The 144,179-nt window shown below is 36.1% G+C and overlaps 12 protein-coding genes and 4 pseudogenes across 14 annotated transcripts; 10 read left to right on the top strand and 6 right to left on the bottom strand.

Moving 5' to 3' along the window:
- The first annotated feature begins 2,390 nt into the window (after positions 1-2,390).
- On the top strand, positions 2,391-3,676 carry LOC143611827 (U-box domain-containing protein 8 pseudogene; annotated as a pseudogene).
- Positions 3,677-8,233: 4,557 nt separating this feature from the next.
- LOC143611819 (transcription factor bHLH112-like) lies at positions 8,234-10,594 on the bottom strand. The gene is made up of 7 exons (XM_077085960.1): positions 10,315-10,594; positions 9,862-10,174; positions 9,666-9,770; positions 9,238-9,303; positions 9,096-9,161; positions 8,946-8,996; positions 8,234-8,830 (listed from the first exon to the last, which is right to left on the bottom strand). The coding sequence occupies exons 1-7, from the start codon at positions 10,536-10,538 to the stop codon at positions 8,684-8,686; spliced, it is 972 nt and encodes a 323-aa protein (XP_076942075.1). The 5' UTR covers positions 10,539-10,594; the 3' UTR covers positions 8,234-8,683.
- Positions 10,595-24,046: 13,452 nt separating this feature from the next.
- On the bottom strand, positions 24,047-25,081 carry LOC143610844 (transcription factor DYT1-like). Its single transcript, XM_077085214.1, has 4 exons — positions 24,875-25,081; positions 24,588-24,761; positions 24,274-24,450; positions 24,047-24,196 (listed from the first exon to the last, which is right to left on the bottom strand). Exons 1-4 carry the CDS (start codon positions 25,079-25,081, stop codon positions 24,125-24,127), a joined length of 630 nt encoding a protein of 209 aa, XP_076941329.1. The 3' UTR covers positions 24,047-24,124.
- A 2,915-nt stretch (positions 25,082-27,996) lies between these two features.
- Positions 27,997-29,157, top strand: LOC143612654 (uncharacterized; annotated as a pseudogene).
- Positions 29,158-29,327: 170 nt separating this feature from the next.
- On the bottom strand, positions 29,328-33,775 carry LOC143612637 (uncharacterized). 2 transcript variants are annotated; one of them, XM_077086575.1, is made up of 3 exons: positions 33,648-33,775; positions 32,074-32,242; positions 29,328-32,002 (listed from the first exon to the last, which is right to left on the bottom strand). In XM_077086575.1, exons 1-3 carry the CDS (start codon positions 33,759-33,761, stop codon positions 29,421-29,423), a joined length of 2,865 nt encoding a protein of 954 aa, XP_076942690.1. In that variant the 5' UTR covers positions 33,762-33,775; the 3' UTR covers positions 29,328-29,420. The 2 variants fall into 2 exon arrangements, with proteins under 2 accessions (XP_076942690.1, XP_076942696.1); XM_077086581.1 differs by having other exon boundaries at positions 29,328-31,981.
- A 15,174-nt stretch (positions 33,776-48,949) lies between these two features.
- Positions 48,950-50,335, top strand: LOC143610835 (25.3 kDa vesicle transport protein SEC22-1-like; annotated as a pseudogene). Its single transcript, XR_013149657.1, has 5 exons — positions 48,950-49,090; positions 49,272-49,480; positions 49,782-49,942; positions 50,031-50,157; positions 50,310-50,335. The product of XR_013149657.1 is annotated as a 25.3 kDa vesicle transport protein SEC22-1-like (transcript).
- Positions 50,336-52,937: 2,602 nt separating this feature from the next.
- LOC143612630 (uncharacterized) lies at positions 52,938-57,423 on the bottom strand. The gene is made up of 6 exons (XM_077086570.1): positions 57,315-57,423; positions 54,608-55,436; positions 54,185-54,351; positions 53,854-53,890; positions 53,678-53,742; positions 52,938-53,596 (listed from the first exon to the last, which is right to left on the bottom strand). Exons 1-6 carry the CDS (start codon positions 57,401-57,403, stop codon positions 53,146-53,148), a joined length of 1,638 nt encoding a protein of 545 aa, XP_076942685.1. The 5' UTR covers positions 57,404-57,423; the 3' UTR covers positions 52,938-53,145.
- A 1,575-nt stretch (positions 57,424-58,998) lies between these two features.
- LOC143611798 (protein HEAT-STRESS-ASSOCIATED 32-like) lies at positions 58,999-59,915 on the bottom strand. The gene is made up of 3 exons (XM_077085941.1): positions 59,516-59,915; positions 59,203-59,426; positions 58,999-59,103 (listed from the first exon to the last, which is right to left on the bottom strand). Exons 1-3 carry the CDS (start codon positions 59,913-59,915, stop codon positions 58,999-59,001), a joined length of 729 nt encoding a protein of 242 aa, XP_076942056.1.
- A 3,791-nt stretch (positions 59,916-63,706) lies between these two features.
- On the top strand, positions 63,707-64,570 carry LOC143611809 (protein DESIGUAL 2-like). Its single transcript, XM_077085948.1, has 3 exons — positions 63,707-63,838; positions 63,925-64,130; positions 64,206-64,570. Exons 1-3 carry the CDS (start codon positions 63,707-63,709, stop codon positions 64,483-64,485), a joined length of 618 nt encoding a protein of 205 aa, XP_076942063.1. The 3' UTR covers positions 64,486-64,570.
- A 485-nt stretch (positions 64,571-65,055) lies between these two features.
- Positions 65,056-67,204, bottom strand: LOC143610824 (GLABROUS1 enhancer-binding protein-like). Its single transcript, XM_077085197.1, has 2 exons — positions 66,010-67,204; positions 65,056-65,212 (listed from the first exon to the last, which is right to left on the bottom strand). The coding sequence occupies exon 1, from the start codon at positions 67,202-67,204 to the stop codon at positions 66,194-66,196; it is 1,011 nt and encodes a 336-aa protein (XP_076941312.1). The 3' UTR covers positions 65,056-65,212; positions 66,010-66,193.
- Positions 67,205-74,726: 7,522 nt separating this feature from the next.
- On the top strand, positions 74,727-80,287 carry LOC143611788 (kinesin-like protein KIN-14D). Its single transcript, XM_077085932.1, has 17 exons — positions 74,727-74,785; positions 75,707-75,955; positions 76,049-76,193; positions 76,273-76,382; positions 76,472-76,591; positions 76,670-76,873; positions 77,262-77,471; positions 77,561-77,635; positions 77,724-77,870; positions 77,976-78,111; positions 78,190-78,299; positions 78,541-78,702; positions 78,795-79,000; positions 79,156-79,237; positions 79,315-79,419; positions 79,506-79,610; positions 80,023-80,287. The coding sequence occupies exons 1-17, from the start codon at positions 74,750-74,752 to the stop codon at positions 80,197-80,199; spliced, it is 2,379 nt and encodes a 792-aa protein (XP_076942047.1). The 5' UTR covers positions 74,727-74,749; the 3' UTR covers positions 80,200-80,287.
- A 1,378-nt stretch (positions 80,288-81,665) lies between these two features.
- LOC143611777 (thioredoxin-like protein CXXS1) lies at positions 81,666-83,968 on the top strand. The gene is made up of 3 exons (XM_077085926.1): positions 81,666-81,777; positions 82,532-82,654; positions 83,638-83,968. Exons 1-3 carry the CDS (start codon positions 81,676-81,678, stop codon positions 83,788-83,790), a joined length of 378 nt encoding a protein of 125 aa, XP_076942041.1. The 5' UTR covers positions 81,666-81,675; the 3' UTR covers positions 83,791-83,968.
- A 2,186-nt stretch (positions 83,969-86,154) lies between these two features.
- LOC143610815 (transcription factor ILR3-like) lies at positions 86,155-89,586 on the top strand. Its single transcript, XM_077085190.1, has 5 exons — positions 86,155-86,291; positions 88,422-88,475; positions 88,546-88,617; positions 88,725-88,887; positions 89,111-89,586. Exons 1-5 carry the CDS (start codon positions 86,155-86,157, stop codon positions 89,387-89,389), a joined length of 705 nt encoding a protein of 234 aa, XP_076941305.1. The 3' UTR covers positions 89,390-89,586.
- Positions 89,587-93,919: 4,333 nt separating this feature from the next.
- On the top strand, positions 93,920-94,867 carry LOC143610806 (antimicrobial ginkbilobin-2-like protein; annotated as a pseudogene).
- Positions 94,868-98,392: 3,525 nt separating this feature from the next.
- LOC143610796 (putative cysteine-rich receptor-like protein kinase 20) lies at positions 98,393-101,575 on the top strand. The gene is made up of 7 exons (XM_077085178.1): positions 98,393-99,104; positions 99,585-99,695; positions 99,836-100,014; positions 100,113-100,323; positions 100,417-100,654; positions 101,019-101,169; positions 101,264-101,575. The coding sequence occupies exons 1-7, from the start codon at positions 98,393-98,395 to the stop codon at positions 101,573-101,575; spliced, it is 1,914 nt and encodes a 637-aa protein (XP_076941293.1).
- Positions 101,576-104,583: 3,008 nt separating this feature from the next.
- On the top strand, positions 104,584-113,142 carry LOC143610786 (cysteine-rich receptor-like protein kinase 10). The gene is made up of 11 exons (XM_077085172.1): positions 104,584-105,361; positions 105,929-106,113; positions 107,521-107,731; positions 108,224-108,461; positions 108,831-108,981; positions 109,072-109,350; positions 111,008-111,089; positions 111,321-111,420; positions 111,537-111,567; positions 111,693-112,104; positions 112,445-113,142. The coding sequence occupies exons 1-11, from the start codon at positions 104,773-104,775 to the stop codon at positions 113,140-113,142; spliced, it is 2,976 nt and encodes a 991-aa protein (XP_076941287.1). The 5' UTR covers positions 104,584-104,772.
- Positions 113,143-144,179: the final 31,037 nt, after the last annotated feature.

The following is a 144,179-nucleotide window of genomic DNA, read 5'->3' as shown; positions in this document are numbered from 1 at the left end:
AAATATGTTTAGTTGTTCACTTGTTAAATACTATTTTCATAAGTTAAACGCTAGAGATTCTAAATACATATATATATTATTGTTAATTGGACAGATTACTGAACATATTACAGTTAACTCTATCATATGTTAATTAAGAAATGTAAAACTCTTAAAGTTGACAATAAGCCAATGAACAATCGGTGTTTACTATTGAATTACAAGATTACAGGATAATCTCACACCTCCTAAGTAAAATGCTTTTGCTTATGACTGCTTGCCCTAATTTACAGATGCACAAGATATTTATAGTGCATGGGGAAAAAGAATATTTTGGTGGCGACCTTTCTCAACGGATTGATTGCGACCTATCCCCTTTCATTGGTGGAAGTTTCCTCTCGTTCTCTTTTTCCCCGCCACGTCAGTAAGGTGGTCCTACCTTGTAATGGTTTGATTTTAGAAGGCTCCTTGGTGGATCATGTGTCTTTAGTTAACAAAAACATCCTTAATATACACTATTCTATTTTATATATCGTTTATATAGATTAGAAAAGGTGCCATGCTTATGTTCTTTGATCTAACATGTCCGGAAACTATGGTCGCAAATGAGACACGTGAAGCTCAAGTTGGACTAGAGACAATGTTAAATTCAACTAAAATTTGATTTGATAAGCCGAAAATATTCTTGACACAAACTTAACCTTGATTTGAAAAGAAGTAAACTTTAGTTCAAACACTTGAATCAGTCAAAACAAAATATTAGTCCGTCTGATATAATCATTGAAGTAACATTAAATTAAGAACTTAGACAATTCAAATATTTTTAACTTATAAGTTGATAAACATGTTCATGTTCACTTAAATATCACCCATACAGATACACATGACTTTAAAACACCAATGAAGTCTCAGTCAAATTAGTTAAGCATATTTTTCTAACTCATATTAGTAAGTTTAGTGCAAAGGGTTAACCTAAAGGACAATTTTAGAACACATGTGATTTCAAGGGGGGTTAGTGAAACATCAAAAGGCTTTATAACTTTATTTTAATAAACGCATGCATGACTTTGAAAAAGGTGAAAAAACAGTCCCTCAGTTTCCCCTCCGTTTCCGGCAAAGCAACCGACACTATATCTAACAAAACATGGTTAAAGTTAACCCACGTGAAAAATGCCATGATCATACTTTCTGATTTTCGGGTCGGGTTAACCCACATGATAGTGTCTTAAGTTTTATCAAGAAATCTTGGGCAAGTATTCAGTGGCAAAGTTTGGACTAAGATATCGGGAGGCCGGACTCAAAATGTATACAAAAATTCACAAACAATGGGGGGCTGGACTTAAATTTTCAGCCGGAAACGCCTAAATTTACACTACGCATAAAAAATTTCGGACGAAAACAGGTAAATTTATATTACTACGCTAAAAAACCGGGGGGGGGGGGAAGGTTTAATGCTTGTTATTTTAAAAACAAGTTCCTAGTACATATTGAAATATTATTAACTATAAAAGTTCCCCCCTACCTTTAAATAGAAGAAGGTCCAAATATATCCATATGTACTAAATATAAGACTCTTATAAAGAAACTAAGTTCTAAAGTTTATACCATAAATAACCTATTGGCTATTGTACATAAATCACAAAAACTAACATATATACTTTTAGGGGATTCTTTTGTAACTTTGGGGAAACTTGGTTTGACTACATATTTTTTTTAATATTCGTTGAATTGGTTGTAAGTAGAGGCAAAAGAAAACTATAATGAAAAAGATATAAAAAAACATTACTTAATTAAACATGGGAGATAAACATAGTGATTTATAGTGTAATTATTTAATTAAACATGAGAGATAAATGTAGTGATTTATAATGTAGGATACCGCCCGTGCAATATACGGATGGCTAAAATATAACAAAAAAAAATTAAATTTAATAATATACATAATAACATACATTATGGATTTATAAAATATAAATAATGATAAATAAAATTTATAATTCATAAATATCTAAAAATCTTATTTAATACAACATTTAAACTTATAATTATAACTTTGTTAGTTATTCTATAAATAGTAATAATATTAGTTAACATTCAACTTGTCTACCATAGTTATAATAGAATGATATGTGAAAGGATTGATTACTTTAATAATATAGAGGTAAATTATATAAGATAGAGACGAGTACATTATAGTTATGTGTACTTAATAGTAAAACTTGATTGAAAAAAAGACAAAAACACAAATAAAAAAACCACTAAATAATATTATATTATTTTGAAAGAAAACAAACTTATAGGTCCTCCACCTCACACAAGTAGATGAACCTAAACCTCATAAACCTTCCCATGGATTCACACAAAATCTAGAGAGAGAAACAAAACACCCTTCAACCCAATAACCCAAACCCATGTCTAACCCACCCACCACCACCTTTCCCGACGACTTCAAATGCCCAATCTCCCTCGAAATCATGACCGAACCGGTCATCCTCGCCTCCGGCCACACCTTCGACCGGTCCTCAATCCAACGCTGGCTTGATGCCGGCCACCGTACTTGCCCAATTACCAAATTACCCTTGTCCGATTCACCGTCTTTAATCCCTAATCATGCTCTAAGAAGCTTGATTTCGAGTTATACTGCTTTGATTTCCCCCAAATTGACTCCAAATCAAGAACACCCAGAAACCCTAATTTCTAAATTGATGGCTAATTCGTCGTCAACGGAGGTCAAACTTGCGGCAATTGAGCAGCTTTGTGGGTTATCTAAGCGGGATTTTGAGCTGCGTAAACGCTTGACTGAGTCTGGTGCTGTGACGGCGGTTTTGAAGTGTGTTTCGGGTAAAGATTGTGTAAAGTTTGGTGCTTTGCAAGAGAAAGCTTTGAAATTGTTGTTGAATTTGAGTTTGGATGATGATAATAAAGTTGGGTTAGTGGCGGAAGGTGCGATTTGTAATGTTGTTGATGCGTTATGCGGTGGGGAGTTGGCGGATAGCCGGGCGACTGCGGCGACGGTGTTGACGAGTCTTGCGGTGGTAGAAGTGAATAAAGCGACGATCGGGGCGTACCCGTTTGCGATTCGGGGGTTAATTATGCTTTTGAGGGAAGGGGGGTTGAGGGAAAGGAAGGAGGCTGCGACTGCGCTTTACGCGCTTTGTTCGTTTCCGGATAACCGTCGGCGCGCGGTGGACGCGGGTGCGGTGGAGATTTTGGTGAGTTTGTTGAATTCGGGTCTGGAACGCGCGGTGGAAGTGTTGGGGTTGTTGGCGAAGTGTAAACGAGGGCGAGATGAGATGACGAGGTTTGACGGGTGCGTGAGGATTTTGGTTCGAGTGTTGAATAATGGGAGTTCGAGGGGCGTTCAATACGCGCTTTTGTGTCTGAATTCGCTTTGTTTGAGTAGTGAAGCGGTTTGTATGGAGGCGTTGAAGGAAGACGTGTTCGAGTTGTGTTTGAGGTTTATTGAGGATGATAATGAGAAGGTTAGGAGGAACGCTTCGAGTTTGATCAAGGTGTTTGGTGGTGCGGGCTGCAGTTGATGATGATCAGGAGGTCAGGTCAGGTTGGGTTTAAGTTTTATGTTTTGAGAAAAGAAAGAAAGGTTTAGGTTTTGGTTGGAATGATGTTGTCAATTGATATATGTACATTTGCAATAAGTTTGGCCAAAGATAGTAAGTACCATGTTGTAACATGTCAATAGAAAGTTCAAATTTTGTTCATTTTTGCATCTTTTTAATTCATTTTTGCACATCGTAAGCATTAAAATGGACTATAAAAGTAGTATTTACATCAGTATTTAAATAAATTTATAATCTTTATATAATCAAGAACCCTTAATGTAGGTAAAAATGGAAACTTTTTCAGTTTTTGGTGCTCATGTAAACCAAGAATCCTAAATTGTACCTACTGTATACTTGATGCATTGTATTTGGTTCATGGAGTCAACTGTTTGACCTGTTTAGTTAGTTTTTGCATCTTTTAATTCATTTTTGTACATAATAAGCATTAAAACTAGGCCTGTAAACGAACCGATCGTTCGTGAATTATTCGTGAACCGTTCGGTGGGAAGTTCGTTTATGTTCGTTTATTTAATAAACGAACGAACATGAACAAAAAATTTGTGTTCGTTTAATTAAACGAACGAACATGAACACATATTCCGTTCGTTCATTTATGTTCATGAACGTTCGTTTATGTTCGTTTATGTATTAATAGAAAATAATTAAATATTATCTGGATAGGCCATCTTCTTAAATGCTTTATATTTGTTAATTTGTGTTCATTTAAGTTCGTTTATGTTTTTGTTTATTTACATTTGTTTATACATGTTCATTTATCTTTGTTTAGTTATGTTTGTTTAGATTTTAAACAAACGAACACAAATATCCATTTTTATATAAACGAACATGAACATAAATATTTGTTCAATTAAGTGTCTGTGTTATTTTTAAGTTAAGTGAACGAGCATGAACATGCCCTTGTTTGTGTTCATTCGATTCGTTTACAAGCTTCCATTATTCACATTGATGAATACATCGGTCTCGATCTCTAGGCTCTGCCGATTATATTTGTGTTCATTTGTGTTCGTGAACACATTAATTTCCTTAATGAACGAACACGAACATAAAACCTCTTTCGGAAAGTGTTCGTGAACCGTTCGTGAACACATTATTTTCTTAACGAACGAACATGAACAAGGCCTTGTTCGTGTTCGTTCGGTTCGTTTACAGCCCTAATTAAAACAGACTCTCAAAGTAGTATTTATATTAGTGGTTAAATAAATTTGCAATCTTTATATAATCAAGAACCTTGAATATAGTTAAAAATGCAAACTTTTTAGTTTATTGATCTTTATATAATCAAGAACCTTAAACTGTACCTTCTGTATAGTTTGTTGTACTGTATTTGATACATGAAGTGCAAGATTTGATGCAGGTAAAGATGAATAGATGATCAACTTATGAAAGTCAACTGTTTTGACTTTTTAAGTTTAGTTCATCTGTCTGCTTCAAATCAGTTTTAATACTCATTGCAGATAAAATCTGTTCCAACAACTATGTATTCTGTTTTGTTGGATCATGCAAAGCATGAAGATGGTCAAATACTCTTAAAGTCAAACATTTGAGGTGTGGTTTTTTAGTGAAGATTTTACTGCTATTAAGTCAACAGAAAGATCCTTTATTGATTTGGTGAATTTGGATGAACCAACTGAGCTTATTATGCCTGCTGGCTCTTAGGAAAGTGACAATTTTTACTAATATAATTACATGATTAATGTGACTTAGTTAGCGTCTAATAATAGACGATTTCGTCAATGCGAATTTTAACCTCTTTTGTTAGGTTAGAAATATTAGATAGATTAACTAGGTTTATTATTGTATAATTACAATAGCTAATATATTCTCTCTAATAGTTTATTGTTAACTCTGATACCATATAAAATAATGATAGTTGATTTACTATTTTTCAATTATTTACGGGAGTATAATGAAGATGTTTACAAATGAAAGTTAATCATATCATATATTTAACTATGATAATAATAAGTTTATATTAAGAAAATATTAAGTGATGCATTCTCTCTAACAAGAACCGTGCCGGACTTTGGAATACAAACAAGGCTAATCCTTGGCTATGTTGATAATTTTAGGTAACATTTTCCATCTATATCCATAGTCCGCATAATAATAATTGGTTATTGTTATTATTTTAGGTAACATTTTCCATCTATATCTATATCCATGGTCAAAATGAGTTTAGGTATTTTGGTGTACCTGTTTAGAATAAATGTATAGTTTGTCTACATCTCGTCCTCTTCAAACCGTGTCAATAGCTTTATTGTATGTGTCTACATCTCACCCTCTTCAAACGTGTCAATAGCTTTATTGTATGTATGATTTTACTTGGTATAGTTGTTTATGATTACAAAACAGTATAAAATTAAATTTTGTCACAAATCATTGTTTTCTGGACTATTTAGAAGGCCCACAACTTCTGATACTAACTGGGACTAGCCCAAAAGACCAGCTTCAAACCCATGACATTATTGTTATGGCCCAGCCCAATATCAGCCACACATGGCAGATAGCCCCATTTTTGTTTTCATTTCATTTGTGAATTTAAATTCGACATAATTTAGCTGTTTTCATCATGAAAATAACGCTTTCACACAAACATGTGCTTATGACCATCTTTTTGGGTGTGGTCCTGTGGAACTCACAAATTGTCTCTTAGTTGATTTGAAAGTGTAGTGGTCCTTATTCGATATCAAAACTGTATTTTATTTTTGTATCTTTAAATTTAAGTTATAATCAAATTTAATATCTATATTACATTTATATGTTTGTATATAATAACAATGGAATAATATTATTTTTATATACCTAAAGAAACTATATAAGCATTCACATCTCGTTATCCATCTCAATTAAACTATTTAGAATAATTTCACATTCTATTATGTTCTATAGAATATAGAATATGGAAGAAATTTATGTACCAACTTTTAATCTATAGCAAAAATATTGTTCATTAGAGATTCGGAGATCCATTTTTTCTTACTTAACAAAGAATAAAATCATTTAATTGAATAAAGATGAATGAAGATTAAAATGCATAAGCTTTTAAACATGAAAAAACATTTAAAATGACGATAATCTTTGATTAAATTATTAATTATAGTGCATAACTTTCATGTACACAATATGTACGCATACATAAGTTGCAAATACAAAACACATACCCGTAAATACCTACACGTATACCGTATCATAAATGGACTAACTGAACCCAATGCAAAACCGTTGGTTTGTTATATGTTTTCTTAAAAAGCAAATTTCCAGTTCAATTTCGGTCACATATACTCATACCTGAAAACACAAAACCAAGCAGGTAATAAATGATAAGGCCCAAAATCTTTAGGCTCAAGTGTTTAGTAATACTGACCATTTGATCTCTAACGTAGACTCAAAGTTTCATGTCAAAATTTATTATTTTGAATCATTTTTTTCATTCAAGATCTTCAAGCCCAAATGGCTAAACAAAAACCCAAAACCGAATCAAACGTAATGTGAAAAAGCGAAACCTCAAAAAACCAAAGCCATACAGTTTTAAAGCACGTAAATCTGAATATTTGACTTTCAGTCTGGTTCGAGTCTAACTCGATACGGATTACCTAGATATTTAGAGAATAATATATTGAATATGTTAAAACATAGATAAACTGTCGCTTTGTTTTAGGTTTTTATTATAAGCTTGTTGGAAATTTGATGGTCCCTTGTTATTACCTACGGATGTTTTCATGTTTTGTTTGTAAATCCTGGAGAGAAGACCGGTTTTAAAGTACATACTGAAACATATAAAGACAAATTAATATCATTATAACAATTAACAAATATTATCGCCGTACTTCCAAAAGAAAATCACATGAACAATACTTTGTATTATAACATCAATTCTTTTGTACTTTGATTATTGTTTATTTCATGTACCTCCTTTTTACATGGCTCCAATAGCTTTAGTGGGATAATTAATTATCCATTTATGCATAAAATTTGTTGCATGTCTTCATTGACAAATATTTGCAAATGTTGTCTTAAATTTTAAGAAGGCGTTAACAAATTTTCATTTGTGATTATAGTGTAAGATTTTGTTTTTTGTTTATTTTGTTTTGTTATTTCACAACCATGTCTAAATATTTTAAGACACCATTTGTTATATTAATTAATTTTGAACATTTAAGATAAAAACACTTTTCACATGGTAAATTCTAGGTATATTTATCCAAATGATGGTTGTTATTATCATAATTGTATAGGTTTTGAGTTTGCGACTTTATTTATTTATTTACTTATTTATTTTCACATTGTGTCAATATATAACACCATGTCTTAAAATTTAAGGTACCATTTGTTAATTTTTCTTTTACACATTTAAGACAAAAACACTTTTTACACAAATGATAGTAAATTCTAGGCATATGTTTATCTAAAAGATTGTTGTTTAATCATAGTATATGTAGGTTTTGAGTTGTGACTCATGCATAGATATTGTTACGAGTCATGACCGTAGTTGCAAAAATCGCGTTTAGGCGTCGATTACGTAACAAGTGATCTTCAAGTACTCCCCGACTAAGAACGAGCACTCATAACTCCCAGTTAACCGAGCTAGCAGCGTCTAGCGACTTTTACAACCATACTTCTGAGCATAATTTGAAAGAAAAATTTCACAACATTCATTCAAAATTAACATCTAAAAGTTGCAATAAGCAAAGTAACACAAACTAACTTTCTAGTAAAATACTATAGATACAACCAAACACAAATAATATATATATTCTTTGTCTAAATAGAACCCTAATGATTTGCTTGCCCTACATCAAACTGGCATTGGCTGTCCTTCCTTCAAGGGTCACTTTGTAGCTTTATTTTTTCTCATATCCTCCCTTTTCTCTTTCCTTTTTCCAACTTTTCTTCATTGTACTTCTACTACACTACTCCAATATGTGGCTTATATTCCTCATTAAGTAACATATATATTTCTAGTTTTTTTTTTCAATAACTTTTTTCATTATTTTGAATAATTAATCTTAATCAAAATAACAAAAAAACTTAATAACCAAACAGGATATGATCTTTTGAGAAAAACAACCAATGGGAGCCATTAGCTTATGTTAAGTTTATGAAGTTTTAAACCTTGAACTTTATTAATTAAAGGTGCCATGGAATCCGGATGTCCAATAATCGGGTGCGGTCTCAATAGCGACAGGGAAAGTACTAGATACCGGCACAAGGCAAAGACCTCGGCTCCTTAAGTCTTGTTTAGCTCCTTCGTCTTCCGCTTTGTTGTTTATCTAAAGACATAGGTTAATTTCTATTTTAATGAATACAGTTTAATTTGAATTGTACAGAAAATGGTTCAAGCTTATTTAAATAAAAGTAATGACATGAATTGAAGTATAATCTCACCTGTTGCACTTGCATACTAGCTCCATTTTTCATATAGGGGCTACTAAGAACCTGCAGAAAACATAAGGAAATTAAAAACTAAACTTGATGTGTGTGTGTGTGTATGAAATTATATTGTGAAAAAAATGTAAGAATAAATTGAAAACATACATTAACTTGATCTTGAAGGAGCTTGATGTATTCAATTGCTTCATGGAGAACCGATGCCGTATCAGTCTGTAAATTTAACTTGTTTTTAAAAACTTTACATAGCATAATCCAACTTTCAAGAACATAAGATCAAGAATCATACCTTTCCGAAAGGTGAAACTAATTGTTGGAGCGCGGTGACTCGATCTCCTAGTTTTTCTTTTCGAACCTGTAAAATCAATGTAACTTCATTAGGGTTTGTATTTACTCCGTTTTGATAACAGAGTATTAATATTGTTATTTGATTTATCATTTCACTTAAAGCTTGTTTCTTAGTAATTATCTTAATTCTGTCAGATTTAATACTGTTTTAATACTGTTATTATAGTTATTAATGTTTTTGTATGATTTAGTTGGTTAGGTCTATCATTATGTATTTTTACTGTAATTTATAAAAGATCTAATTTTCCATTCTTAAATACACAGAAAATATTATTCACCAATACAAATTTTATTTAAAAAAAAAGTTATTTCATGTTTTATAGAGAAGATTGAGCAAAGAGTTCAGAAAATTAAGCAATTAATGTATACCTTAAACGTTGGCAATGGCGATGGTGTTTCTAGACGAGGTCGCTTAAACGTAGATTCAGTGTAACTTTTCTTCGGTCCCAGGTCCCGAATTTCTTCATTTCGTGACTGAATTAATTAATCAAAACAAAAATTCTTAAGGAAACCCTAATCTTCATGAACATTAGCATATAAACAAAAACTTAATATTTTTTGTTACCTTAATATTATTAGGGCATTTGGGCTTCTCTTCATATGCCGATGAGTTCCATAAAAACGCTTTGCTAGTATCAAACTCGTTTAAATTAACTTGAAAATGATCATAAAGCGGTTGTTGTTGTTGCGGTGGTGGTGGTGACGTACCGTCGAATAAAGTTTGTAGCAAACTTGAAGGGTTATAGCCATATGAAGTATCCATACCAAAATCTGATGAGTTCTGACCGCCGTCCGGTAAGTTGTTCAAGTTTTCCGGTAGGGTTTGACTATAAATTATACAATTTCCAAATAAGTGATCATCAGATTCTTTATTGTATGCTTCATATAATTATATAACAAAACAAATCTTTGAAACAATATATGTTAGCTAACAAACTATAGTGGAATAAAAAGTTGTTTCAATAATTGTGAAAACAAAGTTAAAGAAACAAAAAAAGTTATTGCTAACACTTACCCTAATAAAGCTTGATACCAACTAGTGGTTGAAGATGGTGATAAACTTATTATTTGACAAGTGGAATCCGGCGAGATAGCGGTGGCATAACCACCGGACGACTCGTCGGTTGACTTTGATTTCATGTTCATATAATCATTTTGCCAGCAGCCTCCATAGTTGGTTCTTGGTGAACTCCACCAGCTTCCGCCGTACACAGCCTCCGCCGGAAATATTTCTTCTGCCATGAAATATATTGATCAATATTTCTCTAGCTCTTGGATGTTTTAATTTCTTGTTGTGTACAATTGAAGACTAGGAAGAAAGTGGGGTGAGTTGTATATACATATATTCATGTGTTACATTTACCAAGATGTTATGTGAAAGAGAGAATAATAAATTTAATTTTGGAATTTAGTTGACATTTGAAAGTTATAATTAGGTCAAAGCTAAATTGTTATTTTATGTAAAGTTTCAAAGATTGGTATCTTAGTAGTAAAATTTAACGGACCATGTGTGTTACAACATGAATAATAGTGTTAGAACTAAAACTGAATGAATCACGATCATATTTTTAATCTTAAAAATAATTAAAAAAGAGGTGAACGTAAATATAATATTTATTATTTATTTCTTGTCTTTTTGAAATTCAAAAGAAATGTATGAGCTCTATACATAAAACTTGAGTATGTGTAATTATATTACCTATAAATGTATAAATTATAATAAAAGAACATAAAAACAAATTAATTATAAGTTTGATAGTCGTTTAAATATACACATATATATACACGCACATATTTTTAGGCGTAAAAGGTACTCGAGGAGTCATGATCATTGATCGAGCTAGTGGCTTCAGTTTAGCCATGTAGCTCGGTAAAATCACCGCTGTTGTTAATTCGGCTTGGGATTTCAGTTTCAGTTTTAGGGTTATGCTGCTTGAATTGATGGTCCCTGGTGCTTTTTAATGTTGACTGATCAAAAATACAAAAGAAATGAACAAATTTAATGGATCTTGCGAATGTGTAATTATATTACCTATAAGAACAAATTAATTAGCATGATAATTGTTAATATACGTACGTATTTGTATGTAAGAGGTAATTAATCTGAAAATATGAGTTATTTATCAAATTAAAGATTTATATGTTTTCTAGAAAAATAATTCAGTGTTAATTATGTAATAAAAAAAATTAAAATCATTTTATTCCCAGAGAGAGCTTTATATTAATCGAATTATAATTGAGTTGGTATTATCTGTATAATTAAAATAAAGTAGGGGAATTTTGGATAGAATTTTGTTGTAGTAGTTTAATTCATATAAACCTACTTTAACAAGTGAAGATAAGTATTTCTTTTATTATCACCTTTCATTTCTTTAATAATAAAAAAAGGGCTGAAAATTTCAAGTTGCTTACAAACAAAGGGATGTATATATGATACAAGTGCCACGTCATCATAGTTTTCGGATGAATAAATATTTGTTAAATCTTTTGGTTGAAATTAAAGTAGTTATGTTTATAATATATTTAAATTAAAATGAAAACCAGAATAAATCTCAAGTGGAAAGTCAAACCATATTTACTTTATTAAAGTTGATATTATTTTTCGTAAAAAGCTGATTTAATATGTTGTTCTCCTAAATTTGGATGCTTTAAGAAATAGACGAATGTTAATGTTCTCACATAATTAACTATACATGGAATTGTGAATGAAAGATGGATAAGACCTTAATTTGGATGGATACAATGTCAATAATATCCTTTGGTTTGTATAATATAAGTAGAATTATTACTATATTATTTTTTGAATGATGAATATCAGCTAAACTTAAGAAAAACTTTCAAGCGGGTTCAATGTTGCGAGACACTAAATCCACCAAGCAATGAATATGAGTATATGACACATGAGTGAGATTTGGACCCGCAATAAAAGAAACCTTTAGGCAAACCTAAGGTGGAACTTTTGACCACCCCATCAAAGTGTAACAACTATTATTAGATTTAAACGAGTCAATTAATAACTACTGTATATTTTAGAATTATAATGTTTTTTTTTATTTAGCATCTTGCATGTAATGTAATATTTTTCTTTTCTAAGTTGGTTTTACTATATATGGTAACAAATCATATATTGATTTTTTTTTTCAGTTTTAAAAAAGAGGCGGTCAAACAAACAACACAAAGTATCAACTCCACTCCACGATATGTAACATGAACAAGAATGTTAGTTAATCTTGATGTGGTATGTAATTAGGATACTCTCAAGCTCTAGTATCCAAACTTCAAGATTTAAGAAACTACACACATGGGGATTAAAGTTATACTATATGTACATATTGACATGCTTTTGGTAACATATCCAACAATACCTAATATATGAACGGATTTTTCTTTTATTTATTATTATATATAAGATTAGTTATGTAAAGAAACAACTCGAATACTATAAGAAGCAGTGTTGACTTGTAGCCGGTGTCGACTTTTAAAGTTGTTGAAATGGTTTGATTAGACCACGCGTAGTGGTAACTAGGCACATATGAGACTTATGCGATATGTGCTGTCCCAGTCAATAATGTTTAGTTTTGTAAAAAGTGGTATAGTGTTAAAAAGGGTTGTGCAACCCCCCCCCCCCCCCCTTCCCCCTCCCTAAAACAAGCCACTACACGTGATCTAATTATGAATAATAACTTACATATTTAATTTTTTCTAACTCTAACTGAGAGACACTCAAACAAACATCACAGAGTATCAACTAAAATATAAACTACGAACAAGAATGCTAATTTATTTAAACATAGTATGTAATTAGGATCCTATCAAGCTCAAGTATCCAAATTTAAAGATTTAAGAAACTACACACATGGGGATCAAATTTTATTATATGAACACATTGATATGCTTTTTGTAACATATCCAACAATACCCAATATATGATACTAATATTTTTGTTTTTTATTTATATAAGATACAAGATTAGTTATGTAAACAAACCAACTCAAATACTAGAAAAGTATTTGACTTATAGTTGGTGTCTAGCTTTTGAAGTTGTGAAATGGTTCCACCACTACAAGAAGACTTCTATACATTTTAAAGAATGTTAAATCCCTTAATGATTGATCCCTTGGACTTAGAATTAGAAATATATAATCACTAAAAAAGTTTTCCTTCAATAGTGGTTGCCATAGATAATTGACTTTTGTTGACTAAATACTTTTTGAGTCATCTTCATGGCCCACATTTTATGATTATGTAAGACAAAATCCAACCATACAATATATTTACACACGCGTGCGTGTGAATGTATAGTGATCAATCATAAAGTTTTAGGAATTATGTTATTTATCTTTGGATATCATGATATGATAATTAATAATATATAGTTTTAAAAAAAATATATTCACAACTAAAATATATAGTAGAGTGATAGGGATCATATACTAAATATTTTACAAATAGAGTTTTCATTGACTACTCTATATTTATTGGTGTTAATTATTTCAAAAAATAACGTTTTACTAGAAAATAAATATATCTGTATGGATCAAATGATACATATATATTTAACCATTACTGGTATCTGCTACAAATTGCTCACATAACACCGGATGAAGAAGACACAAGTGATGATCCTTCGTCATTTTTGCTCTTTGATTTCCTGAATCTTTTTACTTTCTTTCTAAAAGCAACATTTTATTAATTAAATTAAACAAGAAAAACAACACACAAAGCCGAGCCAAGCACGGCAAACTACACAAAAATAAAGTTTTTTTTTAGTGGAACTCCTAATGTCTTAGCCTCCTGAACAATATTGTAACTAGCAACCTAGCAACCACCATCTTGTATTGTAAATAACGCCATTTCGAGCTTTCCACATAACCAAAGATAACAAGATAATCGTCTGCACCATTCTCTTGATGGTTTTCAATCCTTTTATTTAACAAATCATCCATAGATGTTTGGATAATCTACGCGTGATCTTATAATTTAAAGATAGTGAAAAAGCATTGAACATGCCTTTAAAAAGCAGTAATCCTCTACCATTAATTCTAAAACTCCTTATGTTTAATTTTCACAATCCTTTACTTCTTGCCACATATACACATTCCTATAACATGACATCATCATTACATAAAAAAATATATGAATAAAATTAAAGAAAAGGATATAGATGTGGCATAGTTTGGTTTAGGTTTGAAGAAGGCATGATGGAGTTGAGAGACTGGTTGGACCAACTTTAACTTTTGGATTAGAGCCCTCATCATCATAAATTATTGAACGTTATATCATAATTATATTTTTAAGAAACTTTTTATATTGTTTTTTCTTAATTTCAAAATAATCATGGTGTTGGCGGTTTTAAACATAATGTAAGCTTTGTCTAATTCAAATTTCGTTTTCAAATTGTAAAAAATTATGCTAATTGCAAAATCTTATTTAATCAATCAATTGTATACACAGGTGTTTGTATTTTTGTCTGAATTATAGGTAAAAATTGAGACGATTCAGGTCGGCTTATACTACTTGTATATAGCGAGCGCCCTGTCATCTGTATTGAAATTACATCAAAGAACGAACAATTGATCACGAAATCGATGTATTATTATAACAGATTAACAATCGAAAACCTTCATTAACGAGCTATTAACATAATCTCAAGCCAATCTCGTGCCAAAGTTACACAACCAGTCCCTCAAAATAAAGTAACTTGCCACATTGCTCCAAAACTTCATTAACTATAGAATACTGACTGAACGACCCTTAAGCTTGTATGACTTTGTTTACTTTGACTAACACTAATAGAACTTGACTTAAAACTCCAACACCATTTGTCTATATTGCACCTAACTATGATATTTGATATAGTTAGAAAATGGGCGGATCTGGTTTGCCGGTGTCATAGGTGAAAATTGAGTATGAGGTAAAAACGTTATTAAGTCAAAACATTTTTTAACAATTAAAATTACCACATCTAAGTACCCTGATTGTTCTCTGTTTTTAATCTCCAATAATATGTAAAAAAGCTATATAGAATTAAAAAAAATTGTTAAGGGACAAAGACACCACGTAGCAAAAGTTATAGAAGCAATAAATCTAACTATAATAATTAAAAAAAAAGTTATAGATAATAACATAAAAAAGTATTATTTAATGTTTAAACCGTTAAATAACCAAAAGCTTAAACATTAAATAGTTATTAATACTTATAAAACTATTAAAGACTTTATGGCATGAAAAACTTGTTCTATTTTTGCGTTGAAAATTAAAAAAAGAATTACTTATTTGTAACTACTAATTATTTTATAATAGTGTGAGCCCCATCTGACCTTGATTTCGGTATATAAGACGGAATAATATATATTAGTTATAGATGTATATTTTGACTTTCAAGAAACTTATGATGTAATATCCTTAGATTAACAAATAACAAACACAACAGGAGACAATGTTGCAAACTTTCAATAAACCAAATGCCAAAAATCAATACCTCAAAGAGGTTCAAACTACCCTACAAATGATATATATATAAAAATACATGGATTAAGTAAACTGATAACCAGTAAATACTTGAAGACTAAAGTAAGATTTATTTTAATCTTTAATTATGATATGGTCATATGGATGAAAATAGTTTTTTTTACCTTGCACGTCATTTTTTTTTAAGATTTACAGTTTTTTTAATCTTGAACGTTATTTTTGTGATAAAAGTTGTTCGATCGGTTCGCTGTCCGATCTAGTTATAAAAAGATTGGTCATATGGATGAAAATAGTTAATGCCTTAGTGGTCGATATTCATGAAGTAAATACATGCTTCATTCATATTTAAATAATTAACTTTTAATTACATCCATATATCAAATATGTTACCAGGTAATAAATAATTAGCTTTTATATCTATATACATATATATATTATAAAGTATCTGTATAATTAAAAGTTAGCTTGTATAACAGTATCTAACATCAAATTACATATAACATCCTTACACCATAAAAGTATAGAGCAATATTAAAATATCAAAGTTGCATGATTTTCAGGAAAGTCTAGCCTTGACATAGATATTTTTCATATATATTTAATAAAGAGTAGTTTGCAATTTGCATGGAATTATATATTAGGTATAAGACTGTTAACCTAATTTTGTAATTACTTGCACCTGAGAAACTATATACCAAATTCTTCATCATTAAATAATATTACATTAGTGCATTTTAGAAAATTTATTACATATTTTAACATAATAAAATAGTTGATTTAGTCTTTGGATCAATTTCTTTTATGTTATGTAAATATATATTCTTCCTTTCATAAGACATTTTCTTTATAAATAATATGGTTTTAACAACTTTTATAGAGTAAATTGCTACTGGCACATAAGATTTGATCACAATTGTCACTTTCATCTAAAAGATTTTCTTTTTTATTTGGAACCTTAAGGTTTTACGAGTCTTGTCATTTATCACAATTGTCACTTTCATCCAAAAGATTTTCTTTTCTATCTGGAACCTTAAGGTTTTACGAGTCTTGTCATTTCCATCCAATTCACTAAACCATGTCTATCAGCGCTTATGAACACATGATAACGGATATGATTCATACGATGTGTAGTAGAAATGGGCAAAAGAACCAGTTAACCGAACCGACCGGAAAATAAAACTGAAACTGAACCGGTTTGAAACCGATTATGTAGAAACCGGTTTGAAACCGATTGAAGTCGTAAGTTCGAAACCGGTTTGTAATTTTCTTCTCCGAAACCGGTTAACCAAACCAAAATTGGCCAAAACTAACCAAAAACTTGTTAAAACCCGAACTTAAACCGATCGTAAACTTGTAAAGAAACCGGGTTCAGCCCAAATCAAAACTGATCGTAACCGGTTTTGACTTTTGTTGATCAAACCGAACCGTTTTAATTTCAAACCGGCTTGTGCACCTCTAGTGTGTAGATAAAAATATTCAAATAAAATTTGCATTTGCAGAAACCACCATAACAGTCAACAGCCCAACACCACAACAGCACAACTTAGTCAACTCATGAGCCCTTCTTTATATCAAAACCCAAAATAAGGCCCAATATTTTGGGCCTATATTCAAATTAGAGAAAGACTTAAAAGTAACCTTTTGTTTTATTTAGTACTTGTTGACTTGTTGTCTAGTTGTATGGTATCATACTATCATGTATGGTGGTTGTTGACTTGTTTCACCTCAAGTCACAAGTTAAATGAATGAAGTACTAATGTAAAACTAATACTTATATATTTAAAAAGCTGAATACGATGTCTATATTATTATTTTTTACCTGCCCATAGTAAATCGATTATAACTGGTGTGGCATTATGTATTAACGATAAGCACATTAATGAACTAGTGATTCACCCATATCCACTTTAAATTTAGGATATTTATTGAAGAAACACAAGTCCGAATTGGATAATTTGAACCTACGTTTACCCCATATGTGAGTCTACTGAATAATAACGACGTCAGATCTAAGCTATCTGCTTGCAAAACAGAACACCGCAAGTCTCGTCACGGGAAGGACACGATGGGGGGGTCTTCCCGTAACCACCCTCCGACGTGAGAATAAGTACTGTACTGATCGGAATAAGTACGAATACAAGTAATTTATTATTGTTTTTGTATGTTTACCACATCCTCAAAATTTTATTACTGATCGGAATATGTATGTATGTATATGTGTGTGTGTATATATATATAGTAACTTCATATACATATACAAAAGTAATAGATAAACAGTATGTAAAACTTGTACGTATATTCATTTTAGAAGGTATATATTAACATACTAGCTTTTGAACCCGTGTATTACACGTTATTTCTTAAATAATAAAAAAATAAGGTCTATTATTTGAAAGAAAAATGAACAAAATTGAAGGTAAATAGAAAATAAAATATATAGTACAAACAATAAAAAGTCTAGAATATCAAATTTACAAATTCGAAAAAATCTATTTACATACAACATTTGTCAAAATTGTTTTGACCCGCTACTTAATGAGATGAAAGATTAGAGAATTAGAAAGGAAATTATAACTTATTTGTCAAACTGTTTTAACCCATGACCTATGAATAGGTATGATAAGTATGATGAGAATTTAGAGAATTAGAAAGAAAATTATAACCTATTTGCTAAACTTATTTTAAGCAAGACCTATGGATGGCTAGAATGAATGTAATGAGAGATTAGAGAATTAGAATGGAAATTATAACTCAAATGGTTTTGCTCCATAACCTATGGATATGTAGAATGAATGAGAAGAGAGATTATGCCAAAAATGAATGTGAAATTGCCACATGATACTCATTATTTTCTTTTATTAGTATAGTTAGATTAGATTAGATTAGATAGTTAGAAGTTAGATGAGATATTTTAAGAATTAATGCAACTTTAACCCATAGTTTTACTAACAATATCTAAAGCTGTATATCAAAGACTAATAATCGATTGAATGAATCAAGTTTTTCAACAATATTTATTTTCTCATATTATCCTAAGCTCATGAATATGACTTCCTGGGCCTTGGTACTTGGACCAAATGTGCCTTTTTTTAACGGCAAACTAACTTAGTTTAAATACATCTATATTTATATCCTACAGAATTTAAACTCTCGACCTCTATGATAGAGAAGAGACACATTGTCACCACAGTACCACACGATGTTCCTTGTGGACAATACTAAGAATGCTCGTGATCAGTTGTTCGTCTCGTGACCTGAATGTACAACAGAACAACTACAACACAAGCCATCACATATCCTCCGATTATAACATCGGCACCAGCTTTTGACTTGTGTGACTTATGATGCCATGGCATTCGTTTGATTCCCGGATAAGGTGCTACTTCATTTCCATTTGTATCCGGACTTGAATGAGGGCTCGGAAGTGATGGATCTGGCGGTTGGCTTGGCTCCACAACCGGATGAATGAACTCTCGCTCTAACCGGCTCGTTGCATTGGTCTTTGTTAAGAACATAGCCAATGTAGTAATGAAAAGAAGTGTTATTCTAGCTGTCGAAGCACGAAATGAATCTGACCTGATCCATGACGATGTTTCCACGGATTTCGAGATGAACGAACCACGACTTGATCTTCTTCTCCGGTTGCTTGAGACCTGCAATGGTTTTTCGGGGGCGTGGAGGTGACTGCTAAGAAATCCTGAGATCCGCACGAAATGAATCTGACCTGATCCATGACGATGTTTCCACGGATTTCGAGATGAACGAACCACGACTTGATCTTCTTCTCCGGTTGCTTGAGACCTGCAATGGTTTTTCGGGGGCGTGGAGGTGACTGCTAAGAAATCCTGAGGATCTCTTGTTTACAGACACAAAAAAGTGGTGGTGGCTCCTATTGAGCATGACCCCTTGATAAGGAGGTGGAGACCTCCTTATATAGAGAGTCTCATGGCCACCATCATGGTACCCTAATGGGCCTAGCCCAGTTAGGGTTACCTCCACAAAACCCCCTCAGCCCAATAACATTGTATCAGTCCATATAATAAAATAAGCCAAACATAATAAATTTAGGGTCGTAAAACCGGGTTTAGTACCATACCCCTACAAGCCCCCCAAGTCCAGCGTTGCTCCTGGGCGCGCAAGCGTCTAGGTGGAGCGCTGGACTTTATGAGGTGTGTTAGGTCATGGGGCGGTTTTTTCCCTTTCCTTCGGCCTTGTCTTTATTGTCTTTGAGTTTTGGGAGTTTTTCCCCATGATGGTGACATGTTGCGGTCCTTATGATAATGATGGTGCCCTGGCATAAATAAGATATAGCACGCATCATAGTGGCGCGAGGCCTGATAAAAGATGGAGCGCGCATCTTGATAATAATGTAACATAACTTGCGCGCGAGGCAGCTTATGAGTTATGAGAATAATAAAGCCTGCGCGCGAGGCGACTTACGGATCTATGAGAATAATAAAGCCTGCGCGCGAGGCGACTTACGGATCTATAAGAATAATAAAAACTGCGCGCGAGGCGACTTACGAGTTATAAGAATAATGAAGCTTGCGCGAGTTGCGGCTTACGAGCTATAATAATAATAAAGCTTGCGCGCGAGGCGACTTATGAGCTATAAGAATAATGAAGCTTGCGCGAGTTGCCCTTACGAGCTATAATAATAATAAAGCTTGCGCGCGAGGCGACTTATGAGCTATAAGAATAATGAAGCTTGCGCGAGTTGCGGCTTACGAGCTATAATAATAATAAAGCTTGCGCGTGAGGCGACTTACGAGCTATAAGAATAATAAAGCTTGCGCGTGAGGCGGCTCACGAGCTATAATAATAATAAAGCTTGCGCGAGAGGCGACTTACGAGCTATCAGAATAATAAAGCTTGCGCGTGAGGCGGCTTACGAGCTGTAAGAATAATAAAGCTTGCGCGAGAGGCGACTTACGAGCTATAATAATACTGGAGCTTGCGCGTGCGCGTAGACTGTGCGTCATGCACCGCGCGCAGATGTTGCATGCGCGTGCGCGTAGACTGTGCGTCATGCACCGCGCGCAGATGTTGCATGCGCGTGCGCGTAGACTTTGTGCGATGCGCCACGCGAAGATGTTGCATGCGCGTGCGCGTAGACTTTGTGCGATGCGCCACGCGAAGATGTTGCATGCGCGTGCGCGTAGACTTTGTGCGATGCGCCACGCGCAGATGTTGCATGCGCGTGCGCGTAGACTTTGTGCGATGCGCCACGCGCAGATGTTGCATGCACGTGCGCGTAGACTTTGTGCGATGCGCCACGCGCAGATGTTGCTTGCGCGTGCGCGTAGACTTTGTGCGATGCGCCACGCGCAGATGTTGCTTGCGCGTGCGCGTAGACTTTGTGCGATGCGCCACGCGCAGATGTTGCTTGCGCGTGCGCGTAGACTTTGTGCGATGCGCCACGCGCAGATGTTGCTTGCGCGTGCGCGTAGACTTTGTGCGATGCGCCACGCGCAGATGTTGCTTGCGCATGCGCGTAGACTTAATGTCATGCGCCACGCGCAGATGTTGCATGCGCATGCGCGTAGACTTCATGTCCCGCGCCACGCGCAGATGTTGCATGCGCATGCGCGTAGACTTCATGTCCCGCGCCACTCGCAGATGTTGCATGCGCATGCGCGTAGACTTCATGTCCCGCGCCACGCGCAGATGTTGCATGCGCATGCGCGTAGACTTCATGTCCCGCGCCACGCGCAGATGTTGCATGCGCATGCGCGTAGACTTCATGTCCCGCGCCATGCGCAGGTGTTGCGTGCGCGTGCGCGTAGACTTCATGTCCCGCGCCATGCGCAGGTGTTGCGTGCGCGTGCGCGTAGACTGTCATGTGTGAGCATGTGGTGCGTAAGCATATGTAATATGCGTGAGCATATGTGATGTGTGAGCGTATGATATGCGACTGCGCTCAAGCATCATGGTGGTGTGCATGTTGAACGGAGCGGAGCCGCGCTCGGTCTTGTATTCGGCGCGAAGCCGTATGGGTTTATGAGGATTCCCAACCTTTAAGTATGGCGTGTAGCCATATGGGATATTATGAGGATTCCCAACCTTTAAGTATGGCGTGTAGCCATATGGGATATTATGAGGATTCCCAACCTTTAAGTATGGCGCGTAGCCATATGGGATATTATGAGGATTCCCAACCTTCAAGTATGGATCGTAGCCATATGGGATATTATGAGGATTCCCAACCTTTAAGTTTGGCGCGTAGCCATATGGGATATTATGAGGATTCCCAACCTTTAAATTTGGCGCGTAGCCATATGGGATATTATGAGGATTCCCAACCTTTAAGTTTGGCGCGAGGCCTGATGCGCGCATGCACGGCGATGGAGTGGTGACTCGCGAGTGCGCGTGCATGGCGGAGGTCTCTTGCGCAAAACCCACATGGTGGTTTCCGCGGTGGTTTCCACGGGCGCTCACGCATGTCGGCGGAATGGTGACCCGCTGGCGAGCATGCGTGGTGGCAGTCTTCTGCGCAAAACCCACATAGTGGAGGTCTTTTGCGCGAAAACCACGTGGTGGTTCCCGCGGCGGCACACGCAAGGCTGCGGAGTGAGAATCCGCGGGCGCGCGTACATGGCGGCGGAAGTCTGGTAATTTCTGGATCTGCACTTTTAGAGTCAGATCTGCAATTTTAAACCTAAAATCCAGGTCTGTAATCTAGATCTAGATCTGTAAAATTAGATCTAGATAGATCTGAAGGTCGGAGCGGATTTAAAACCATCACAGATCCGGAGACCTGATCATTCGAATCAGGCAGTTTCTGTTTGCACAGATCTGGAAGCCTCTTTTAGATCTATGGATCTTTTTGAGCTTTAATAGAACAAGCCTTGAAGCCTTTTTCTGTAAACTTCCAGATCTGGGTTTTTCCTGGGAGAGATCTGACGGCCGAGATGAAGATCGAAGGGTAGTTCGTTGCCGTCCCACGGATGGCGCCAATGTCGAAGCACGAAATGAATCTGACCTGATCCATGACGATGTTTCCACGGATTTCGAGATGAACGAACCACGACTTGATCTTCTTCTCCGGTTGCTTGAGACCTGCAATGGTTTTTCGGGGGCGTGGAGGTGACTGCTAAGAAATCCTGAGGATCTCTTGTTTACAGACACAAAAAAGTGGTGGTGGCTCCTATTGAGCATGACCCCTTGATAAGGAGGTGGAGACCCCCTTATATAGAGAGTCTCATGGCCACCATCATGGTACCCTAATGGGCCTAGCCCAGTTAGGGTTACCTCCACAAAACCCCCTCAGCCCAATAACATTGTATTAGTCCATATAATAAAATAAGCCAAACATAATAAATTTAGGATCGTAAAACCGGGTTTAGTACCATACCCCTACACTAGCCATATCACATATATGGAATATTTGAATGTAGATTCAGATGTAATATAATGTGTCATTAATATATATACCCACAAGACAAGGGTCTTTTAGGGTGTGCCCATTTATTAAGTTTGGTGGTAAGACTTGTGAAGTGTCTTTTAGTTTTGACTGTTGAAAATGAGCTGTGAAGGCTTCCAAGGAAATTTGTGTTGGAGAAATTTAACATGGGGAGGCTGTATTTAGAATGGTGTTATTTTAGTGATTATTTTTGTTTTATTTAATTTTAATTTTTTGAATAACTCGACTCAAAATTGATAAACCTGTATTTGAATCAACTAGTGCTAGAAAATAATCTAACGGATATAACTTTTGATTCATTTGAAGTTATATAGTACTCGTAAGTTATGGACAAAAATGACGCAATAAATTGCTCGTCGTAACAAACGTCATAGGCGGTTTGCCCGACATTTGGCATAAAAATCTTATTCTAGAGCCAATGCTTTTAATTTGGTGAAAATATTCAAAGTTTAGTTATTTGGGTTGATTTTGTTCTTATTGTTAAAATATGTGAATTATAGATGCCAATAATTACCTATTTATTTAGTCATTTAATTATAATTTTAGACTGCCAAGTTTCTTTTCTCAAAAACCAACAATACTTGTCAAATTTGGATTTTTCAAAAAACAAATTGTTGATCAAATTTTATATATAAGTGGATGTCCACCCAATAAATCTATCACAAAAAGGTATTTTCTTGCAATTGTTTTATAAATTAAGTTTTCACTTTTCACCCTCTACCAGGAGTGACTTCTTGGTTAAAAAATATGTACCCCAGACTAAGTAGGGTAAAAGGTACAAGGTTAAAAGGTTAAAAACTTAAAACCACCCTACCAAAAGGTTAAAAGTAAAATTTGAAATATAATATATCATATATATCATCCATAAAATACTTAAAAGATAACATGACTACTAATTACTATTACATATATAACATGACTAATGTCATGTGGCCTATATCATATTAATAACATCAACTAGTACTTCTTGAATCTGCTTAGCAACAAGCATCTTACCATGACTCCCCTGTAAAAATACATACATATATTCCATATCATTAACTAATCTTTATAATTTGTAAAGGTATTCGACAAAAGATGTACCTCGATGCATGACGTAACAAGAACGGCCCCTTTTGTGGTGATAACATTTGTATCAATAAGTTCAATCCCGAGAAAATTCAATGCCTCGATTAGTTTTGTAAACCCTCCAATTTTCTTCTCGAAAACTATCTTCATCCACAACTTATTCTCGTCAATACGAGTCACAGTTACTTCCGACTAGATAAAAAAAAAGCTTTAGTCATTTATTATGCTTAGAAAACATAAAATGAATCAGTGGTAGAATATTTCCGTCAACAATGGTGTTGACGGAAAAATTACAACCCGTGACTTATTATTTTAATTTGAACTCTAACCTCTATTGCCCATTTTTTCATGTTTTCCACAGGATGAATTTGGATACTATCAAAAGATGGTTCCTTTGCCATTTGTGCTTCCATTTCAAGAAGCCCATTACTTAGATTTGTGACAGAAACTTTTAGCTCATGGATGTAGTCGATCGCATCGGTTATAATTGTTTCTTTGTTCATCTGGAAAAAAAAAACTTTTAAACCTACTCCAAAAAACATATACAACAATATTTACACAAACAAAAGTAAAGATTAATGTTCTAAATCATTGCGTTTGTTATCTTGGGAACAACAGATCGTAATTCGAGCATCCTGGATTTGAGCTTTTCGCGCCTCTTCCTTTCGGCTTTGAGGTTCTTGGACTTGAATTTTCCATCATGACCATTGTCATCATCATTTTCATCATAACTATGCCTCCTGTGTTTGCAAACACTCTCGAGACCGCTGTCGGTTTCTTCCACCACAGATGATAAATCATCAAAAAGATTAGAAAACTCCATGGTGGAATTTGTGAAGAACATTTTTTTTTAAGTTTGAGATGTGAGAAATGAATTGGTGTCTAAGGTTGCATTTTTATAAGGAGGTTATGCAAGAATTTGATGAAAAATTTGTTAACAGAAACTCACAAGAGTAACATTGGCATGGGAATCTTCTTGTTATTGGTCAAAATATTGTGGGATGTTGGGGAGCTCAAATCTTGCCATCATAACTAACAAGTGAGTGGTAAATATTGATAAGAAAAAAATATAATAACTGTGAGAGTTATTAAAAAAATTTATTGTAACATATTCTGTTAGTCAATGTAAGCTGGTATAACACAAATTAATTCTGAGAGATATATTCGAGATGGGCTATTTAAAAGTTTGAACCGAGACAAGCATAAACGAGTTTGAGCCTGAAAATAGACTCGTTTAATAAATGGGCGCGAGCCCTAGCTACAATATATTTAATAATAATATATACTACAAAATAATAATAACTACATGTATATAAAAATTATGATAAAGTAACAAAATAATGTACATACACACACACAATAAAATAATTAGTAATTAAATAACAAAGAAATCGATTTCGAGTTTAATAATTTTCTCATAAATTAATCTTGAGTTTTAGGTACAGAACTCAAACAAACTGTGTTGGAGCACCGTTAAACTTAACTAGCTAAACTCGAGTTTAAATGAGCTCAAACTTCACTTGACTTGTTTATGCCCCTAATACTAGTGAAAGTTGGATTTGAATTTGAGAACTCTAATCTCACATATTTATCAATAAAGAAATAGTTATTTGCCCATACAATTTTAATTAACATGTTTTTAATATTCAAATAATAAAATACTATATGGCCAGGAAATATGCTCTATTGTGTTCGTATAAATATTTTGTTATGGATGTCAAACAAATCAGTTTTGTGTCTTATTTCTTATTGGTTGTTAGATTGGTGTGTACTACCATTTCACAAAGGCATTTGTTTGATTGCTCAAGTACACTAGTTATGACCGAGAAACTGTTGATGGAAGAAGGAAAAAAAATATATTAATTCTATATTTAACTTGATGTATGATTAGTTTTTTTTTTCAATAGAGAAATTAAGTTGTGGTCAAATAAATGGGTTAGATATGTTACATATCATGTTACTCATGATTATTTGATAAATCTACATGTATAATAATTTTTGTCATGTTTAAATATAAATTCGGCTTGTGGGTAGTTTTTTAAATTTGACTAATTTCTTATTTATAGATTAATTAGTTGTTTATTATTTTTATTATACTTGTAGTTTTTGTATTTTAGCTATTTTATTTTAATCTTATATAATAATAACAATAGTAAGGTAAATATATTTAATATATTAAACATTTTTTTAATAAATAATGGCCTCTTTTATACTTATTAGTATTGGCAAATTCTATATGTAAAACTTAGTCTTGACCTTGAGCACAAACCCTTTAACTTTGCTTTAATTTATGCTTTTAGCAAGTTGATTCTGAATAGTTTATGAGTAGTTTAACTCGTTTACAGCTTCAAATCTGATATGCATTTCAATATCTTATGGTATTAAAATACTAGAAAAAACTAATAGTTTCCACATCATTCAGAATTAAGAAGTATATATACATACAATTATCAAGGACGGTAATTTAAGTAGCTTGGACTTGTTATCAACATAAAATTACTAACAATATGTTAGAAGTATACTTAAATACATGTATTTTAAGTCGTTTTTTGATGAATTTAAGATCAGATTTCGAGTAACAAGAACCCAATCTAATCGCATAAGTTCACAAATGTGAATACCTTTGAGTAACATGTGAACTAGGTTGAGTAGTTGAATACCCTATATACATAAGAGTATAATTGTCAAAATCAATCTCAAAACCACCCTCTTCTCATCTTAGATTTAGGGCCGTCAAAACTGCATGACGCTCGACACTCGTAAAAAAAATGCTCGTTAGTTTTCGGCTTAGTTTTTAAAACTTCTTTTATATAAAAATTCACAAGCTATTACAAGTTTGTTTAAAAACTACTACTTTGTTTTCAAGTACATAATATATTCAACTTCAAACATGCTTCTTATAAAAAATTTTGAAGTAAAAAAGTAACAAGTAATGCTCCGAAACTTGCTAGATTGAAAAATGCTTAGAAAATGCCCATATAATTTTGGATCAGTTTGTAAATTGGCATGTCGGTTCGATTCGGTTTGTAAACAAGCCAAGCACAATCATAATAATTGTCAAAATTAATCTTAAACTCGCCCTCTTCTCATCTCAAATTTAGTGCCGTCTTAACCGCATAACGCTCGACACTCACTAAAACAATGCTCGTTAGTTTTCGTCTCATTTTTCTATACTTCTTTCTTATAAAAATCCGTAAGCTACTACAAATATTCAAACCCGTTTCTTATAGAAAATTTTAAAGTAAAGGAAGTAACAAGTAATGCTCGGAAACTCGTTTGACATTTGATCAAAAAATGCATGTTCAGTTGTTTTTTGGGTTTAAGCACGACCAAATGAGCTGAGCCCAAGCTCGGCTAGGCTCGAGATCAGCTCGTTTAACTTACACAGACCTCGAACTTGACTCGTGTTGAGCTCTATTTTCAAAGCCTGAGCTTGACTCGTTTACCATTTATCAATTATTTTTTATATAATTATAATTATTTTTATTTTTTATTTTTCATAATATTATATATATTAACGAGCTTATTTTTAGGCTCGAGCTCAGACTCCGGCTCATTTGAGCTTTTTAACAAGCCAATCTCGAGTAGCTCGCGAGCAACTTGGCTCGTTTACAACCCTCGTCGCCTTACCTGATTCGGTTCGGCTCGTGAAAAACTCCAACCCGGTCTTAATTCTTAAACCCCTCTTTAACAAGCGGCTCATTTTAACATCTCAATTCTAAACTAAAACCCTGCAAAATGTCCACCATTACTCGCACCATCCGCAGCTTCTCCACATCAGTCTCCAAATCCATCTACGATGATCTCTACCAAGAACGTAATCTCAAGCGGGTGGTTCACAAATTCAAACACTTTTCAAACTCCCACTTGTTCCGTAAACAACGACACAGTCCGCCGTTTAGCCTCCGCCAAGAAGTACAAATGGGTGGAAGAGATTCTGGAGGACCAGAAGCAGTACCCGGATATAACCCATGAAGGGTTTGCAGCAAGATTGATTACTTTGTATGGAAAAGCATCCATGTTTGATCATGCCTACAACATGTTCGACGAAATGCCTGAGAGAAAGTGTGAGCAAACTGTTATGTCGTTTAATGCGGTGTTGGGAGCGTGTGTGAATGCCAAGAAGTTTGATAAGGTGGATGGGATTTTTAAAACGTTGCCTGGGAAGATAAATGTGGTGCCGGATGTTGTGTCGTATAATACGGTGATTAAGGCGTTGTGTGAGACGGGTGCGTTTGAGGCTGCGGGTTTGGTGTTTGAGGAGATTGGGGAGAAGGGGTTGCAGCCGGATTTGATTACGTTTAATACTTTGCTTAATGGGTTTTATGGCAATGGGAGGTTTGTTGATGGGGAGAAGTTTTGGGCTAAGATGATGGATGCTGGTGTTTCGCCGGATGTTAGAAGTTATAACGCGAGGCTGGTCGGATTGGTTTCGGAGAAGAAAGTGGACGAAGCGGTTGAGCTGTTTAACGAGTTATGTTCTAAGAACATTAAACCGGATGTGTTTAGTCACAATGCGATCATCAACGGTTTCTGCAACGATGGGAATTTGCAGGAAGCGAAGAAGTGGTATGCTAAACTGGTGGAAAGTGATTCTGTTCCTAACAAAACGACATTTGCGACGATTTCATTCGCGTGTAAAGTGTCGGATTTTGATTGGGCGGTTGAGCTTTTCAAACGGGCTTTTGAACGGAAGTGTCTTCTGGATATTAATGTTTTGCAGCTTGTGGTTGATGGGTTGGTTAAGGAGTCGAGGACCGAAGAAGCTAAGGAACTTGTGGAGATTGGAAGCTCAAATAAGTTTAGACGCTACAATCTGACCATCAACGAGTAATGTGTGAACTTTGGTTCGTGTTTGTTGCAGATGCTTTCGAGATTATGGTGATCTTTTCGGTCTTTACTGTTTTAGTTTGGTTTACTGTTAGGGTTTCTTATCAGTGATGCTTTTGTTGTTACTGTTTTCATAAAAATTGAACTGTATTTGGGTTGCCAAAAGAATGCTATATCTTTGAGCTTATTTACTTCTTTTTGATTATTTTGCAATGCATATATTGAGTGCAAATCCGAAAGATGAAGAACAATAAGTCCATTTTTTATATAAAAATGGCGTCTCGGTACACAAATATATTGTTTTCGAGAATAAAATACAGACATGATCAATTTTAAGCTAAAGAATTTAGCTTCTTTTCAAGCAGTTTAGCCCGTCTAAGAGCATCCAAAGCCTCACCTTGCTTTCCTGATCGTTTCAACTGTACAGCCTTAACCTTCTCGGCCTTGATCTGTTCTTCCAGCTCTGTGGTCTCACTCTTGTTTACCACGGGCTTAGCTTTGACCAGCTCAGTTTGAACCTTGTTGACCACAGGTCTAGTCTTAACCGGCTCGGTCTTCTCAGGTGAAGACTGAGCAACACCGCCTTCTATTCCTATCTCTCTAAGAGCAGACAGAAGTTGAGGATCGAGAAGAGCCTCAACACTGACATCATCAACGGCTTCTGTCGGTTTGGTCAACTCGTTGGCGGTTTCTAGTTGACTTTCAAGATTCTTGGCCAGTTCAAACTCTGCATCCGCTTCATCGTGCCGGCCTTCTCTTCTCAACTTCAGTGCTTGCCTCTTGTGGCTTAAAGATTCTTGCTGCAGCTTAAAACGTTCACGAGATGATAGTTTAGGTGGTGGAGAATCATCGATTTCTTCCTTCTTTGCCGCTTTACTAGTGCTCGGGCCCGGGGTTTTATCTTCTGTATGCAAGTCCGGGGATTTATCATGCACATCCGTACTCTCTTTTTCTAGAAGCTTAGCCTGCTTTAATTCCTCCTTGGCTTCTGCTAACTTCCCTTCTCTTTTCAAGCTGAGAGCTTTTCTTTTGTGAGCCAAGATTTGCTGTTGGACGGAGTTTGACTCGGTTATCACAACCGTACTCTTTGACACGATAGATTCTTCCTTGATTCCCATTTGAGGTTTTTCTTGTACAAAAGCATCACCAACAGTACTCTTTGATCCAAAAGACTCTTCCATTATTTCCGTTCGAGGTTTTTCAAGTACTAAAACCTCACTAACTGTTTTTTCAGGTGAAATGCTGGTCAAATTTGTTTCTTGACTTGGTGTTTCAAATTCTGCCAACTGGGCTTCTAAATCTTTTGTAGCTTTTAAAACTTCTTCGGCTTCATCAAGATTACCTTGGCGTCTCAAAGCAAGGGACTTTCTTTTTAGGGCTAAAAGTTCCCTTTGGATCTCGGCTTTACTTTTCTTTGGTGCCACCTTTTGTTGTTTTGGAGGTTCAGCCACTGCTGCCATGTCATCTTGCCAACCTAAATTCTCAAGAAGTGCAAGATATGATGGATCGCTCATATCCGTGTCTGTTACATCGTCTCCTTGATCTTCAACAACATCCATTATTGGTGCAGAAAAGTCAACTTGCTTCATGCTTGCAGGTTTGACTTTAGTCGTGTTGACTTTCGGACCATTTTCCAATTCCTCAAGCCGCTGCTCAAGAGCTTTACCTTTTGCTAATTCTTGATCCGCCTCATCCACTTTACCTTCCCGCCTTAAGGCAAGTGCTTTCTTCTTCAAAGCAAGAAGCTCTCTTTGAATTTCTAACTTGCTTTTTGATGCCAATTTAGGGTCCAAATCAAGTTTCGGTTTTGAAAGTGGCACGTCATCATTTAATGAAGTGCCGTGAGTCCCACTAGCATCGGCTTCAAGCAGTTTCGCCTTCCTTAGCAATGCGAGTGCCTCTGCGGTATTACCAGCTCGTTTTTTATCCAGTGCTTCTCGTTTTAAAGACTGTATTTCACTTATACGTGACTCTTTATCAACAACATCATGATCTTCAGTCCACCCTAATGACTGCAAAGCAGCCGACATTTCAGGGTCGTCCATATCTTCTTCAGTCACATCAAAGTTACCATCAAGGTGGGGCCCATCATCCATGCGAAGAAGATGGTCAAAGTCAAAGTTAGGATTCCGATCATTTCCGTACGATAAAATATCTTGTTTATCGATATCCATGCTACGAATCAATGATGTGAATTCATCATCTGAATCTTCATCACCACCTAATAATTCGCGTTCTTCAATTTGCTTTTCAAGTATTTTAGCTCTCTTTAATTCTTCTTTAGCTTCAGTTAGCTTCCCTTCACGTTTGAGAACGAGTGCATTTTTTTTAATAGCAATGACTTCAGATCGGTCAGTACCAACAATACCCTTTTCAGGTTTATTAGTCTTTTGGGAAACTTCTTTAAGTAGGGTTGATAATTCGCCCTCCAAAGTCATGCTCACGGGCTTTTTATCAGCATCATTAAGATCAAGGTCCGACCATCCAAGTTCTCTGAGTTCATTAACAAGATCATCTTTGTCTTTCGGTTTTTTCACATCTGCAATTTTAGAGTTCTCATTTGAACTGGTGGATGAAAGAGCTTTCTTGCGGTTTTTTCTCAATTCGATTTCTAAAGCTGCAGCTTGTCTTTCAAGTTCTTTTCCTCTTTTGAAAGCTTTCAAGGCTTCTTCAGGCTTTTTTTCAGCTTTTAAAACTTTATACTTATTCTTTTCCTCTATGGCCCGTTGTCTCAGTTCTTCGGGAGTAGTTGACTCGAGTTCAATCTCCATATCACTGTTGGAAGCTGATGCACTTGTAGCCCTTTGCATACCTAGAACTGGCTCCATATCTGATGAAACAGATCCATTAACACTGACATCATCCTCGTTATCAGATGGAAGTTTTGAAGCCCCTGCAAATGAAGCAGCACATACTATTTTTCAACAATGAAGTGTATAAAGTTTTAAGAAGCCAAACAGAATCCATGTAAGCATTAAACTTTACCTTTTCTAGATTTATTCTTGTGACCATACCGCATTTCAAAGCGAGCTGCTTCTTCTAACGTTTTACATGGTTCACAAATACGAACGGGCGATTCACCTTGTCCTCTTAAGTACATTCTTTGCTGAGTACAGCTTCCACAGAACAAGCCCCCGCATCTTCTGCAATGATGCTGCAAATCCACACGCACACATATACAAATTATCAGAAGAAAAAACAAGCAATCCGACACAATACATACACATTACTCTTATAAATTAACATATTCTTTTAGCAGATAATAAAGTAAACAAAATAAACTAGTATTTTGTTTGACTTTGTAAGGAGAGTCTACAATTTCCAAATTGATCACAGTATAAAACCAATTGAAAGCAGTTACATGTCTGTTAATGAAAACAAATGTGTTTAATAAAATAGAATCTGAGTCTTAGCTAATACTAATGATCATAGATGTTAACACTTAACAGTTAAAAGTTAAACCTAGAGAACTAAGTGGCTGTCATAGATCTTAAGACCTTCCAACAGGTTAAAGCCAATTTTCCACTAAAAACCAGATAGAATACGGTTCATAGCCAGTTTTCGAGTTGAAAATCCTTAACCTATGTAACCGGTTCAGTTATTAAAACTGGTAATAACCGATTAAAACCTAAGCAGTTAATGTGGAAAATATCGGATATCGATCAAGGACCGATATTTGAGATATCGGTTATCGCTAACCTATGTAACTGGTTCAGTTATTAAAACTGGTAATAACCCATTGAAACCTAAGCAGTTAATGCGGAAAAATATCAGATATCGGACAAGGACCGATATTTGAGATATCGGTAATCTAACATCATGTAAAATTCATAGATATAGCAATTTAACACTAATAATTCAGCCACTCTCCTACCATTAACAAATTAACCTTTTGCAACTTACTAACAATCGTAGCAAGTAGGAACTGATTAAGACTTAACACTAACATTGAACATTAAAAATTGATAATTAAAACTTAAACAGGAATATCGGTGATTTATCAGTCAAATATCGGTCCATATCGCCGATACCATCGGTACTGATATTTTACCACGGGCATAGATTGAAACAAACCTTAAACTATTTAAATTCCGAACCGGTTTCGGTTAAGCGGGTACGATTTGCACCTCTACAACTGATCATAATTGTTAACAGCAAAAGCTAAACCTATAGAACTAAGTAGTAGACATATGTATATATATATATGGGTTTTTCATCAAATACAAATTAAATTAACGTGCCAACTGTGCGAATCAAGTGGCGTAATTATACATACAAGTTGTGTAATTATGTAATTACACTGCAGTGTAATTACACTAAACTATAACTATGTATATATAATTGCACGACTTGATTCGCACAGTTAGCACGTTAATTTAATTTGTATTTGATGAAAAACCCTATATATATGTCTACTACTTAGTTGTATAGGTTTAGCTTTTGCTGTTAACAATTATGATAAAATCCTTGTAATTCAACAATTGGAGTTTAGTTATAACTATACATCATATATTAATTGGAGTTTAAACTCAGATCGTAATGAAACTGAAGTATTGAACCTTGCGATTGATGAAGGTGAACTGGGAGGAGCATCCTTGGCAATGAGTGGCGTCGATCACCCAATTGTTTCCTCTTAGCGATGGCTTCGGAGGCAATCCGATCTTCTCCAACATCTTTTCTTTACCGATTGAAGAAGTCGTCGGTGATGATGAATTTGGTGTTATAAATTGGACTCTGTGTTTTCCATTGGGGATGAAGCCCATTTTATTAACACTTGACCGGCCCAAGTTTCTTGGATATACATAGAGAGAGGTGTACAAATTGGGTTTTTCTAATACCCGGTAATGGGTCATACCCTATGTACAGGTTCGGGTCATGAATTGAGCAGGTATACTAAAACTGGGTATTTGAATTTCCTATTTTCGGGTTTTTTAAGGGGCTGTACTTTTTTGGAGTATTTTTCAGGTATTTTTAGAGTATATATCAGGTATTTGAAAAACCTGGTTTCGAGTATTAAAAAAAATCAGTTTCGGGTATGGAACTGGTTTTGATTTTCGGGTATTACCGGATATAAATCGAGTGTGCTTCCAGGTACGGGTTTTGGTACTGAAATGCATACTCTATTTGTACCATATGAGTAGGGTCGTGTACAGGTTCAGGTATTAAATACCCGGGTTATGGTTCCGGTTTTTTCGGATCCAGTTCCGGATTCAGGTTTTTTGTGCACCTCTAGTATAGATGCTTTTTGTACTTAGTTTTTTTATTAGATGCGTGTTATTGTAACAATAAGAATTAAACTCGCTATTCTCGTCGTTGAGGATGTGTGTTTTCTTTGTACGCACCCCATCAGGTGTGGGATAAGCGTCTGGTTAATAATAATATGATGTAAGTCTGGGATTATCTGGACTGTTAGAGAAGTTAGAGAAGCAGATGGCAAAGGAGTTAATCTTATCTCGTTAAATGCAATACCTGCCTTGTTGCTCTTCTTCAGATTCTATGAGTTTCGCGTTATGTGTCTTGTCCCTTCATGCCTCGATGTTCATCTTATCTAGTTGACTAAATTGCCCAACTCGAGTAGCATTTGTCTTAAGAGTCTAGGACGAGAATATTCCTGGTATTTCGGATTTACCCCTTCAGATTCCATTTTGTCGATAAACATGAAATTTTGGTTTCGGTAAGACTTGATTTTCTTTTCTTTTTTTTTTAATTTCATTTTATCGAAGACAAAGGTTTAGTTGTAGTAACAATATTACTATTATTTTATAGCTATTAATAACAGAAAACAACAAGATAATAATATAGATGAAACAATCTAGATGCTAATAATAGTAGTGTCTAATAATGTGACTCAATAATTGTATACACTTCAAAGTTCACAAGTAGAACAAGTCTTCTTCAAGATGCGTGAGTGAATAAACTAAGTGCAAAGTAGGGCACTCACTATAAGTGAATCTCTTTCATCTCTCATTAAAAACTCATGGTAGATAACTAGATAAGGTTGATCAACAAACTCCATAAAACAATAATATTATACATAAGACACCAACACGTGTGTGTATATATAGAATGAAAAACATAAACTAGTATTGTTTTATGTATCTTATTATTATTATTATTATTATAACTTTAACTCATACATAAACAATCTTTTTTTATTTGATCACTATTTCATATATACACGGAAATTTGATTTAAAGTTATCAATTCACAAATTTATAAACTTACTAAATATATAAACAATGAATCCAAGTTAAAGTTGTTATGAGTCATGGTGTTTCTCAAAGATCTTAATCATAGAATTAAGTTTTAATAGTTTTATTTCAAGTATTAGAGCAATCGCAAAAACTCTTGTCTAATCCATAAGTTTTTACATGAAGCATATCGGTCTCTTTACTTATCTATACATTCTTTTCTTACTAACACATGTGGTCAACTCTTCCATCGCCTATTTATCTTTCCTACGAATATTATGTACTTTTGTAAGACGTCTCTGCTATCTACTGACACAAATCTCCTGCAAATCATTTCAGTTTCCAACCCGAACCTATATCATACCTTTTGATCCTCAATTTGCATTTTAAGTTAAAAACATGACAACTTAAATGAATGAAAGTATGAGTACATGACCTCTCAAATAGATAAATGCATGCATGACTAGCACAAAACGTTTAACATAAACTCATTCTAGAAAAGATTAAAGTGCCGATACCAAAAATGAAATAAAGGAGATGTGGGGTCCACCCATTAGCCATTGAGTCATCGAGATCATACAAATAATGCACATGCATATTAAACCAAAACCAAATGCATGCATGGGATTGGTGAGAGGTTACTGATGTCACCTTGCACTAATATTGGAACTTAAAAGAAAAAAATAATTTCAGTAGCAAAGGTCTTAGTTTTGATATAGGATTTTTCTTCTTCTTTTTTTCTTTTTTTTTTTCAATTTGGCCGGTTTTGTTTTCTTTATCTTTTGCGTTTAATGGTGATCGATGAAATGTTGGGTTGTGGCTGGTGGAGTTACCCTGAGACGATGATGGTTGGCGAGAGTTAAGAGTAAATTTGGTTAGACACGTTTAAATTGATGATGTGCCCTTTGAAAAAAGATATGGAAACATAGTTAAGCAATTATTATTAATATAGTATAACAATTAATATCAAATTTAACATGTAATGTGTAATTAGGGTACTTTTACATTTTAATTAAGTTTAAAACTTATCAGTTTAATTCACAAGAAATAAATATAAATCCAATCAAACAATTTGATAATTAATAAGTCAAAATTATCATCTCTAACTGAAGAGGTAGGTCCCAGCAGAGCGCAGTTGGACCCGCAGGACTCACCCTGAAGAGAGACGTCTGCGCAGAAACCAACTGGATCCGCAGGACCCACCATGCTCAGAGACGTGACGTCCTTACGCGCAGTACGCAAGCTGTTCCCGCAGGAAATGCCTCCCAATGGTGAAGTACTCCGCCTGTTCCCGCAGCTGCGGATACAAGCCATCAGGGAAGGCCACCCGCGCAGCAAGGCTACACGCACAAGGCACTTAGCTCTCAATAATTCAGTTGTCACCTGAAGGAATGAGCAAAGCCGGGAACAATCCCGCACAAAGGCGGGAGGGGGAATACTCCCGCCCAAATAAGCCAGTCCGTACGATACGGGAAGATCTTCTGTACTGTACCTGACGAGGTATGGGCAAAAGATCTGACCAAAGATACGACAGCTCATTGACAACAGTATGGCGAGCAGCATGCTCTTGTACTGTATGTCACTATTAGCCGCTGCCTACTCACCAACTCCTGTCATACCACGTGCATAGCCGGCAGTTGGTGGAAAAGGAATCGTACACAGCAGGCCTGGTCACTGTCAGCCGCTGCCTACCCACCAACTACCAGCATGGCACGTGCGTAGGTCACAGTTGGTAGAACAGGAATACTATTCAGCCGGCTACACCTTCTTGGAAACCTACCTTCGGCTATAAATACCCCAAATGGTATGATCTTATCATCTTATCATCTTATCATCATATACTATCTCGTATTACATATTATACCTGATATCTGCTCTAGCAATCTCTTAATATACATTTATATTCAAGAGCAATCTAGTCTGATTCTCACGCCGGAGGGTGGTCACAAGGAGGAACCCCCCCCCCTTCTCAGTGACGAGCTCACGGTGTCTGTTTTGCAGGTTATCAGAAGAACCATCTTTGCCGGGTCTAACCCCTCGTGGGAAACATCTATCTAACCCCCAAACTTCATTTCTTTTCAGTTTTTTCAAACTTCTGGAAAGATGGTTAAAGAAACTCCGGTAACCACAACCCCAGCTACTGGGGGGAATACCGGCGACTACACAGTTTTTACGAACACTACCCCGGTTACCCAAGCCGGGGCAAGTGCAGTAAATTTTACGAACACTACCCCAGTTACCCAAGCTGGGGCAAGTGCAGTAAATAATCGCTCACTGGGATTCACCGATACCCAGTTAGAGAGACAACGAACGAGGCTCCCCCGCCAAACACTCGATGAAGTTAAAGCGTGGGCGGAAGCACGTCAAAAAGAATTCCAAGCCGAGTTGGATGAACGCTTACGTTCACTCCAACAGCCTGAGGAATTCGGAGAGTACTGGGACAATGATTCGGAGGAATCCGATACTGACGCAAACCCTCGTCATATGGCGAAAGGGAAGCGTAAGGAAACGGACTCCCAACCGAGAAGGCGTTTTGGAGAAACCTTCAAACCAAAAAACGCAGGTGGAAACCCACGTGACTTCTCCAAAACATTTACACCAGCTGCTGCAAAGGCGGGAACGTCCAAATTTGCAAGGGACATTGCGGAAGCAATCGTCCCGAAAAGTGCCAAACAGATGTCCAACATCGGCACTTACGATGGTATATCTGATCCAGATGATCATTTGAACAGGTTCATAGCGGGGGCAACCGTCAGTAGTTGGACGGAACCTACGTGGTGTTACATGTTCCAAATGACGCTTGTTGGGGCAGCTAGAGCGTGGTTCGATCGTCTACCGGCCCACCACATCTACGATTGGGAAGACTTCCAGCAGAAGTTTAGCCAACACTTCAGCCAACAAAGAAAGTATACCGAGGAGCAATGGACAATCCTCAAGTGCATTCGAGAAAAAGATGAATCTTTGCCAGACTTCATCACTCGCTTCAACTCAAAGAAGCTAAGTCTGGGTAATATCAGCGAAGATCTTGTTCGCGCTGCCTTTATCCAGGGCGCGAACGACCCAGAGCTCATCCGCACCTTAACGGGTAAAGATGGCATGCCATCCACATGGGATGCCATCATGACAGCAGCTAAACGCTTTGCGGAAACGGAGAAGCAATTGGGTAGAGATCTCCCCCAGAGCACAAACCTCTACACCCTGAAAACAAGAGAAGACAACGTCCTTACCGCCCGATTAAACAAAAAGCGGAAGCTAGGCATTTGGCAGTCAAGGGTAAACTTTGACACCTCATCCGGCTTGCAACATCGGTTAGGCGGAAGGGATAACGTACAGTCGAACCAGAACTCTAGATGGACGCCACTCACCAAAAGCGTCACCGAGATATTCGCCACTGAGGAGCTCCCATGGCCAAAGGCTCCAATAATCCGACATCGTCACAATGCTGATCGGAGCAAATACTGTGACTTTCAAAGGACAAAAGGCCACAACACTGAAGAATGCACAGATGTTAAGGACATGGTCGAAGCATTTGTCAGAGATGGGACGCTCGCGCACCTCGTGGCACAATGAACGCTGAGCAGGCTGATGCGTGTAGAACCCCAGTTGGGGAAAACACGAATAAAATTACAGCTTCAATGTTGGAGACTACATACTGCGTAAACAACGAGATCCCGAACCAGGTGCATATCGGCTCGATGGCACTCCCATCCCAACAACATGGAAGGGAGCTCAATTACACAGTTTGCATGTAGATCAATTCCAAATTTGTAAAGAAAAGGCCCAGAGCCACTTCTAATGGAAATGATTCTCCTTAGAACATCGACGCTGATGATTTTACATTTATACTTTTATGAACTTTCAACACTGATGCCGGTTTTCACCGCATACATAAGTGTGAAATTCGTTGGGTGGGGAAGGCGGCAAAACCCGCATAAACCCAAAAAACGGCAAACCTTCACGCAGGTCAGTTAAAGGTAAAGTTCAGTCATCCCACTAAATGAAAGTGCCGGTCTATCCGCATGAATCATGATAGAGGAAACTGAACACTAAACTATTAACAACCGCGCGTCGAACGGTTAATTTATTCAACACGGATATGACGGTTTTCACCGCATAATTACGTGGAAGGTCGTTGCGTGGGGAAGGCGGCAAAACCCGCATAAACCCAAAAAACGGCAAACCTTCACGCAGGTCAGTTAAAGGTAAAGTTCAGTCATCCCACTAAATGAAAGTGCCGGTCTATCCGCATGAATCATGATAGAGGAAACTGAACACTAACCTATTAACAACCGCGCGTCGAACGGTTAATTTATTCAACACTGATATGCCGGTTTTCACCGCATAATTACGTGGAAAGTCGTTGCGTAGGGAAGGCGGCAAAACCCGCATAAACCCAAAAAACGGCAAACCTTCACGCAGGTCAGTCATAGGTAAACTTTGGTCAACTAAATGAAAGTGCCGGTCCTAACCGCACAAATCATGAGAGGAAACCGAACCTATTGACAACCACGCGTCGAACGGATAACTTATTCAAAACAGAGAATTTCTAACAAAAAGATGAGGAAAACCTACACGCAGGTTAGATGTAGGTAAAGTTTAGCCATCCTACTAAGTGCAAGTGACGGTCCTACCCGCACAATCACGAAAGAGGAAGCAAAACTTCAACCTATTATCTGCCACGTTCAAAGGTTAACTTATCCTAAACACTTAGAAATTTCAAAAAAGATGAGGAAAACCTCCACGCAGGTCAGATGTAGGTAAAGTTTAGCCATCCTACTAAGTGCAAGTGACGGTCCTACCCGCACAATCACGAAAGAGGAAGCAAAACTTCAACCTATTATCTACCACGTTCAAAGGTTAACTTATTCTAAACACTTGGAAAATTGCTAATTTAAACTAAAGTATGCAAGTCATATAACGTTTATAAAGCAAGGAATCCAGTGAAAATAGCGGTCTTAACCGCACAAAGATTTATATTTCATAATATTCATTATAAGAATGGCCGGGTAACTACCCGCCTACAAGAATATAAATCTATACAAGCTAAACCTATCCTAACAGTGGGAAGGGATCTTCAGGATCAAGCTTCAGGGCCACTTCCACTTGGACCAGCACCATCAGTAGAGCGTGGCGGTTCAAGGAAAGCTTTAAGGATAGCCAGCCCATCATCAGCAGCAGCAGCTTCGTTCACCTTCTCCACCACCGGATGCGGGAAGGCGGCATACTGTTTCACTGCTTGGTCGTATACAGCTTCAGTATCCACATCAAATAAAGGGAAGTTGGAAGGCGGGATGCCTTTCTCAACGAACCCTAGACCAAGCAGGAAGCCGGCCTTTTCCCCATCCTCATGAGAAGCGTTGAGGGTTGCGCTCATAGCATCGTTATAAGACGTATCCTTGAAGACTCGATGCACAACCTACAAAAAAAATATAGAAGTATCAAAACCTTTTCTATTTACAAAGAAAAGCGTGAAGACATGAAGCTAAACATACCTGAGACAACGCTTCTCGAAGAAGTCATTCCTTGGCAACCAGAGCCTCCTGAGGGCAGCTTGAGCTTCGTTACGGGCGCGTTCGACTTCACTTTTGTTGAGGTTGGCAAGCAACACTTCTTTAGCCGTAGCCTCTTCGACGCCCTTTAGCTTCCGCTCAGTGTGGTCAAGCACCCCCCTCTGGTCCAAGATCTCTTTGAGCTTTTTGGCGTCTTCCATCGCCAAGGCATCATGAGCCTGCTGGAGAGCCTCTAATTTGGCTTTAAGCTCCTCATTCTCCACGCGTAGAGGCTCAGCAACAGCTTCAGCCTTGGTGGCCCTCTCGGTTGCGTTCCTTGCAGTTTCCTTAGCCAGCCGAAGCTGTTCGTTGACAGCTTGGGCAGCCTTGGAACGGGCCTCGAGCCGGGCCTGAACTTCAACCTCGAGGGCCTTGAAGGCCTTCCTTTTTCCGCAGCCACTGCGGTAAGCCTTACGTTCTCCTCCCGGACAGCCCGCGCCCGAGCTACTTCTTGAATGCGAGCTGCTTTTAACTTGTCGTTTTCACGACAAAGCAGCTCGACGCGCGGCTGCATCCGGGCCAGGAGAACCCGAAGCTCATTGGTTAGCCTACCCTCCTGGTAGCTAGCCATGGCTTCCCCCAACGCACCACTGGGAGCTGCGTGACGATCCCACTCCACGCACTCCACAGGTGTGCGAAGGGTTGTTCATCGGCGGATGTTCCATCGTGGAACATACACTTCATTGGAATCCGACACTGCAAAAAACAAAAAGCAGTTAGGAAAAGATGATACAAAAAAAAAAGGCCAAAAGAACCATACGCACCTGTAGGGTCGATAACAGGCCGATAGCCGCCAAACCCATCACCTGAACCCAAGGGAAATCCATCCAAGAGGTCAGGCAGATGGGAAGGAGGCAGAGGTTGGCCGGAAATCGTTTTGAAGGTGAGTATTCGCCGGAAATCGTTTTGAAGATGAAGAGAAAAGTGAAAAGTGTGGATTACAAAGGACCCTCTCCCCCTTTATATACTAATCGCAATTAATGCGATGAATTTAATGCGGATGAGAGAGAAATCGAAGGTGCAATGAAACTATGACACGTGGCAAAAAGCAAGCTGGCAACAGCTGTTGAAAGGACGCGTGCCAATAATTTCGAGGCCGCGCGCCCGAAAAATCGCGCCCACGGGTCTGAAAAAGCGTCTGGAATGACCATGTACTGTCACGTCACCATAACTTCCTGCACGTCCTGACACAGTCAGAAGAAACCGTCGCACGACGTTTCAGAGGTTTGGACTGTTCTTATCCTTTCACCAACTCTTCGAATTTCAAAATTCAAAAAGATTCAAAAGTAAGCGGGAAAATACCCCTTACCTTGGCAACCAAGTAACTGTAAGACAGGTGCGGGTACAGTGTTAAGGCAAAACCCTTCACATATTTAGCACCTGCAGGGAATTGAAGCCAAGAATACCTCGGCAACCAAGTAACTATAAGACGGGTGCGGGTACAGTGTTAAGGCAAAACCCTTCACATACTTAGCACCCGCAGGGAATTGACGCCAGGAATACCTTGGAAGTAAAGTAACCGTAAGACGAGCGCGGGTACAGTGTTAAGGCAAAACCCTTCACATACCTAGCGCTCCGCAGGGAATTGAAACCAAGAAGGATCTTCTGGGTAATGCTTGCGGAAACGGGAATAACATCCCCGCATAGCGAGAACGTCGAGAACTACATTGTTTGAAGCTCCAGGATGGAATTGGTGGTTTTAACATAATTGATCACTATGTTCAAAACTACCAAAACCTCATGGAGAATCCACACAAGTGGGACTCAACGCTCCTGACTTGCGAGGAGGTTACAGACCTACCCGCATCATACCCAAAGATCAAGCAGGAAAGTCGGGAATTCCTGCAAGTGACAAGGACTTCCGCGGGAAGAATCCCCATGGAAAACCTTAAAACTAAACCCTTTTCAAAACCCTTTGCTTAAGTCCAAAAGTTCACCTCACTTTATTAAACATTCATGAGAAGAACATTGGACTGGGGGGACTTGAAGAGGTAGGTCCCAGCAGAGCCCAGTTGGACCCGCAGGACTCACCATGAAGAGAGACGTCTGCGCAGAAACCAACTGGATCCGCAGGACCCACCATGCTCAGAGACGTGACGTCCTTACGCGCAGTACGCAAGCTGTTCCCGCAGGAAATGCTTCCCAATGGTGAAGTACTCCGCCTGTTCCCGCAGCTGCGGATACAAGCCATCAGGGAAGGCCACCCGCGCAGCAAGGCTACACGCACAAGGCACTTAGCTCTCAATAATTCAGTTGTCACCTGAAGGAATGAGCAAAGCCGGGAACAATCCCGCACAAAGGCGGGAGGGGGAATACTCCCGCCCAAATAAGCCAGTCCGTACGATACGGGAAGATCTTCTGTACTGTACCTGACGAGGTATGGGCAAAAGATCTGACCAAAGATACGACAGCTCATTGACAACAGTATGGCGAGCAGCATGCTCTTGTACTGTATGTCACTATTAGCCGCTGCCTACTCACCAACTCCTGTCATACCACGTGCATAGCCGGCAATTGGTGGAAAAGGAATAGTACACAGCGGGCCTGGTCACTGTCAGCCGCTGCCTACCCACCAACTACCAGCATGGCACGTGCGTAGGTCACAGTTGGTAGAACAGGAATACTATTCAGCCGGCTACACCTTCTTGGAAACCTACCTTCGGCTATAAATACCCCAAATGGTATGATCTTATCATCTTATCATCATATACTATCTCGTATTACATATTATACCTGATATCTGCTCTAGCAATCTCTTAATATACATTTATATTCAAGAGCAATCTAGTCTGATTCTCACGCCGGAGGGTGGTCACAAGGAGGAACCCCCCCCTTCTCAGTGACGAGCTCACGGTGTCTGTTTTGCAGGTTATCAGAAGAACCATCTTTGCCGGGTCTAACCCCTCGTGGGAAACATCTATCTAACCCCCAGGTTATCCGTAATCTGCCAGGGGTCCGGTTAGTGTTTCTTCACTAACAATGTCACTGAATTAAGACCATTTTATATTAGTCAAAAGTTGCATATCTTTAAAATTTCATTGAATAAAAACCATTCTATATATTAGTACAATAATGTCATAAAGCAAAAAGATGGCCGTGACACTACAAATACAGTGATAAAAAGTAAGGTTTTGAACTACTTTATTTATAAACTAATAATATACTAAATGAAATACTTAAAAGGTGAGGAATTACATATGTTGTTAAAGTTGAATCTTAAATTAATTCATATCAATTTGTTATTGTGTTTTATGATAACTAATTTTATAATGAAAAACACAAATACATGCTTTTTTTGGGCATGTTTATGTACACATTAATGACTACTATCTGACTAGCCCCAACTTTCATAGATTCTTGGCTCGACCTCCTAATGAGAATTGAGGTCCTTGCACGGACGTAACTTGATGGTGTGGGGTTGTGTATTTGTGTCGGCGGCCCCTTGCTTACATGGAAAATCATACAAGATGCATATTAATGACCGTTATTCACATCTTTGATTCTTATAATCATGAAAAGTTACAAATCTAGTACAAATACCATGTGACGATGAAGAATTCAGATCGTGTACACTTTCACAATACTCTCTTACTCTCTTTGATCACTCTCTTGCACACTTATTTTTACGCTGGATGGTGATCTCATAAAGAAATCTCATCTCATGAAATTTTATAAGTAATTAATCCTTGATCATTTATTATCTTTTTTTTATCTTTATAAACCATTTAGAATATTCTATTCTAGACATAATTACAACTTTTGTCCTTTAAACATTGACAAATTATGAACTGGGTCCTTTAAAAAGTTTAGTTTCACTCGCTGTCCTTTATATGACAAAATATCTCATTTTTAGTCCTTTACACTAACAGTCATCCAAAAACTCTGTTAAATTCTAGATATGCAAGACATACGAGGGCAACACGGTAATTTTCACCACTTAATTAAATTTTCTTTTAAATATAAAAACTTGATGGTACCCACTTACATTATCATCCGTCATCTCTCTCAAAAAATTTCTTAGCCACCATTCTTCCATTACCACCATCAACCAGCACCGCCACCTAATGTGCTGAAAGCGGTCTATAAAATATTAACCTAACCTAGATACTCTAGTTTTAAATTTGTAAACCTAGACTCTTCTAATGCTAGATCACTAGACAGGCAAGTGTACTTATCAAATATAGTAAAGCCTAATGAAGTCCGGATATCGAACCCAAAAGACACTAGCGACACCTAAACTAGACTCTACCTAATAACTTAACTAAATAGATTTAATTGTTTTTGTGTTTTTTATTTATTAACTATAACTAAAAAAATACTTAAACTAAAATTAACACTAGACACATATGACAAACTTCAACTCTATGACCTAAACAAACTCAAAGATGAGAGAAGCACTACCTAGGTTTAGAATCATAATTGTGAATCTTGGATTTCTCTCGGCTATGGAAACTAGATGGAACCGGGATCTTAAAATACGGCACCCTTAGACAACCTAATGGATCCCTGATCATTCTCCGAGTGTCACCTAAAAGGAAACCTAGGGGGCGTGTAAACTTACCGGTTAGTCGGATTACCTCTCAGTCTCTCCAACAATACTAAAGTACCATAAAACATAGATTACCTGTCAGTCTCACTATCTCAATACACCCTAAAGTGTAAGGGATAACCTAAGAACAATCGACAAGACACAGAATTACAATGAAACTAGGGAAATCTAGGAAACCTCTTGTCAGAGCGTTCTAGCCTAAACGCTTAATCCCAAGGACAATTCGACTATTTATTACCTCTCAGACTCTAGATAGGTAGAATATAAAATCTTAATAAAGCACCAACCAATGTTCCTATGGATTACTACGTCTAGTAAAACCATAAAATAATCACAAACATACAGTAAGCGACCTAAATATGCATCTATAACTGAAAGACTTTCAACAAGACACATACGAAACAAAGATCAATAATAAATTAAAATTATATATGCAAGCACATCAAATCAATTATAAAAAGATTATTTACTTTAATATTAATCCAACAATAAAAACCAAAAACCAAGAAAAATCCGCAAGTCACAAAGTAATCATCAAAAGCCTAAGTAGCTAGGGTTTTAGCCAATCATAATCAAGAACAAGATAAAATAAATAGGTCTAAAAACTGAATTCATAAAGAAAACAATAAATTCAAACCCGAAAATAATATTTATATGAGTAGATATTAATCTTGCTTGCTCTAGTTGAATAACCCCTGCTTGCTTCCGACTGGCCTTCAAAACCTCCTATCGGCTAAATCCTCTGTCTTTGTCGGTGGCCGTAGGGTAAAAACCTTCCTGACTGCCGTCCCCTTTCACAATTATTGACGCCTCATATATACACACATGTCATGTAGGTTCTTTTGCAACCTAGGAATGCGGCCCACTTTCTCTTCAATAAATTGATCATTTGGCCAAACTTCAAATTCACTTATAAATATCTGTTGATGCGAGCTACTGTCCAAAACAATATTGAACAATTTTTGTTTGAAACATGTATTTTTAATACTAAAAATAAAAACAAATCAATTCACTTTATTATAACCATCTAGAACCACAGTAACATATAAATATTATTAAAGTTACGTATTATAAATAAAAACATAATAATAGTGATTCTAATATTTAAAAGTGACTTGAATATTTATTCATTAGCTCAAGTTAGTATAAATACTTCGCTTTAGCCCGTTGTCTCATTAAACTTTTAAACTCACACATGAACCAAGTAATAATAATATTCAATAAAAACTTGGCTCAAAAGCACGTCAGAAATATTTATAAAATGATATGTAGATTTTAGAGAACATCACCACCACCACCATATGCCGGCCACAGTCATCTCGCTCACAGACTCACACCATGTGATATGATCGCATATCAGAAAACCATGTTGTGTCTTGTTTATCAATCGAAGGATAGGAATCACGCCACTGGTCACCGTCCTCTTCGGCTATTTTACAAGAGTTGCAACCCTAACGAAGAGCCTGTGATTTGGAACAATTTTAGTATCCTTGTACTAACTGATATATTGTTTACAAATAAATAGAGAAAGACTGGGTGACCGGCAGTGGCGGAGTTAGGTGATGCTGCTGGTTGCCGGAGTTGGTGGTGGCGACGAGTTAGATGACGGTGACGGACGAGGTGGCTGGCAGTGGCCATTAGTGAGGGTTGTGGATGCCGATTTGGCTCTACACAAGACGGGACGAGGAAGGTAAGTGTTAGGGTAAAAAGGGAGATAATACAAAATAGAGACAGTGTCGGAGTTGTGCGCCGGCGATGGTTGGCCGGAGAAGAAAGTGTTGGTGGCGGTCGATATGTAGGCGTGTGTTGAGAGAGATAGGGTATAAAGAGAGACTATTATAATATATATAAATATTATCTATTAATAATAAATGGATGGAATTACCATTTTGCCCTTACTTAACGGACTTTTTAGATGGACGTTAAGTTAAAGGACAACAAGCGAGACAATTTATCATTTAAAGTATAACAAGTGAAAGTAAACTTTATAAAGTACTTAATCCATAAATCGTCAATGTTTAAAGGACAACAATTATATCTTTAAGAAAACAAAAAAAAAATGAACTTTATGTCGATCCTCACCAATATAAAATACACTAGGCATATAATGTGCGGGACTTAGTGCTTTTGTTATTCATCACTTTTAGCGTTCTTTTCTTTCATATTTTAAAGAGATAAAATTTAAAATAAGACTCAAAATTATTTGGTGATTCTGAGGTTAACCTTTAAGTCAAAATATAAAATTCACACTAGATTTTTTTTAATATCTTCATGTGAATTTTATTATTAAATTACTTTAAAGCCTATATATTTAAAATATATCCTTATAAATTTACCTTTATTATGTGGCTGCAAGCTAGTTAGCATGAAAATGATTTTAATTGTACATAAAGCATTTAAAGATGTTTTCTACTAAAGTTTAGTATATAAATAAATAAAATCATCTCCATATACTTCATGTGATCAAGTCCTTGTTACTTGGGTATAAAGCTAAAAGGCAAAAGCTCATGATCCATTCATTCAACTATAGTTTAGATTTAAAAAAAAAGAAAGAAAATAAACACATATTGATTCGAACTACACTTTGACTTAACAACTATTTTGATGATCATTTATTTTATGTTTGTGCTTAAATGCTTGAATTTGTTGGTTAGTAACGGACTTCATTGGGTACAACCTTAGCGGTATAGGAAGGTGAACTATCTAGGTGTGTTTACACACCGAACACATGAAGCGCATCCAGTATCGAAACTTGAACTTTTTTTAATTGAAAGGGCCGGAGATATTATCAAGTTAATATCAAGTTCTTGCATATTAAAAAACCAAAAAAGTAAAAATAAAAAAAATTCACCTACTAAAGACCAAAAATCTCATAAAAGAAAAAATAAATAAATAACGAATTATTTTAGTTGGTTTGGTTTGAGCTATAAAAAATCACATATATAGGCTATATTAAACAAAATATGTGGTCTATATTTGAAAGTTTCGAGCCCAGAAACATGAGCGGAACCTCCTCGACCCCGTAAAGGTCCACCCATGCGCTCATTTGATGAGTCCGGCATATGATGACATCAGTAGATCCTATTCATAAGCTGAACGGGTTAACTCGTCCTAGAGCAACTCTAGGTGTTACCTAAGGCCTTAAAAGATAACCCTGTGTCACTAAGCTTACTTAAATTATAGAATGAGTGATTCATGTAAACTTAGAGCATGTTTAGGATTGAGTTTGAAAAATGCTTATTGGTTTATTAGTGTTTTCAAAAGACCAATAAATTAAAATGTGTTTGGCAATTATAAAAAACTTTCTTATTTTAGATTTTTGAAAGGATTGAAAAGCAGTTTTCCAAAAGCCCAAAATCCTGGTTTTTCAAAATGGCTTTTGAAAAAACCAATAAAACAATAAGGGGGTGTTTGGTAGAGGGAATTGAGGGGTGAGAAATGGAATTGGAAAGAATTTTCTTGTTTGTTTATGAAAGAAAGAGGTGAGAAATGGAAATAAACCATTTCCATTTCTCTGATTTCGTTTCTCTAAAAAAAAGCGGAGAAATGGAAAGAATTCTCCCTGCTGTTCGATCTTTCTATTTGTATTTCTATTTCTATTTCTATTTGGACTGCATCCCCAATTTTTCGATCACCAAAACCCTAATCGCAATTCAATTTGCCTTCTTCTGGATCCGTTTCGAATCCGTCGGATCCTATCACATACGCATGAGGTAATCTTCAATTTCTTATTATTTTCCAGATCAAATTGCAATTATGTTCACCTGAATCAAGTTAATTCTCGATCAATTATGCTCACCTGAATGAATTGTGAAATAGGATAGAAAATAATGTTCATCTTGTTTGTATCGATCTGTTATAATATTATTGTTATGTGATTTATTATTATTACAGTGACAGCTTCTCGAACTAAAGATGGTGAAGCTGACAATGATTGCACGTGTCACTGATGGCCTTCCGTTAGCCGAAGGACTTGACGACGGTCGCGATTTGCAGGATGCAGAGTTCTACAAACAGCAAGTTAAAGCATTGTTTAAGAATCTTTCGAGGGGACAAAATGATGCATCCAGGATGTCCGTTGAAACCGGCCCTTATGTTTTCCAGTATCCTACATTTGCCCTAACTTGTTTAATATCATGATTGCGTGTTCATATTCGTTCGTTAAGCTATTATAGGATAAGCGAACGGTTCACGAACACCTAACCCGAACGGAATTTTTTGTTCGTTAAGAAATTGGATTTGTTTGTGAACGGTTCACAAACACAAACGAACAAACACAGACTGGCTACTCACGGTCTAGCTACCAAGTTTGTGCTAGTGTTTTTTTAGCATTCCTTTTCGTACGCTAATTTTCATATAAAATGCTAAATCATATGCATTAGGTTCCTTAACTTATGTAATCAGTTATATTATTGAAGGGCGTGTTTGTTATTTAACAATGTGTGATCGTGCTTATCCGAAGAAACTTGCTTTCCAATATCTTGAAGATCTTAAGAATGAATTCGAGCGTGGTTATGGAAATCAAATTGAAACTGCTGCAAGACCGTATGCTTTCATAAAATTTGGTAAGATATTACTTGTTTTTTGTTTCATTTTGCTTTTTTTGTTATTATAGTATTGTGCTTAATTGCTTATTTTTAATTTGTTGAATAGATACATTTATACAGAGGACTAAGAAACTGTACCAGGACACAAAAGTTGAATGATGAACTTTATGAGGTTCACCAAATTATGACTCGTAACGTACAAGAAGTTCTTGGCGTTGGTGAAAAATTGGACCGTAAGTTCGTTTCTTTATTTTTAATTAGTAGTAAAATAATCGTTAAACTAATATGTGTATAGTCAGATATTGCATGTTTTTGGGTTTGGAAGTAGTATAGCATAGTGAAATTAAGTGTGATGTTTAGTTTCTGATTATCTTATATGTTATAGTATTTTATCATAAAATGCCATTATAAAATTGGTCAAAATGTTGTGCTTTTATAATGTGACACCTTGTTTATAAAATAATTTTGAGGAAGTGGTTAATTAATTGAGATTGTTGAATTGTTAACTTATGCAGAGAGGTCAGTCAAATGTCAAGCCGCTTATTTGATTGGTAAAGATGTTGAGATTGTTGAATTGTTAACTTATGTATCACTACGAAAAAACGGTTCAAAGCAGCTCATTTGATTGGTAAAGATGTGGATCTAGGACGTTCTTTTCTTGCGTTGACAATAGAAGAGAAAATTGAGATGGTCGAGTTGTATACCGATGGTTCAATGGGATAGTTGTGTATGGTTGAAGTATGTTTTGTATGTGAATTGGTTTTAACTATGGTTGATGTTTTTTGCTTAAAAACTATGTTTTGTATGTGAATTGGTTTGATCAATGCATATTTTGGTTGGAATTTATGCATCTTTTTATATGTTTTTTATTTTTTAATAAATATTTGTTATGAAAAAAATACTTGTGCTAATGATAAAGTTGATATAATTCTCTGTTTATTTTCTATGTACCAAACAAGAGAAATGATTCTCAGCTATATTTCTCTACTGAAATCTCTGTACTACCAAACAGAACAGTCAATTCTCATTCTCCAGACCAATTCCCTTTCTCTGCAATTCCATTTCTCTACAATTCCGTTCTCTGTACCAAACACCCCTAAGCATTTTTCAAACTCAATCCCAAATATGCTCTAACTAAGTCAAAATAACTCATTTTAACCCAGACCAAATTGATTTTTTTAAATGTATCCATTGTATGACATAAAGCAAGTTACAAAATTTAGTCAGGTTTCTTTAAACCCTGGATGAATAAGACGGTTTACTTACTAACTAAATCAAATTAGATTTTTAATTACATATTATATTATAAATCATTTTCAAATCATATCATAAATCCACGCTATCTACTTTTTAATCAAAAAAATTTCAAGAATCCTTTAATTGTGGGAGCACGTCACAATCAAACCCGTCGGCTTTATATATAAAATTAAAAACATATTTAAAAAATGGCTTATAATATATTTATAACACCTACTAGCTATTTATTTCTTAACACAAAGTAAGAGAGTTTTAAGGCAAACAAAATATGAGTTTATTGTCAACTCTAGTTGCTTGTTGGGGCACTAATGATGGTGGCTCATCACCGGCCCCATTGTCGTCGGTATCAGGGAATGATACTAAGACTCTAGTCGTCAGTGGTGGTGGTAAGATGGGCGGGAGAAGCGGGAGGCAGACGGGTCAATGGCGGCCAACGTTATGCACGATATCGGAGGAGGATGTTATTAAGACGGAGTTGATACAATTGTATGTGACACCATGCAATAATAAAGGTAAGAATAATACAAGAGTAGTGGCAAGTTATGACTTCAAGCCATCTGAATACAAATACAAGAAGGAATTTGTGTAAGAATTTACATTTTTTTGGTTTGTGTATTTAATTTAGTGGCATTGTTTTTAATATTTGACTGGTTAATGTCAACAAAATGTCTATTTGACCAATCAATTCTCATAATGTTCATCTTGTAGGCTTGGTCAATTTTTAGTCATTATTTGATGGGATTTTTAACAAGCCAGATTATGCCACTTCTCCAGATAATTTTTTTTAAATAGCGACCTGACAATTTTATGATGCGTGACAGAATCTGGTTGGTTAAAAATCTCGTCGACTAATGATTAAAAGGTGATTAGGTTAATGAGTTTTAGGGTGGACATTTTAAGAATTGATTGGCTAAATAGATATTTTGTCGACGCTAAATAGTCAAATGGCATTTTGGTCATTATCTTTTTTTTTTAATTATGAGTCAGAATTTAATTCTTTTTTGTTTCTTGTTTTCAGGCTACGAGATTCATGGAATATGGTTTCACCTGTCCCATCTTCATTTTTATTTTAAATTAAATAAAAGTATATAACATGCAAATCTCTCATTGTGGTTTCTGAGTTTCTTTTATTTTCTTGTGTACGGATGGTTTTGTATTATGGCAAATAGCCCTATGTATATGTTAAAGCATTTTACTTGACCACATAGAGATTGGTATTGACTATTGATAGAATCACGTAAGCTATTTAAGGTTGGCTTGTTAAAAACTTAAATTAATCTAAGCTTAAACAAGTTCGAAATGAAGCTGGAGCGGAGCGTAAATGAAAGTTGATTTAGAAAATGAGCCCAGTCCAAGTTTCACATACCGAGTTTGACTAGGTTGCGATCTTGAGCAATCGTGGCCCCGTGTTGCACCTCCGGTAGCCGGGCATTCTACATTTGGCGCACAACTGGTCGAGAGTCCTCACCGCTTTCATGATGAGTCCATAACAAGAAAAAACTAATGCCGATTATCATACGAGAGGAAACGCCAAAAACGGCTAGGAACAATGGCGATGCCTATTTTAAACTATGTTTTTTACTAGTCAAACAAGTTAAAAATTAAAGACAACCCAGATGAACTAATAATGAAACATAGCCTAAATGGACAAAGAATACCTAAACACAACAGAAGAAATTAAAAAAACCATTTAAAACCAAAAACAAAATTTAGAACTAAAAATCATGGATGAATTCGTCTGAACACGTAAATTTAAAACAAATGACATGAACCAAATAAGCTTTTACCCTTCAGTAACATCAATTTTGACTGTCGAGAGAGGTTTTCTCCCCACTCGTCTTTCCTACTTTTCATGGGGTTTCAATGTTCCCATCCGAGTTTTTTAGTTTTCACAAGAGTCAAACTCGTGTGTGAGCGAGCTTCAATGGAGTAGATTCAAGAATCAAACATTGTATAACAACCGATCAGTGTCCATTGATCTGCGGTCTAGTAGCGGGTTGACTGGTTAGCCGAGAAAATGGAATCTGGGCCTGCCCAGGAAACCCCCTCTGGCTAGTGAACCGATCAGTGGCTGCCTTTGGATCAGAGACCGACTTTGAGAAAGCTTGAGCTAGCTCAACCGCAGAAGCTGCTTTTCCATAACGTGGTCCCACCGCGGGTTCGGGTTCCACGGGCTTGCGCCAGGTTTCAGGTGAAGGTGGTCTTTCCTGTTGCTGCTCAAGGTCCCTGCTGCTCTTGCGGTTGTCGTTTCTCCAGTTGCTTCTTCTCTGTGCATCTGATTTTTCTGCTTCTCGCCTGTCAATGGTCTTTCCAGTTCTATGATGGTCATATGGTTCGGGTTTACCGTTTTGGCGGGACGTAACCGTTTGGTGCACAGGTAGAGTCTCGGCCCTAGTACTGATGTCCTTTTTCACCCTACAAAAATTAAACAAAATCAATGTTATTAACTTATTTAATGATGATAACAGAGAAGTGTTTTACAAGGTACACGTGTACCTATTAGGAGACTGAATAAGGTCATGAGTAACAGCAACATCATCGACTCCGCGCTCTTTCAGAACCTGATAGTATAATAAGCAACAATATCACAAATACAAATGTCAAACTAATCAGTTATTTATACTAATACAAGAAAATATGCTGGTTTAAATAATGAAAGTTGTAGTCCTTACCAATTCTCGTGGGCGAGCACCACCAAACAAGCTGTTCCTGTAGAGAACATAACTGTCAGTTGTACGAATGCAATATTCTCAAAAGAATCTAGATACTAAATTCGATATCTAAGATTTAAAGTTGATTTTGATGGGTGTATAAAATAGATCCTAAAGAATCGAGAGTAATAGTGACGAGATGATAAACTAAGCTGTTATGACATATTTCTTTTAACAGTTAATAATGCAAAAGGTAAAAGCTAGGGGATTAAAAAATAAAGATTGAAAACCATTTATGTAACTCACTCTAGTTTATAACATTAGTTATCTTATTCAAAAGAATAAATGATACCTTTCTCTTTCAGTGTTTCTTTCCATTTGTTCAACGGGCTGTGACCGTGGCTTTAAGTTCAATCTTGGTTGCTCAGATGCATGATGAGCATCCTCTGATCCAGCTAAACCATGAACCGATGAGTTCACATTTCCATAAAACTCATTTCCAGTAACCGGCTCCCCTGACTGTGAGACAGTCCACAAACAGAAAAACCATTACAACATGTATAATCTAATCTAATCCAACTATCTATTAAAGCAACATGATTTTTCCACATGGCATCATTCTAGGGCTTCCACATAGAATGCCACATAGATGCCATGTGAGCAGTTTCCTATTTTATCATCTCTTCTTTTAAACACAATATGGAGAATGAACCGTGTATCACATGGGCTCTATCCTAGTATAACATCAATACGTCAAATCAGAAGTTCGATATACCTGCTTATAAGCTACAAGTGGTTCAATATAGTCAACTGGCTTAGACCTCGGAAGCAACTTCAACTTGGGCCGTTCAGTCACTTCTGACCCACCAACTGGCTGAGCCTGAACACCATCAGATTGTGTTGAACCATATGAAAATGTGGTGTATGCATTTCCTTTAGATTGTACTTTAGCTTCAGGCTCAGGATGTCTAATAACCTCTACATCTATCTGCTTATTTTGGTTAGAAAGCCAACGACCCGAAGACACCTTCTCAAGTGCACTCGCGTGAGCTAACTTGGTTGCAGCATCAGGGGCAGACCAAGATGAAGCAACCGGTTCTGAAATCCCAACAGCCACTTTTTTAGGGCCCCACGGATTTGATGATGGCACACTAACTTTAGTTTCAACACCCAAAGATCTACCTTCACTTTTAGCATAAGACCTACCACTAGTAACATTAACTGCTTCACTAAACCTGGCTGCATAAGAGCCACCTGTGCTGCCGCTTGGAAACTGAGAAACGGGAGTAGTTACTGGTCGATTGGGTGCATTCACCGCCAACGAATAATCTGGTTTTGGCTCCTGGCGAACCGTCACACCACCACCACGAATGTTTTCATCACTTACAGTTCGGTGAGGGATGGACCCTCCATCTAATGGCTTTCGTTCATCTTCATCAAAATTGCGCCCAATTTGCACATTTTGAGTGAGAAAAGGAGTCTTGTCATCATAAGTTCTTACAGCACCAGCTGAGCCTGGTCTCAATCTGTGATCTTGTCTTCCCATAGGATTTGTCCATGAAGTGTGACGATCCAATCCAGTATGATTCATAGGCCTCACAGTTCTATAAAAAAGCCACAAAATAAACAATCAAATATAAAGAAACGCTATGTTATTATCTGGCACCAAAAGTAAAACAAACATAAATCCATCAATCTTCAAGAGTATAGAGGTAAGCAATAACCAAAGCCTTAAACAAAAACCGACAAATCCGCACCAAAAGTAACCGAAAACCAATATTACAGAAAATCAGATATCATCTTTTTTTATGCTGATTTTCAACCCATCATTTATTTATCCAATTCTAATCACTGCTATGATGTCTAGAATAAAATATTATTCATCAATTTTACAGTTGATAATAAATCAAGCATAAAATTATGTCGTCACAATCAATCGCAACGTCCGCCTACAGTTTCAATTTTTCACTAATAAATCTTTCACAAACACAATCAATAGTAAAATAAACAATTCATCAATTCCTCTAGAGTCTAGAGTAAACCTACATGCTGATATTCAATCCATCATTCATTTATTCAAATGTAGTGACTGCTCTAGAACCAAATATTAGTAATCAATTTTATAGTTAAATATGAATCATCAAGCATAAAACATGCCGTTTATAAACTATCGCAAGTGCACCTAGGGTTTCAAGTTTTCACTAACGGATCTTATACAAACACAATCAATAGTAAAACATCAATTCCTCAAGAGTAAACCTATATGCTGATAATCAATCCATCATTCATTTATCTAACTGTACTCACTGCTATAACCTCCAAAACAAAAAACTGTTCATCAATTATACAGTTGATAACAAATCATCAAGCATATAATCAATCGCACCGTCCGCCTAGGGTTTCGAGTTTTCGCTAACAGATCTTTTATAAACACAATCAAAACAGTAAAAACCTATATGCTGATTTTCAATCTATCATTCATTTATCAAACTGTACTCACTGCTATAACCTCCAAAACAGAAAAGTATTCATCAATTATACAGTTGATAACAAATCATCAAGCATATAATCAATCGAACCGTTTGCCTAGTGTTTTGAGTTTTCGCTAACAGATCTTTTATAAACACAATCAAAGCAGTAAAAACCTATATGCTGATTTTCAATCTATCATTCATTTATCAAACCATACTCACTGCTATAACCTCCAAAACAGATCATCAATTGTACAGTTGATAAGAAATCATCAAGCATATAATCAATCGCACCGTCCACCTAAGGTTTAGAGTTTTTGCTAACAAATCTTTAATAAACACAATCAAAACAGTAAAAACCTATATGCTGATTTTCAATCTATCATTCATTCATCAAACTGTACTAGCTGCTATAAACTCCAAAACATAAAGCTATTCATCAATTTTACAGCTGATAACAAATCATTAAAGCATATAATCACATCATCACAAACTCACAATCAATCTTAACGTCCGCCTAGGGTACGAGTTTACGCTAACAGATCTTTTACAAACACAATCAATAGTAAACCTATATGCTGAATTTCAATCTATCATTCATTTATCAAACTGTACTAACTGCTATAAACTCCAAAACATAAAACTATTCATCAATTTTACAGCTGATAACAAATCATCAAAAGCATAAACTCACAATCAATCGCAACGTTCGCCTAGGGTTTCGAGTTTTCACTAACAGATCTTCCACAAACATAATAACATCAATTCCTCACGATACACCTACATGCTGATATTCAATCGATCATTCATTTATTAAGCTATAGCCACAACTAACAAATCATCAAAAGCATATAATCAATCGCAACGTCAGCCTAGGGTTTGGAGTATTCACTAACAGATCTTCCACAAACACGTACAGGTTATCAACCGTAAACACCAGATCTAAATCACGTAAAGCTAAATCAGTAATTAAAAAGGAAGAGATTCGATTAAAGCGAATCGAATACTTACACGCCAGGAGCGGAAGGAAGAGGAAGATCGGACGGGATGGAACCGCCGTGGAAGTCCTTGAGAGTCATCGTAGCTTTCTTCTTCGCCATTCGTTGTTTATTATTATTATTGTTATGAATGTATCGGATAGAAGTTGAGAAATGGTTAATAATAATAGTGAATAATAATAATATGTCTGCAACACGATTGGAGAGAGAGAGAAAGAGATGGTTGGGTTGGAGTCACGGTTAAATAGTTAGGATGGAAGGAAGCTACTTGAACAAGTATCAGGTCAGTCGGCAGCATGGTTACATGTAAAGCATGGTTTACTCTAATTATTATTATTATTATTATTATTATTATTTAAATATCAATTTACTAGAATGGAATTTTTTCACGTCAAAAATAGATAGGCCAATGTCGCATTCTAAGAAGATTTATGATACATATATCGGGTGTACTCAATCTGTCCGAACCTATCCTATGAATGTTTTAGAAATGATTTCTTGGGACGGATGTGAAGCCAAACAAGCAGATTCTGCTACAAGAACAGAGGATTGTGTCAGTTGTAAGAGATGTGAATCTGCCTGCCCAACATATTATTATTATTATTATTACTTCTTAAAAAAAGAAAGAAAGAAAGAAAACGAGCCGAGCTGCTTCCAAGTTACTCGAGCTCAGATTGTTAAAAATCTTGAAACGAATCGAGTCTCAAATAAGCATCGTTTAGTCATCGAGCATTGTGTGTATTTAAGTTTTACCTATTTTGGACTTCTATGTATTAATTTCATACTGCATCGTCAAGCTCGAGCCGAGATTTGGCTTGTTTAAGGTATTGCATGAGCTTGACCTGAGCTTAGGCTCTTTTAAAGGTTTTTCTTAAAATAAATATATAAAAATAAAAGCGCATGCATTTTAATTAATAAATAATAAACAAGTTGAGCCCGGGCTTGAAAAAAAACCCAGAAGTCGAGCTTGAGCTCAAGCTCTTGTAAGTCAAAACAAGCTGAGCCCAAGCCTAGTCAAACTCGAGCTCGGCTTAGCTGGTTCGCACCCCTAGCCACACACCATCTAATCCACTTATATATGGGAATCAAACGTTGTTAACATTCGGGTTCAAAATCAAACGTTGTTAGCATTGGGTTCGAAATACATAAGGGTTAAACCTACCCACAAACTCATTTTAACGCATTAACCCGGTCTTTAATTCTATAGCAAATAGCAAATATAACATATACAAAACTATGTGATCACATGTTCACATATAAGTCTTTTAACATAATTTAGTAAAGCAATTGAAGACGTTTAAGCATATGAACACATCAACCTTCAACCCCATTGACTAGTTTTGTGTATAATAGTTCAAATCAATTCATTTACAAGACAACCACCCCTTTTTTTTTCTTTTTTTTTTAGAATACCAGATTCAGCCTCTAGGGATCCTAATTCACAACCACTTAAGCGTTCTTCGGAACTGGACAGCTCGGTGACGATGAACTTATGATAATAAGTAGATTTTAACCCAAGTTGCACTAACTAACATAAGCCTGTGAAATCTAAGCCCTGAAAACAAAATAAAACAATGAAAATCCATGTTCTGTTTCTGTTATTAATTGTCCTTGGTACAACACACATGATATAAGACACAGAATTACAAAAACAACAGTTTCACAAGCATAACCCCCACATGCTGCCCAACTTTTAACTACAAAAACCAAGAATCGAGAACCGATTTATGGTTCTTTCCCAGGTTACGCCCTCGGATACACTCCAAGTCCAGCACTTGCGAATGATCCACAAAAAGATTAACCTGTAAACGAATTTTAATAAAATTATCAGCAACCATACATTTAAAAGGCAAAAATAAACAAGTTATAATTGTTTAAAAGGAAGGTAATTGAGAAAGTACATTGGGACCATATTGCTTAATGAACCATTCGGATGTTTTGGCATTTGATGCTTCAAACATGGTCTTTTCGATTCCTAGACGCCCGATCACCTTTGCAATGATATCCGCCCTAACAGAATCAGCATATTTACAGACGTCTTCAGCATCGATTAATATCATATCCGCTCCAGCTTCCAAACATCTTTCAGCTTTTCGGATCAAGTAATCAACGTCCTCCACTCGTTCTGCATTTAAAGTACATTTTATCAGCATTAACATCAAAATTATCATGAACGTTAACATTAAAACATGAGAAAGAATTATTAACTCATACCAGACGTTCGATGCGTTGGAACAACATAGGAACCATATGCTCTTGCATGGGTTGGAGGAATGTCAGCCTTGTTAAACTTGACAGTAAATTGAGGTTTGGCTTTTAGGCCTTGGCTTTTAATTATCCGTATGTATCTCAACAGGGTTTCTTCAGGAAGCTCGAGTGAACCCGTGTTTAGCTCAATCGTATCAAATCCCAGTTGCTTGCATTCCTCTATGTATTCTTTGAAAGAAGATGAACCCTTTTGCAGCAAATGCTCAGCCCAATCACCAGTGCTAACATATACATCATGTTCATGGGCCAATTTTGTTGCTTCTTTGATGAATGATTTCGGCATTAAACTTTCAGAGCCTCCGGTAAACTTTAGACCATCAACAAATTGACCCATTGACTCCATCATATCCTGTTCCAAGCAGGAAACAAGTACATATAAGAAAAACAGTAAATCAATATAGCTTCCACAAGTATTCGAATCTAATTTCACGTGTGAAGACTACAAAAAGAGCTTCAAAGAGGTTAATCTATTGGATATCCACAATAATATAATTTTATTTTTCAGTACATATCAAATAATACAAGTTGATGATATATATAATATAGTTAACTGAAGGAACGGCATAGTACGATCACATTATCCCGTGTAAACAATTAGGGAAATGCCACTTGCTTCAAGAAACACACAGTATTTACAATTAGGCGTGCAAACGAGCCGATCGCTCACGAGCTACTCGATAAAAAGCTCAAAACAAGCCGAGCTTTTTCAAGCCCGAGCCTCAAATAAAGCCCTCGCTCGGGCTGGAGCCTTGTATGGGAAGCTCGTTTAGGCTCATCAAGCCTTGAGTATTTTTAAGTTTGACCTTTTGGGACTTCTATATATTAAATTCTAATAGAACATGTGTTAAATACAATGTTTATCTTGTTAATTTGAATGTATATCTAGTTTATTAGAAACGTGATATATACAAGGAGAGAATCCCTCTATTTTTGGGGATAAAATCGCGTTTCTAATAAACTAGATATACATTCAAATTAACAAGATAAACATTATATTTAACACATGCTCTATTAAATTCACACTGCACAGCTGAGCTCAAGCCAAGCTTTGATGCTTTTAAGGTACTACACGAGCTCGAGGCCTCGAGCCAAGCTTAGGCTTGTTTTAAGATTTTCACAATATATATAAAAGTAATTAAAAACATATATAATATAGTTAACGAATAATAGAGGAGCCGAGCCCAACTTGTAAAAACAACTCACGAGCCGAGCTTGGCTCGTTTACAGATTGCATAATACAGGATGAAGAAGAATTAATCTCGAAAATCGAAATCAACATTGAATTGCAGTCAACCGATCTGATCAGAAAACTCTCCTACGCGTAACGACTATATTCAGTTGAAGAAAAAATTATTCTCGATATCAACATTGAAATGCAGTTAACCGTGATCTAATTAGAAACTAACAGAAGCTGATTATGCACCCCAAATTCTCCTACGTGTAGCGCCTATATTCAGTTGAAACAACAACTGATCACAAATTCGATACCGAAATGCAGTTAATCGATCTGATCAGAAACTAACACAAGCTGATCACACACGCCTACAAGGACCAAATTCTCCTACGTGTAGAGACTATATTGTATATTCAGTCTCGGGAAGATGTAACCTCGAAATCCACACTAAAATGCAGTTAATAGCGATCTCAATGGAAACTAGCACAAGCTGATCATCACGAGACACATAACTCTCCTACGTGCAGCGACTAATTCAGTCGAAGGAAGAATTAACCACGAAATCAACTTCATACAGACAATACAGTTAGCCATAATCTAATTAGAAACTAGAACATACATAGATTACAGCTTATTAGTACACGAGCTGATTAAGCACCGTGTAGAGGTCATATTCAGTGGACGGAAGATTAATCTCGAAATGCAGTTAATAGTGATCTAAATCTAACCAGAAGCTATATTCAGTTGAAGGAAAACATATTATGCAGTTAATCGTAACCTAATTAGAAAGTAACACAAGCTAATTACGGACGAAATTCAAAATTCTCCTAAATAATTTAATATAATTATTGAGTCGTAATAACAATTAATAATGAAATGAACGTTGAAATGTAAGTAAATGATTAGAGACAGGCGGAGTACGGATACCTGAAGCAAGTTGTGAGAGAAGAAAGAGGTGTGATTAGGACCACGTTACGCCGAACCTTCGAGGCTTTTCGGGGCGGTCTAAGTCCTCGGTGAAGCTCTTCCATCGGTAAACCGCCATGGTTGATCACACCTGAACAATTGATTCAGATTATTATTATTATGGAGAGAAATTGGTGAAATGTAGAAGCTGGTAGATAAAGCTGGAAAGAGCGGGTTCTAGAAATTGTTAGAACAAGCCCATGATCATAATTTATATTTAAAAAAACATGAACATGAACAAGGCCATGTTCGTGTTCGTTCAGCTCGTTTACAGCCCTGGCTATACGTTATGGTGGACAATTAAGAAAAATTATGTAACAGAGTAAAGGTGTTAATGGAAGCAAGTTATGTTAAAAACTTTGGGGTTATTGTATGGTGAAATAGCGAGGTTGATTTGTGTAACTTAATGTAATTTGGAGTTGATTGTGTAAATCAATGAAAGCTGGGGTTAGCTCATGAAAAAGGTGGTAATGATGTTGATTTTATAACTTAATGAAACTTCGGGTTAGTTGTGTAAGAGGTTGTTTTGCACCTAAAGGCTATCTTTGAATTAGTCAGCATTATGACTCATCAGAAAAACACCTCTAAATTCAGGCATCGGGCTTTCCAAATTTGTAAAGTACGGTAGCCTAAATACAAGAAAATCGTCGTTCTAAAAAAAATTTAAAAAATAACACTTTGTAATTAAAATTGACAAAATTAGAAATTAGTCTAACTTTACAACAATTAAAAACCTTGCATAATATCGATTTTTTTACGGTATCTAGTAAATCGCCATGTCAGCAACCTCCCTACTCTATTAACTTGCCAAGTCATGATTCTTGCACCTCTATTGTTACCACGTCCTAATTCTTTTACAATCAAATAGAAAATAGATTGATCAATTTTTGTTATTTTATTATTATTATTATTATTACTTTATTTTTTCTTTTTTTGCATTTATAGGGATATCAAAAACGGTTGATGAACAGACACTTTCCTCGTGGCTGGTTTAATCCATCTGGCCCAATACGTATGTGAAAATTTGACACGAGCCCAAACATAAACGTCGTCGCAGACTTATGAACTCCACCAAGTAACATGAGACAAAGATTAATGGGTCGACACGAAAACAACTTGTTTATATTATTATATATATATCACAGTTAAACAAGTTGTTTTCGGAGGTCATTCGTTTGTTACAAAGGTTAATTGTTCGTTAGGGAGGTAACTTGTTCGTTACAAAGGTTAATTGTTCGTTTAGGAGGTCATTCGTTCGTTTCGGGGCCATTCGTTCGTTATCGTTACGGAGGTCATTCGTTCGTTACAGTGGGCATCCGTTTGTTTCAGAGGTCATTCGTTCGTTACGGATGTCATCCGTTCGTTACAAAGGTCATTCGTTCGTTAGGTGGTCATTCGTTCGTTTCGGGGGTCACTCGTTCGTTTCGGGGGTCATTCGTTCGTTACGGAGGTCATTCGTTCGTTTCGGATGTCATTCGTTCGTTACGGAGGTTAACTGTCGTTTCGGAGGTCATTTGTTGCGTTAGTATTTACCCTATGAAAAATATCAATTCCAATATCTGATATACAAATTCACACTTATTAACAATCTATACTCCAAATATTTCAAATCCAGTAACCTAAATCCTTAAGTAAGATTAGAGTATATAATATTTGAAAATGAGTTTGTTAATTGTTAATACTCACTGGTCACTATGGCATTTTTCAAGTTTTAAGGGAAAATATGATATTAATATTATCACAAAATATAAAAGCATAAAGATGTAAGTAATAACTTTCTTATGCTAGGTGAAAAGATACCCTTCTTTCCTTTCGAGCCATGGAAAGAATCCAAGCTAATCCCAACAGCCAATCAATCTTACAACATGTTCTATCATATGCACTTCAACCTCATACACTGTTTCACTTTATTCATTATTCCTCTTACACTCCATGTTTATAAAACCCACAATCTACTTCTCTCCTCCATCTTCTCTAACCTTACAAGCACAACAAATATGGCCATCAACCATCAAATGTACGGTCAGAATGCCGGTCAATACCTCATGCCATTCGTCTGTTTATTGATCATAGTCATGGATCTCACAGCTGGCATTCTCGGTATCGAAGCTGAGGTTGCTCAAAACAAGGTATGTTTCAAGTTTCAAGTTACAACACACGATAACTACCCTTAATAACCTTAATATCGCGTATGTGTTAATGGGTCCTTTTTAAGGTACAAAATCTAAAAGTATGGATGTTGGAGTGTCGGGACCCGAGTTATAAAGCGTTTAAGCTCGGGTTTGTTGCTTTGGTGTTCTTGACATTTGCACATGCCATTGCGAACTTGTTTGGCGGCTGCCATGTTGTATGGTCGAAACCAGAGCTCGAGCGCGCTACTTCTAACAAGCAATTAGCCATGGTTTCACTCTTCCTCTCATGGTATGGATTTTTCATTTTTCACATAATATCATTTGCTTTAACCAAATGTACCTAATGCAGTAAGTGTTGTACCAGGATAACCTTAATTATCGGATTCTGGATGTTAATTGCTGGAGTCTTGGCTAACATGGAGTCAAGAAAACCATGTGGCGTTTCAAACCATCGTTACTTGTCGATTGGAGGCATTGCGTGCATCATTCATGGCATGTTTGCGGTTTCTTATTACATTTCTGCCCATGCGGTTGCGAAAGAAGAAAAGATGATGAACCCACATGGCCCGCCCATGCACCCACATGTCCCACCAATGCACCCGCACGGACCCATGCACCAGCCCGCCCCGCCAGCACCTGTTTGAATCCAAAATGTGACCTAACCTAACCTAACCTAATCCAGATATCTTCAGTTTTCTTCTTCTATTTATTTCCTATGTTTTTTATTTATGTTTTGTGTGTTTTTTTTACAGCAAAAGGCATATAATTTGTTCATAATCTTTCATTGTTAATGAAATTCAAAAATTTTATAGCAAGAATGCTAATAATGACTCCACGCACACAAAACATCGAACCGCGTACTTAATTTTCTGTCACGAATATCAATCGTAACACCAACATGAAGCCCTAAATCAAAGTATTTATCTTTTATGGCAATTTGCATAAACACCAATAATAACTCGATCGTAACACCAACATGAAGCCCTAGATCGAAGTATTTATCTTTTATGGCAATTTGCATAAGCACCAATAATAACTCAATGTATGCACAATGCTGAACCGCATACTTGATTTTCTGTCACTTGCAGCTATTATACTATCATCGATCCTAACACCAAAACGAAGCCCTGAATCAATATATCTATCTTTTATGGCAGTTTGCAGAAGCACCCTTGTGAATAAAAACCCTAAAGCAACTTGAAGAGATCCATTGATTTGTTCACATTAAGCATGCATACTCATTAACAGAAACATACACAACACGGTTAATAACTCACTTTACCAAACGCCCAAACTCGCTCACAAACATAGTAACATACCAAACAAACATATTACACGCGTCACAAAATCTAACCTTTTAGCACTTCATAACTCCCAATTCCTAAAAGACATATAAGTATATAACCATAATCAGGATATACCTTATTTAGCAACCAATTTTGCAATCGCATTAAACACAATCTCCGCTTACTCTTTCAACTCATCCACCTTATTCATAAAATGCTCAAACTCTAGCATCTTAATATTCATCCACTTCTCTTCCATCTCAACCTTATTCGCTCCCGATACCAACTCTAACCCCTTAATCATTATCACCGCATCTGCAACCGACTAACCGTAACCCTAACGAACCAAATGGTCCGACCCACGGCTCACCGGCTAATTATGGTTATATGCGTAACCTAACCTAATAACTCTAACCCCTTAATCATTATCACCGCATCCGTAAGACTGTAACCGACTCACCGGTAACCCTAAAGAACCCAGATGGCCTGACCCACGGCTCACCAGCTAATTATGGTTATATGTGTAACCTAAGTACCTAACCTAATCCAGATATCTTCAGCTTTCTATCCCTATTTTCCTTTTCATAACCTTTTGTGTTTTATAGCAAAAAACTTGATTTGCTAAAAATCTTTCATTTTTAATGAAATGCAAAAACTTTATGGCAGTAACGCTAATAACGAATCGATGTACGCAAAACGTTGAACTACATACTAGATTTTCTGTCACTTCAGCTATCAAAGTGTAACGATTTCCTAAGTCCTAACACCGAAATGTAAGCCCTGAATCAAAATATCTATCTTTTATGGCAATCTGCAGAAGCACCCTTATGAATAATAAAAACCCAAAAGTAGCCGATAACCATTCACATCAAACACACATACTCATTTAACACAAACATACACGACACGGTTAACAATTCACTTTACCAAACTAGCCCATAACCACAGTAAAGTACCAAACAAACATATTACACAAACACAAACACAAAATCTAACCTTTTTAAACTTCACAACTCACCAACTCCTAAACACATATAACCACGAAAACATAATGTACCTTATGTCCTTATTTCGCCACTGACTTCGCAGCAAGCGCATTAAACACAATCTCCGCTTGCTCCTTCAACACGTCCACCTTCTTCATAAAATGCTGCAGCTCCAGCATCTTCAAATCCTTCCACTTCGCCTCCATCTCGACTTTCTTCGCACCCGAAACCAACTCCAATCCCTTACTCATTATCGCCTCGTCCGTAAACGGCATCCCCAACGATCCCAAACAGTCCGACTGCACCACCTTCGCCTGCACCTGCACAGATTTCGAATCACCATCGTTCCCATTCACGGGCCCCACAATCTTAACACTGCCACCCGTTTTCGGAGTCTTCGGAGTCACATTGACTTTAACTTTGACTTTCTTGGAACAAGAAGTCAAACCCACATTCCTAATATTATTACCACCACCCCCATCCCTCCCCCACAAATGTTTCGACAACTCGTACATTTTCTTCTCGTGCGGGTTCGAAAAGGACCGGACTTTCCCCTTGGTTTCGACCCGGGCGACATTGTTTTCGAATTTCTTCTTCAATCGTCTCGCCTTAGCCAGCATCTGCCTATCGTTAACATCAACGTGCAACGATTGCTTAACAAATTCATGGAAATCGTTGACGTCTGCAGCCGGGTCTTTCCCTTTCGCCTTTACGTAATCGATCATGCCTTGAATTAGCTCCACTTCGTTCTCTTCACTCCATAGTCTCTGAAACAATAGCTTCTTTTCACCATTATTATTATTATTAATATTATTATTAACGACAGCAACAGCAGCAGCATCCGGGTGGGTTTTGACCCGTTTGGTTGGATCAAAGGTTTCGATGTCGGAGGTGGTTGTGGGGCGTTTGTTGGTGGGTTGATTTGGGGTTTTGGATCTGGGTTTTGTGATCGGGTCGGGTAATTGGACGGAAGGTGGGGGTGGAGGTGGTGGTGGTGGGTCGGAGTCGGGTTCGGATCCGTCGGATGAAGGTTCGGCTTCGTCGCCGGAGGATGAATTGGCGGGGTGGATCTCGGATTCGGATCCGGCCATTGGTGGTGGTGGTGGTGGTGGTGAGATTAGGGTTTGTGAAATTGGGGGTATTGGAATTGGTATTGGTAGTCGGTGGTGATGGTGAGTGTGTATATGTATATATGTATGTATGTATGTATATGTATATGTGTGTGTGAGAGGGTGTGTGTCGAAGGTAAAAACGATAAGCACGAGATCGGACAAACTAAGAGTGGAGTGTATATCATCACTTAACGGGCCTTGTGAGATGTGGCTACGTGTGTATATCATCCCGGTTGATTTTTTAGGAGAGGTCCTTGGCAATAGTTAACCAAGAGCTTTGATGTTTGTGTTGATGGGTGGTTTTATCTGCTTGTTGGGAGCTTTGACGTTTGTGTTGAGGGGTGGTTTTACCCGTTGATTTTTTAGGAGAGGTCGTTGGCAATAGTTAACCAAGAGCTTTGATGTTTGTGTTGAGGGGTGGTTTTATCTGCTTGTTGGGAGCTTTGACGTTTGTGTTGAGGGGTGGTTTTACCCGTTGATTTTTTCGGGAGGGGTCGCTGGTGCAAGCTAACTAAGAGCTTTGACGTTTGTGTTGAGGGGGCGGTTTTACCTGATTGTTGGGGTTTCTGTTGACGGGATGTTTTATCTGTTCGAGGGGGCGGTTTTGCCGGTTGATTTTTTTGTGGAGGGGGTCGTTGGTATGAGCTTTGGCGTTTGTGTTGGGGGGTTACATGTTTGTTGGGGTTTCTGTCGACGGGAGGTTTTATCCGTTCGAGGGGGTGGTTTTACGAGTTGATGTTTTTAGGAGGGGTTGTCGGTACAAGCTTTGACGTTTGTGTTGAGGGGGCGGTTTTACCTGTTTGTTGGGGTTTTTGTTGGTGGGAGGTTTTTAAATCAGACCAGAAGTGTTAAATAGCTGGAGACGGTTGAAATTCCGTCACATGACTTGGAAAAAATGTAGCTTAAAAACATTTGGAGTAGAGATTGATGTAGTTTTGAGGTTAATACGCGACGGAACGGGGACACCCAAAGTAAAGATTGAGAAAACTAAGGTTTTTTAATTTCTATTAACAATAAGGGAGAATTCAAAAGATCAAACATTAGAGGGGCGGCTATTGAATCATAAACGGGAAGGGGAAAGGTGATGTGGTACCCTTATCATAATTGTGAACATTGATTCACCATGTCAAGGGCGGGAATGAAAGGTGGAATGCGGCTTGGCTTTATCGTTGAAGCTGATGGTTTGTGAGTGAGGGAGCAAGGAAAGGGAGGGGATAGTGGGAAGTTTGGTGGTGTTGCCATGAATGGAGAGCGGCTTGGGTGGGACAACTCACGCCATTCTTACAACAACGGCAATGGAATTGGAGGAGATTTATGATGAAAATCTCACAACAACGGTAGGTGAGAATGAGAAAACATAAAGTAGCAGTTTTTTTAGAGATCACAAGTCATATATATTGTGGCGGATTATTTAAACTTTCCTTTAAAATTTAGAGGATTGTTGAATTTCATTAAATGAAGGATTTGGAAAAAATAGCTGCAAACGGTTGAAATTCCATCACACGTAGAGTTGGAAAAAATGTAGCTTAAAAGCATTTGGAGTAGAGATTGGTCTAGTTTTGAGCTTAATACGTGGTAGAACGAGAACATCCAAAGTAGAGATTGAGCAAATTGAGCCTTTCTAGTGATAACAGGGGGGGGGGATGACGAGGATAACTCAAAAGATTATAAACATTTAGAGGGCTGGACATGGAATCGAAAATTGGGAAAGGGAAGGGTGTTGTGATACCTTTTTTTCTTGACGGTGAACAACACTCCATCGCGTCGGGGATGGGAAGGGAAGGTGCAATGAGGGTTGGATTCGTCGTTAAAGGGTTGGCTTAGTTGTTGAAGCACATTGTTTATGAGTAAAGGAGCGAGAAAGGGGAGGAGAGAGTGAGAAGTTTGGTCAAATGGCTAGGAAAGGAATGCAGATTGGTCGGGGCGAGTACTACCAGCCTTACATCAACAATGGTGGTGGAGATCTCTTACTCTCTTAGGTAGAGCAACCAATGAAGATCTGACAATGATGGATGAGAACGAGCAAACATAAAGCAGCAGTTAGCGTTATTTATAGTTCACAAGTTATCTATATTGTGACGGATTTTTAAACTTTCCTTTGGAATATGGAGGATTATTGAATTTCATTAAATGGAGGATTTGATTTGAATTAATCTCAATTTCAATTTGTTTCCCTATCCAACCAAGCATGCCAACAATGAAATTCTATTTTGAATTCTTGTAAGTTTCGCGAGCCAATTAACAGGCCATCAGTTTCATGCTCTTTCACATGTACCATTGGCGAATTAATAAAATTCAAACCGTACACACTTTAATTAGGTATGAAATGTTGAACAGTTTCATATTACTTATTCATTCGGATTAGAATCCTTTTGATAGGTAAATACATTCAGGTTCACATCTAACCATTAAATAACGTATATTTACACTTATATGACAAATGTTATAAACATCTTTTAACTGTTCTTCTATATAAGTTGTGCAAGTTGTATTTATATGTTATTATTTGATTTTTGAGACCTATGATAACTAAGGCTCTTTGGTCTACATAGTCTAATTCGAGTGACTCTATGTAAATATTTGCTATAACAATAATCAAAATATTTAACAATTATTTAACTTTGGACCTAAAAGTTTATAAAAGTTAAAACATAGTACAAGACTACAAGACCTTAACCGATTTGCATTTATAATCACCTTGTTAATTGATCTTCAAAACTATAACGTCCATTTTAAAATGCGGGGTGCATATCGTGACCAAAACATGATTCGAAAAGAATGCCGATAACGAATAAAATGAAATTAGTGCGCTATATTAATGCTTATTGTTTCTCGAGGCTTCGTTACTCATATTTTTGTAGTCCTAAGTGCTTTATCAGAAAGTATACACCATGTACACGCTTAGAAGCCAAGTAGATACATAGAGAGTTTAGACAAACCACCATTTTGAAAACATATTTTCAAAAGTTATATTGAGTAAACTGCGGTTTTCGTTCCCGTGGTTTGTCCAAATCTATGATTTTAGTTCCATAGTTTCAAATTTGTGATTTTCCTCCCTGTGGTTTCATTTCACTTGCAATTAAACCCAAATTCACTAATCATGTTATGTCTGGTTGTTAAATCCATCAGCATGCCCTTCACGCGAGGGACAGTTTTGCCCCTTTTCTCTCAAATAAACCCCAGTGTTAATTCTCAAGCCCCTTCACGTGAGGGACTAGGGTGTATTTTGGGGGAAAAGGGGGACAAAACTGGCCCTCATGTGAAAGACACGTTGATGGGTTTCACGGTCAGACTTAACATGTTTAGTGAATTCGGGTTTAATTGCAAGTGAAATGAAACTACAGGGACAAAAATCGCAACTTTGAAACTATTTGACTAAAACCACAGATTTAGACAAACCACATGGATGAAAACAACAATTCACTCAATTATATTAGAAATAATGAGATAATCATATGATGCAATTTTGCATAGTGTATTTATGGAATAGAAAGATATGACTATGTAATGTAATACAATTACACAATTTCGTGACAATTCTTAAAAAGTGAGGACACGATGTCATGAAACTCAACATGGTCGTGTAATTAATGGGAATATGAGAATATGGCTATATGACGCCTTCTACATAATAATGTGATGAAACTCGCTGCCCTTAACCCTTTAGTTTTCAACAAGTATGATTGTCTAGTGACCTTATTAGAACAAATTATTACACCAGTGGCCTATTTAGGATACTTTCAAAAATTTATTACTATTCTATGAAATAATCCCATTGTCTATAAATGAAAATAAGCCTTTTGTTTAAAAAATGATCATGAAATACCATTATTGTCCAGTTTAGTCAATCAAGTCATCAAATGTAGGGCTGTAAAAGAACTGAACGAACACGAATAAAGTCTTGTTCATGTTCATTTGTTAAGAAAATAATGTGTTCACGAACGGTTCACGAACACTTACCGAACAGGATTATATGTTCGTGTTAGTTCATTAAGGAAATTAATTTGTTCACGAACACAAATAAAATGGACAGAGCCTAGAGATTGAGACCGATGCATTCATCAATGTGAATAATGAAATCATGTAAACGAATCGAATGAACATGAGCAACGGCATGTTCGTGTTCGCTAATTTAATTTAACTTTAAAAGAACACGGATAATTAATCAAACAAATATTTATGTTCATGTTCGTTTATTTAAAAAGGGACATTTGTGTTCATTTTTTTTAAATCTAAACGAACATAACTGAACAAAGATAAACGAACATACATGAACAAATGTAAATAAACACAAACAAACATAAATAAACTTGAATAAAAACACTTAAATGAACACAAATTAACAAATATAAAACCTTTAAGCAGATGACCTATATAGATAACATTTTATTATTTTTTATTAACACATAAACAAACATAAATAAACTGACATAAACAAACATAAATAAACGAACGTTCATGAACATAAATGAACAAACGGAACATGTGTTCATGTTCGTTCGTTTAATTAAACGAACACAAACTTTTTATTTATGTTCGTTCGTTTATTAAATAAACGAATATAAACGAACTTCCCGCTGAACAGTTTACGATAGTTCACCGAACATTCGGTTCATTTACAGGACCTAATCAAATGTCCTCTTTTGTAAAATCACCATTTTCAATTGAAATTTAAAGCCCTTGTAATTAGCCCTGGGTTTCATCCAAACCCATCATAGGATTTTGAAACATTTTCAATAAACTAATGCTTATGACTTATGACACAATTTTCTTATAAACTATAATTTAGACAAACTATATTATTATTATTATTATTATTAAAAGTATAACATATTCAATTTCTCGTAAAATATTCATAAGCACACATGTTATACATTAAAATCAATTTGCTATCAATTACACATCACACATGTTTTATAAGTGTAATGCATATACAATTATTCGCAAATCTATCCAACTTAATTAACACATCAAGCCAATTTCAGTTCACATCTTACTCACAAATTAAAAGCAACATTAAACAAAGATCAATTAAACCTGATGAAACAAAAAACTAATTATCAAATATATATCTCTAACATGCTTCCAACGACTAGATACATGTAGGACTCGAACAGAAGATTTTAGATTTCACAAGCATGTAACATGTTATACCTATTCAGATACATGTAGCACCATTTTTGTTGAATTTTGAAACACTTACTGTCACTACTAGAAAACAACTTATTTCCCTCATAATCATAATTACTTGAACACGTAATTAAAATAACTTTCATACGAATTCTAACAAAAAGACCAGCATCGATTTTGCTACAGTATTTTTAGTTAGAATATGATTTCTCATTGGAAAATTGTTTCTAACTCTCTTAAAAAAACATTAATCAATTATATTCATTACTTCTGTTAGAAAACCGCTGAAAAGTATTATAAATATAATTATTAATCTTACCTATATTATTATACATTTATTTGAAAGTAGTAGCAAATTAGAACAATAAATAAATAAACAAAATAGGTTTTGATAAAAATTTGTTGGAACTTTACAACAAGAAACTTTTGTAACAATGTTGTAGAAAAGGTCGTTGGAAAAAAGATTCAAAAGATTTTTTCCAACATAAGTTTTTCTCACGCACCTTTTGTAAGAAAATGCTAGAAAATGGGTTCTTCAGCAAAAAAAACACATCGTAAATAAATGACTCATTTTCTAGCAGAGCGGTCTTCGTGATTTTTTTTATCATACGAAAGGGAAAGTCAAATAACATGAAGTGAAAACTACTTCTATATATGCATCCTACAAGATTACCATTTATGATACTTTAAAACACGTTTTGAGTGGTAAAAAAGAAAATAATACTATGACTTGAAATAAGCCTCAAATTGTTTCAAATGTGCTTTTATGTATTTGTGCTTAATTCCAACATTGTAGCAAATTTAGGGGGTGTTTGGGATTCTTTATGAAAATTTCTTATAATTTTTTAATAAGTTAATAAATTACAAAAGTGTAACTTAATAACTTTTTCCTCACACCGAAAACAATTTCGAAACGCCTTACTAATTTTCAAAAAATTAATACGTCATAAGTTGGTGAAAATAAGCAATCTCGAAACCCCCTTAATTATAAATAACCACAAGGTTAAATCGAAACACAAATTATGACTAGATATGAAGAAGACCAGAAAACTGAATGATTCTAATACAATTGAATCATGACTACTTGCATAACAAATAAAATAGGAAAAAGAGAATAGGAATAACTTGAAGATGAATCCACATAAGTCACCGTATACTTAACAAGTCCATTAGTCAGAAGAGGTGTACTCATATGAGCCGTCTTTTTATATAAAAAAATACCGTTCGAGTAGAACCCAAAACTATATTACTAGCAACAAGATTTAGCACAACCCGACGACTCATCTTGTGCTCATCATGCTCGTTTTGTGCTTTGATAGCAATTCCAACACGACTCACAATGCTACGAGTGTTTCCAACCAAAACTGCAGGACGAGTCAAATCATCAAACCACACGTTTAAAACTCGATAGAACCCCGACAACCCAATCGGACCCATGCTTGCAACACTCACCTCTTACCCATGTAGCAAGCATGTTAACATATCATTCATGATATCTTTTGCTTTATTGGCACCATATATCGTATATGTATGGTTATCAATTTTTTTCACAAGATATTATTATGGTCTAAGTAGAGGTGCTCAAAAATTCCGAACCCATAATTGAACCTGAAAAAAAAAACCATAGGAACCGTTTTTTTTTATAGTTGGGTTCTTAATATCGTACCCGACCCTATCCGTAGGGTACATATATGATATGCATTTCAGTACCAAAACCCGACCTGGAACCAAACCTAATTTGTACTCGGCAATACATGAAAACCAGAATCAGATCCATACCCGAAACCGGGTTTTTCCAATACCCGATTATACCCAAAAAAATACATGAAAACTACCGGAAAAATACCCAAAAAAGTCCAATCCCTTAAAAAACTCAATCCATACTCAAAAAATACCCAAAAAAAAAACCCAAAATAGGGTATTTTTTTCAATACCCGGAAATAGGGTATACCAATACCCGATTTTAGTATACCCGGTTTTATACCCGACCAAAACCCGATGCATAGAGTATTGTGTTTAGAAATAACACCCGGACTCATAACCAACCAAGGTTTCACCAATACCCGATGTTCCAACACCCGGTTCCATACCTAGAACCGGGTATTAGAAAAACCGGATTTGTGAACTGTGAACTCTATCAAGTAGTTAACTGGTCAACAAAAATAGAGCCCATTAAGTAGTTAACTTCAATCACATGCATGAGACACGACCCGGCCCAACATAAAGCCGATAATAATATTCGAAGAGCGCGTAGATCGACATTTCAAATTTTGAAAAATATCTGGAGCCTCTCTCTAACCCTAACGTTCCAATTTTCCCCTCAAAACTATTTCAATCCTCACATCTCAAATCCTTCGATCGGATCTCGTATCGGAGGATCACTTCATCGATTCGATGGCTTCTCGCAACCAAAACAAGCCTCCGGTGACCGTAAGCTCACTTCTTCGCACCTGCTGGTTTCGATTACTGTTGGTTGTGTGTGTTGCCGATTAGTTTGAAAACAGTTAAGTGTACAGTGATGCCAATGGTGTACTATTTGAATTAGTAGCTTATGTATTGCCTATTGTTTGAATGTTATTGATGCGAATGCAGTCTAGGGATGAACTGCTGGATATGTGTAATGTTATTTTTTATTCTTAAAGTGCTTTTGCTTGTCGATACTGAAAGCGGTACCATGCCTTCAGTATATAATGATTCTAATCATGTGTTATTTGGATTTATAGCTCATGTATTCTCTGTTCATACTTCTGATGGTGGTTAAGTGTTCAGTGCAATTGTTTCGCTATGCAGTCGATATCGCCGATATTCCCGATATCAGTGTTTTAAGTCTTAATTATAATGTTATTGTTTTAAGTCTTAATCAATTCTTACTTGTTACGATTGTTAGTGTTTTGCAATTTGCAAAAGGTTAATTTTTTTAATGGTAGGAGACTATACTGAATTATTTGTGTTAAATTGCTATATATAAGAATTTTACATGATATTAAAATTACCGATATCCCACCGATATCTCACTGCGATAACCGATATCTCAGATATTGGTCCTTGACCGATATCCGATATTTTTTTCCCATTAACTGCTTAGTTGTTTCGGTTGTTTGGTTATGATTTACGGTCAACTTGTGTTGCGTGTTTAGTTTCGTATTATAGGGTACTAATCTTATTTGCGATTGGAAAGTTGAATCGTGTTTTGTTTTGTTAATGTTTTGAATGTTATCGACTTATCATGGAATATTGTGGAGAATTTAGTCTAGGGCTAAACTGTTGGTTGTGTGGTTAAACAATTTCATATGTGATGTTTAGGATTTTTTTATAATTAGTCACTGATAGTGAGTTTGTTATAAATTGCAGAAAAACCGAGTGGGTGATGATGCACCTTTAGATAAGCGTAGGAAAATAGCGGAAAAAACGGGTGGGCTTATGTCCTCTACATTATCAAGTAGAGGCAGGCAAGCATTAACCCCAATGAATAATCATAAGGAAGTTTCTGTAGCACCTTCTGAAGCTGAAGCGCCAGAGAATGAAATTATTGAATTCACAAAGGAAGAGGTGGATGCATTGTTGAATGAGAGGTTTAAAGGGAAAAAGTTTGATTCAAAGGTTTGAAAATTATATAATCTATTATTGTTTGAAGCGACTATGCTATCATCATGTGTGTTATAACTATTTGCTGGTCATTTTCTGCATTTTCAGGGTAAACAAGATTGGATGACAGAGTACTTAAAGAAGTTGAAAGTGTGTATAAAATGGTTTCAAAACAGTTTACAAGACCTTAACGTGGAGAAGGATAACTTGCGTGAGACGCTTGCTTCATCAGAAAGAAAATGTGTAGAAACAGGTTTGTGTTGTTTTACTAGGTTCCAAAGAATGTTGTTTTAGTATGCTTTAAGTTGTTGATCACCTGCATATGTTTACAGAGGCTGCGATGAAAACTAAAGAAGAAGAACTGAATGATATTATTTCAAAATTGGAAGCCAAGGTTTCTTCTCTGAAAGAAAGTTTGGCAAAGGAAGAAATTGAGAAACAAGTAAGTTGTTTAATCAATACAACTCCTTAGTATCCAATTATTTTTTTTTGTTTGTTACATTTTATCTATAATTTTGTATACATTCTTAGGATGCCCTTGATTCTCACATGAGAGAAAAAGAAGCTAGGATGGCTTCAGAAAAGACTCAAGATTCTCTAAGGGAAGAACTTGCAAGGGCTGTGCAGAATGCATTGAATGCTAATGAGAAGGTACTATAAAGTCAACAGTCTTTATTTCGTTTTTAGAAGATTTATTTAGTTATATGTTTTTCTTCATAATGTTTTCAGCTAAAAGCTCAAGAAGACAATTATAAGAGGTTGCAAGAGTACAACACTAGCCTGCAACAGTACAATAGTAAACTTCAAAATGAACTTAAAGCAGAAACTGATGCAAACAAACGAGTATTAAATGAGAAAGCTGCAATACTTGATAATCAAACCACCTTGAAGGGTCATTATAAAATGTTACAAAATGAGTTTACTTCCGCCAAAGTAAGTCTATTGCCTTCCACATTTGTCTTTTAAAATCATATGTTTTTTATTATCAAAATACTTATATTGTTTTTATAATTTATATGCCACTTTGATGTCCTTTGTTTCATTACTACAATAGCGTAAATTAGCAAAAGTAATATGTTGACATATAATGATTAAGTTTGTTGGCATTGGAGATAATATTTTCTTGATATTGTTTATGGCTAAAGAAATCTAATTTTCCAAGTTACAAAAGTTTTATGTTCAAAGTTGAAACTCTCTAGGCTTTATATATATAATTGAGTAACTGCACCTTTTTATCTTAACTATAATTTGAAAAGACATCATTATTTGCTGTGATTTTTTAACTATGATTTCATCTTTTTGTGAACTTGTGTTGCAATAGGAATCCAGGGATGCAGCAGTTAAACAAAAAGAAGATGCAAAGAGAGAAGTTGATGTCCTTAGAGCAGAACTACAACAAGTCAGAGAAGATCGTGAGAGGCAGTTATTACTGGTTCAGGAGTTAACTTCTGATCTTAACAAAACTAAAGAAAATGCCGGGCGCACTTTTGAAGAAGTGAATAACTTGATCATAAAATCATCTGCTTTGGAGGTTTGTTAACGTGGTTTCATCTTTTCTTTTGGATTCACAGTTTTCTCTGGTAAGTTGTTTCAAAGTAACATTTTTAACCCATTTTGTAGGATACGTGTTCTTCCCAAAGAGAACAAATATCTTTATTGCAAAATCAACTGGCTGCAGCAACCCAAAAACTTAAGGTACTGTGGTTCAGTTTTTATTGTTTCATTCCTTTTAACTATGTTATTATGTTCTAAAAACATGAGCTGATTAATGATTTTCAATTAGATGGCTGATATGACCTCATCAGAAATAAGGACTGAATTTGAGAACCAAAAACAAGTTGTATCAGACCTACAAGATCGTTTAGGGGACGCAGAGAGTAAACTTTTAGAAGGGGAGAATTTGAGGAAGAAGCTCCATAATACCATTTTGGTACACCTTCTTGTTTATTAAGAATGTTATGGTAAATAACATGTTAGACTTACATAAACTGACATGTTTTTCCATGCGAATGGTTTACATTATTTTTTTTTGCAGGAGCTGAAAGGTAACATCAGAGTGTTTTGTAGGGTTCGACCTTTGTTGCCTGATGATGGTCCTGCAGCAGAAGCCACCGTCTCTTTTCCTAGTTCTCTTGAATTAGCTGGCCGAGGGATCGATCTACATCAAAGTGGTACGGGTTTTATGCAATTGACTTGGGAATTGGAAAGTTTATATTGGATAAATATAATCTTGTATTTTAATTCTATAGGCCAAAGGTATCCTTTCACGTTTGACAAAGTGTTTGACCATAACGCAACTCAACAAGAGGTCTTCATGGAGATATCACAGTTAGTGCAGAGCGCCCTCGATGGCTATAAGGTTATTATTTATTTTTTCAAATTAAATATACAAAACCGTTTTGAGATGTTCTTTCATTAACTGTTTTGATTTGATGTGTAATTTTCCACCTTTATTCGCAAATACCAAAACTATTCCTCTTTCTCTTGAGTTTTGATTCTCAAACGTTCCTACCTTTTCATTATTGATGTTAGTTTCTAATGTGAAATAAATTATAAATTATCAAATAAACTCAAATACATGTCTATGTTGTCTTTGACAGGTGTGCATATTTGCTTACGGACAAACGGGCTCTGGAAAAACTTACACGATGATGGGCCGTCCCGATGCACCTTTGCAAAAGGGTTTAATCCCTCGTTCTTTGGAACAGGTGTTCCAAACTAGTCAAGCCTTAGCTGCTCAAGGTTGGAAGTACAAAATGCAGGTGATTCACTATTCTTTTCCAACTCTATATTAACATCTGTCTCACTAAATATAGCTTTCAGATGCTAATTTTCTCTTTCTAAACCTTATCAGGCTTCAATGCTTGAAATATACAACGAAACAATTCGTGACTTGTTGGCACCACGACCGGTTAGTGGAACGGAAGCGGGCGGAGCTGGGAAGCAATATGCAATCAGACACGATGCTGATGGCAACACATTTGTGTCTGATCTTACTATTGCTGATGTTTTTAGCATAAAGGATGTTTCCACTCTTCTTCAGCAGGCTGCACACAACAGGTATATGGCTACATATGTATAAATATAAAAGCTTGACAACTATTTTCACATGGGTCAAATTTCTCTGTGCTTACAAATATTTTTTTTTGTGTTTACAACTGTTCTAGAATTATTACAAGTTTATTAACATTACCTCGTGTTGTATTTTCTTTCAGGTCTGTTGGTAAAACCGACATGAATGAACACTCTTCAAGAAGTCACCTGGTGTTCACATTAAGGATTTACGGGGTTAATGAGGTATTTATTATCAATCCAACTACCGAAAGGTTTTATATTAAGTTAACCTTTCTTGACACATTTTCTTGTTTTGATAGAGCACTGAACAACAAGTTCAAGGGGTGTTAAATTTAATTGATTTGGCTGGTAGCGAAAGGTTGTCGAGAAGCGGAGCCACTGGAGAACGCTTGAAGGAAACTCAGGTTCAACCGTACCTTGAGACTATTAATGCACGTAGCGTTTTAAACAAAAACGTAATTCTCATTTTTATTTGTGCTTGCATATTCAGGCAATTAACAAGAGTCTTTCCTCATTGAGTGATGTTATTTTTGCATTGGCAAAAAAAGATGATCATGTTCCGTTTAGAAACTCTAAACTTACATATCTTCTCCAGGTAATTTCTTAATTAATATATTTCTTACTGTTGTAGTCTTTATATCTAGGGATGATAATGGGTCGGGTTTTGGCATTCCCGAAACCATACTTGGATAGCAAAGCCCATCCCAAACCCGTCGGGTATAACCGGCCTAAACCATACTTGACCATGTTATCTTTTATTTATTCCTAAATAAGGTTTAAAATTATGTTTATCTTTAAATGCCAAAAATGTAAATGCCTTTTCTTTACCCAAAAAAAGATTTTGAAGAACTGCAAAGGTTCTTGTTAAAATTTTGAGAAACAACTAATCATTTACATTTTTATGATACCAAAATCAAATGTGTAATCCTTTTCGTATAAGAAATAAGATTTATTTGTTTGAAACAATACGGTTTGATATTATATTTATCTTTTTTAATTAATTGTAGCCATGTTTGGGAGGCGACTCAAAGACACTGATGTTTGTAAACGTGTCACCCGACCCATCTTCTGTTGGCGAATCTTTATGCTCGCTACGGTTTGCTGCAAGGGTGAATTCATGCGAAATTGGAATCCCACGTCGTCAGACAATTAAACCATTGGATTCTCGTTTGAGTTGTGGTTAAAAATACATGAGTGACTTGACAGAAACAAAGAAAAGGGGCGATTTATTGTTGTTTGTCATATGCCCAATGACAGTATCACTAGTATATTTGTTTTCCAATGAGTGCAGAGGAAACATGTTTGATGAATTTAACTTGTAATTGTGTAGGATTTTGGTTTCTGGATTTGTTGTAACTTAGTAGATTATTAGTATATGATTCAGTTATGTTTTCATAATTGATATTTCTTTGCGTATAATATATTGGAATGTTTTAATATAGTGTTGTTTTACTAGTTTGAACCGAGTTGTAAGATATTTAGTTACTAACTATTTTGTTTTATCATAATTCATAAATATAGAATTTTTGATACGATCGAACGTAGACTCGTGCATTGTATAGAACTGGCGATAATGTTAAATGGAAAAACAAGTTATGTTTGAAAAACGTGTTATGGACTCGATACGGGCATACACATTATACAAGTGGTATAAGGTTATAAGACTATATGGGCTGTATAATTTGCCACACAAGTATATAATGATCCATGATTATGGCTTGTTTCGCGGGAGGTGAATTGACAATCGATTAATTGAACGCGAATTAAACACAATATTTGGCACAATTCATTGATTTTATTTATTAACTCCAAATTTGATCATTTCTCCCATTAACTCTAGTATGAATTCTTTGGGGTTATATAGAGACTCGATTTAGTTAAAAACGAATGCAAACTCCTATTTATCTATTAAATAAAAATTCATCTCCATCTAGTAAATAAAATAGATAACTACATCTAAATGCAATACTTAATTAATTAATGAGATTGATCATTAGTGTGAATTGGCCCCATCTTCCCGACCCATAACTCGGGTTGGGGAATTAACCCCAACATTGTTTTTAATGATAATGATGCATCTATGAATGAATATAACTTATGCATATATGAAATCATGATTGACATGTGAATAAAATTTATTAGTCAAAAAATAGAGGATCATAAAATATTAAAATAAGGTTATGAGACTTAAATGATGAAGATGATGCTAAAGGAATGAAAGGATATTAGTAATTTAATTAAAAGACTTAATATGAAAATGATGAAAATTAAATATCACTAAAAACTCTTTTCTTTTTGTAAGTTAAACATATTATAAGAACTTTTGAATAAAAACCAAGTTTTATATGCTATCTAATTTAAATAAAAAATATTGAAAATGCCACTTTTGACTTTTGATATCTATTGGGACATATACCCTAATGATTTATTAATCAATGTTACTTATCAACAATTATAAAATTTGTTTGTATCTCATCAGATGTATCAGTGCAAATGACAAATCATACAGAGACCCTGTGGGCTGTGACACCATCAAGAATTTGCTGGAACATATTTTTAAAAAATGGGTCCCAATTTATGTTTATCCAAAACAATCATTGCTATTATAAACTTAATAATTTCATAAGTTATCAGTAAATAAAATTTGAAAAAGAAGGAAAATGGATGCTGATCAAGAACTCCCAAATCCAAGAGTTGCCAAGATTAATTCAACTGAAACATGGGATTCATATCTTCAACAATCAATATCTGATGGTACCCCTGTAAGTATTTGCATAAATTATTTAGAATTTATTTTATTAAATCCTAAAAATATAAACTTTTTATAAAATTTTTCATTTGATCTTTGTTTTTTTGCATAAACTGTTATTAGTATATGCATATTTATCATCTTGAGAAAAAGCCTAATTTTTTTCTTCAATCTTTTTTAAGGTTTTGTGTAGTTGGAAGTAGGGCTGTTCAAAAAGCTCGATGCTCGAAACTCGGGCTCGCTCGATAAAAGCTCGAATAAAACTAGCTATAAAAAGTTGATATGAAAGGCTCAGCTCGTTGGCTTGATCTTAAGCTCGTTTAACTTCAAAATCAAGCTAGAGCCTAGCTAAGTTGCCTCGTTTAATTTCGAGCCCAAGCTTGAAACCACCCTGGCTCGACTCGGGAACAGCCCTAGTTGGAAGTGGAATACCTGAGAATTTATTTATTAAAAATTTGAACTTTTTATGAATTTATTCTATCTGATCTTATTGTATTGCAGAAACTGTTATTAGGCTTTTGTTGGTTGCTATATAATCTGATTCTAATTGTCTGATCTGAATTCTGATTCCAAATCTCAAATTCCATTATGAGATAGGAATCACATGTAAAAAAAGTCAAGTCTTTTGGTGTCTTTTTGTCACTTCTAAGTGACAAATTCATGATATGAAAATCAATTTGGTGTTTAAATTTTGTTGGATTTTTTTTTTGTTTTATTTAATTTTCATATTGTGTATACTTAAATGGATTTGTGTTTCTATTTTATAGATTGTGGCACATTTTACAGCATCATGGTGCATCCCCTCAGTGGCCATGAACCCTTTTATAGAAGAATTGGCCTTGGTTTTCAATGACATAGTCTTTCTGACAGTTGACGTTGATGATTTTAAGGTAAATCTTGCAGCCTATATACGTTATTCTTGGCGCGCTTACACCACAATTTAGTAGTTGTAGCGCATAAACATGCGCTACGAAAGTGATTGTTTTTTTTGTTCGAAAGTTCACTTCTTTATGGGAAATTGATAGGGAATGCAAATAAATACTTGATGTGTGTTTATGTACTTTATTTTGATTCTCAAAACTCTAGAAAATATCTTTTTAATGGAAACTATGTATTTTCATGTGAAATTGATGGGAATATGTTCTTTTCGGTGATGTGTTTAAATGTGCATCAATTGCTATTACTTGTTTTAGACTCAAAAGTTTGCATCTTAAAGGAACAAACCTTTTAAATCTTGCCACATCTAGTGACCACTTCATCGTGCAACTGGTATTTTTCTGTTGAGGTGGCAGCCATATAGGTTGCCACGCCACCGTCGTCACAATGAGATCGCCACACGCCCAGTTTAGAAGCCGTAAAAGGTTAATTACATACAATAGCAAGATTTGAAAATTTGGTATACTAATAAAGTTAGTTTTATAGTCCCATATATTATATATGCAATATACAATAGTTTGATGTTATACAAACACCACCCAAAAAATATACACTAATGTGCTATTACATCATATGGACCATATAATATTATACATGCCATATGATGTTATACGGTCACCTCATATCACGATGGTTTATATGAAAGGCGAAAAATAGCATACGGGTGGCAAGCCATATTTACTTTGTCGGTGTTCCCAGCAGTCATTTCTATGTTAGTCAAACCTGCTATATGGGCCCTATGATTTGGTATTCGTAAGGCCCATATAAGTCATATGACCATTTATGCACCTTGTATGCCTTACAGCCCTAAATGACGTGTCAGTGGTGTTTGTTTAGCCAAGCTAGATATGTTTTAATGCAATTTACTCTCATCTTGAAATTTAAAATTAAGAAATATTTGCTAGAAATAGAATGAAAAATGTATAAATGTTTGTAGGAAATAGCAAGCAAATATGAGGTGAAGGCAATGCCAACATTCTTGTTAATAAAAGAAGGTGTTGTAATTGGGAGACTTGTGGGAGCAAATCCAGAAGAGATCAAGAAAAGGATTGAGACCCTTCTTCAATCCAACAGCCAGTTTGTTGTCTAGTGCTACTCCACAAGTACCTTGTGCTTCTTTTCTTGTACATTCCTAACCCAATCTGTGTGCTGTGCAACTTGGTTTGTGGACCCTTTGTGATTCTTGTTTGTTCAAAAGTTTGTGTGAGATTGGTTTTTGTTCACCCAATTTGATCTTTTTGTGAGTGGCACATAAAGCATATTGTCAACTCCATCTTCCCATTAAAATAAGTTTTTTAACTGTATCATTCAGTTTTTCAAAAAAGAAAATCTTTACATGTTTTATCATAATTTTAATAATATTATTTCCATTCTAACAACCCATGTGACATTGTTATCGACATCAAGTATACACAAATATGTAATGATTTCCTTAAAAAAGCCAACAAGATTATGAATTTTGGGACACTTGAATGTGGTTTCTATAATAGACAAGCTTCTTAGTGAAATAAGGTCATAGTATAGGGGTCTATTCTGTCAACATCATGCTCTATTGTTACTCAAATAGGTATTAACTCCTAGCACGTTGCACCGGGTGCGTTAAACCATACAAAAATGGATGTCAAAACGTTGAATCTTGGACGCATGTTGCAGTGTGTTAACTCAAACATCGTGATATATTAAAACATGAAACATCAAAATTTAGACCAAAAACATAAAATACTGTCAGAATAACCAAATCGTAACGGTAAAAACTTACCTAAAAAGGAAATAGAAGAACTAAAAAAGTCTTTAATGCTATATATTAAAACATGAAACATCAAAATTTAGACCAAAAACATAAAATACTGTCAGAATAACCAAGTCGTAACGGTAAAATCCTACCTAAAAAGGAAATAGAAGAACTAAAAAAGTCTTTAATGCTTAGATGACTTCTACATTATTACATAAAGACTTATATCAAAACACATATAATAATAAGCACTTTGCAAAGATATTCTCGAAATTTTATAAAATAAATTATATTTTAAAAGTTATTGAGAAAAACAAAATACATACCAATATTGATTATAACAATATAATAAAAAGACAGAAAAAATTTGGTCGGCTAAACTTATACTCAAAAACAACTTTTCACAAATATCATAATTATTAGGGTACTCAGGCCACATGCTTCAGATACCGAACAAATCCGCATGCCAAATAAGGTTTACCTTCGATTTGCTTTGCTACCCAGATGATCCGGGGCACAATAAGATGAAACCAATGCTTGATGCGTCATATATGACAATCGTCCCACCAAACCGAAATAACAAGCCGAAAACTGTTGTCTAGGTGTTGTCGAGCAGCCCGATGTAGCCGACGCCCCAAACCGAGAATGACCTTAGCACCCTCACCCTCATACTGTATATAATGATTTCCTTAAAAAAAGATAACAAAATTATGAGTATCGAGATACCGTTCATTGGTAGAGTTAAAGTAGTTAAACACCTTAGGTTGAAAGAGTTAGGGAGGCCATGGGTTCAACTCACATAGTCGGACAAAAGTTAAAAGATATTCGTCATTAAAAAAAGATATATTGGTTTTTATTAATCCAACTATTGTCTTTTGGTCATTGCTGGTCCCAACTAACGAATTGGCTACTGACGGTCCCAACTTTTAACGTATTTGTTCCTAACGGTCCGCGACTAACAGAATCCTGACGCCGTTAGTTTCAGGTCGTCGGAAAAACGTTTTCGGTCAGAAAAGTCAAATTTTTTGCAGTAAAATACCACCTGAACATCACCACCACCATCAATTGACTCACCACCAATCAACCACCACCACCACTTAAGCACCATCAACCGATTTTCGACGATGGTTCTAGCGTTCTGACGACCTCAATAATTGGGGCTTTACTAGAAAAAAGTTCCTAAAGATCCAATACAAAGTTACCAAGATTTTTGGGATGAAAAAAATTGAGTTTTCGGGAAAAAAAGCTGAGTTTTCCGGCAAAAAACATTTTTCCAGCGACCTGAAACTAACCGCGTTAGGATTCTGTTACCCACGGACCGTTAGGAACAAATATGCTAAAAGTTGAGACCGTCAGCAGCCAATCCGTTAGCTGAGACTGTCGGTGACCAAAAGACGATCGTTGAGATTAATAAAAACCAATATATCTTAAAAACAAGGTTTCATTGTAAAATAAGGTGATAGAAAAGGGGTCTATTATGCCATATAATATTATTATTAAATTGCTACGTGTAAAGCTATGAACAACACCCGCCGCCAAATAACCAAATCCCAATCTCTTCTTTATAACAATTTCAAACCCTAAAATCCCAAATTCTCATTCCCACCGAATATTAATATTAATAATAATAATAAATAATAAAATCTCTTCATTCAATTCATTACATGCCCTAACTACTACTCATTTCCACCGCCGGAGTATTCAATCCGGCAATTGATTTCAATGGCTGATGAAGCTTCCAATTGCTTCTTCGATTTCAGCTTAATCGACCAGTTTTCGGTTCCCGGAGGCGAGCTTCCGTCGCTTGAACCCGAGTTTCAGTGGCCGGCTAATCCGTTCTCCGGTTCGACTAATTCCAGGTCAATTTTATTAATTGATAATATATATTTATGTTTTGTTGATGCCTTGAATGATTTGATATAATGTGTGTTGGTTTTAGGGCTGTGTTGATGAATCTAGTAATTAATTTTGTGGTTTGGATCGAATACTAATTATGCAAATTAGGCTGTTTGTCGAGCTCGAGTCGAGCCAGGGTGGTTTCGAGCTCGGGTTTGAAATTAAAGGAGGCAGCTCAACTAGGGTTGAACTCGATTTTGAAGTTAAACGGGCCTAAGATCGAGTTAACGAGCCGAGCCATGGTCGATTGTGGCTCGGTTACAAAAATGAGCCAGCTTAGCTCTGGTTGTTTCAACTCAAGTTTTTTTAGCTAGTTTTATTTGAACTTTTATCGAGCGAGCCACGAGCCCGAGTGTCGAGCCGCGAGCTTTTTTAACAGCCCTAATGCAAATCAAGTAGTGTAAAGTGTAGTAGTGTGATTCAGTGTTTTAAATACTGGTTCGTACCGGCCGGTTGAACAGGTAATACCGGGTTTCGCATATTAGGCTGGTATTTTGAGCTCGATTTTTTTGGACGGTTTGCTAGAACATCAAACCGGCGTTTTTTTTTCTAAAATACCGGTTTAAACCATCAAACTGGTTTAAAGCCCAAGAGATTTTTGATATTTTTGCGGCCGTTATTTTTTAAAATACTTTTAACCTCGTGATTAACATTAAAACGCGTATACTCTTGGATTATTTTTTGTAAAACGAGTGCTTTTTGTATTATTTGTTATTACGGATTAACTTTTGGATTACGTTTTAATTTTATTATGGAATCATATGCTTTTGAGTTACTTTTTAGTTGAAGCTGCAATTATACCAAATTACAAGGTAAGCTTTTCAACCCGGTTAAACCTTCCCGTACAAACCGGTTCAACCGGTTGTACCATTTTTTAACCCAATCCGGTACGAGTAAAAAACTGGTTTTTAAAAGATTGGTGTAATTACACTAAGATGTAATTACATAATTACAATAGTATATATAATTACACTACTTGATTCACACAGTCAGCATGCTAATTTAATTTTCCCCATTAAATTTGTGTTCATGAATTTAATAATTAATTTTGTAACCATATTCTATTTTAATTTTGTTATTTTGGGTTGTGTTCATGAATTTGATAATTAATTTTGTAACCATAATCTATTTTAATCTTGGGTTGTGTTCATTAACTTAATAATTAATTTTGTAAACATATTGTGTTTTAATTTAGGGTTGTGTTCATGAATTTAAAAATTAATTTTGTGTTCATGAATCTAAAAATTAATTTCATGTGCATGAATCTAATAAATAATATTGTGATACCAACGATTGGTATAGGACTTTTTTTTAAAGAGAAATTGCTATCATTATGCCAAAGTTAAATTACAAGTTTGGTTTTTATGAGTCAATTTGATTAGTTAAACTATCTTTAAAATTGATAACCATAGTTGAGGTTGCAGGAATGAATGAACACATAACATGTTATATGTTTTGATGCGTGTGTCAGGTTTGGTTTTGGGCTACATCCAAATCAAAAACCAGAATGTCGATTTTTGAGTTTTTCAAAACTGTCCAGTTCAGTTTGGTTTCGGTTTTGCTATTTGGGGTTGAAAATTTAGGCCGAAAAAGAAGTTGACCAAAAATGATGAATTTGGGCCTAAATCTTTTTGTTAGCTAATAATTAGTTGATTATTATACATTTAGGCTAAAATATTTGGGTTAAACTGTATTAAACCATAATAAATTACCTAAAACTTGAAATGAAAAATAAAAGTCTGTAAGATTGGTTCGGTTTTAGTTACACGAAAAAGTGAAACTGATCCGAAAGTTTGGTTTTTACGAAACACATAAAAGCAAACCTTTGGTTTTTGTTTCGGTTCAGTTATTCCAGGCTAGGTTTTTCTATTTCATGCAAACCCGCTATGTTTGGTGTTTGAATGTGACTAGGGTGACTATCATGACTTGCAGAGTGACCGTAATCGGATTTGAGTGTTTTGATTATTTATGGTTGAAATATTTACATTTGAGAAAAACAGTTACAAGAGTAGTTTTATTTAGTTACCACTTACTAGAGTAGTTTTATTTAGTTTCATCAAGATAATCTTGTGTGTTTTCTTTTACTTTTTCAGTAAAGGATTTGAAGATTCATATAATGCTACCAAGGAGGAGGATTCTAGAAAGAGGTAATTTTTTTAAAATTATTTTCAGTTTTTATTCTTTCAGCACATATATGCTTATTAACTTTTATTGTAGGGCAAATCCTGGATCATGCTCTGAGTCTAAAGCATGTCGAGAGAAGAAACGAAGGGACAAATTGAACGACAGGCAAGCTATAGTTTTATGTCTACCATACTTATACCACATGCATGCGAATTTCTACTTTCCTAATATGGTAAAAAGTAACTTTTTTTTGTTTTATTATTGTTTGAAAGGTTTCAAGAATTGAATGAAATATTGGACCCGGGAAGATCAACCAAGACGGATAAGAGCGTTATATTGGCCGATGCTATTCGAATGGTCACTCAGTTGAGAAATGAAGCTGAGAAGCTTAAAGATTCTTCACAAGATTTGCTAGTGAAGATCAATGAATTGAAGGTAAAAATGCAATTTTGACTTTTTTTCGTCAAATATACATTACTTTTAACCTCAAAAGATTTGTTGTTAAGTTTTTCTGCATAAAGTTGATAACTTTGTCAATCTTTGTTACAAACTGTGACTTGTGCAGGTAAGTCAAAGTCTTTTTACAACTTGGTCTATTTCAATTCTTAATTTGAATTGTGGTGCGTTTGACCGCAAAAGTTGTACTTTATTATGTCAGGTTGAGAAGAATGAGATGAGAGATGAGAAACAGAAGTTGAAGTCAGAGAAAGAGAGACTCGAGCAACAACTGAAAGCCGCCTGCTGCCACCCGCCTCCGGCCGCCTATTACCCGCCAGTGCATCCTGTAATGCCAGTCCCGGTTCCTGGGTCCACGCCCGTTGGCGGCAACAAGTTCATGCCGTACATGGGATTCCAAGGAGTGCCCATGTGGCAGTTTGCTTCCCCTGCTGCGGTCGATACCTCAAAGGATCATGTTCTTCGGTCGCCGCTTGCATAGAACAAATCTTTTAATTTATGTGAACATTAAACATACTTTTGCCTAATGATATGAGCTACTGATGAATATGGTCATGATCAGTTTAGTGTAATTTGACTTGTTGGTTAAAAACTTGAAATGTATCCAGATTTTGACCTTGCTGGATGTTTGGCACAATGGGTTTGACTTTATCCCAAGTAGTCAACACATTGTGGTAATGCAGTGTCATTAACTGGAATTTTGTGTTTATAACTTATTCTGTCATTATATTGTTGGTGTGAACTGAAGTCAGAAATGTTTTGAGGTGGCTTGTTTTATTGGTTTCATGATCTCATAGTATGTTTGAAGTCCGTTAATGGGATATTACTGTGCGCTTTTGTTATAATTTGTCGCGCGAGAGAATTCATTCCATGCATGAAACATAAAATAGTGTTTATCTATGTTATAATAGTCGAAAATTAAACAAGTACGTAGCTTCATGAGAGTGTATATAATAGTTGAAAAAGCTTTGTAAAATAACTTAAAACATTTCTTAAACGGAGTACCAGGATTTACTTAAAAACTTGGTTGAGCACTGTTATTGTAAATGGTCAACCAAGTTTTAGTAAAGCCAGATAAAGAATATTTTATGTTTTTAGCATATACGGACGTTTTACGCAAAAAATTCTTCTCATAACAAATGGGAAATCTCAGTATTATTTAAAAAAAAACCAAATGTGCATAAAATAATAAAATAAAGTTATTCTACAATCTTAGTATTTTGATATTTATTTGGTTCTTGTCGAAGCACGAGATGAATCTGACCTGATCCATGACGATGTTTCCACGGATTTCAAGATGAACGAACCACGTCTTGATCTTCTTCTCCGGCTGGTTGGGATTTGCAATGACTTTTTGGGGGTGTGGAGGTGACCGCTAAGAAATCTCCAGGATCTCTTGTTCACAGACACAAAAATATGGTGGTGATTCTTATTGAGAATGACCAACCCCTAATAAGGAGGTGGAGACCTCCTTATATAGGGAGCCTCATGGCCACCATCATGGTACCCTAATGGGCCTAGCCCAGTTAGGGTTACCTCCACAAAACCCCCTCAGCCCAATAACATTGTATTAGTCCATATAATAAAATAAGCCAAACATAATAAATTTAGGGTCGTAAAACCGGGTTTAGTACCATACCTCTACAAGCCCCCCCAAGTCCAGCGTTGCTCCTGGGCGCGCAAGCGTTTAGGTCTGGACTTTATGAGGTGTGCTAGGGCGTAAGGCGGTTTTTTCCCTTTTCTTCGGCCTTATCTTTATTGTCTTTGAGTTTTGGGAGGTTTTCTTCATGATGGTGACGTGTTGTGGTTTTTATGATAATGATGGTGCACTAGCATGAATAAGATATAGCACGCCGAATAATAAAAGCCTGCGCGCGAGGCGACTTACGAGCTATGAGAATAATAAAACTTGCGCGCGAGGCGACTTATGAGCTATGAGAATAATAAAAGCTTGCGCGCGAGGCGACTTACGAGCTATAAGAATAATAAAGCTTGCGCGCGTGAGGCGACTTACGAGCTGTAAAAATAATGAAGCCTGCGCGCGAGGCGACTTATGGATCTATGAGAATAATGAAGCCTACGCACGTGGCGTCTTACGAGCTATAAGAATAATAAGAGCTTGCACGCGAGGCGTCTTACGAGCTATAAGAATAATAAAAGCTTGCGCGCGAGGCGTCTTACGAGCTATATGAATAATAAAGCTTGCGCGCGTGAGGCGACTTACGAGCTGTAAAAATAATGAAGCCTGCGCGCGAGACGACTTACGGATCTATGAGAATAATGAAGCCTGCGCGCGTGGCGTCTTACGAGCTATAAGAATAATAAAAGCTTGCGCGCGAGGCGTCTTACGAGCTATAAGAATAATAAAAGCTTGCGCGCGAGGCGTCTTACGGATCTATGAGAATAATGAAGCCTGCGCGCGTGGCGTCTTACGAGCTATAAGAATAATAAAAGCTTGCGCGCGAGGCGTCTTACGAGCTATAAGAATAATAAAAGCTTGCGCGCGAGGCGTCTTACGAGCTATATGAATAATAAAGCTTGCGCGCGTGAGGCGACTTACGAGCTGTAAAAATAATGATAATGACTGGCCCACAAGGGCCTCCTCCGCGCAGGATGAATATCCCGGCCTGTTTTCAAAATAATAATGGAGGCACAAATGGCCAGATAATAATAATGATGTCATAGGTGTTTGTGCGGCTCGTAGCCGAACCTGCAAAAACATGTTAACTAAAAGTGGATGTATTGCATGGTTCCCATCCTCGGGCAAATTATGAGGTGTGCCCAACCTTTAAGCTTGGCGCGTGGCCTATGGGTTTATGAGGGTTCCCAACCTTTAAGTTTGGCGCGTAGCCATATGGGATATTATGAGGATTCCCAACCTTTAAATATGGCGCGTAGCCATATGGGATATTATGAGGATTCCCAACCTTTAAGTATGGCGCGTAGCCATATGGGATATTATGAGGATTCCCAACCTTTAAGTATGGCGCGTAGCCATATGGGATATTATGAGGATTCCCAACCTTTAAGTATGGCGCGTAGCCATATGGGATATTATGAGGATTCCCAACCTTTAAGTATGGCGCGTAGCCATATGGGATATTATGATGATTCCCAACCTTTAAGTATGGCGCGTAGCCATATGAGTACAATCATGGTTGTTCTTATCCTGATTTGGATTAGACTGTTCATTTGTTATGTCGCTTACGCGCGGCCTGCGCAATGTCTCCTTTATTCTCACGCGCAGATGTGGTGCGTGAGCGTGCATGATGCGTGAGCATCTAATATGCATGAGCGTACGTGAAGCCCAATAACATATGTGATGCGTGAGCATATGAGATGCGTGAGCATGTGATATGCGTGAGCATACGTGATGCGTGAGCATACGTGATGCGTGAGCATATGTGGTATGCGTGAGCATGCGTGATGCGTGAGCATGTGATATGCGCTACGAGCATAGGTTTTGGCTGTCTTCATGAGCATGTGATATGCGTGAGCTGTGGCGTAGAGTAATCGCCGGGAGCGCGCATGCGACCCGCTGTGGCGTAGAGTGATCGCCGGGAGCGCGCATGCGACCCACTGTGACGTAGAGTGATCGCCGGGAGCGCGCATGCAAGTCGCTGTGGCGTAGAGTGATCGCCGGGGGATTGCCGGGAGCGCGCATGCAAGTCGCTGTGGCGTAGAGTGATCGCCGGGGGATCGCCGGCAAGTCGCTGTGGCGTAGAGTGATCGCCGGGGGCGCGCATGCGACCCGCTGTGGCGTAGAGTGATCGCCGGGAGCGCGCATGCGGAATCCGAAGTTGATCCACAGGGAGCGATTTTGATCCGCGGTGGCGCGCACGATCTAGAGATTTTGAATATCCACATCAGGTAGGTTTTATGTAAAACCAACAGTATAGGATTTATAGATCTATGAATATGAAGTGTGACTGTTGCTCAAACGAACCCAGATCTGAAAAAATCATAACTAGATTTGGTATATTTCACTTAGAAAAAACACAGATCTAAGGGTTTTCCCCAAAAGTTCGGTGGTATTTCTTCCTGTGTATTTCCAGATCTGGAAGTATTTTTTAGATCTACGGATTTTTGGATTTCCATAGAACATATCTGAAAGAAGAAACCGTAGACCCGAGATATTGATGAACAGATCGGAGGGCCGAGACGAGAAGCGAAGCGTGGTTCATTGCCGTCCCACGGATGGCGCCAATGTCGAAGCACGAGATGAATCTGACCTGATCCATGACGATGTTTCCACGGATTTCAAGATGAACGAACCACGTCTTGATCTTCTTCTCCGGCTGGTTGGGATCTGCAATGACTTTTTGGGGGTGTGGAGGTGACCGCTAAGAAATCTCCAGGATCTCTTGTTCACAGACACAAAAATATGGTGGTGGCTCTTATTGAGAATGACCAACCCCTAATAAGGAGGTGGAGACCTCCTTATATAGGGAGCCTCATGGCCACCATCATGGTACCCTAATGGGTCTAGCCCAGTTAGGGTTACCTTCACAAAACCCCCTCAGCCCAATAACATTGTATTAGTCCATATAATAAAATAAGCCAAACATAATAAATTTAGGGTCGTAAAACCGGGTTTAGTACCATACCCCTACAAGCCCCCCCAAGTCCAGCGTTGCTCCTGGGCGCGCAAGCGTTTAGGTGGAGCGCTGGACTTTATGATTGTTGATTTGTGTTGTGCATTTTATTTTCATACACGTATATATACTTGGTTGCGCGTAGTTTTTTTGCTACTTATTTTTATAAAGTTTTAACTGCTACTTATTTTTATTTTTATAAAGTTAAGGATCCCACATTCAGTTATACATGTTATTATAAATTTATAATTTATAATATCCGTTGACTTGCTCTTGGGTCTTGACCTCGTCATTTTGACCAAATCCAAAACTAGGTTGACTTTAACAATTGAGTTTTAACACGTAACCTTACATTTTAATAACCCAAAAATCAAAGTTAAATAGACCAAACAGTAAGACAAAACAACAATTCAAAAATGGACAACTTAATGTTATGTGTAATGTTACTTATTCTATTAGGGGTTTGTCACATAGACGGTGCAACTCATTTGGGTCCTGAATGTTTGGACGCTCTGAACCCAAATCTGACCACTGTCTATAAAACAAACCTCAAAACCCTTTTAGACTCCTTAGTCGTGAATGCTCCTCTTCAAGGCGGATTCTTCAATACTAGTGTAGGGAATGGTTCAGACCGAGTTTATGGTCTTGGGTGGTGTCGAGTAGATGCTTTTCCCATCACATGCTCGAATTGTTTGAACGATTCCATTAGCACATCTTTCAAAGAATGTCCCGAAAGCACACGCTTGGTAATATGGTCTAGTTTGTGTAATATAAGGTTCTCGAACAATATTTTCTTTGGTGAACTTTGGAATAGCTCGTTGTCGTCAACTTATGGGAACCACGGACTTGATGAGGTTGATGTGTTTACAAGAGGATTTTCGATGATGGAAATGTTGGTAAAAAATGTTTCTAAAGCACCACAGATGTATGCGACGGATGCTATTGATGTTGGGAACAATAGAGAGAGGTATGGTTTGGGGCAGTGTAGTCGAGATCTAAGCTAACCGGATTGTGCAAAGTGTTTGGGGGAGCTTTTAACGACTTATCAAACGTACGTGTTGAATCGGACGGGGTGGGAGATGCTAGGAGTGAGTTGTGGTATGTGGTATGATGATTTTGAGTTTTATGACAACCATTCAAGGCCGAATATTCCACCCCCGAACGCTTCAGGTATTTCTGTTTATTTTACGGTAAATAAATACATACTTTTATAACTTATAATGATAATGATTGTATTAATTCTTGTGATGTAGGAAGTGAAAAAAGATGGTATAAAAAAGGTGACATGATCTTGGCTCTTCTAGCAATTCTTGTGTTACATTGGATCCCATGAGTTAAGGTTTTATGTTTGAATCATGTTTGAATTGATTATCTATGTTATTATTGTTATATTTTGTTTTGTTTGTGAAGAACTGGACACATTATTTTTGTTTATATATACAGGGCCCAGGAAGAAAAAAAAACGTGAAAACTACCCAAACAGCCATACGGAAATTCGATCTTCAATTGGAGCCTGGAGATCAAGCAAGGGGATAACCGAATGGAGATAAGCAGGCCACAAGAATCGAAGGTATGACTTTCGTTTGTCTCTGTTAGTAGATGAGTTTGATATGCTTGCAAAATTGAATCTTCATTTTAGGTATTGTTTTAGTCAAACTCAATCATATGATTTCTATGCTTGGAAAATCGTTTCTATTATGCTTGACACAAAAATTCTAGAAATTAAACCGGTTTTTGTCTTTTTGATGATGAAAGTTGTGTTCGTTGAACCGGACTATTTAATACATTTTTCTTCTAAATTTAAACTGACCAATTATTTGAAGATTTTTTATTTTCTTATTATAAATTGAATTGTTTTCTGTTTGGTTATTTTTTTAAACATGTTTTGTCTTTGTTTGATAGGAGGTTTTCTATAAAAAAATATTTTTTTAAACCTGTAAGTTTTTTTTTAATTATTGTTTAAATTTGTTGATTAATTTCTATGAATCTCACAAGTTTTTGGGTTTGTCTAGAGTAGGTTTTTATCTGTTTGATTTACTTGCAATACTTAATATTTATTTTGTTTAGAAATCATGTCTCCTTTTTCTAAATACTACCTTTCCGGTGTCAAAAGAGTAAAAAGAAGCTAGAGGAAGGCCTGCTTCCCAAAATAAGAAGTTAGAAGGCATAAAGACTTGATCGAGAGCTTTGCTTCCCAAAAAGCTAGGAGAGCATTGAAATTTGCTTAAGTTCGATCATTTTGATACACTATTTTTATTTTGTTTTATTTACAACAGTTGTATTAGTATTGTGTTACATATATATAGCGAGTTTATATTATAGGGAGGAGGCCCAAAATTTGTCTCACGCGAGGCCTAAATTTTGTTTTTTATCATTCTCGGAGACGGCCCTGATTACAATCCATTCAAGCTTTAATAAGCTAAAATCAAATGATGGTGGGATGACCTATTTGATAAGCTAAATTAAATGATAGGCTAAAATCAAACAATTTAATCCAGGAAATCATATCAGATAAATGGACCCGAGCTAACACGACACGTCATCATTAAATCATGCAAAATCATATTAACTTAGATAGATGGTGTAAATAGGGTGGTATGATATCGTTGAGAAGCATATGGTTAGTGCTACACATATTGTTTGATTATAAAAGATAAATGCAAAAAGTTATGATTGGAAATTGAACTAGAGTAAATCAAATGGTAGGAATTCTCTTTAATTATGTAGCTAACAAATTGTAGAGTAAGATAGGTCCAATGATTTAAAAATATCTAACCTAAAATGACTAAAATATCCTTACATGGATGTAACGAGTCCCCCTCAAAAATAGACAAACATCCAATTTAACGACCAACGGTGTTACCAGTTTAGTGTGAAAACTAAGGTGTGATTTCCTCTACTTACCACATGTATGTATCAACACACGATAAAAAAAGATTTAAAAAGGATTCGTGTGATGATCCACTAGACTTCTTTAACTAACAATATAAGATATAATTGTTATAACTACTTTGGTACGATGGATAGGGGTTTTACCCTAGGTTCAACTAAGAGTATCTTCCGTTTGACGTTGCGGGTTTGAATCCCACTCATGTGCCATATTCCCGGGTTTAATATCATGGGTGAAACACCACTAGGTGGATTACGTCCCACGACATCGACATTGAACTTACTTGAGAGCTTTTCAGGGGTTTAGCCGGTGTTCGTTGTAAAAAAAAAGAACATACAATATAATATGATATAACAGTTTTCCAAATACAAATAAAATAACTGTTATATGACTTTATCTTAAGAAACAAGTAGTTAGTTAGCATTTGTACCGAACTTTCTTTATTTCCAACATCTGATGACCTAAATCAAACAAATTAAGGAAACTAATTAGTCAAAATAATACGCATAAAGAAATATTATCTTTGTCATCACTTTTGCCTTTGTCTGTTTTCTTCATTTTCATAACTTCAACCGATTCCAAAGACTATTTCATACGATTGAGACCATCTTTAACCTTAATAAAACCCTTTCGCTTAGTCAATAATCAACACAAACAATTTCCCATATGGATTTTTATTTGTAAATCGGAATAACGTTTTGGATTAACTATGATCAATGGTAAAACGTATGAGCTATATTATTAAAATTTTCATTTTTTTTACCTTTCTGAATTTTGTGGTAACTTCGATAAGGGCAAACCGATAAATTACCGGTCAAATGACACTTATTGACGGAATCCCAAAAAATGAAAAAGGTAAAAAAAACGATAATGTAAATATGGTACCAATTAATAACTTTAACCACTTATTACAAGGGTTAAACCAATACTTATCTACGGACACATGTGGAAATTTTCAGATTTCCGAGTTTTCAGGGAGTGTACTTTCTACTTCGTTAGTAAAAGTAGAGGAGGGGAGGGTAGTATAATAAAAAGCAAAGTGATACTCCTTTATTTTACACGGATGATAAAGGAAATTGAAAGATTGTGAATCTATACCAATTAAGGAAAAAAAAGGCTAACATCAATATATTATAGTTAAGTTGGTAAGCTACAAACATTTTAAAAGCAAGGTTGTGAGTTCGATGACATGCGGAAAATTGGGTTGCTTTAATATATTTTAATATATAGGTAGATTTTACTTATTCAATTATGTCTATTAATTTTCTTTGTTTATGTATAATAAAAAGCAAAGCGAGTTTTGTGAGGAAGAGTTCCTACTTATTGAATGGTAATTTTAATGTTAAAGCAAACTAAATATATATTTTTTAATTTTTAATTTGACCTCTTATACTATATATACATCATACATGTTTTAACCTCGTTTAACTTTTTAGTAATTTTTTTTTTCTATCAACGTATGTTAGTTAACTAAAAATAATAACTAGGTATGTGGTTGTGGTTATTTTTTTTCTTAATGTTCCTATAACTTTTAGTAAAAAGAGAGTTGTATTCTAAATAAAGTATATTTTGATGTCATGAACTTGTGTCGTTACTATATAGTATATACCGACACCATGAAGAATTGACGCAATAATTTACAACTTTATTTTGACTAGTTCTGATGCTACATGTTTTATGTACATTCTTTCACACCATCCTACTAGTTTTATGAATTTATCTATAAACTAAAACAAAAGAAGTAACGGCATAGCTTGTTGTCCGTTTATTCACTTCTTTATTGTAATTTGATCATTTTGTGTTTTCTTATTCAAATTTCCAAATGAAAAAGTTTTTATTTTAAAAAAAAAGTAGCAAAATGCATCTGAATGGACTTGATGAGGTGAAGTTTTTTCATTTTCAAAAGTTTGACCAACTCCAGTGACCAAGTCATTTAATTCTTATAATAATATATATTCATCAAACCATAAATCAATCACTTGGTACACTATTAACCAAAATGGACTTCCTCATCCACATTGTTCTAATCTTAATATGCATATTCAATCTTGCCACCAGCCAATACGAATTCTGGGGCGGCGGTAGGTACTGCGGTGTGACCGGTAACTACACGCAAAACTCCGAGTACCGAAGAAACCTGGATGATGTATTATTCATGTTAACCGGAACAAATAACGGGTTCAGGTTCTATAACTCCACGTCAGGGCAAGCTAACGCGGCTGCCCTGTGCCATGGAGATGTAGAACCCGAAAACTGCCATAGATGTGTAGACAACGCTACACGTCGGCTAAAACAAGATTGTCCAGTTCAAATAGAGGCTGCAGGATGGTATGAAACATGTTTTTTAAGGTACTCGAACCGGTCTATGGGTATGATAAATGATCAGTTTGGTTTGTATACGGCAAACACTCGAAATGCGTCTGATTCCATGTTTGCAACATGGAATCAGACGGTTCGGGATTTGTTGAGCGAGTTGTTACCCGTGGTTGAGGGTGGCGGGCAGCTTCGAAAGTATGCTTCCGGAAACTTAACGCCACCCGGGTTTTGGACCGTGTATGGGATGATGCAGTGTACGCCTGATATACCCACGATGGATTGCCGCGATTGCTTAAGTGTATCATTTGACATGGTTAGACCCTTGCTTAGAAGAGTGGGTGCAAGGGTTTTCAGGCCTAATTGTGTTCTTCAGTACGAGAATTTTTCGTTTTTTGGTCCGACTTGGTTTCCGGCCCCGGCGCCATCTCCGTCCCCTCTAGCGTCTCCACTTCCGACATCTCCACCTTCGACATCTTCGGGCACGGCCCAACTATTTTTTTAAACCCAATAGTTAAAGCTTAAAGTAAAGGGTCAAATGGTGATTGTTTAATTAATGCTTATTTTATTTATCCCGCAATATCCATTTTATTAAAACCCGAATATTATGTAATTTTTTTTAGAAAGAAGACTTCTTGTGTGTTAGGTCATCGTCTCTTTAATTTGAAGAGTCTTGTTGCTCATACTAGTCAGACTATGTTGTCTTAACTGTATCAGTAATTAATAATTGTTGTGGATCTTTGAGATTAATTTATATTTAAGGGCTATTTTTTAGTATTCGATTTGGGCACTCAAAATCTTGAAGATAATGCTGCTTTTGATGATTGGACCCGTTAACTTTATTATTATGTTAGATTACTAAACCGTCGTGTTTGCAGGTAAGACCAATATTGGAGTCATCGTTGGCCCGATCTTGGGAGTGGTAGCAGTGATCATCGTTGTAGTTTTCGTTAGTCTCCGACGACGGAAGAAAAGGAAGAATCAAACAGGTAAACTCAGAGTATCCTCTAGTCTATTTTTGTTACCTTGAAACTTACACGTTTTTTCATTTTATAACGAAAATTATGTGTAGTCAAGAATAAGATGTTTTTATGAAAATTGAACATTTAGACATGCAAAATTTGAATAGGTCCCTTGTTACCGGAGGTTCAAGTGGAGTTTAGTGACGGTTCAAGTAACGAGCGTGAAAGGGAAGACAATGACACAGGAGAGATGAATTCCTACAATCTAAGTACCATACAGATTGCTACCAACAATTTTTCACTGGATAACAAGCTCGGAGAAGGCGGTTTTGGTCCCGTTTACAAAGTAACAAACAATTTTTAAAATTATTAATATACATGCTTTTCAATTTTTACATCAAATAGCTATAACTTATAGAATTTAATTTTGAACTCTTTTTGAAGGGTACACTACAAGATGGAAAAGAAATAGCTGTGAAACGGTTATCTAGGAACTCCGGGCATGGTCTTGTAGAGTTTAAGACCGAAGTGAACTTAATTATAAAGCTTCAACACAAGAATTTAGTTCGGCTTTTGGGTTATTGTGTAAAAGGGTCCGAACGACTTCTCATCTATGAGTTTATGGCTAACAACAGCCTCAACACCTTCCTCTTTGGTTAGTTTTTGTCTCAAAAAAATCATTATGTACGTTTAGCCTTAGCTTAGGTGATATTTGACTAGCGAACACACTAAGTTTTTATCGTAACAGAGGCTGACAAGTGTAAAGAACTAGACTGGGCTAAGCGTTCCAATATTGTGATTGGAATTGCAAAGGGACTTCGATACCTCCACGAAGACTCACGTCTTAAAATTGTTCATCGGGACATGAAAGCGAGTAACATTCTCTTGGATAATGAAATGAATGCAAAGATTTCGGATTTCGGCACTGCTAGAATTTTTGGAGGCAATCAAATGGAAGCTGCTACCAATAGAATTGTTGGAACTTAGTAAGTTCTCAAATTTTACTAATTCTAACTTGCTAAGTAATCATTAAAACCAAAGGGTCAATATGACAGTATCAAGGTGTGCATATAAAGTAGTTGGGGGGGGGGGGGGGGGAGTCTTATGGTGACAAATGTGTAGGTTTAGTAGAGTGATTAGATGATATGTAATTTAGGAGAAGGATATAGGCTTAGAGGATATGTGTTTTAGGAGTAGGTTTAGTGATATAATACACACGAGTAACTAAATATGTATTCAAACATAGAACAATATTTGATCATTTATGTGATATATTTCATATTATTGATTACAACATATTTTTCATTCTTGAAAATACTTAATATTGATGATTAATCTTTATTGTGACAGTGGATACATGGCACCCGAGTATGCAATGGAACGACTATTTTCGACAAAATCGGACGTATACAGTTTTCGTGTCTTCTTGTTAGAAATAGTTTCCGGACAAAGAAATAATCGTTTCTTTTACCAAGATCAACCCCAAAACCTCCTCTCAATGGTATGAAATCCATCTTTTCTTCATTCCTGTAAATCCTACTACATATGTCGAGTATAGTGAGTTTTATAAACTTGAATGTATTTGATTATTAAAGGCGTGGCGCTTATGGAATGAAAACAAAGGAGAACAACTGATAGATAACCGTCTAATCCACACTTTTGCAATTGATGAAGCTCTAAGATGGATCAATATCGCTTTATTATGTGTCCAAGAAGATCCCCAAGACCGCCCAACTATGTCAACGGTTGTTTTCATGCTAGAAGGACAATGGTCCACTAAACTTCCTGCACCATCGGAACCACCATTGTCATTCGCTAGATTTGAATCCGTTTCTGAGAAAACCAAGACAACTAGCGACCTAAGTGCAAATCCCTCTGTAACAAGTTCTACTACGGCTTCTAGGTAGCTAGTTGGAGCTACCAAGACAACCAGAAGACCGTATTTCGTTTCTATGGTGTATACATTGCTGATTAACTTATTCTGACTTTTTAGTTGTTCATTGTATTAAATATTAAAATTATTTGGTGACAAAAGGTTTTGGCTACTGATTTTTTGATTGCTCATTGCTAATTGCGATTCAAAAAGGAGTAGCGGCGCAGCTTGTTGCCCGCTTGCATTCTGTTTCGATGTAATCCAATTTACATGTAATATTAAATTCACAATTGCATTGCTATACTCATTGAGTAATTGATTTTGTATACTTTAGTAGCTCTTGCTCTTTGTCTCGGTCTTTGATTGATTACAAACTCGAGTTCAACTTATTCTAATCAAGCATAAGTTTTGTTTGAAGTTTTCTTTTAAAGACAATTTTATTTTACTTCATGGGACTCGAACTCAAGACCTTTGTGTGTTTAATAGACTTTGTCTCTGTACCATATAACATCTAACCAGACATGACACATTAACATATAGTGTCAGTCATTCAGACGGTTAGCCTTGAATTTCAAACCAACCCAAAACCTTACTCATCTTCTTCATTCTTTAACCTGAAACTTCAAACTTTAAAAAATACTGAAGTGTATGCATTACTGGTTGCTGGAAAGCCTTAAGCATGATCTCTGTAGAACAATCTGGCCAGCCCGAGGGTTAATGGACCCCCTCCCACCCCCCTATGAATCCGCCCCAATTAATAATCATATGCTAATTTATGGATTTGATTACATGTTAATAATTCTTAATCTTTGACTCTTATCTTAGAAAGTGTGACATTACAGTTAATCGTTAGGGGCGTTAATCTTACGTTTCAATGAGAAATGTACTTTTCCCCAAATTCGTTCACTCAAATTTTCACTAAATTCAATATTAAACATATTAAAAACTGGAACAGCCTAACACGTGCGGTAAAAAGTGTGACGCTACAAGTAATTGTTAGGGGCGTTAATCTTACGTTTCAATGACAAATGTACTTCCCTTCTGTTTCGATGTAATCCAATAAACAATTTATAATAATAATAATAATCTTATCTTTTATACAAAAAAAAATGTACTTTTCCCCAAATTCGTTCATTCAATTTTTCATTAGCTGTGTTCCCGAGTTAAATTAAGAAGAGAAATGAATGAAATGAAAAGTTTTCCTTTCCTTTCATTTCTTCTATTTCCCCAGTCTCTTTTCCTTTTCTTTCCTTTTATTTTCCTTCCAATTTTGAAAGAAACATTTTCCTTCTATTTTCTACTTTCTTTCCCACCTTTTCTTTTCCTTTATTCTCTTAAATGAATCCACAACATATTATTATTCCTTTCCTTTCTTTGACAAAAACTAAGGAACACAACTCCTCTTTATTTCTTACTTTTGTTTTCCTTTATTCTCTTAAATGAGACTCAGGAACACAACGCAAATTCATTATTAAACACGTTAAAAAGTGAAGCACCTAACGCATGCGGGAAAATGTTGTAAAAGTTTTCCTAATTGTAACACTATTTACAATGTTTATTGTTTTATGTCGTTGTTTTATTAACCTAATGAATGATTAAATACAGTTTCTTGCATAGAAGAACGCAACTGTTGCAAAAACGGGTCTTTCAGTAGTAGGCGGCATCCCCTCTTAGTTTTAAGTAAGCGGAACCATTCCGTTTTGGTTCTTCTCCACATTCTTACCGGTGTATGTGAGGGTGACGAACTCCTTTTTGTTCGGTCATAGGTTGGTCCAAAGAACGAGAGTCGGCTTCCTTAAGTCCGTTGTTCCTCAGTAGCTCAGTGGTAGAGCGGTCGGCTGTTAACTGACTGGTCGTAGGTTCAAATCCTACTTGGCGCCTAACCACCTGTCTCCGTCTCCCGTAGTTCCCCAGAAACATCCGTTTGCCTACTTCTACTCTGGCCGGGGGTAACAGTCTTTTTGAGAACCAAGTGGCCCTTGAGGAAGACCTTCAGAAAACCCCTCTAACTCGGGGAAAGGAATTCAAGCCCTTAAAATGAGCAGCGTCCTCCAACTCGCTGTCCGCTCCCCTTCACTATCAACAAGAAACTGGAGCACATATTGCTAGCATATTGTGATACTGTCCCTATTTTCAATGTAAAATTAACCCATATCCTAAACGACGAAGTTGTCACTAATTGATAAAGGATATTTGTGTTGGAAAAATAAATTGGTGAATGGAAATTAATATATTAAATTATTAATATTAAACTCTTCATATGTTGAAATTATTGAGTAAAGTTTATTATGACACTTGATGAGTTTTATTAGAGCATTAAGTCTCTAATTAAGTGAGACTCCTTACTCATCTACAACTCTTGTATGTTTACTAGACTTGGTGACTTATTTGAAAAAAAAAAAAGGAAAATGAAGTATACAAATAGATATATACAAGAGAGGTATTTGGAGCATGGAGAACACTTGAAAACCCATTTGTTAGGAACCCATTGAGACGATACTTTCTACTCTATTACATCAACATATTATTCTTCCTATTTTTTTCTTTTCAAGAACACCAATATACCTAGTGTAATCTCGGGTGCGAGTTCTGTCGCCCTCAGTACACACACTGTTTCGGTTGTTGTACCCTGGGAGACAGACGGCTCTTTAGTAGAGACCCGAAATCTGTTTTAAGGGAAGCGTATTGAATACGTGCCTCAACCACGCTCAATATATATTGTTTTGTTCATCTTTTGTTGCAGTCAATGGAGTTAGCCACATCAAGGAAAAACTAAGACGAATATGAAGATACTAAACGAGTGAAAGACTCGAGTCAAGAAGTTTCTGTTGAAGTTCTCACCGAAGACATCGGCAAAAATCTTTATATTAATATAAATTGTATTTTATTTTATTTCCTTTTTGGTTGTGCACATGGTATTGTACTACGTTATTTCTCTTGTATAACGAGAGTATCGTTATACTTATTTTATTTTTATTATTTTTAAATAATATTATAACCTATGTCCTACAATTTGTATGTTCTAAAGTTATACATATATACATAGAAAATCACTAAATCATGGATGAATAGGATGGGTTTACAATTACATAACTGGTTTTAATCTCACTTCACATATGCTATATCGCCACCGCAGAAAGAAATTACTGGGTGCCATACTGCGGTGTCACCGGCGGTTTTGAACTTGGCTCCCAATACAACCAAGACCTTGACAATGCACTCTACGCCATCATGGGAACAAATAACGGGTTCGGGTTTTACAATTCAACTTCTGGACACGCTAATGCAGCCGCCCTGTGCCGTGGAGACATCGATCCAGAAAGCTGTAGGCGTTGTGTAGACGATGCTACTCGCAAGTTAATACCTCTCTGTCATAATAGCGTCGAGGCTTCTGGATGGTACAATTTTTGTTTCTTAAAGTACTCAAACAGGACTTCGGATTACAGAACTGGTGTTCAAGCTACATCTTACGGATACGGTGCGAATAATGTTTCGAATTCTAGCTACGATCAATGGAACCTGACGGTGGTGAAGTTGCTTGACGCACTGCGGCCAGAAGCCGCAAAGAGTGGGTCGCTTCGTAAGTACGCTTCAGGCAACATAACTGCACCAGGAATATTGTGGACTATATATGCGTACATGCAGTGTACACCTGATTTATCCACGACCGAATGTGACGAATGTTTGGCTAGAGCTACCGTAGATAGTCGATTACATGGCAGAAGTTTGAGTGTAGCTGTTTTCAAGCCGAGTTGTGTTCTTCGGTATGAGAATTATAGTTTCTTTAATTCGACGTGGTATCCGCCTCCATTGTTTTCAGGCGAGTAGTTTTAATTCTTAAACTCCTGAGACCATAGTTAAAACTAGCGTTGGATCTACAAGAAAAATTAAGATGCATCCCAAAAATTGTTTTTGGACCTAAGGGTATCCTTATATTTTACTCAGGGGTATCTGATACATTAGTTTTGAACTTTGCCGTGAAAGTTGAGGGTATCCAGGGCACCCTGTGGATACCCTTAGATCCGCCCCTGGATAAAACTGTTACTAACCATCACATTTACAGGAATTTATACAAACAAAACTTACATAGGAGTCATCGTTGGTCCGATTTTGGTATTTGTTACGGTGATTGCAATAGTGATCTTTATTTATCGACGACGTCAAAAACAAAAGCATCAAGGTAAAAACATAGCATCGTTTCTTATAAAAACTTAACTTAGATTGGTGTTTACAAGAAAACTAGTTAGCCGGCTCACCAAGTAGTGTAACAAGTTAAAAAGTGACTTGGCCGGTTTCAATAGACATTAGGACAATTTACTGAACCATATTATTCTCAAACAAAACATACATTAATTTTGTTTTCAATTATTTAATTTGATATATATAGGTCCATTGTTTCCTTATCTCCATACAAAATTAAGCAACCATTCACCCGATGGTAGTGACCATGAAATGGAAGATGACGACAGGAGAGACATAAATTTCTTCGATTTAAGTACAATACAAGTTGCAACCAACAACTTTTCCGCCGAAAATAAGCTTGGAGAAGATGGTTTTGGTCCTGTTTATAAAGTAATTATCAAACAATTAATTTTAGATCCTTAATTGTTCTTTACAACAGAGATTATCACTAAACCCCAACGTCTAACAGGGGGCTAGACGGGGAGAAAGAAAATTACAAAAGACACAAAGGAATTTTTTAGCCAATCCACAATATGTTAAGTTAATCTTTATGTTCCTGTTAACGAACCATTGGGGGTGCAAACGAGCCGAGCTGAGCCTGAGCTTGGCTCGTTTAATTTACATAGAGCCCGAGCTCGGCTCGTTTATTATTTATTAATTAATTTTTATCTAATTATAAATATTTTATATTATTTTTCAATTATAATTTATATAACTTAATATATTATCTAGTTAGTTTTTCATAACATTATATATATATATGTGTGTGTGTGTGAGCGCGCGCGTGTTATATAAAAATTACGAATATGATAGGCTCATGCTCGACAAGTGAATCTCGAGCTCGTTTATTAAACGAACTTACTTTTTGGCTCGAGCTCGGGCTCGTTTAGGCTCGACTTGATTTGAGTTTTTTCATAAGCCGATTTCGAATAGCTTGCGAGCAGCTCAGCTTGTTTGCACCCTTATGAACCATATAAAAAAGCTAGTAATATCATCAAAAATCTTATCCTTCCTTGGTTCGAAATACAAAAGAGTAACCTTAATTGAATGGATTAACAAATAAACCCCTTAAGGCGGGCGCGCTGGTTTCACAAAATGAAATGGAATTGGAATTGGAATTTGCATAGAATTTGGAATTGAAAGTAATTGGATTTGAAATCTGAACATTTAAATAGGAATTAAAAGGAATTGGAATTGGAAGGAATTGAAATCCAATTCCATTTATGATGTGTTCATTTGACAAATGAATTGAAATCGTTTTTTTAACGAGGATAACGGCAAAAACATTTTAGTTTTTTTAGATTTTTTGTTTTTTTATTTATATTTTGAGTTATGAATTTATTATTATTATTATTTTTAATTTTTAGGGGTTTTATATTAAGATCAAAAACCCTTCAAAAAAATACTCAAAAATAATAATAAAAAATTCGTAACTCAAAATATAAATAAAAAACCAAAAAATATAAAAACTAAAATGTTTTATTCGTTGTCCTCGTTAAAAAATAAAAAAAGAAAGAAAAAACTCGAGAAAAGATTCCAATGAATTTTCTTAAGATCCTCCACATTTTGGAAGGATTTAGAATCTCTTTGTTTAAAGGAATTTGAAAGAATTGAATTCCAATTCAAATTAAGATTCCAACTCCAACGAAACGAACACACTATGTCATGGGATTTTAATTCCAGTTCATTTAAATTCACACGGATTCTGTGAACGAACACCCCCTTAATATTTTGGTAATTTTAAATTCCTTAATTGATCATCCTTTCACTTCAAAATTTTAAGTTCTCTTTTTGTAGGGTAAACTTCAAGATAGAAAAGTAATAGCCGTAAAACGGCTATCTAGCAACTCTAGACAAGGTCTTAGGGAGTTCAAGTCGGAAGTACAACTGATAATAAAACTGCAACACAAGAATCTAGTTCGGCTCTTAGGTTATTGCATAAAAGGAACCGAACGAATTCTGATCTATGAATTTATGGCTAACAACAGTCTTGAAACCTTCCTTTTTGGTTAGTCTCTACTCTCTTCCCACAAAAAAATCTAGATTTTATGTTGGCGACAAACTAGTCACGAGACACCATTCTAACACTACTAAAATGCTGGGCTTGCGACAATAGTTTAGTTGCAAATCCGTCACAAAAGGTTTTTACAACCTTTTTGTGACAAAAATGCGGTGACCATAAAGTTCGTCGGTAATCCATTTTGCAACTATTTTGAGACCAACAATTTTTTTTGACTAAATTTAGCAATTGTTTATATTTTCTATTTAGTTTCCTCTTGCTTTTCTTTTTCTTGTGACCGTTTACGTCCGAAAGTAAATTGTCTAAAACATTGTTATCGTTTTGCGACTAGGTAGATTGCAGTTGCTAATTATTGGATCTGTCTTTTTTGGTTGCAAATTGATCATGAAGTTTTGCCACGGTCTTTTCCAGTCGCAAACCTAGTTTTCCGACCGTGTTAATTATTAGGTTCTTTATTCCATTATTATTGTAATCTAACAGATCATAACAAGTGTAAGGAACTGGACTGGGCTAAGCGTACCAACATCGTAAGTGGAATTGCAAAGGGACTACGATACCTACACGAAGACTCACGCCTCAAAATAATTCATAGGGACTTAAAAGCCAGCAATATCCTACTGGACAGCGAGATGAACTCAAAAATATCGGATTTTTGCACAGCTAGAATTTTTGGGGGCAATCAAATGGAAGCTAACACCAACAGAATCGTTGGAACTTAGTAATCATTCTAATGTTTCATATTTTAGGTTTTCTTTTTTAAAAATTATAAAGGGTGTGTGGGATTGATTACTTAAACAACACCGATTTGTTAAAAACAATTAATTAATCATAAAAGTGTACTTCTACTTAAAATCATTCTAGGGGAGGCCATAGGTTTGATTCTCGCAAGTGTATGCCACTTGCTGGGAAGAGTACCACTGCTGACAAACTCCATTAGAAAGAAAGTATACACACTTTTTTTTTTATTCAGACATTTTAATACGCGTGTATCTACTTTTAAAAATCAGTAAAAAGTAATATAATCAATCCCAAATTAACAACTCCAGATTTGCAATGTTCTAAACTGACAATGGACTATATTGCACAGTGGATACATGGCACCCGAATATGCAATGGGGGGATTCTTCTCGACAAAATCAGATGTTTATAGTTTTGGTGTAGTATTGTTAGAAATCGTTGCTGGACAACGAAACAACAGATTCCGTTTAGATGATGAGCCTCAAAACTTCCTGTCAACCGTAAGCAATTAACCTTCACTATGTATATTAAAATTTTTTGGTTTTGGGCTTATATATAGAAGCATAAACAATCTTTAACTCATCAAATTATTAAAGGCATGGCGCTTATGGAAAGAAAACAAAGGAGAACGGTTAATAGATCGTTCACTAGTTCAAAATGTTGCTATTGAAGAAGCTCTTAGATGGATCAATATCGTGCTATTATGCGTTCAGGAAGACCCACAAGATCGTCCAACCATGTCAACCGTTGTTTTTATGCTGGAAAGCAACTGGTCCTCACAACTTCCGATGCCATCGGAACCCCCAATGTCCTTTGCTAGATTTGTGTCCGGCTTTGAAGCCCCATTGTCATATGCTAGATTTGCGGCTGTTTTCCAAGAAACTACGACAACTAGTGACTGAGCTGCGAACCCCACATACCAAGTTCTAATGTTGTTTATCGCATGTTAGTAGGCGTGCTAAAGGAAGGTTAATCGAACCAATTACTCGAGTTCCATATTTTCTTGAACTTGAATTTAATAAAACTGAAACCTAGCAAGTTCATATTGCACGTGATGTGGATGTGGTTTAGTCTTTTTGAGTAAAACAGCTTTGGCAAGATTAAGACGTGACTAATTAAAAATATCTTATGTAAAGATAATAAGAAGTTGATGTAACTTCCAATTAGATTGTGTCTGCCATAAATGTTTGAATTGTTAAAAAAGGGGGTTCTACTCTGACCAATATTTAAACCACTAAGTTTTTTTTTTTTTTGGGGGGGTGGGGGGGGGGGGGGGGGGGGTTGGTTTGGATATATAATTTTTTGCATGGCTTTTGGTTGGAAATTGGAATTTGAAACTTCTTTTGAAAATGGTTGATCCCCTTGTTCGACTAGCGGATGAGATTGTGATTACGTGGCGAAAAGGGATGGGATCCGCTATTAGTAATAGTGGTAGTGTGGGTATGAACTAGCGATTAATCAGGATTAATAGGAATTAATAGGGTTGTAATTTATACGTAATTTTTCATATATACGTATATATGCCATGTTGAATATATAAAATTTTCAATTTTGATCGCTTTTGATCGAATAGTGATATACAGCGACTAGTCGGTGAGGTAACGATTAGCGGTTAACTGGTAATAAATTGGCGTCTAGGCGTGACTTTTACAAGTACCATGACTAATGGATGTTGGTGATGAGATCTGCTAGGGAGATCAGCGGATGTGAAGAATGGAAAAAAAAAATAATTTTAAGGGCTACAATGATGATTTTTGAAAGCTTTGCTTTTAAGCTTTAAATTTCATCTATTTTATCTGTATTAATTTTGTTGAAAGTTAAGGAAATCTGCAAGTAGAAGGTAGGAAGGTTCCGTATATTTGAAGTCCGTTGGCTTGGCCTTCCATCTTTTAGAAGAAAGCGTACTAGTACAAAACTGATTTTTCTGGGCGGTAATTTTTTTTTGGGCGGTCAAGTACCTAAACCGCTTAAACTATTTTTCTAGGCGGTAAAATTTTTTTGTTTTGGGCGGTCAAATACCTAAACCGCTTAAACTAATGTTTTGATTATTTTCTCTATTTTAAATATATCTTTTGGGCGGTGTATAGTAACTTAAATAGAAACAAATTTAAATGGTTATCATTATATGTTTCTGACCGCTCGAAAAATATTTTGTAAATTAGATAATAATTTAAATAGCCCTAAATAATTGAAAGTGCTTATTTTCAAAATTTTCTTATCATCTATCTCACGTGTTGTTTCATATTTCATCTTTATATAATTAATTCTTTATTAACTAATCTCCTAAAAATATGTTATGTATCTTTCAAAAGTTTTATTATATAAACTAAAAACAAATACTAAAGAAACCTCATCTTCTTCTGCCAGTGGATAGAAGCACTTTCTCTTCAACTGGTTTATAATAACAACTCATTTAATAGTGGGTATGTGATATATATAGCCTTTGGTTTATTTATTGTTCATAATTCGACAATATATTGTTTAATTTTGTTTATGTATTAATTGATTATATTTTGTTGTTTGTAGATGGATATTGAACAGTTCTGGTCTTTTCCTATACTTTACTCTATATCCATTAAATCTTTATTCTATCTCAAGACGTTAAAAGGTGCGTACAATTTTAGTTGATTACCTTTATTGTTAATCTATATATATATGTGTGTATTATGAACGTATGATATGTATGTATAAAAGATTGCCTTTTAGAGTATACCAGTCCAAAATTTATCTAATAGAGATAAATTTTGGATTGTCTCTGTTGGGACTGCTTTTTGAATATTCTATCTCATTAGGATGTGCATACATTTTAACTTGTTTGACTATAAGGAAAAATCGACAGTTGTTTCTTCTACTCCCTCGGGTGTGCGGTTTATCTGCAAACTTGGGGAGTTAAGGGGAAACACTATCGATTTTTTCTTAAATAGTCAACAAGTTAAAATGTATGCATATGAGATAGAATATTTAAAAAGTGGGTTAGGGTTCACCGCCTTATGGTACCTATTAATGACCCGTACAAAGATTGCATATAACTTATTTCATTATTTTTTATTTTCAGATGGAATGTAGAGAATATTGGATGTACAAAAGTAGGTGTCCTTATGAAATATATATGAAAGGCGTTTATACTTTTCTTAAGGCTGCTGAATCTAATCGGAAGAATGTTGGCTCTAAAATGATTTGGTTTCCTTGTGTGATTTGTAAAACTTTGCAGATATTTGAAAGTATTAATGATATAGAGCATCATTTGATTATAAATGGTTTTATGCCTAATTACACTTGTTGGTATAAGCATGGGGAATCACGAATTGACGGTGCCACGACATCAGTTAATTTAAACGATGATGAATGTGAAAATAATTTAAATGATGACAATTTAAACGAGGACAATTTACACGATAAAAATTTAGATGACATGTTTAAGGATTTAGAGAATGATATTGGCGATAATGATAACGTAAAATTACAACATCTATTTGAAGGTTCAGAAAAACCATTATTTAACGGTTCTGAGAATTCAATACTTGAAGCTGTTTTGAAGTTGTTTAACGTGAAAGCGAAAAATAGATGGAGTAATACAAGTTTCACAGAGTTATTAGTTGCTTTGCATGGCTTGCTTCCGAAAGGTAACGAGTTACCGATTTCGTTTTACCAAGCAAAAAAAATGATGAATCCGATGGGAAGTTGAAAGAATACATGCAAGCCCGAATGATTGCATGTTGTATAGAAATGAGTATGAGAACAGTCATGAATGTGTTCACTGTGGTAAATCAAGGTACAAGAGAGAAAGTAAAACCGGTGAATATGATAATAATGTGAAGAAAAATGGACCACCAGCTAAATTATTGTGGTATTTTCCAATTATACCAAGATTAAAACGATTATTTTCAAACGAGAAAGAAGCAAAATTATTATGCTGGCATTCATATGAGCATATAAATGATAAGAAATTAAGATATGTGGCAGATTCACCTCAATGGAGAAATATTAATAGCAAATATCCAGAATTTGGTAATGAAGTTAGAAACATAAGGTTTGGGCTAAGTTCTGATGGAATCAATCCTTTTGGACATGGTAGTAGTCAACATAGTACGTGGCCAGTTCTTCTTTGTATCTACAATCTTCCACCATGGTTATGCATGAAACGAAAATACATAATGATGTCGTTGTTGATTCAGGGTCCGGAACAACCTGGTAATAACATTGATGTTTATTTGTCCCATTTGATTGATGACCTAAAAACTCTATGGAGTTTTGGTGTAAATGTGTATGATGCTTATAAGAGGGAATATTTTGAATTACGCGCTATGATTTTTTGCACCATAAATGATTTCCCAGCATACGGTAATTTGTCTGGATACACTACGAAAGGTAAGAAAGGTTGTCCTGTTTGTGAAGATGAGACAAGCTCGGTGTATTTAAAACATTCTAGAAAAACGGTATACATGGGACACCGAAGATTCCTTCCAACTGGTCACAGTTATCGGAATAACAAGAAAGACTTTAATGGAAATACCGAGACTGGAAGAATCCCGAAGAAAGTTGATGCATATTCAAGAATTGAAAATCTAAATACAGTTTTGGGAAAACGAAATAGTTTTAAGAAAGGAACCATTTGGAAAAAAGGTCGATCTTTTGGGACTTACCATACTGGAGAGATTTAGAGGTCAGACATTGCCTATATGTTATGCATATAAAAAAAAATGTATGTGATAGTTTGCTCGGGTTATTGTTAGACATTCCCAGAAAGACAAAAGATGGTATCTATGCCCGTAAAGACATGGAAGAAATGGGAATACGTAAAGAGCTCGCCCCTGTTGATGAAGGTAATCGCATTTTACTTCCACCTGCGTGTTATACAATGTCAAAGGCAGAGAAAACAAAGTTTTGTAAATGTTTACACGATATTAAAGTTCCATCATGCTATTCTGCAAACATTAAAAGGTTGGTGTCCATAAAAGACAATAAATTGCCTGGTATGAAGTCTTCTGATTGTCATGTTTTGATGACACGTATGATTCCTATTGCAATCCGTGGATTGCAACCAGAGAGCACACGGCATACCATCACAAAACTTTGTTTGTTTTTTAACATGATTCACTCAAAATGTATTGACCCCAAGGAATTGAATGCATGGCAAAATGAAATTATCATCACGCTTTGTGAACTAGAGAAGTACTTCCCGCCGTCCTTTTTTGATGTGATGGTTCACTTGGTGATTCATATTATTGGAGAAATCAATGCTTGTGGTCCTGTATTTTTGCGTTACATGTACCCTTTTGAAAGATACATGGGTGTCTTAAAATCCTATGTAAGAAATCGTAATCGACCTGAGGGTAGTATTGTTACAGGATACGCTTCTGATGAGGTGATTGAGTTTTGTACAGACTATTTGGAAGGCGTTAAAAGTATTGGTTTACCACAATCTCGTCACTCTGGTTAACTTCAAGGGGGAGGAGGCGTTGGTATGAAAATGTTCAACCCACGTAAGGAGAGTCCTAAAACATATGACTTGCCTTGATTCGTATGTCAATGAACACTTGAAGTTATTGCAATCAACATACCCGAATAAGAACAAAATGTGGCTTGAAATTAAGCATAACAAAGAGTTGTCTTCATGGATGATAAAAAAGGTAAATGATGGTCAATTAGATGATGATACAATTGTGAAAACACTGGGGCAAGGTCCTGAAAAAAGAGTAAAATCGTACCAAGGGTATAACATTAACGGGTATACATTTTACACAAAAGATCAAGATGAGAAAAGTACAATGCAGAACAGTGGAGTTACAGTAATAACGTCCACAAACAAATTCGATAAGACGAATCGTGATACAAGGTTAGAAATCGCCAAAGACTCTTATTATGGTGTCATCCAAGAAATATGGGAGCGGAATTACAGAACTTTCTGTGACAATCGTCAATTTCAGGTTAACTCCGTTAACTCAACTCCGTCAATTCAAACTTAAGATCATTGAATTTATAACGCACACTTCATTACATTTAAACTAGGGTTTAAATGACGCTTAACACTTACTACATGTGTAGTCTTTCGGGAATTGCACCGAAACGTAAACGAGTTGACGCAAACGATTGATGAATAAACGAAAAACGTCGAAACAGTAATTATGTGATAATTATGTGTTAGACTTATGTGTTATGTGATAACATGGTTATAAACGTTAACTCAAGATGTAAACAAGTTAGTTAGGCTAGAAAAGTAATACTTAGAAGTGGAGGGACTTGAATGTAACATGTTATGTTTATAAATACATCATTAACCAAACCCTAACTTATTTTCTTTCCCCCACACCACATCCCGATCGGAGCTTTCTCCCCCCCCCCCCCCGTCACGGCTGCCGTCACCTTTACACACACATACAACCATCAATTCAAGCCCTTGATTGAAAAATTAGGTGCTAGGAAGGTATAATCGATTATCCTATACATCCTTATTACTTGATTTTGATGTTTAATGGGTTAATTGAAAACCCTAATGAGCCGATTTTGTGTGTGTGTATAGTTAATATGATTGTTGTTGATTGGGTAATGATTTGATAACTAGTATTGATATTGTTACACGTTAATTGTTGTGTCTTTGATTTGAGTTCAAACAAAAACCCTAATCATGTATGTAATGTGTAATTGATGTGCATGGATGGTGTTTATGGAGTCTAGAGTGTTATATGAATGCATGATAGTTCATAGATTGTTAATATGTTGAGTTTGGATGCAAACAGTTTCTGGACAGAATGTGTTATTGATGTTTAAGTGACTGTAACGAAGTGTAAATGTGAAAATTGGTTGAGATTATTGATACTAAAGTAAACTAGGTTGAGTATAGTTTCTAAAGAATATAAACTTGTAATTTTTGGACAAGTAGAAGTTAACTTTTATGATTTTACAAAAACGTTGTGCAAAGCTGAGTTGTTAGACCTGCTGTTAGGTTGTTTTGTAAATGTTATATCTCATGAACTACGAGGTCAATTGGGTTGGTTCCACTTCTGGAAGTTGACTCATTGAGTTAGGAACTTAACCCAAGTGGTCTTGCATTTATTGGATTTTTCGTTTAAAGGGAATTTCAAATAACATTCTGTTACGCATGAATTTGACTGTTATGAGTTTGCTGTAATGATTTGATGATTTTGAGAAAACTTTGTGGAATAAAAATATAATAAAATATGTTCTGGAAACCTAAGACATATATGCTTCTGTGATGATTTTTGGTAAATTAATTGAGATGCTATGATCGGTGGAATAGTACAATCTTTCAAGTAGAATTTCTGTCTCGGTGAAACTAGCTGCTGAATTATGTGAAAATGCATGAAACATGATACTTGCTATATAATTGTTATGTTTTGACTAAAATGCCCTTGCGGGGAATAATTGCTAATTGATTGTCATGATTTGACCAAATTGCCCTCATGAGGAATAATGGCTAGTCAATTGTTATTTGTTGACCAAAATGCCCTTACAGGGAGTAATTGCTAGTAATGTACTTTATGAATACATGACACGTATATAATTGCTTACACATGTAACGTATCACAAATACATTTGTTAAAGTCACACACGATTCACAAACGAAACACGAAATATGTTATGTGCATAGGTATTATGTGCCGGGTCTAGAGACTCGATAATATTCCGACACTTAGAAAAATCTCTTTGTTGTTTTAGAACGCTAGAGAGAGTTTTTCTGTGACGCGCATCTTGGTGATTTAATTTGGGAATTTCTTCGCAAACAGTGAGTTTCACTTTCCCCTTTTAAACTCTTTAAATGCTTTTCTCTTGGGGGAGATAACATACTCCGAACGCATTTTAGATTTTGTTAATATAGATTATATATCACTTGTAAAGACTAAGTGGCAAACGCGTAAACTAAAGTCCTTCATAACATCGAACCGGTTAATATTTGGATAATAGCGAGTCACTGTTGAGTAGTACTACTGGGTTTGACAAACCCCACCCAACTCTAAACTCGGCTGGATGTCGAGCGGGTGTAATCTTGGCTAAACACATACCATGGTCTGGACGACCTAGTGGCAAGGCAAATTGATAAACAGTCAGCTTCGGTGTCGAACACTTAGTGATACTTGTTTTATAGGCTAGCTACCTATAGATATATAATTGACATAACACTATCTGGTAACGCAAAACGCTGTAACGCAAAACGCTGAACGCAAACGCTAAACATTTATTTTTATATAGCTTGTGAACTCACCAACCTTGTGTTGACACTTTTAGTATGTTATTCTTAGGTAGCCGAGGCGGGCGCGTGGTTTAGGGACATGCATTGCTTGAAAACGCTTTTGTTATGCAAACTTATTTTTAACGATTATCATTGGTTTTAAGTCGTCATGCGTGACGCAACTTTTTGTCACACCCTCAAAATCCACTAACGGAGTTTTACCGTCAGAGGGTGTGAACTGGCAGGATCGGAATCATTAGTTATAACCAAACCAAAGAAAACGTTTAAATGAAAAATAAGTGCGGAAGCGTAAAACCTTAATTCAAAAGTTGCGTCACGCAGGACGACTTAAAACCAAATGTAAATGTTAAAATTAAGTTTGCAGAGTAAGATGTTTAACAATTAATGCATGCTCCTAAACCGCGCGCCCGCCTCGGCTACCTGAGAATAACATACTAAAAGGGGTCAACACGAGGTTGGTGAGTTCACAAGTTATATAAGATAAATCGTTTAGCGTTTGAGTTCAGCGTTTTCGTTAAGTGTTTTGCGTAACCACGTTACGGCGTTTAAAAGTTTTGCGTAACCACGTTACGGCGTTTAAATGTTTTGCGTAACCACGTTACGGCGTTTAAATGTTTTGCGTAACCACGTTACGGCGTTTAAGTGTGTAACCACGTTACAGCGTTTAAGTGTTACCAGATAATGTTATGTCAAATTATATATCGATAGGTAGCTAATCTATACAACAAGTATTACTAAGTGGTTCGAGACCGAAGCTGACTGTTTATCAAGTGCCCGTCACCAGGTCAACCCAGACCATGGTAAGTGTTAGCCAAAATTACACCCACTCAACCTCCAGTTGAGCTTAGCGTCGGGTGGGGTTTGTCAAACCCAGTAGTACTACTCAACAGTGACTCGCTATTCCAAATATTAACCGGTTCGATGCGTGGGACTTCAAGGGTTACGTGCCGCTTAGCCTCTACAAGTGATATATATAATTTATAACAAAATCTTAAATATGTGTTTATCTCAAAAATGCGTTTATCGGAGTATGTTATCTCCCCCAAGTGAAAAACGTTTGAAAACAGTTCAAAGAGCGGGGTAAGTGAACTCACTGTTTGCGAAGAATATTCCAAATTAGATCACCGAGTGATGCGCGTCGTAGAAAACTCTCTAGCGTTCTAAAATAACAAAGAGATTTTCTAAGTATCGGAACGTTTAACGAGTCTCTAGACTCGGCACATAATACCTATGCACGTATCATGTTTCGTGTTTCGTTTGTGAACCGTGTGTGATTTAAACAAGTACAATTGTGATACGATACACGAGTGAGCAATTACTTTCGTGTCATGTATTAATAACGTACTTACAAGCAATTATTCCCGTAAGGGCATTTTGGTCAACAAACAAAGACTAACTAACCATTATTCCCCATAAGGGCAATTTGGTCAATTCATGGCAATCAAACTAGCAACTATTCCCCGCAAGGGTATTTTGGTCAAAATACAACAATTATATAAAAACTATCATATTTCATGCATTCCTACACAACTCAGCAGCTAGTTTCATTGTGACAGAATTTCTACTTGAAAGATTGTACTATTTCACCGATCATATCATCTCAATTAATTCACCAAAAATCACCACTGAAACATACATGTCTTAGGTTTCCAGAACATATTTTATATTATTTTTATTCCATATAGATTTCTCATAATGATCAAAACACTACAGTAAACTCATATCAGTCAGATTCATGCACAACAGAATGTTATTTGCAATTCCCGGTAAACGAAAAATCCAATAAATGCAAGACCACTTGGGTTTGGTTCCTAACTCAGTGAGTCAACTTCCAGAAGTGGAACCAACCCAATTGGCCTCGTAGTTCATGAGATATAGAATTTACAATATAACCTAACAGCAGGTATAACAGCTCAGCTTTGCATCACGTTTTTGTAAAATCATAAAAGTATACTTCCACTTATCCAAAAATTACGAATTTATACTTTATAGAAACTAGACTCAACCTAGTTTACTGCAGTACCCACAATCTCAATCAATTTTCACGTTTACACTTCGTTACAGTCAGTTAAACATCGTATATATATTCTGTCCAGAATCTGTTCACATCAAAACTCAACATCATAACAATCTATGAACTATCATGCATCCATATAACCCTCTAGACACCATAACTACTATCCATGCATATAAATCACACCATACATACAAGATTAGGGTTTGTGTTTTAATTCAAATCAAGAACAACAATCAATCATGTATCAATATCAATCTAGTTATCACTTTATCATCAAATCAATTCAAGAATCACATGAACAATATAACACCTAGAATCGGCCAGCTAGGGTTTGTTATTAACCCAACAAACATCAAATTCAATCAACAAGGATGTGAAGGATGATCAAATATACCTTCCTAGCACTTAGTTCTTGGATCAAAGACTTGAATTGATGGTGTATGTGGGTGTTCTTGTGGACGGCAGCCGTGGAGAAGGGAGGTGAGAGAGAGCCGATCGGAACTTGTAGGTTAGGGTTAGGATAATAATAATAGTTAGGGTTAAGTTAATAATATATTTATAGATATACAAGTTACATTCTAATCCCTCTACTTTCCAAGTGTTGTTTTTCTAGAACATTCTATCATACTTGCACAATAAGTTAACATGACCATAATATTATCACATAGCACATAATCCTAACACATAGTAATCACATAGTTCGTGTTTTGACGTTTGTCGTTTATTTATCAACTCGTTTGCGTTTCGGTGCAAATCCCGAAAGACTACTACACATGTAGTAAATGTTAAGCGTCATTTAAACCCTAGTTTAAATGTAATGAAGTATGCGTTATAGATTCAACGATCTTTAAAGTTTGAATTAACGGAGTTGAGTTAACGAGGTTAACCTGGAATTGACGATTGTCACACTTTTGATTAAGGGTTTTTACGATTCCGCATTTAATTACTCGTAAACGTTTTCATAGTTTTGAAACCTTGTTTTATGGTTTGATTATAACTAATGATTCCGATCCTGTTAGTTCACACCCTCTGACGGTAAAACTCCGTTAGTGGATTTTGAGGGTGTGACAGATTAGTATCAGAGCCATTGGTTATAGCGAACTAGAAGCTGCATGCATACTAGACTATAACCGCGACGACCCATTAGTTATAATGATACGCACTGCATAGATTAGTGTAGTCTTTGTTATCTTATCTCTTTACCTCTTTCACTCATACGCGCACGCATACACGGCTTACCTGTAGGAATGTCGACGCCGCCATCCTCATCACCATCTGATCCGATGACTCATGCTCACGGGAAGGAACCGCAGCTACCTACCGCATCGCCACCCCGAGTAGTCCCAGAACTCGAAGCTCCCGCACCGAAGAGGTACCGTCTATCCGGAGGAATGTACGAAAATGACGTTAGCTGGGATTGGTACCCTAACATGATCAGACGTATGGTCTATCGCGAACAAGTTCCCTCGTTACCTCACCCGAACCATCCTGCTTACCCCAACACCCTACCACCCATAACCGAACCTGTAGAGCGAGTTCTCGCAGCTGTTGTTTCATGCTTGGAGCGTGACGTGGGTTACATGCGCTATACGAGAGCGAACGTTTCCGGACTGTTAAAAGACGGAACCGAGACTAAGGAGGAGATTGCCCGCATGGCAGCGGCAATGAAGGAAATGCAAGAGGCTAGTGATCAACAGATGAAGATTATGAGGAAGATGCAAGCCGAGATGATAGACATGCAAGAGCAACTCCAGGTAGCAAGGACCCGAACCGAGACAGCTTTAGAGCGTTGCGATGTCTTACAAATGCAACTTGCTCAGAACGCAGCCGAGCCTGAGGCAGAGCCTGAAGAGGAACCTGAAGAAGATCCCGAAGAGGAGCCCGAGGAAGATCCCGAGGAGGAACCTGAAGAAGAACCAGAGGAAGAACCGGCTGAGGAGGAGGCACACTCAGAGGTGTCCTCAGATGATGACATCTAGTGACGATGACATCTAGACACGGTCGTGGTAACATCAACTTGACTGCAGCTGAACTCCAAACTCTGCTGAACGACCATGCAGCGGCCGCTTTAGCCGCACACGTTCAGAATCAAGCTGGAGGTCCAAGTGGAACGTGTACTTTCAAGAATTACCTTGACTGCAAGCCCAGTTCGTTTAGGGGCACTGAGGGAGCTATAGGCTTCCTGAGTTTGGCTGAGAAGGCCGAGTCGGCATTTGAGATGTGCAATTGTCTACCTGCCAGTAGGGTCAAATTCGCTGCTGGAACACTTGAGGATTCTGCCCTCACTTGGTGGAATTCGAACGTGCAGATCCTTGGATTGGAACTGGCTAACGCGATGAACTGGGAGGAGTTCAAAAACATGATGCGAGAGGAGTACTGTCCGAAAGAGGAGATTTCGAAGTTAGAGTCAGAATTTTGGTCACTAAAGATGGTGGGCTCAGAAATTGAAGCCTACACTACCCGTTCTCACGAGTTGGCTGCGATGTGTCCGCGGATGGTGGATCCGCCGAGTAAGAGGATTGAGATGTATGTCGATGGGTTAGCACCGCAGATTCAGGGCATGGTGACGTCTTCCAGACCAGCCACGATTCAACAAGCGATCCGGTTAGCTCACAAACTGACGGATCAAGCTGTGACCCAAGGTGCGTTACCACCTTGGGGTTCAACCACTAAAGCCCGTGACAACCCGAGCAATGACAACAACAGAAATAGCAACCCGAGCAGCGGAAAGAGAAAGTTTGACAATACCAGATCCTCATCCTCGAACCCCCCACAGCAGCAACACTACCGAAAGCCCGAATTCACTCGAAGCTTCAACAATCAGAATCACAACAACAATAACAACGGTAGCGGGCAAGGTTCGAGTGGATATGCTGGGAAATATCCGAAGTGCAATAGGTGCAACTATCATCATGTTGGCCCGTGTGACCGTATCAAGTGTCAGAGATGCGGAAAGATGGGTCACCAGGCGAAGGAATGTAGAGGAGACCTTGCGGCAAAGGGTGCTCCTAAGCCACCTATGACGACGAAGGGATGTTTCGAATGTGGACAGGAAGGTCATTTCAGGAAAGATTGTCCCAAGCTGAAACAGAACGACAACAACGGAGGTAATGGAAGTGGCAGTAGTGTGGAAGCAGTGGCAAAGGAAGAGCTTTCGTTATTGGGTCGGGTCAAGCCCGCAATGATCCGCACGTAGTGACTGGTAAGTTCCCTGTGAACGATTGTTTTGCTTCTGTATTGTTTGACACTGGAGCTGATAGGAGTTTTGTGTCGAAAGCCTTTAGCCAACTCTTAGACTTAACTCCAACCCGGTTAGATGCTAAGTTTCATGTTGAATTAGCTGACAGTAAGACTATAGTAACAACTCATGTACTTGCGGGATGTAAGTTAAAACTGTCAGGTCATGTCTTTGATATCGACCTTATTCCTTTTACGCTTAGTAGTTTCGATGTCGTGGTCGGCATGGACTGGTTATCCGAGAACCGAGCGGAGATTATATGTCACGACAAGATAGTTCACATTACTACCCCTTCCGGCGAGATCATTTCGGTCCGAGGTGAGAGAAGCGGCATGACCACTAGCGTCATCACCCTCATGAAGGCGCAGAAGTATCTACAAAAGGGTCATCCGGCAATTTTGGCGCATATTGTTGAGAAACCCGCGGAGGAGAAGCGAATTGAAGACATACCGATTGTGCGCGATTTTCCGGAAGTTTTCCAGGAGGATTTTCCCGGACTCCCTCCTATTCGTCAAGTCGAATTCCAAATCGAGTTGACACCCGGTGCAGCACCCATAGCACGAGCCCCGTATCGGCTCGCACCGGCGGAGCTTCAGGAACTGTCCACTCAGTTGCAAGATTTGTTGGATAAAGGTTTTATCCGACCTAGCTCATCGCCATGGGGAGCCCCTGTCCTTTTTGTCCGAAAGAAAGACGGGACTTTCCGCATGTGTATCGACTACCGGGAGTTGAACAAGGTGACGGTCAAGAACCGTTATCCTTTACCCCGAATTGATGATTTGTTTGACCAGCTTCAAGGATCGAGTTACTACTCGAAGATCGATCTGCGATCTGGTTACCACCAACTAAGAGTGCGCGAAGAAGATATTTCAAAGACGGCTTTCAGAACACGGTTTGGTCACTACGAGTTTTCGGTTATGCCTTTTGGACTAACCAACGCACCAGCCGTATTTATGGATCTCATGAATCGAGTATGCAAGGCGTACCTCGACAAGTTTGTGATTGTTTTCATTGATGATATTCTCGTCTACTCCAAGAACGAAGCTGATCATGAAGAACACTTAAGGGTAATTATGGAATTATTGAAGAAGGAACAACTGTATGCTAAACTCTCGAAATGTGAGTTTTGGCTTCGCGAGGTTCACTTTTTAGGACATGTGATCAACGAGAATGGTATCCATGTCGATCCCGGTAAGGTAGAGGCCATCAAAAACTGGGAATCACCTAAGACCCCGACTGAGGTGCGGCAATTCCTAGGACTGGCCGGCTACTACCGACGTTTCATCGAGGGATTTTCAAAGATTGCTCAACCCCTCACCGCTCTGACTCACAAAGGTAACAAGTACAATTGGGGTGACGCGCAAGAATCTGCTTTCCAACTGTTGAAAACCAAACTCTGTAGCGCCCCTATTCTAGCCCTCTCTGAGGAAACGGAAAATTTTGAGGTACACTGTGAAGCATCTATACAAGGTCTCGGTTGTGTGCTGATGCAACTCGAGAAGGTTATAGCTTATGCCTCTCGACAACTACGGGTTCACGAGAAGAACTACACGACCCATGATTTGGAACTTGGAGCTGTGGTGTTCGCCCTTAAGATATGGAGGCATTACTTGTACGGTACCAAGTTTACCATTTACACCGACCACAAGAGTCTCCAACATATCTACGATCAGAAGGAGCTGAACATGCGACAACGTCGTTGGGTCGAACTGCTTAAGAATTATGATTGTGCCATCAAGTACCACCCTGGCAAGGCCAATGTAGTGGCCGACGCCCTCAGCAAGAAAGAAACAGATAAACCCAGACGAGTGCGAGCATTGCAACTCACGGTTCATGCAAACTTACCTGACTAGATTCGCGAGGCGCAACACGAAGCTTTGAAAGATGATAATCTTCCATCGGAACTCATGCGGGGCATGAACAAGCAACTTGAAACCAGATCGGACGGGGTCCGATATTTTGAGAACCGGATTTGGATTCCACGGTTCGGAGAGTTGAGAACTCTGGTGATGCACGAAGCACACAAGTCCCGATATTCTATCCACCCTGCTCAGACAAAATGTATCATGATTTAAAGGCACTTTACTGGTTGCCGAACATGAAAGCCGACATTGCCACCTACGTGAGCAAATGCTTGACTTGCGCCCAAGTCAAAATAGAATACCAGAAACCATCTGGCCTACTACAACAACCGGAACTTCCAATGTGGAAATGGGAACACATCTCAATGGATTTTATTACGGGTTTACCTAAGACACCGACGGGATGCGATACCATCTGGGTGATCGTTGACCGGTTGACTAAGTCTGCACACTTCTTAGCGATTAAGGAATCAGACAAAATGGAAAGATTGACTCGCGTCTACATGAAGGAAGTAGTGTCTAGACACGGAGTGCCTGTCTCAATCATTTCTGATCAAGATTCTCGTTTCACTTCGCACTTTTGGAAGTCGCTGCAAAGCGCACTAGGCACCCGTCTTGATATGAGCACAGCATACCATCCTCAGACGGATGGGCAAAGTGAACGAACTATTCAGACCCTGGAGGATATGTTGCGTGCATGCGTGTTGGATTTCGGAAAAAGTTGGGAACCTCACTTACCTTTGGTAGAGTTTTCGTATAATAACAGCTACCATGCAAGTATTAAAGCAGAGCCTTTGAAGCGCTGTACGGACGAAAGTGTCGATCACCACTCTGTTGGGCAGAGGTGGGTGACAGCCAAATCACTGGTCCAGAACTGGTACTCGAAACTTCGGAAAAGATTGTTCAAATCCGAAATCGCATGGCAGCAGCACAAGATCGCCAAAAGAGTTACGCCGACAAACGCCGAAAGCCTCTCGAATTTCAAGTAAATGACCAAGTGTTACTCAAAGTCTCACCTTGGAAAGGTGTGGTTCGCTTTGGTAAGCGAAACAAACTCAACCCACGATATGTTGGTCCCTATCGAACAACTGAGCGCATTGGTCCGGTGGCGTACCGATTGGACCTACCAACGGAACTCAGTGGCGTACACAATGTATTCCACTTATCCAATTTGAAGAAATGCTTATCCGATGAAACCCAAGTAGTCCCTTTGGATGAACTACAAGTTGATGAACAGTTGCGTTTCATTGAAGAACCAGTCGAGGTTTTGGATTGGGAAACCAAAACGCTCAAGCACAGCAAAATTCCAATCGTTAAGGTTCGTTGGAACTCGAGACGTGGACCGGAGTTCACGTGGGAACGCGAGGATCAAATGATGAAGAAGTATCCTCACCTTTTTGAAGGGCTGACCAAACACAGAAAACCGCAAAACCCGGCAAACCGTCAGAAATCACCGGAGGTATGAATTAAATTTCGGGACGAAATTTCTTTCTACTTGGGGATGATATGACAAACTGAAATTTTTCTTACTTTTCAGACACTTATCACGACTTGACTCAAATTTTCGGGACGAAAATTCTTTAACATGGGAATGATGTGACAATCGTCAATTTCAGGTTAACTCCGTTAACTCAACTCCGTCAATTCAAACTTAAGATCATTGAATTTATAACGCACACTTCATTACATTTAAACTAGGGTTTAAATGACGCTTAACACTTACTACATGTGTAGTCTTTCGGGAATTGCACCGAAACGTAAACGAGTTGACGCAAACGATTGATGAATAAACGAAAAACGTCAAAACAGTAATTATGTGATAATTATGTGATAATTATGTGTTAGACTTATGTGTTATGTGATAACATGGTTATAAACGTTAACTCAAGATGTAAACAAGTTAGTTAGGCTAGAAAAGTAATACTTAGAAGTGGAGGGACTTGAATGTAACATGTTATGTTTATAAATACATCATTAACCAAACCCTAACTTATTTTCTTTCCCCCACACCACATCCCGATCGGAGCTTTCTCCCCCCCCCCCCTCACGGCTGCCGTCACCTTTACACACACATACAACCATCAATTCAAGCCCTTGATTGAAGAATTAGGTGCTAGGAAGGTATAATCGATTATCCTATACATCCTTATTACTTGATTTTGATGTTTAATGGGTTAATTGAAAACCCTAATGAGCCGATTTTGTGTGTGTGTATAGTTAATATGATTGTTGTTGATTGGGTAATGATTTGATAACTAGTATTGATATTGTTACACGTTAATTGTTGTGTCTTTGATTTGAGTTCAAACAAAAACCCTAATCATGTATGTAATGTGTAATTGATGTGCATGGATGGTGTTTATGGAGTCTAGAGTGTTATATGAATGCATGATAGTTCATAGATTGTTAATATGTTGAGTTTGGATGCAAACAGTTTCTGGACAGAATGTGTTATTGATGTTTAAGTGACTGTAACGAAGTGTAAATGTGAAAATTGGTTGAGATTATTGATACTACTGTAAACTAGGTTGAGTCTAGTTTCTAAATAATATAAACTTGTAATTTTTGGACAAGTAGAAGTTAACTTTTATGATTTTACAAAAACGTTGTGCAAAGCTGAGTTGTTAGACCTGCTGTTAGGTTGTTTTGTAAATGTTATATCTCATGAACTACGAGGTCAATTGGGTTGGTTCCACTTCTGGAAGTTGACTCATTGAGTTAGGAACTTAACCCAAGTGGTCTTGCATTTATTGGATTTTTCGTTTAAAGGGAATTTCAAATAACATTCTGTTACGCATGAATTTGACTGTTATGAGTTTGCTGTAATGATTTGATGATTTTGAGAAAACTATGTGGAATAAAAATATAATAAAATATGTTCTGGAAACCTAAGACATATATGCTTTTGTGATGATTTTTGGTAAATTAATTGAGATGCTATGATCGGTGGAATAGTACAATCTTTCAAGTAGAATTTCTGTCTCGGTGAAACTAGCTGCTGAATTGTGTGAAAATGCATGAAACATGATACTTGCTATATAATTGTTATGTTTTGACTAAAATGCCCTTGCGGGGAATAATTGCTAATTGATTGTCATAATTTGACCAAATTGCCCTCATGGGGAATAATGGCTAGTCAATTGTTATTTATTGACCAAAATGCCCTTACATGGAGTAATTGCTAGTAATGTACTTTATGAATACATGACACGTATATAATTGCTTACACATGTAACGTATCACAAATACATTTGTTAAAGTCACACACGATTCACAAACGAAACACGAAACATGTTATGTGCATAGGTATTATGTGCCGGGTCTAGAGACTCGATAATATTCCGACACTTAGAAAAATCTCTTTGTTGTTTTAGAACGCTAGAGAGAGTTTTTCTGTGACGCGCATCTTGGTGATTTAATTTGGGAATTTCTTCGCAAACAGTGAGTTTCACTTTCCCCTTTTAAACTCTTTAAATGCTTTTCTCTTGGGGGAGATAACATACTCCGAACGCATTTTAGATTTTGTTAATATAGATTATATATCACTTGTAAAGACTAAGTGGCAAACGCGTAAACAAAAGTCCTTCATAACATCGAACCGGTTAATATTTGGATAATAGCGAGTCACTGTTGAGTAGTACTACTGGGTTTGACAAACCCCACCCAACGCTAAACTCGGCTGGATGTCGAGCGGGTGTAATCTTGGCTAAACACATACCATGGTTTGGACGACCTGGTGGCAAGGCAAATTGATAAACAGTCAGCTTCGGTGTCGAACACTTAGTGATACTTGTTTTATAGGCTAGCTACCTATAGATATATAATTGACATAACACTATCTGGTAACGCAAAATGCTGTAACGCAAAACGCTGTAACGCAAAACGTTGAACGCAAACGCTAAACATTTATTTTTATATAACTTGTGAACTCACCAACCTTGTGTTGACACTTTTAGTATGTTATTCTCAGGTAGGCGAGGCGGGCGCGCGGTTTAGGAACATGCATTGCTTGAAAACGCTTTTGTTATGCAAACTTATTTTTAACGATTATCATTGGTTTTAAGTCGTCCTGCGTGACGCAACTTTTGGTTAAGGGTTTTTACGCTTCCGCATTTAATTACTCGTAAACGTTTTCATGGTTTTGAAACCTTGTTTTATGGTTTGATTATAACTAATGATTCCGATCCTGTTAGTTCACACCCTCTGACGGTAAAACTCCGTTAGTGGATTTTGAGGGTTTGACACTTTCACTGTCCCTATGTTCAAATGTAAGTGGGTGAATAACAACACATATGTTCAAGTTGATAAATATAGCTTTACGCTTGTCAATCTTACAACAAATGGCTACGCATCTGAACCATTTATTCTCGCTTCACATTGCACACAAGTGTTCTTTGTAAATGACCCAAGCAAACTGAGATACCACATTGTATTGCAAGGTAAACGGCGTATCCTTGGTGTTGATAATGTTGTCGACGAGGAAGAATATGATCATTTTGATGACCTACCACCATTTTCAGTTGGTGTTCAACCGTTAGATAATCCAACTGATGGCGCTACATACTTACGATTTGACCACACCGATGAGATATATGTTGATCCACCGTCAAGTTAGATGATCAAGGTTTGTAGGTATATAATTTTGTTGGTATTATTAACTTTTAAATTGTTGTCATTAACTCAGATTAATTTTTAAATAAATATAGGATTTTGAAATCAAGACGTGGCTCAAGATCCATAAGGAATTACATGCATTTTTGTTGCAAAGGATGTGGTTCAAGCTTACGAGATCGATTTTTATGCAATTATTATTATTATTATTATTATTTATGAATTTCTGTTTAATTGTAAGACGCTGTATGACTGCTGCCATTTTTTTTTATTTTAAGTATCTTAATTTAACGATAATATATCTAGGTATATTTTCGGTACTGTAACGTAGGGATGAGCAAATTCTGTACTGGTACTGATTTGCATCGATAGCGCACCAGTACTGGTACCAAAATCGGTACTGATTTGGTACCGTCGGTACCGAAATGGTATCAAAGTTTTGAGTTTCGGTATTGGTACAAGTATTTTCCGAACTTTTTACCTTTGGCCCTACCGGTACCAAACCAAATATTTCGGTACCGGTACCGGTACCGGTACGTTACCGATCTCATCCCTACTATAACGAACGTAGTTAATGTAAACAAAATTCACATTCACTCCCTGCTACAACGCTCGGGTTTTACCGAACAAATTCGACGCGCAACGCACGCCTAGTGTACTGGTAAAAACTAAAAAAAATTTAACCATTTAGTTAAGATAATGTTTGGTGGAAGAAGATAAACTCAAAGAATATATATATAAATTCCACCGTTTATTTTTTTTGACAGACAGATCATAACAAATTAACTAAACATATATAACATATAAAAATAAACACCGATTCAAGATCAATAACCCACTAACTTATCTTTTCTTTGAACTGTCAAATAAAATTAACCGTCCAATTCAAACCTTAACCCACCACAACTTTTCATCCTCTCGCGCCTACAGGTTCAAATACAACCCTAACTCACCATCTAAAAAAACTTCTCTCCTCCATTGCGAAGACACAGGTAACAGGTAACTTTTCTTCTTTAATCTTCATTATTCTCTAATTTTGTGTAAAATTATGAAAGAAATTCAGCATTGGTTCAGGAATTTAGGTTGTGGATTTGTGTAGGATCTTATATTGGGCAATTTTGAGCTGTAAAAGGTTATGGTTTCTCCTCATTTAAGTTTGGGTGATTATGATTCCGTGTGCTTGTGTGTGTACATGTAGAAACCAGTATTTGTAAACATATGAATTTCCTATTTTAAGTGTTTATTCTAATATTCTAGCTAGCTAGTTCGCCTGTAAGTATGTATAGTTTGTTTTGTTAATTTGGGTTTTTTGTTGTTTAGTGTGTAAAATGTCGCAAAGTAGGAAACGTAAGGCTGCTGCTACCTTTTCAAAGAAAGACTGTGATTACACAATTGATTTAAACAGTGATATGCAAGCAGTTGGGAAAAACGTCAATGATTTCTCAACATGGTTCGGAGTGTATTTAAAGGCCAACTTTTCTTACCATATTCCAACCGATAAATTTGAAAATCATAAATGGGAAGAGTTATGGATGGACATTAAGGTATTATATTATTGTTTTTTAATTTATTAGAAACATGAGTTATAATATGCTAACTTTTTTTGTTTTATAAATATTTAGACAACATAGAATGTTAAAAGTGACGTTCCTAAAAATGTGATGCTTAGAAAAGCAAGAAAAAAACATACAGATTGGCGAAGTTATAATCAGGGAATAAACCCTAGACAGAATATAATATATATGATTGTATTGCAACTCTATGGAGCTTTAGGAGGAGCCGCCAATATATAGGTCAGTGAGGCTTCAAACAGAAGGCGAGATTTGAGGAGGCGAGTTTCCAAAGCAAGAGCTGAGAATACGCAATGACAGCTCACAATGGGGAGGACGCTCCCTTCCAAACTTAGGAGATACGATCAGTACGTGGTTTCTTCTTAGTGTAGCCTTGCCAGCCCATGAAGTGTAAAAGATAGATAGGCCCATATGCACAATAAACAGGATTAAGTTAAATAAGATAATGCAAAGGATTATAAATTGAAAAATATAGGTAGTTTTAACAAGATTCATGTTAGTTAGCCATTATATTGTTGATGTTGCTATGTAGTTGCTAACGATTATCTTGGTGTGTTTTTTAAAGCCATTATGTGCTAGCTATGCAGATGTATATAGTCGATATGGAGAGACAGATAATTTGATTTTAGTGGCAATTGTTTTCTTTCTCATTTATTGTATTACTGTGTAATCATTAAGATTAATCAATAAAGTTTTTAATAGTTGACCAATTTCAGTTTAATTTAAATTAGTATTCTGTTTAATTGTAATTTATGGTTTTCATTCGTAATAATAATATTGAAGGTGTCGTGAGGAGTTCTCACAAAATATCGTGTTTCTTGATCCAATTATTCTAACAATTGGTATCAGAGTGCATACGATTGTAGGAGGCCTGTTGAATCACCATCAGAGAGAAGACGAACTTGTGACGGGTTCAATAACTCAAACCAAACCCGTGACCGGTTTGTTCGAGTAGAGTTGTGAATGTTCAAAACGATTGGGTTCTGTGAATCAACCACACAAAAAATAATCGGTTGGAACGAGTCTGATCGAGTGAAAGTTCAAATCACCTGTGATAAATGTGGAGTTACCCAAACGATTCAGAGTGTTATGGTGTGATACCAGTGAAAAACGAGTACAATGCGATACCATGGAGGAACGAGTATGGTGTGATACCGGTGAAGAACGAGCCAAAATGAAGAATTTATACATGACTAAGTCCTTGGCCAATCCTTTGTATCTCAAGAAAATATATGATTCATGGGTTGTGTAGTAAAGATCGAGACATTTTGCCTCTAGTTTTAACTCAGCTCTTTCTAAATAACTGTTTATAATTCATTGAAGAACAAACGATTTACACTGAAGTGTCAGATAAGCGGGCAACAAGCTAATAGCTCAAAAGTAGTTCATATCTAGAAAATAGATTTATGGAAAAAGAAAACATTAGCGAAGCATGAAACATCAAGGGAAGAAAAGGCAAGAGAAGTTGATCGAACTCAACGCTTTTGTACCAAACATGCGCAATTTTAACCTAACATACATTAGGATTGCATCAAACTCAAACGTCTCTAATGTACAACACGTTTTTTTATTTATAATAAACAATCAACAATTAAAACAAGTTACCTTTTACACCTATAAATATTGGTTTATAAGAAGATAAATCATCACAAATTGTTTACAAAAATGGAAAGCAAATCCATAATTTTAATTTTGTTCATCCTTCAAGCAATCACCAATGGTGTTAATCTCACCATAGCTGAGTCATTCATGAGAGACCGGCATGTATGCAAAGGTGGTGATTTCAAAAGCGACACCATACAAAAAAACCGAGATTCGGCATTGGACAAACTCTTCACATTATTTAATAATTCTAGCAGCTATGTTTTTCAGCATACCGAAGTGGGCAACAAACCTGACGAGAAAGATAGTGCTAGCTATTTTTGCACCCCCACCTCAAAGGGAATTTGCGAGTGTTGTTTTAAGGAACGAGGTCAAGTATCTTAAGAAGAACTGCCCAAAACAAAATGAAGCTGTAGTGTGGGACTTCTACTGATTTCATACTTGTATGGTGCATTACTCTACGAGCCGCAAAACGTTATCAGTGCTCGATGATTGGGCTTGGTATCGTGACCCAGACACGACTTTTGTAAAAGCTGTTGACTTAGCTAAGACCATGGATAGTTTAACAAGTAAGTTAAAGGTGCTAGCAGCCGGAGGAGGTGATGCCCTTAAGAGATTTACGACAGGAAATGCAACTTATGACGGGGAAGAACATGCGTTGTATGTGGCTGTGCAGTCTACTCCTGATATATCGAAGGAGGATTGCATTAAATGTTTATCCAAGGTGAGTGTTGAGGTTCGTAGCTGTTGTACTGAAAAACTCATTTTTGAAGGAATAGCTACATCTACCAACTGTTACGCATGGTACAAGCATCTAAGTGTTTTCAGTGATAAAGTATGATAAAGAGTTATGTAGTTAAAGTTAATGTTTGGATTTGAGGGTACAATAATGTGGTTATGAATTGAAAAATCAAATTATTATATGTATTATTTTACATATTTATTTTAATTTAATGTTGGAGTTGATGTCAATCGTAAGAAACTAAGAATTATTTTTTACGTTAAGCTTCTTTCATACCAAAATTCTAATTGTTCTAATCTAGAATTAAAAACTAAATGACTAATTAAATTCAACGGTAAATGCCATCGGTCAAGTCCAATTCAACAATCAAGGTCAAAGCTCAAAGTCTAAGTCAACAGTGAATTCGAAAGTACACATCAAAGTCCAAGTGAACCGTTTCAGTATATTTATATATACTATTGTACATTATGACTGGTACATCTAGCCAGATCACTCAATTAAGTACACATCACCCAATTGATATATACTATAGTCTATAATAGGCTATAGCAATCATAAAATCTATTTTGTGCATGTAAGAATTGTAGGTGTTTTGGGTGTTTGTTTACATCACCCACTTTTATCTATTATGGGTGTAATTACAAATAAAATTTAATAAATAAAGGTAAACAGCATTATAGTACTTCGTTAAATTCTTAATCAAGGCAAGTCCTATATTCATGCATGGATTTGGATCAGTTACAAACCTTTCATTGTAATATCTAATCTTTGACTGACTTCAATGCTTCATCATATGTTAGAAAACCCATAGTTGTAATTGAAGATCTGATTAAACCAGATAGGGTTATTAATTTATATTTTATTTTGTTTGTGTTTGTCGAGAATTCATCTATCTGAAACTACGTCTATCCTTCAACGACAGTGGTTTCATTCGACAAATTTTTAAGGTTTTTAATTTGATACTCACACTATCTTGTTTCTAATAGATGTTAAAGAAATCAATGAGACGCACCATGATGATGTTGAAAACGTCCAACTTGTGGACGAACATCTAATTTTTACGTTTTTCTTTTTTTTTTTTTTCTTTTCTTTTCTTTTCTTTTCTTTTTTTTTTTGGAGTGCCTTTGATGTGTTGGTTTAGTGATGATTACGGCTGTGTTGTTTCCTTTCAATGTGCTGGTTTAATGTACTGTATGTTGAAACACATTTCAACACATTTAGTGTTGTTATTTTATATACAATGTTGGTTTAATTTGTTGTTTGTATGTATGTTTTCTTCACACTCATTGCTGTTATTTTCTTATATAACGTTTGTTTAATGTGTTGTACTACACACTTAGTGTTAGTAGTGAAAAATATGGTATTGGTATTGAACACGAAGAGGAAGAGGAAGATGAAAATGAAGCTAGTGAAATTATCCTCTTGGTATCGAACACATTGAACACGGAGAAAAACCTGGTAAAAAATTTTTAGTGTTGGTATGGACACGAAAAAGAAAATTATGGTGTCGGTATTAAACACGAAAAAAAAATATTATGCTGACATTGAACACAAAGATCAAGTTAAGACAGAAAATTATAAACTTTTTGTATTGATATGATATCACATGTGCTACTATCTTCAAAAATTTCATCTTGATTCTTCATTTAGATCATCATTTATACTCCTCAACATTGTTTACGATTTTGGTGGGGATAATAATCAGTAACTCTTCTATGGGCTTAAATATTGAAGCAAATTGCCGTTTCTTGTATTTAAAATGTCAAAAACTTTCTAAAATAGAAAACTGGAAATGAATAATCCCACCTTTTGTGTATTAGCCGATAATAATCTCACCTTTAAAAATAACTAGCAACGGTCCCACATTTGAACTGTTTTTTCTTAATGGTCCTTCGCTAAAAAATACTTAACGCTGTTATATTTTTTCCTAGTTTCAAACCGATGTTTTAAGGCTTTTAATCGGAAGAACGATACGATTCGACTGATGTAAAACTTATCTCGAAACGGTGATCCAAATGGCTCGATTTTTGTTATTTGGAAATTCACGCACCCGAATTGAAACATTGTTTCGTCGTTTGGAGCACCATTTCGAGATAAGTTTTACATTGGTCGACTTGTATCCTTCTTCCGATCAAAGCCCTAAAACTTCGATTTGAAACTAGGAAAAAACTTAACGACATTAAATATTTTTTAACGAAGGACCATTGTAAGAAAAATAGTTGAAAGGTGGGACCTTTAATAATGATTTTTAAAGGTAGAATTATTATTGACCGATACACAAAATGTGAGATTATTTATTTTCAATTTACCTTCTAAAATAATTAGTAATTAGATCTTGAGGGTCAATATTGATTATGTATGGCTATGATCTATTTAATTTCTGTAGAAAACATGCTTTTCTATATCATATCCACACTAATTTTTTTCAAAGATGTGTGTGTGTGTTTTTTTTTCAAAAAAACAACCAAAAACCTGACTTTTGATAGGTGGTGGAGCCAGGAGTTTGGGCCTTGAATTAAAAAAATTGGAAAAGATGGTGATGATGTAACAAATTTTATTTATTTATTTAATTTTTTTTTTGATGTTTTACAATTAGTTATTGGATGGGTTTTGAATGTTTTTATTATGTGAAAGTTGACTATATATGTTTTCTTTTTCTTTTTTGTGATTCTGAAACCTTGTTGTGGGTGCTCTTACCGATGTTCAACAACTCCATCTTTGGAAAACAACTTATGAAAAGCAAAGGATGAAACGTCAAGGAAAGAAAATGCAAGAGAAGTTTACGTAACTTAAGAATATTGTGCTTACCCGATTTGTGATATTAAAGAAGATACACAAAATGTTAAAAACAATGGAAAAATGATCGAGTTCACCCACGACCGGTGACTATGTCCCCTTGCTGAAATCTTCATTAAGACACTTAATAACTCGTCCCCTTGCTGAAATCCATCTCATTTAAACATACCAAAACAAATATAAAAAACAACGATTAGAATTAACAATCCTATTTATACTTTTTAATAGTATTTGCTATTAAATTGAAGTATTAATGTATTTCAAAAGTAACATACATTAGAATTACGTCAAACTCAAACTCTTATGTACAACATGCTTTGACTTATAATGAACAATAGAGTAAAACACTATAAAACTCAAGGTCGCTTTTTAAAACAAGTTACCTTTTGCACCTAGAAATTGGTTTAGCAGTAAACATACGACTTCAAAATCCGTCGCAAAATGTAGATGTAGAAAAATCAGTCACAAACAATCGCTTGTAAATTTGGTTGTAGATTTTTCAATATTTAAAATTTGTAGGAAATGAGCTGAGTTACCAAAATTGGTAGGTACAAATCAGATTAGTAACAAATGTACTTTTGTAACCCCAAAATTGGCCGCAGGTATAGCAACATTTTAAAGAAAAGTAACTAATCTTATAGTGGTGCGCTGTGCGTAAGGTGCACAGACAATATGACCTTTAGTAACATATAATTAAAATTTAAACAAATTAGTTCATCTTTACTAGGGCTTTCCAAACTGCTCGCCGCTTGCTAGCAAATTGCTTGAAAAATGCTCATTTGATTTCGGATCGGTTTGGAAATGAGCCGTTCGGCTCGGTTCGGTTTGAAAGCAAGCCAAGTACAAGCAAACCCTCGCTCGGTTCGGTTCAGTTCGTTTTTGCTCAAATTGTTTATTTTTTATTTTATGTATTTTTTATATTTATGTATAAAAAAATGCTAATTTTCAAAGTTTTTAAAATTTTAAAGTTCAAATTTAAACCCTACCCGCTCGTTTTATATATGTTTTTTTTGTTAACTTTGAGTTTTAGACATTTTAGAGTTGGAAGTTTAGCATTTTAGAGTTGTAAGTCTTGAATTAATATATTTTGGAACTTTAGAAATTTAAAATTGAAAACTTTGTACGAAATCAAGCACAATCAAGCTGAACCAAGCCGCTTGGTTTCAAACCAAAGCAAGTTCAAGCATAAAAATGTCTCTCGTTTCTTTAAATTCAATTCGCTCGATTCGGATAAGGCTGCGTTCGGTTTGGCTCGGTTTGTGAACAACTCTAATCAGTACACATTTAATAATATGCGTTTATTATCATAATACAATAATATATTTATTAACATAAGTATGAAATCACTTGAAGAAACACAACTAACAAATGCAATGCAAGAACAAACAATAAAGGAATACGCTTTGTCTTACGCAATATAAAATAAAAGGAGAAGAAAAATAGAAAGATGAAGGAAGAAAGTTGACACAATCCCTTTCTTTCCGTTGGTCAACAACAAACAAAACAAAATCGTTTAGTTCTTCACTACTCGTATAGGAAGGCCTCTTTTTCTGTATGGGGGGGGGGGGAATCCTTTATTCTCAATTAAGATGCCTCAACTGGATAAATTCACTTATTTCACACAATTCTTCTGGTCATGCCATTTCCTCTTTACTTTCTATATTGTCATATGCAATGATGGAGATGGACTACTTGGGATCAGCAAAACATCTTGAAAAAGAGTTTCAAAATCAGAAGATTTAGAAGTTGGCCGCACCTAAGAACATATTGCTTATTAGATTTCCACTCCCCCCTTCATTTGTTTTTTTGACAAAACACGCAATTTATATTATTAAAAATTGTAATATCGAATTTAATATATGTGATTATTGTGGGTTAAGTTATTTTATACAGCCTTTAAATCTAGGAATGGTACAAAGACACAATATATGGATTGTAAAATATAGCATAACGCCGAGCAAAATATAACACAATGTTGAGAAAAAAAAAACACAATGACGAATATAAAAGAAAACAACACAATGATTTAAACAAATATTTTAAATCTAGTACGTAAAAAAACACATTGCAGTAATTGTGTTGCATTAAGTGTGAAATTGAGTAAGATATTTTTGAAATTAGTACAACTCTGAAATTAACGTTGACATAAAGAGGGAGATGATTGATTGTGTAGTATTTCATAGAATTAAAACTCATGAAGAGTGACATTGGGGGAGTATTTGATAGGAGAAATGACTTTGGCCTATAAGACTCCACAACTATTTGTTTTAGACGATAGTGACGGAGGGAGGATGGTGACTTGAGGTGGATAAAGAAGTGGATGGTGGTGGAGGCTAATGTGTGGGTGATAGATGCTGAAGAGGCCATGCAGCGGCGGAACTTGACATTCTTAATAGGGGGGGTCAAAAATATTAAAAAAAGAAAAACCGAAAAACAAAATTCAGTGATTTAATTTATGGTTATTTAAAGTTAAAATCAAACCAAAAGGTGAATTTTATAACTTCCCTTAAATTAAGGGACTTGATATAAAATTCACATTTAATATTGTTAATAGTAAAAGAAAGACTGTCAACAAATTCCTATAATTTCCGGAATCTAGCTACATTGCCGGAAAAGCTCCATTAAAAACTTGAAGACATCCCTTTCTCCATATCTACATCCCCTTCTCCACCTCTCGTCTTCCTCCCTCACTCTCGGGCTTTAATTATCGAAAGGGGTCAAGGGGAAGTTCTATATTTTCTTAAAGTTTAACATTGTTCGACGAATTTGAGGGGGGGGGGGGGGGCGTGACCCCTCCCCGCCCTTAATAAGGTCCGCCTCTGAGGCCATGTCCGTCGTAGCTTACGGTGGACCTATTGTAGTTTATGGTGGACCCGACGAGGAAAGTCAGTTTTTGGGTTTTTCTTCCATATTTAAGTATGTTTTAATCCTAGGTCGAAATATTTTCATACCAAGCAGGACCAGCTTCGAGAAAGCAAAAAAAGTAAATAAAAAATTAAGCCGAATAATTTTTTTGGGCCTTAAGTAAAACTAATATTTTGTTGGGTTTAAACAATTTAATTTTGATATAGGCTAACTTAGTTATAATTTAGGTTGTGTAAAAAACTTATGTATAAAAATATGATTAAACATGTATTAAATGAGACTAGAACCTATAACCTTTTAGTTCAGACTTGGATTAAAAACTAATTGTTTAAATTAAATAAATCATTAGTGGCGATAGATTAAAAGAAGATAATATCCTTATATATGTTACATTACCTTCAAAGCTTGAATCAAAACTAATCTTGGCTGCTAGATATTGTACGCAAAGAAGGAAGATTTTGAATTAAAGAACGATTGAATGGATGTCGTCTAATAAGTTACCCAATAAAAAATGGGGATTGGTAACTTTATATAAAAAGTTTTTAATATTCAGGTTCTTCGGTTCCTTGTCAAGAACCACCAGTTTTACCCAGAACCGAACCGGAAACCGTTTAATGCAAATACAGAGAACCGAGAACCGTGAGGTAATAGACATTAGCGGTTCTAAGCACAGGTTTGGTTTCGGTTCCTCGGTATGCACACCCCTACTTGAAAGGTTTATAGTTTGTTTGTTAACAGAAAATGTATTACATCAAGATGACAACACTATTATATAACATGCAATTTTCTTTTTATAAAATGGATTATACGTTTTACAATATTTTGTCTTAATTGAAAAAAAACGGTATATAGTTTCGTAGAGATTTAATTAAGATAACAAACCATTTGTTACGTTTAAAGCACAATCAATTAGAATTGCATCAACTTAAACTCTTAACTTATAACACACTAAATTTACAATGAGTTACATTACATATATATAAATATTGTCTTATATATATCATAAAAGTATAATGCACAATTGAAAATGAAATCAACAATTTTATTTTTGTTCATTCTTCTAGCAATCATCAATAGTTTTAATCCTGCTGTAGCGATCTCATTTAAGACAGACAGGCACGTATGCAGAGGTGGTAATTTCAAAAGCGACACCATTCGAAAAAACCGAGATTCGGCATTGAATAAACTGGTGGCGTTACTTAAGAACTCAAGCTACCATGGTTTTCACCATACCCAATTCGGTGACAAACCCGAAGAGCAAGTTAGTGCAAGCTTACTTTGTCCCCCAACTATCCAAAACACACTATGCGAGTGTGGTTTCCATGAAACGGTTAAGTATCGTCTATCAAATTGCCCTGAACAAAATGAAGGTGTAGCGTGGGACATTAACATGTTTATTACTATCATGGTGCGTTACTCTACTGGTCGTAAAATATTATAAGGGCTTGATGATTGGGCATGGTATAGTTTTATATTCGCAAATAAAGTCAACGCAACTGCGTTATAGAAGACCATGGATAGTTTGACAAGTAAGTTAAAGGAGCAAGCCGCGGGAGGTGATGCTCTTCAGAAATATGCGAACGGAATTGAAAATTATGATGGGGATGAAAACGCTTTGTTCGTGGCTGTTCAATGTACTCCTGACTTAACAAAGGAGGATTGCATTAAATGCTTATCAAAGGCGAGTACTGAGATCCGTAGTTGCTGTACTAGCAAACCACTCTTTCAGGGAAGAGTTGTTTCTACCAATTGTTATATACGGTATGGGCATGTAAATTTTTTTCAATGCTCCTGAAAGGTTTAGTGATAAGTATTGTTAGATTTGATGTTGGATCTAAGGTTACAATGTGGTTATGAGTTAAAGAATAAAACTTTATGTGTTTTTGTTTAACTTAATGTTGTCGTTAATGTCCATACATTACAAGAAAAGTCGGTTAGATACTATGACCCTATAACGACGTCATCATATTGTCGTGATAGACCCCCTATAGCAACATTATGGTATTCGCATACTAGATCTATGTGAAATATAGATCAAAGTATCCAAACCGGCCAAAATTTTACCCAACGTGTTGCGTCGGGGGCAGGTCGGTAAAACCCAAACAGCGGCAAAACTCAAATGTTGGCGGTTCTAAGCGTTGATATGGTAAGTCGATGCGAATTCGGTCCTTTTAATTTACATGCATTATTTCACCCGAACTAAAACCAAAAATAAAACAAAAAAATATATAAATTGAGGTGGACTAATGGGGGTGGTGTCGGTCGGTAAAACTCAAGTGTTGGTAAAACCCAATCGTTATCAATACCGCAAGTTGAGGAGGGGAGTCTAAGCAAATCCGGTCAGTTTCCAACATGTTCGTTACGGTACCATAACTAAAACATTAAAGAAAAAACAAAAATCAACGTTTGGTCAGTTTTCGTTATGTTCGTTACGACAACGATGTGTCGGTAAAGCCCATGCGCTAGTAAAACAGAAGCTTTGTCGGTCTTGGGCATTCGTCGATGCGAATTTGGTTAGTTTTGGTTACATTTGTAATAGTACTGAAACTAAAACAAAAGGGTATGTAATACCCAAGTGTTGGTAAAACCCAAGTGTTGTAGGTACCGAGTGTTGCGGTGGTGAGTCCACAAAACCCTAGCGTTTTTAGTTCTGGGGGCTGCGACAATGAGTCTACGCAAATTCCGTTGATTTCTTCTACGTTCGTTACGGTACTGGAACTAAAACACAAAAAGGTCTGTAAAACTCGGGTGTTGATAAAACCCGAGAATTGAGATACCAAACGTTGCAGCGATGAGTTGGTAAAAAAACTACTTTCGTTATCAAATATCTTACTACTCTAATAAAAGAGTACCATATTTTGTCACTTGTCATGCTCTCATGACTCCCCCTTTTTCTAACTCATATACATTAGATAAATCAATTTAATTTAATTATGCATTTAATATATTAGCAATTATATTGTATTAACTTTTAAGATTGTAACTTGTAAGTATCGAATTTGACTTAATAACTGTTCAAAAGTCAATACAATACCGACGACTAAAAATGTTGATCTTTTAAAATAAAGTTTATCTATTTTAACTAAAATCTAGATTTGTTATGGTTGGAATTTTTTCTATGGAGATTTAACTCTTTGGAATTTTTTCTATTTAATATTTTTCACTAATGCTTGGATTTCAACTTTAATTTTCAAAAGGAATGATCTTTTATTTTTTCAATAGCTTATTATTATCCTATCATTGGTTTGTTAATTGCCTAAAAGAATGGTGAACCAATACTTTTTCAATTGATATTTTAAACTTTTCATGGCCAATCAACACTTTTTAATGAAGAATTATTTCTAATTTCAAATCAATTGATATTTTTTGATTTGTTTAGTCTTACTAAATTTGTTTGTTTAATTCATTCAATAGTATCAAGAATTCGACTCCGATGCTGTTGGTGTATCCGTTGACACATTTAGTGTAAAGGTATGTCACTTTTCATTTTAGTTATATTCCTTTATTATACAACAACAATAGATTATTAAACAACATTTGCTATTTACCGCTTCCTTTTTAAAATAGTAGTTGACACATTTGTTACTAGAGGTGCACAAACCAGATTTCGGTTTAAACCCGAGTAGTTCATTGAACATCCGGTTCTTTGCACTTTAAAGGCCTATATTTTATAAAGAAGTTTTGATAGATTGTATATATATATATATATCATCATCTTTTTTTATAACCTTGAGAAACTGTCAACCAAAGAATTACCAAGAATTTTTTACTTACCATATGCTACCAATAGATTTGGGTCTTCATGTATGTCAACCAACACTTACGTCAATTGATATTATCCGATCAGTGTGGGTATCTATGTATTGATACCCATTACGGCCGGAACTAATTACCATATATTGATTTCCAATTGATATTTCCTATTTTTCTTTACAATAAATTGATTTCCAAATTTCAGCCGGGCATTACATTGAATGGTTAATGAGCTATAAATGGATATGATATGTGAGCTATAAATTAGTTTTGAGCTACAAATGAGTTTTAAACCGGATGAAACCTATTTTTTAGCTAACCGGTTCCAAAATATCTTTCTTATTGTAACATAAGCAATTGTTAATATCATTATTATAATTACAAACATATTTTCCTTTACAATAAATTGATTTTTCAATGGGGCATTACATGGAATGGTCAATGAGCTATAAATGGATATGATATGTGAGCTATAAATAAGTTTTGAGCTATAAACGGGTTTTAAACCGGATGAAACATGTTTTTGTCTAACCGGTTCCAACATATCGGGTTCAAACCGGTTCTAGCTAAAAACACTCCAAACCGGTCCTAACCCGATGGTTTATAACTACAAACCGGTTTTTGTAATATCGGGTTCAAACCAGTGTTCCTGTTATGCTCCTTAGAAATCTTAACAAGAAAGAAGGCTTATGTAACGGTACTCGACTACAAATTATATCTTTAGGTATTCGTGTAGTTGAAGCAAAAAATTATTTCTAGAACTAATATTGGACATAGAGTTTTGATCCATAGATCACCACTAACTCCAACAGACAATAAAATAGCATATAAGTTTCAAAGACGACAGTTTCCCCTTACAGTATGTTTTGTGATGACCATAAACAAAAGCCAAGGTCAATTATTATCTAGGATTGGTTTGTACTTGAAAAAACCCGTGCTCTCACATGGACAGCTATATGTCGCCATGTCAAGAGTTACAAGCAGGTGTGGGCTAAAGATTCTGATTTTTGATAAACAAGGTGATCTGACCAATACAACCACAAATGTAGTGCACAAGTAAATTTTTTCTTATTTGTAAAATAGTTGCGTAATGTTTGTTTTGTAATTCATATAATTTTAATGTAAGTTGTAATTGCATTAATAATATATGATAATTGTGTTATGTGTTATTGATTGTATTTTGCTTAATGTTTAAATATTATAATTTTTATTAATCCCCGTGTAATAAACGGGTCTCAAACTAGTAAAACAATAAAAAACTACTTAGCCAATCTCACGATGTCAAGTGGACCAATAATACCCTTACGTCACCAAACTTCTCATTTATTCTATATAATAATAATAATTATTATTATTATTATATTACTTTTACACGTTTTTATAATTGGTTGGTCATAGAAATAATGAGTTTAAATAGTTGAATTTATTAATATAATGGTAATAATAAATTGAAAGTAAACGTGAGTCTCTTATTAGAAAATTGAGTTCAGCAATTAATATTGCAATTGATATTTTTGGACGTTGGAGTTTTATGTAGGAGAAAAGAATGTGGGCCCTAGAACAATTAAAGAAGAAATGGACTGTAGGTCTAAATGGGTTTTGGTGGACTTTGACATAATACACGATTACGAGGTCTTTTTGAGGGTATTTTTTGGCAGAGGGCAATGAGAGCTAAATAGCATGGGAAAGGGTACAAGATCAGGAACGGGGACGTTACGGATACGGGAAACGGTAAAAATCAAAAATTCAAGATACGATACGGCTAGGGTACGGCAAAAGAAATATATAAATGTGTTAAACAAAGTTCAGAATAGATTTAAATTGATATAAAGTGCAAACTCCAAAAAAAACTATATCGACCATAATTTATATATATATATATATATAATGTCAATTTTAAATATTTTATGTATAAAATTATAAGTTGAGGACCAAATGTAAACTAGTCTAGATAGAGAGGGTTAAATGTTAAAATGCATAACTTAATTTAACATTTTATGTAAAAGTTAACAAGTTTTATAGCCTAAAATGCAAACAAGTGAAAGATCAAGGGGTTAAATATTAAAACTAAACTTATTTAACCCTTAAAAAACCTCACACACAATTTCAGCCACCACTTCTTCTTCTTCTTTTCTTCCTTCTTCTTCATGAGTTTTCCGGCGCCGGAATTCTTCACCGAAACATGCTATGTGGCCACTCCGCCATGCTATTGGCTATAGAAATGTTTCAGAATCGTTTGTTGACTATCCCTATTAATTTAACGGGGAAACATTTCCGGCGCGTTTCCATCCCCACGCCATCCCCGGGACCGGTACTCTAACCTCCAAGTCGTCCCCGTGCATCATAGAATGAGAGTGCCTTTTGGCACAAGATTCGAAGGAAGGAAAACGGAAGCAGCAGCCTGCTCGGCTGTTTTGGTTTGGCATGCAAGT

Source organism: Bidens hawaiensis, unplaced genomic scaffold (genome assembly GCF_021521415.1).
Source record: "Bidens hawaiensis isolate Kalapana, Puna unplaced genomic scaffold, B.hawaiensis_p1.1 tig00002236_1, whole genome shotgun sequence".
Lineage (NCBI taxonomy): Eukaryota > Viridiplantae > Streptophyta > Magnoliopsida > Asterales > Asteraceae > Bidens > Bidens hawaiensis.
Note: the sequence above shows the minus strand (reverse complement) of the source record. Positions and strands in the feature narration are given on the sequence as shown.

Coding starts and splice junctions, on each gene's coding strand:
- LOC143610786 (XM_077085172.1), top strand. CDS start 104,773: ATGGGAACAAATAACGGGTTCGGGTTTTACAATTCAACTTCTGGACAC. Junction 105,362..105,928: donor TCCGCCTCCATTGTTTTCAG/GCGAGTAGTTTT, acceptor TGATATATATAG/GTCCATTGTTTCCTTATCTC. Junction 108,462..108,830: donor AACAGAATCGTTGGAACTTA/GTAATCATTCTA, acceptor TATATTGCACAG/TGGATACATGGCACCCGAAT.
- LOC143610796 (XM_077085178.1), top strand. CDS start 98,393: ATGGACTTCCTCATCCACATTGTTCTAATCTTAATATGCATATTCAAT. Junction 99,105..99,584: donor CGAGAATTTTTCGTTTTTTG/GTCCGACTTGGT, acceptor TCGTGTTTGCAG/GTAAGACCAATATTGGAGTC. Junction 99,696..99,835: donor GAAAAGGAAGAATCAAACAG/GTAAACTCAGAG, acceptor AAATTTGAATAG/GTCCCTTGTTACCGGAGGTT.
- LOC143612630 (XM_077086570.1), bottom strand. CDS start 57,403: ATGGCGAAGAAGAAAGCTACGATGACTCTCAAGGACTTCCACGGCGGT. Junction 55,437..57,314: donor CTTCCTTCCGCTCCTGGCGT/GTAAGTATTCGA, acceptor GCTTTTTTATAG/AACTGTGAGGCCTATGAATC. Junction 54,352..54,607: donor CACTTGTAGCTTATAAGCAG/GTATATCGAACT, acceptor ACTGTCTCACAG/TCAGGGGAGCCGGTTACTGG.
- LOC143611788 (XM_077085932.1), top strand. CDS start 74,750: ATGGCTTCTCGCAACCAAAACAAGCCTCCGGTGACC. Junction 74,786..75,706: donor AAAACAAGCCTCCGGTGACC/GTAAGCTCACTT, acceptor TATAAATTGCAG/AAAAACCGAGTGGGTGATGA. Junction 77,472..77,560: donor TAAAATCATCTGCTTTGGAG/GTTTGTTAACGT, acceptor CCCATTTTGTAG/GATACGTGTTCTTCCCAAAG.
- LOC143610844 (XM_077085214.1), bottom strand. CDS start 25,081: ATGGAGTTTTCTAATCTTTTTGATGATTTATCATCTGTGGTGGAAGAA. Junction 24,762..24,874: donor GGATGCTCGAATTACGATCT/GTTGTTCCCAAG, acceptor TTTTTTTTCCAG/ATGAACAAAGAAACAATTAT. Junction 24,197..24,273: donor TTGTTACGTCATGCATCGAG/GTACATCTTTTG, acceptor GTATTTTTACAG/GGGAGTCATGGTAAGATGCT.
- LOC143611809 (XM_077085948.1), top strand. CDS start 63,707: ATGGCCATCAACCATCAAATGTACGGTCAGAATGCCGGTCAATACCTC. Junction 63,839..63,924: donor CTGAGGTTGCTCAAAACAAG/GTATGTTTCAAG, acceptor GTCCTTTTTAAG/GTACAAAATCTAAAAGTATG. Junction 64,131..64,205: donor GTTTCACTCTTCCTCTCATG/GTATGGATTTTT, acceptor GTGTTGTACCAG/GATAACCTTAATTATCGGAT.
- LOC143611819 (XM_077085960.1), bottom strand. CDS start 10,538: ATGGCAGAAGAAATATTTCCGGCGGAGGCTGTGTACGGCGGAAGCTGG. Junction 9,162..9,237: donor TAGTTTCACCTTTCGGAAAG/GTATGATTCTTG, acceptor TTAAATTTACAG/ACTGATACGGCATCGGTTCT. Junction 8,831..8,945: donor CTAGTATGCAAGTGCAACAG/GTGAGATTATAC, acceptor CTATGTCTTTAG/ATAAACAACAAAGCGGAAGA.
- LOC143611777 (XM_077085926.1), top strand. CDS start 81,676: ATGGATGCTGATCAAGAACTCCCAAATCCAAGAGTTGCCAAGATTAAT. Junction 81,778..82,531: donor CAATATCTGATGGTACCCCT/GTAAGTATTTGC, acceptor TCTATTTTATAG/ATTGTGGCACATTTTACAGC. Junction 82,655..83,637: donor TTGACGTTGATGATTTTAAG/GTAAATCTTGCA, acceptor AAATGTTTGTAG/GAAATAGCAAGCAAATATGA.
- LOC143610824 (XM_077085197.1), bottom strand. CDS start 67,204: ATGGCCGGATCCGAATCCGAGATCCACCCCGCCAATTCATCCTCCGGC.
- LOC143611798 (XM_077085941.1), bottom strand. CDS start 59,915: ATGATGGAGTCAATGGGTCAATTTGTTGATGGTCTAAAGTTTACCGGA. Junction 59,427..59,515: donor TCCAACGCATCGAACGTCTG/GTATGAGTTAAT, acceptor CTTTAAATGCAG/AACGAGTGGAGGACGTTGAT. Junction 59,104..59,202: donor TTAAGCAATATGGTCCCAAT/GTACTTTCTCAA, acceptor ATTCGTTTACAG/GTTAATCTTTTTGTGGATCA.
- LOC143612637 (XM_077086575.1), bottom strand. CDS start 33,761: ATGTTGGAGAAGATCGGATTGCCTCCGAAGCCATCGCTAAGAGGAAAC. Junction 32,243..33,647: donor TCACCTTCATCAATCGCAAG/GTTCAATACTTC, acceptor GTGGATTTGCAG/CATCATTGCAGAAGATGCGG. Junction 32,003..32,073: donor CAAGAATAAATCTAGAAAAG/GTAAAGTTTAAT, acceptor GTTGAAAAATAG/TATGTGCTGCTTCATTTGCA.
- LOC143610815 (XM_077085190.1), top strand. CDS start 86,155: ATGGCTGATGAAGCTTCCAATTGCTTCTTCGATTTCAGCTTAATCGAC. Junction 88,476..88,545: donor GAGGAGGATTCTAGAAAGAG/GTAATTTTTTTA, acceptor CTTTTATTGTAG/GGCAAATCCTGGATCATGCT. Junction 88,888..89,110: donor TGAAGATCAATGAATTGAAG/GTAAAAATGCAA, acceptor TTATTATGTCAG/GTTGAGAAGAATGAGATGAG.